Source organism: Pristiophorus japonicus, chromosome 8 (genome assembly GCF_044704955.1).
Source record: "Pristiophorus japonicus isolate sPriJap1 chromosome 8, sPriJap1.hap1, whole genome shotgun sequence".
Classification (NCBI taxonomy): Eukaryota; Metazoa; Chordata; class Chondrichthyes; family Pristiophoridae; genus Pristiophorus; species Pristiophorus japonicus.
This window is the reverse complement of record NC_091984.1, coordinates 125,644,890-125,789,068: the sequence shown is the minus strand read 5'-3', so window position 1 is coordinate 125,789,068 and position 144,179 is coordinate 125,644,890. Positions and strand designations below refer to the sequence as shown.

General features: G+C 46.8%; 2 long non-coding RNA genes across 2 annotated transcripts; both read left to right on the top strand.

Moving 5' to 3' along the window:
• The first annotated feature begins 36,093 nt into the window (after nucleotides 1–36,093).
• LOC139268744 (uncharacterized) lies at nucleotides 36,094–40,333 on the top strand. Its single transcript, XR_011594097.1, has 3 exons — nucleotides 36,094–36,202; nucleotides 37,739–37,926; nucleotides 40,159–40,333. It is a non-coding gene; the product is annotated as an uncharacterized lncRNA (long non-coding RNA).
• Nucleotides 40,334–51,159: 10,826 nt separating this feature from the next.
• LOC139268743 (uncharacterized) lies at nucleotides 51,160–136,457 on the top strand. Its single transcript, XR_011594096.1, has 3 exons — nucleotides 51,160–51,327; nucleotides 105,361–105,591; nucleotides 136,021–136,457. It is a non-coding gene; the product is annotated as an uncharacterized lncRNA (long non-coding RNA).
• The last annotated feature ends 7,722 nt before the right edge of the window (nucleotides 136,458–144,179 follow it).

The following is a 144,179-nucleotide window of genomic DNA, read 5'->3' as shown; positions in this document are numbered from 1 at the left end:
TGTCCTGGGATGGGTCTGTGCAGGTTCAGGGGGCAGGGTGTCCTGGGATGGGTCTGTGCAGGTTCAGGGGGCAGGGTGCCCTGGGATGGGTCTGTGCAGGTTCAGGGGGCAGGGTGTCCTGGGATGGGTCTGTGCAAGTTCAAGTGGCAGGGTGTCATGGAATGGGTCTGGGCACGTTCAAGTGGCAGGGTGTCCTGGACTGGCTCTGTTCAGGTTTAGGGGTCTCAGAATACAGCCAGGCCTCTGTGAAGGGGAGACAAACATTGTAACTGGGTAAAACAGATATATTGGGACTAAATGAAAAGAATGCAATTGCTGAGAATCTGAACTAAAGACAGAACATGCTTGAAATATACAAAAGTGCCGTGAGATCTGAAGGAGGAAGATCGGTTATCACTTGGAGTTAGATGAAGACTTGTAAACTGATTCTTAATTGCTTGCTCTGGTTCTGATGTTGCCTGACCTGCTATGAGAAAAAAGAAAGACTTGCATTTATATAGCACCTTTCACGAACACCGGACGTCTCAAAGCACTTTACAGCCAATGAAGTACTTTTGGAGTATTGTCACTGTTTTCATGTATGAGTGGATGTTAAATTGCAGTTGATACCCTGTTGATGTAGGAAATCCATTTTCAGTATTTCCAATTCTTGAACTAAACATAGTCTAAATGTGGCTTGAAGCTTCAACCTCGGTGCGGGCGGCATGCGGGGAGGAGGGCGGAGGGATTTGGGGGGGGGGAGGGGAAGGTGCACATATCAGGAAATTCCAGGCACACTCCCCACAAATTCCATCTGGAGAACCAGAGGGAGCCTGCCCGCGATTCCCCAGTCCCAAGGGTTTGTGGCAATTATCAATCATTGTTTCGTTATGGATGTACTGCATCTGATTTAACTTGTGAAAGAATAGATGAGAGAAGGAGATTAAAAATCAACATTTAGCTGAAATATTAAAAAGGAAAGCTTGCCTTTTTTAAGAAGGTCTCCCCACCCCCATTAAAGTGACTGCAGATGGTGTTCTGATGAAGGGGTCGACCACTGCATTGTACAGAACAGCAGGCTCGTGAAAAGGGAAATGTCAGCTTCTAAATCACGGCGACAATTACATCCTCCAAGGGTTTATTCAAACCCATTTCAGCACAGTGCTTCTGTGCGACTGTAACCTTTCAAATAAGCACCTCCAGATGCAAATGCACTTAACCCTTGAGCCGCCAGCATGTGCTGCCTCTTCCACAGTGAATGAATGAGCCATTTCAGTGCAGCTCCGACTGAGCAAGTTAAATCTTTTGCGTTCTTTGCAAAAGGAGACACAGATGCAGAAACCAGAGACGGATGGAGAAAGTCAAGCATCAACCCCCACCCATTATGGTTAAGTAGGCACGAGCAGACAGCTCTACAATTCCTGGGGAGCTGTGGGATAGGGAGAGGGAAAGCAGAGCTGTGGTGCTCAGGTCGGTCAGAGAATGGACAGCTGCTCACACAACTGTGGGTTTTTGTCGTCTGATGACATGAAGGTGCGTGCTTTGCTCAGTCACTAATAAGACGCAAAGAAAAATATTTTTTGTAAATTAAAGGCACACAATGCACAACAATTATCAGATAGTCGTAAAATATCCCACAGCACTATTTTAAAGCAGAGCAATGGAGTTCTCCCCAGTATCCTGGCCAATATTTATCCCTCAACTAAAATCACTAAAAGAAAATCAGACGACCTGGTCATTAGCACATTGCTGTTTGTGGGAGCTTGCTGTGCGCGAATTGGCTGCCGCCTTCCCTACATTACAACAGTGAGGAAACTGTAAAGCACATTTAGACATCCTGAAGTCGTAAAAGGCGCTATACAAATGCAAGACTTTATTTTTCCTTATAACAAAATAAAGACAGATGCTGGGAACAGTTAAACAAATGCGAAGGCCACTATTAGCTGAAAGGTTAATGGAAAAGAGGATGGTAGATAACTGTGGTAGTCATGGGAAAAGCTTTTTTAGTTATGTGAACAGTCATGGGACTGTCAAATACCATGTTAGGCCATTGAAAGATGCTCAAGGACACATTACAAAGGACTCAGGGTGTGGGGAAGATATAAATGAGGACTTGGCAACAGACTTCATTCTTGAAGCTATTGTTCAACTGACAGAATTAAAGAATGCCGTTAACAATAAAACTATCAATGTTAAAATAGATGAACACACTGTTTTAAAAAGAATTAGGAACCTTAAAATAGATAGGGCTGCCGGCCCAGATGATATCCACTCAAGGGTTTTAAGCAGATGGGGCAGATACTGTGTGAGCCCTTTGCCTATATCTTCAATGGCTTACAGGAGTCTGGGACTGTACCCTTAGACTGGAAGGAGGCTAATGTAGTCCCCCATCTTTAAAAGAGGAGTTAAGACGTATCTGGCTAACTATAGGCCCATTAGTATGATGTCAGTAATAGGGAAGATGCTTGAGGGAATCATTAGGGACGCAATTTGACTACTTAGACAGAGAAGGAGATATCAGGGACATGGATCCCAACATGATTTCGAAAAAGGAGGTCCAGTCCTACTAACTTCATTGCATTTTTTGAAGAAGTCACCAAGATAATGGTTGAGGGAAGCCCAATAGACATTGTTTATCTTAGACTTTCAAAAAACCTTCGATAAGGTGCCACACAAGAAGTTTCTCTACAAGATTGAAGCCTCGGGTATTAGTGATAATCTGCTGCACTGGATTGAGAACTGGCTGAAAACCCATAGACAGAAAGTCATTGAGGGTAAAATCTCGGCCTTGCCAGGTTCGTATGGAATACGTATGGACCCGGCGCGCAATGCGCATGTGCCGAAAACTGGCTTTTCCGATCTGTCAAGATTTTGCTTGCCTGATCCTCCACATCCCCACAGGAAGGACATCTGCGTGGGACAGATTGGGCTATTTGCCCATCTCTTGCCCAGCGAATATCTTTGAAACTTTTACACCTGGTAAAAGCAGGTACATAGCTTACTTTTACCAGCGTAAGAGTTTCAAAACATAAAAAAATTAAATTTAAATACACATTTTTAGAGTAAAAACCCTGTCCATTAAGGTAAGTTTATTTTAAGCCTTATTAAAATACATTAAAAAAAATCCAAAAAATATATATATTTTTTTTAAAACTTTAATTTCAATTAATTTTAAATATGTGAGATGTTTTTTTATTTATTACGTTGTTTTAGAGGGTTATTCTCATTGATAGTAATGGGAACTCAGAGAAACGGCGTTCCCATTATTATCAATGAGAATACTGCAGTGTGATTGGTGGTCCAGGCCCACGTGACTCCAACATTTTCGTGTGTACGAGGAATTCATCTCCCTGTGCGTTACACATCGAATGTAGGCTTCCGACCAGAATCAAAGGCGTCTCCGGGACCATCAGGTACATTTGTCGGAGGCGTTCGTCCGAAGTAAGCCTCCGACCGGAATTTTAGGCCCATTGTATGTGGATTTAAATCTGCTTGGAAATGCTGTCCCGCAGGGATCGGTGTCAGGACTGTTGCAATTTAGCTGAATGGTTATCTGAACCAAGGCAGAAGATCATGAAGTGATGTATTGTTTCCTGCAAATGAAGGACATACTAGAAGAAATTGCTGATGATCTGTGGCTTGTTGGCATGCACTGCTGGCAGCAGTGGGGGTCCCTGGGATCAGTACCTCCTCCCCCTCTCTCCTGGGGCTCTGTGGGACCAGAACCTCCTCTCCCTCTTTCCTGGGGGCTCTGGGACCAGTACCTCCTCCCCCTCTCTCCTGGGGCTCTGTGGGACCAGCACCTCCTCCCCCTCTCTCCTGGGGGTCTTTGGGACCAGCATCTCCTTCCCCTCTCCTGGGGGTCTCTGGGATCAGCATCTCCTTTCCCCCTCCTGGGGGTCTCTGGGACCAGTACATCCTCCCCCACTCTCCTGGGGGGCTGTGGGACCACCACCTCCTCCCCCTCTCTCCTGGAGGTCTCTGGGTCCAGCATCTCATTCCCCCCTCCTGGGGCTCTGTGGGACCAGAACCTCCCCCTCTCTCCTGGGGGTCTCTGGGACCAACATCTCCTTCCCCTCTCCTGGGGGTCTCCGGGACTAGCATCTCCTTTCCCCCTCCTGGGGGTATCTGGGACTAGTACATCCTCCCCCTCTCTCCTGGGGGGCTATGAGACCACCACCTCCTCCCCCTCTCTCCTGGTGGTCTCTGGGACCAACATCTCCTTCCCCTCTCCTGGGAATCTCTGGGACCAGTACATCCTCCCCCACTCTCCTGGGGGGCTGTGGGACCACCACCTCCTCCCCCTCTCTCCTGGGGGTCTCTGGGACCAGCATCTCCTTCCCCCCTCCTGGGGGTCTCCGAGTACACCGCCTCCTCCCCCCTCCTGGGATTCTTTGCCGTAAGCAGGGGATGGGTCTCCAATACCTTCTTTCTCTTCACCTACTGTGCATGGAAGATCGAATCCCTTTGTAACAGCCCAATAATTGAGGATGCAGCAAGCCACTGCAATTCTGAAAATCTGGGCTGGGCTGAACTGCGGGGCTTCCCCTGACCTGGGCAGGCTCTGGAATTGGGTCAGGACTTCAGATGGTCTATTCCGCAATGATCTTGATAGTGCCCAAAGTCTTATTGATCCTATTTTCAGTCCATGAAATTCATAACACTTTCAGACGTGGCCTATATAGCCACATTGGGGACCTCAATAGTACCCTGCACCCGTGGGAATCTAGCCACTCAGAATTTCTCCCTCCCTCTTTCCTCTCTCCTTTCACCCCCTCCTTTGTTAGCTCCATGTGGAACTGAATGAACTCAGAGGCATGCTTGAATGAGATGTCTGTGATGTCTTGAATGCATCAGTGAGCTGCTGATCAACTGATACAACTCATGTCACTGAAGGTCAGCTGGATGGATTCCCCTACAAATTCCTAAAGACCGAATCTAAATCTACGACCCCTATCACACAGAATACGTTCTCACAGCACAAATATATTAAAATTGACTTCTCTACTATTAAACAATATCTCCAATTATACTGTACAATATGCTACAACATGTTACCCTCACTTACAACCTGTTACCCACTCACAACCTGTTACACACTCACAAACTGTTACCCACACTCACAACACAAGCTATGTGCTGCTATTTACTCACATGACTACAATGACTGCAGTTCAAAAAAAATAGTAACTAATTGATTGTAAAGTACTTTGGAGCATACCGAGGAAATAATAAGGAGCTATATAAATGCCAGTTCTTTTATTGACAATGTTTGAATCTCATGTTGGAAAATAGAAACAGCATCATGAAGATTTGCCTCATATTGCGTATTTTGCATAGCACTAAGTGAGTGTCAAATTCACACAGGAAGATAATCTTTCCCATTGCCTCCAACTCGTGGTTGGATAGAAATTGTGCATTCCTATTGACCACTGGACTCTGATTCAATCATCAGCCTCTGAGGAGTCTGTCCCTGTAACAGCAGCAAGAAGCAAAGAGAAATGCGCAGACCATGGGGGACTTTCAAGAGTTCCCTGATTGTCACCCATTTAAGATGTTCAGTAAGATTCTGGGCCCAAGTTTCCACATGATTTGCACCTGATTTTTAGGAGCAACTGGTGGAGAACGGACTATCTTAGAAATCGCAATTCTCCACATTTTTTTTTCTGCAGTTCTAGTCAGGTTGAACAGTTCTACTTTGGAACAGAATTTTTTCTTCAAAAGGGGGCGTGTCCGGCCACTGACGCCTGATTTGAAAGTTTCCACAGTGAAAACGTACTCCAAACTAAGTTAGAATGGAGCAAGTGAAGATTTTTGTACAACTGAAAAAACCTGTTCTACACATTAAAAAATCAGGCGCAGGTTACAAATTAGGCGTCCAGAACGAGGTGGGGGGGAGTGGGGGGGAAGGGAAGTCATTAAATTCTACAATAAATCCTTATTTATACTTCTACAAATATTATACAAATAAATCCAACCTGAATAAACATTTATAATCAAAGAAAAGATTAAATAAACCATCTTCCTACCTGTGTGAAAGTGCTTCAGTCAGCTCAGCGATGTGGCGTCGTTCCCGCGAACGGGAGGGAGGGGCAGGCAGTAACCAGGCAGCAAGCAGCCTTCCACTTGAGGTGGAAGCCTTACAGTCAGCTCAGCGATGTTCCCGCGAACGGGAGGGAGGGAGGGGCAGGCAGTAAGCAGGAAGCATCAGTGCTGATGTGCTGATGGCAATGTGGTTTTATTAAAAAATGTTCAAAAATTAAACAGCTACAAAGAACTACAAAAATGGCCGAGTGCCAATGTTTCCTTCACACTGCGCGTGCGCAAACGCTCCAACGCGCACGCGCAGCGTTGCCGGCAGGAAAAAACTAATTTAAATAGTACCCGCCCCTTCCCACTTACAAAATCGGTGCAAGTGTAGGCTCCGCCCCCCCTGGGCGCCGCGCCAAATAGACAAGGAGCTGCAGGGCGCTCCAGGATCGCGCTTTTTTTTTCCGCTTGGAGGGGCGCCCGTTTTTTATCGTGTGGAAACTTGGGCCCATAGAAACATAGAAAATGGGTGCAGGAGTAGGCCATTCGACACTTCGAGCCTGTACCACCATTCAATAAGAACATGGCTGATCATTCCCTCAGTACCCCTTTCCTGCTTTCTCTCCATATCCCTTGATCCCCTTAGCCATAAGGGCCACATCTAACTCCCTCTTGAATATATCTAATGAACTGGCATCAACAACTCTCTGCGGCAGGGAATTCCACAGGTTAACAACTCTCTGAGTGAAGAAGTTTCTCCTCATCTCAGTCCTAAATGGCCTACCCCTTATCCTAAGACTGTGTCCCCTGGTTCTGGATTTCCCCAACATCGGGAACATTCTACCTGAATCTAACCTGTCCCGTCCCGTCAGAATCTTGTGTGTTTCTATGAGATCCCCTCTCATCCTTCTAAACTCCAATGTATAAAGGCCCAGTTGATCCAGTTTCTCCTCATATGTCAGTCCAGCCATCCCGGGAATCAGTCTGGTGAACCTTCGCTGCACTCCCTCAATTGCAAGAACATCCTTCCTCAGATTAAGAGACCAAAACTGAACACAATATTCCAGGTGAGGTCTCACCAAGGCCCTGTACAACTGAAGTAAGACCTCCCTGCTCCTACACTCAAATCCCCTAGCTATGAAGGCCTGCTGTACCTGCATGCCAACTTTCAATGTCTGATGAACCATGATACCCACGTTTTGTTGCACCTCCCTTTTTCCTAATCTGCCGCCATTCAGTTAATATTCTGTCTTCGCATTTTTGCCCCAAAAGTGGATAACCTCACATTTATCCACATTATACTGCATCTGCCATGCATTTGCCCACTCACCTAACCTGTCCAAGTCACCTTGAAGCCTCTTAGCGTCCCCCTCACAGTTCACACCCCCACCCAGTTTAGTGTCATTTGCAAACTTGGAGATATTACACTCAATTCCTTCATCTAAATCATTGATGTATATTGTAAAGAGCTGGGTTCCCAGCACTGAGCCCTGCGGCACTCCACTAGTCACTGCTTGTCATTCTGAAAAGGACCCACTTATCTCGACTCTCTGCTTCCTGTCTGCCAATCAGTTCTCTATCCACGTCAGTATATTACCCCCAATACCACGTGCTTTGATTTTGCACACCAATCTCTTGTGTGGGACCTTGTCAAAAGCCTTTAGAAAGTCCAAATACACCACATCCACTGGTTCTCCCTTGTCCACTCTACTAGTTACATCCTCAAAGAATTCCAGAAGATTTGTCAAGCATGATTTCCCCTTCATAAATCCATGCTGACTTGGACCGATCCTGTCACTGTTTCCCAAAGGCTAATCGATCTATAATTACCCGTTTTCTCTCTCCCTCCTTTTTTAAAAAGTGGTGTTACATTAGCTACCCTCCAGTTCATAGGAACTGATCCAGAGTCGATAGAATGTTGGAAAATGATGACCAATGCATCCACTATTTCTAGGGCCACTTCCTTAAGTACTCTGGGATGCAGCCTATCAGGCCCTGGGGATTTATCGGCCTTCAATCCCATCAATTTTCCTAACACAATTTCCTGACTAATAAGGATTTCCTTCAGTTCCTCCTTTTCGCTGGATCCTCGAACCCCTAGTATTTCCGAAAGTTTATTTGCGTCTTCCTTAGTGAAGACAGATCCAAAGTATTTGTTCAATTGGTCTGCCATTTCTTTGTTTCCCATTATAAATTCACCTGATCTTATTGCAAAGGACCTACGTTGGTCTTCACTAATTTTTTTCTCTTCATATATCTGTAGAAGCTTTTGCAGTCAGTTTTTATGTTCCCAGCAAGCTTCCTCTCATACTCTATTTTCCCCCTCCTAATAAGACCCTTTGTCCTCCTCTGCTGAATTCTAAACTTCTCCCAGTCCTCAGGTTTGCTGCTTTTTTCTGGCCAATTTATATGCCTCGTCCTTGGATTTAACACTATATCTAATTTCCCTTGTTAGCCACGGTTGAGCTACCTTCCCCATTTTATTTTACTCAAGACAGGGTTGTACAATTGTTGAAGTTCATCCATGTGATTTGTAAATGTCTGCCATTGCCTATCCACCGTCAACCCTTTAAGTATCATTTGCCAGTCTATCCTAGCCAAGCTTGACCATACAGTGACCGATTGGAATTGAATAGGCTTCTTCGTCGGCACATTACTTGTTTGTGACCAATCGGTGGAAAACAGAGAGCTACTGCAATGGGGCCTGTCATTTCTCACCTTCTCTTGAAGACCAATTACATGCAGTAAACACGACATCGCTGAAGGAACGCTCCACTGCATTATGTGCCCAATGTAAGATGTGACACTGATGAGAAGGACCAGACGTTACGCCCCCTGCAAGTACAAGAAGAAGCATTCTTACCTTGACTTTCCGGACACCACCTGTGCTTCCACAAAGAGGTTATCACTGAGTATGCCAGCTTATAAGGGCTGATCTGCAGCCTGCCAGCACCATCAGCACTGCACTATCCGTCGAGGTCAAAGTCACCGCAGCACTGTCGTTCTACACCTCAGGTTCTTTTCAGGCCACAGCTGGAGACATTTGCGGACTTTCTCAGCATGCCACACATCGCTGCATTAGACAGGTCACTGAAGCACTGTATGCATGCAGGAGGGACTTGATCAGCTTCCCTATGACCAGGGAAGCACAGATTGGGTGGGCTCTAGGATTCTCCAGAATTGCAAACTTCCCCAAAGTGAAGGGAGCAATGGACTGGAAACACATCGCGATGCGGGCATCTTTTCAGGATGCAGACATTTTCAGGAACTGCAAGGGATTCCACTCCCTGAATGTCCAACTGGTTGTCGACCACCAGCAAATTATACTGGCAGTGAATGCTCAATTTCCGGGCAGCATTCATGGTGCTCACATTCTGCGTGAGAGCACTGTATCTGACTTGTTTAACAATCAGCCACAAGGTCAATGCTGGATGCTTGGGGACAAAGGATATGGCTTCACCACCTGGCTGATGACCCCCCTGTGTGAAACCCACACTGAAGTCGAGAGGCGATACAACGAGAGCCACAGAGCAACTCGCAATATCGTGGAGAAAACCATTGGAGTGCTGAAGCAGCGCTTTAGATGCCTGGACCACTCAGGAGACGAGCTCCAATACCACCCTGAGCAGGTAACTCAATTCATGGTGGTCTGCTCAATGCTGCGCAACTTGGCTATCAGGAGGGGACAAGAATTACCTGATGAACCTGACAGTCCACCTCACCAGAGAGAGGAAGAGGAGGACGAGGAAACGGACACTGACATCGGCCTAGTCAATCAGGCTGACACTAAAGCCATGCCCCCGTCCCCCTGTAGACCACATGAAAGGGCCCATGGTGGCATGATAGCTGCAAGAGCCTTACGTAAGGAGCTCATCAATGATCGCTTTGCCTGAAAGAACATTGGTGTTATTTATAAGGCTGACACACTGCTGGGTGTGCAGGTGATACATCAATGGTGGGTATCACCTTGGTGAGAGTTAAATTTTAAGTTGATTGACGTTAAGTGTAATTATACCCTTTGATGTTAAGGAATCACCAGCGTTTAACGGTGCACCTATCTGAGCCAATGCGCTACAAGGTTTTGTTAAATAAAAAACATTTAAACTGAACATTAGTCTGAAATCATCAGTACTTCTGTACAAACCAACCCTTTCCCAACACCGCCCCCCTCCACCCCATCTCTATCTACCCCTTTCCCTTCCCCTCCTGACTCCAAGCCGCCTTGCCAAGGAGCTCCTCAGGTGATGCATCATTGCGGGGGCAGGGGCAGTGATGGCCAAAACGCTGCTTGGACGGATATGGGAGAGGATGGTCCCGAGGTGGGAACGTGCTCCGAGCCAGAAGCAAGATGTTGCTGTTGGCTCTATTGTTTGGTTGGCAAATGGGGTGCGGCACCTTGGGACACAGTGCCGTGCTCCGGGACCACAGGGAGCCCTCTGCCACCAGTGTTCCTGGCTACCAGCTCCAGGGCCTCCTCCATCCCTTCCATGTTATATCTTACTTGTTGGACAAAAACTCAGTGCCAACTATGTTCTTGGTGCTTCGTGGGCTTTTTGCTACTGGTGAATCTCTCTCGTTCCTCCCACAACAGCCAGACAAGCACACACCACAGCCACACACGCTTTCAGTGCCTCTGAGCTCCCTTTCTCTCTGTCTCCTCTTCTGCGCATGTCATGATGACCCTTGACTTCCTGAATCGCGAGAATTGAGCGTTGCCATGCCGTTGCTAAGGACGGCCACACTTTACGGCAGAAGGTCAAAAAATTTTAACGCCATCATCCATTTCATACCGCTCGCGGTTAAGCCCATTTTCACAAATGGAGACTAGGTGCTTTGAGAATGGGCAAGAAGCCGGCGATCTGAACACCCATTTTTACCACCCACGCCAGAAATAATGCCCATTTTTGGGCGATAAACACAAAAGTGGAGATTTTAGCCCCTAGCATACTTAGGTCAAGTGGGTTGTAATTTCCTGGCTTACAAATGCGCAAATACAATGCCGAAATGTATGTTGGTTTCTACGCCAATTTTGCCAACGGTAACTTATGCTCAATATTCCTGCGGAGCTCATTTACATATATCGAAACATTAAACAAGTGAAACAAGTGCAAATGCAGCACCACCAATAATGTAATGTTTGCAGCAGGATCTAAATAATGGACTGGGGAATGTCTATGGATGTAGTTTATATGGACTTCCAGAAGGCATTCGAAAAGGTTTCACATAACAGACTGTCAGCAAAAATTAAAGCTCGTAGAATTGAAGGCAAATTATTGTCCTGGTGAGGAGATTGATTAGGCGATAGAAGACAGAGGGCTGGATTTTTGTTCATTTGCTGCTCCCCTTTGCGCCCCAGAGGGACGGCAATGGCGGCAGTAAACACTTCCGGGCAGTCGGCCAGCTTCCAGCACCCTGCTGGGACATTTGGGGCTGGTTTCGAGGGGACACAGAGCATTGTCGCCTGGAAGAGGCGAGCCGCTGTGCAACGCCCCTGGTTGCGACACCGGCTGATTTTTGGCTACCAGCCGACCCATAGCGCTCCGTAGAACGCCCTCCTGGGGTCGCTTGTGAAAGCTGGTGGTCCGAGCTGTCGCGGCTGCAGTGAGGTGAGTAATGTTAACCTCAGGTAAGTGTGATTTTTTTTTGCGATTTATGTTGTAGTGGAGTGAGCTCTGTGTTGGGAATGGTTTTGATGGGGTTTTTTCCGGGTTTATTTCCCCCACCGCCCCACCCTAAGGCCTCCCTTCGGGAATTCCGAGGCAGGCTGCTTAGCTCGAGATTATCAGTTGCTCAGCCGGCCTAGTGCCCTTAGAGAGAGGTGTGAAACGCCTCACTTAGAGTTCCGCTCCAAACTCCGGGCCCAGTGTAGGGTGTTTGTTTGTTTTTCACTCTACTCTGATTCTTAGACCTCGGACTTTACCTCGGGAAAGGACAACATGTGACACCAAATTTTAGGCTTAACCCAGTGTTCAGTTTTATTATACAACAAAAACCTGACTATAAACTACAGGACCAGACTGTTGAGAGAAATTTGACTTTAGACATACAATCACCAGCCCTGGCTGTAGCTCTTTTCTTCTGCCCGTTCTCTGCAGTGCCTGTTCCTTTTGTGTCCTTCTGTCTCTTCCTCCTGCTTCAATTTTTCTTCTGCTCTTCCTCCTGCATCTGTTTATCTGTGTTCCCTGCTCCTTGTTGCCTATTTTAGTTACTTGTCTGTGTCCGTATATATCCAGGTTTTGAATAAGTTCCCCATTGTGATGAGATTCGATTTAACTATCCATTTAACTGTTTGGGTGATGAGATTGAATTGCTCCTGATTTGTATGCAAAAGTTATTTCCATATGCTGAAATGCTGTTAGCCCAGAAATTTGACCTTGTGCAGGGGGGGGTCCTTTGTTGTTACTGACTTGATGTCCCCAATGGCTCTTTCCCAACCCTGGTTCAGGGCTTCATGTTGTTGTTCCATTGTTGTTATGCATGAAGTGATGCATGAAGTCAGTTTTTTTCCCCCTGCTCACAGGGTGTTCTTAATTGTCCAGTTTAATTTTATTAGTTCATGGTCTGTGTTTTTTCTGAAGATTAGTAACCTTACACCAGCTGCTGAATTTTGCGGTGGCAGACGCAATCCATTTGCTGACGCAAACTTTACTGTTCTGCCCGGATTAAGAGGCATGACCGAATTGCCACCCCAGAGAGTAGGGATAGTGGCTATGTACTCAAATTGGAAGGAACTGACTAGTGGTGTCCCACAAGTGTCAGAGCTGGGGTCTCAACGATTCCCTATACTTATTAATGACCTAGATAACACAATAGAGAGCCAGATAGCCAAGTTTGCCGATGACACAAAGATTGGTGGCATAATAAGTAGTGTAGGTGGGAGCGTAAACTTACAAAGAGGCATTTACAGATTAAGTGAATGGACAAAACTGTGGCAGATGGATTACAGCAGATAAGTGTGAGGCCATCCATTTTGGCTCAAAAAAGGATAGATGTGAGTATTGTTTAAATGATGAAAGGCGAGGATCAGTAGAGATCCAACGAGAGTACAAAAAATAATCAAAAAGGCAAATGCAATGTTAGCCTTTATAACTAGAGGACTAGCATATAAAGGGAGGAAGTTTTGCTACAGCTGTACAAAGCCCTGGTTAGGCTACATCTGGAGTACTGTGTACAGTTCTGGGCACCATACCTTCGAAAGGATATATTGGCCTTGGAAGGATTACAGCGCAGATTCACCAGAATGTTACGAGGGCTCCAAGGGTTAGGTTATGAGGAGAGATTCTCAAGGGCAATTAAAGATGGGCAATAAATGCTGGGCTAGCCAGCGATGCCCAAATGCCAAGAACGAATAAGAAAATGATTACATAAACTATGTGTATATTCCTTGAGAAATAGAAGGTGATTTGATTGAGGATTTAGGATTTTGACAGGTATTGATGGGGTAAACAGAGAGAAACTTTGTCTGCTGGTGGGATAGTCTGGGACAAGGGGACATAACCTTCAAATCAGAGCCAGACCTTTCAGGAGAGAAGTTAGGAAACACTTCTTCACGCAAAGGATGGTAAACGTGTGGAACTCTCTCCCACAAAAAGCAGTAGATGTGAGCTCAATTAATCATTTTAAATCTGAGATCGATAGATTTTTGCTAGCTAAGGGTATTAAAGGATATAGAGCCAATTCAGGTGGATGGAGTTAAGGTACAGATCTGCTATGATTTCACTGAATGGTGGAATAGGCTCGAGGGGCTGAATGGCCTTCTCGTGTCCTATGTACTTGTGTGATATATTGGGCTGCTGTCTTCTGCCATGGTGCCTCCCTCTCAGAGCTTCTTGCCCTCTGTTCTTCTTCTTCCCTTCCATTATTATGCAATCAGGACTATGCCCATTGGAAAGGCCATTCCAGCTGCTTAGTACTTCTGAACACATGGGGAGAAGGGGTTTGCTGGAGGTTCGGAAAATTCTGGGTGCATTGAGACTGACAACACTGCAAAACTCCAGACATCTCGCTTATGCCGACATCAGATGTCTTTGGACCGTGTTGTTTTGAAATTTTGGGGTGTCAATCTACGGCAGCACATTACTGGCATAAATGCATGAAACCCATGCGAGCAGGTGTTTTGCACGGGGACAGAGGGCTGCAACGGGCCCATGTCCACAGCGACGCAAACAATCAAGGAAATGCATGCGCAGCGATAATTCAGTGTAAACCAGTGTAAGTTGCTTACACTCGAATTTCTTCGGGTGGAAGAAAGGGCACAACTCCATTTTTATTTTTACGCCAAAACGATCCTAGAATTTGCGGGCCACTGAGGTTGAAGGTCATTGAGGGGTATTTGGGCCAGTGTCAAGGTCGGCCTAAAATAACGCTGAAATCATGTCAGCGATTCCACAGGTGAGGACATTCCCTCAGATGAGTCGGATGTGTTGGGGAGTTGAGACGGAGTCTACATGAATTATTCCTCTTGGGGACTGCCCAACAGTGCAAGTGACTGTTCAAGCATGAAGCTCTCTCAGCTTAAACACCTTGTTTCATTGATTTATGAAGGGATATGCTGACAAAGAGAATGTCAATGTTCAGGAGTTTACAAAGCAATCTCCTCCCTTCAAAAATTTCAAAAGAATCCCTTGTGAATGAGCTGTGCCTTTGTTGATTTGTGACTGTATGTTTTGGACAGTGTAGCCCAGCATTAACAATTATCCAGTTTTGTAGTCCGAGATTTGAGAAGGCTGATTCCTCGTGGTGTAGATTGAAGACTTATCTTTACAGTTTGCATCAGCAAGCCAGAGACTGGAACTTGCAAGATGACAATTAATGCTGCGTGCCAATCATAAATTCATAAAATGACATAACTGATATCAAGTAAAGTGGTGTTTGGATGAGAAGTTGTTTGTCAATTAACTTTTATTTGAGCAGGCTGCAGAAGGTGATAATGGACAACTTGCCAAAAATTGTCACCTTATTAACTGCAAACAGACAGAAAAGAAATGATTGTGTGAGGCCCATAGACAAACCTTAGAATACTTGAGATGTTGTTCAATTGTACAACCCACAGAGGAGATGTGACCTTGTCACATTCAGTTTTCCAAGTCACACTTGGGCGGTTAACAATATATCTCGTCTTCTGCTTTCCACTTCCACCAGTTAAAAGAAAGAATGACATATATTTATACAGCACCTTTCACGACCTCAGGACAGCCAATTAAGCACTTCTGAAGTTTAGTCACTGTTGTAATAGAAACATAGAAACATAGAAAATAGGTGCAGGAGCAGGCCATTCGGCCCTTCGAACCTCCACCACCATTCAATATGATCATGGCTCATCATGCAACTTCAGTATCCCACTCCTGCCTTCTCTCCATACCCCCTGATTCCTTTAGCCATAAGGGCCACATCTAACTCCCTTTTGAATATATCCAACAAATTGGACTCGTTGGAAACGAATGTGGGAAATGCAGCAGCCAATTTGCCCACAGCAAGGTCTCATAAACAGCAATAAGATAGTGAGGATAATCTGTTTTTAGTGATGCTAGTTGAGGGATAAATATTAGAACTGAGAGGAACAACAGAGAAAGTTCAAAGGCGGAGTATAGATGAAACACAGAAAGACAGAACATCCAGCAATAGAGAAAGACTAGCTATCAAACACGTCGTTTCTTGTAAGCTATCCTCAAGATGAGCTTTCCCAGATATGCAATCCATGTTCAAGTGTGTTATGGACTTGGGCCTTACAGAGAGGTCAAAATTGTCAAGGAGAAAATGTCTTTGGCATGAAAGAGGAACTAGAACTTCTTGTAGTCAGCAATGCAGGAGATGTGAGAGCTGTGCTTGAGCTAAGAGGTATTATGACACAAAAGATTTCAATCGATGAAATGAATGAAGCCATCAAACAGAAGAAGACTTGCTACAGATGTGAAGCAACTGCCAGTTTACAATGAGGTCACTCCACATTTTAACCCATACAATGTAAAAGCTGGTTCTTTGAGGAATCAAATCAAAGCTGTCGTGTTATACTATTATAAACTAGAATGAAGAAAATATGCAGAGCCTCATGGTATTCCTGTGCTAATAAAATCACAAAATGCTGGAAATACTCAGCAGGTCAACAACAACAACAGCAACAACTTGTATTTATATAGCGCCTTTAACGTAGTGAAACGTCCCAAGGCATTTCACAGGCGTATTATAGATGAAAATTTGACACCTAGCCGCATAAGTAGAAATTAGCACAGGTGACCAAAGAGGTATGTTTTAAGAAGGAAAGAGATGACAGGCAGCATCTGTGGAGAGAGAAACTGAGTTAAAATTTCGGGTTGATGACCCTGCGTTCAGAACTGCTGTCGGGATTGGATCCGAGAGAAGGGAGTGCTGCAAGTTCAGAGGGAGGTAGGTTGGAGTGAGAGAGGGGAGCAGAAAGATTCAGACAGCTGATGTCACGCTGGCAGTTCGCAATGAAAAGATCTAGAGGGCGAGAGGCCAGAGGGAGAACGAGAATAGTGTATTCCTGTGCGCAGGATAGTCTCTGAATAAAGTACAAAGCAGTAATGTTTCTTGTTGTAGCATAAGTTCTCAAAGAGGTAAAAAATATTGATGCTTCTGTGTACATTTTTCTTATTCTACTGGCAATCTATATGAAGATACCCATCTGTGCGAGACACCTTCCCGCACTGAATTGTTATCATCAGTAATCATTATCATAATTAGGATAGCAGGGGCACATATGTTCCAGATAGTGGGGATAATAAAAGGAAGACAGCATTACAAATGCAGTTTAGCTGCAGTATGGCAGAAGCATGCCTTTGGGAGCCTCTTGTCAAATCAAAATTAAAAACCTGGAGCGAGCACCAAGCTCACCGGTGCGGCCAAATTAGTGCAGCAAGAATTCTCGTTAAGCATTAAACCACAGCTCATCACCACAAAAAAACATGCACTTTTCCAACAAAAAAAATCTTTTATTGTAAATCATGTACCTGAGCATTGACAATAAAGCACTCAGATAAGACCCTACGCCCTAAAAATGCTTTCATTTGAGTAATTGTAATGCCCTTATTGTACCATTCAAATAAGTACTTCCAATCCCAGAGCTCAGTATCTGGGTCGCTCATAGAAAATACGCTGGAAGTTCAGAAACATATTGGCACAATTTCAGCAGAGGATGTCAGCTGAGTTTTATTGCACATCAGTTTGATGGCGCACGGATCATTGAAATGTTTGGCATCACGTTCTTCAACCAAATGTTGTCCAACATTTTCAGACTTATTGATCAAGTGCTGCATCAGTATTGGCAGCATATTGACTTATTTAATGGATAAAATAGCTACCGGTTTTGTTTATCAATTAAAAGGTGCACAGAGAGCGGATACCCAAATCTATGATTTGACACTTACTCAAACACACAACAGCTGCAGATACACCGCAACTTTTGTATCAATGGTCAGTGGGGTTAGGTATGTGCTGGGGTGAAAATGTTACTGTAGTGCAACTGAAAGTCAGATTTGCAATGTGATTCCTAAATGTATTTAAAGTGAGTAGGTCACCTCGCATCACTTGGGAGTGTGCAGTGTTTGCAGTTTAACTCAAGCAAAGTACATCCTGGCTACAGACTTTATGCATTTATTTTTCAATGCTTCAGTTATAAATTAGCCACAGGAGCTCCTGCATCTTTGTTGCTTCACTCAACCTGAGGTGCAGTTGCCATTATTTTCGCAGAAGCGAAGGGGAGTTATCTCCAGTGTCCTGGCCAATATTTATCCCTCAATCAACACAATAAAAAACAAATGATCTGGTCATTATCACATTGCTGTTTGTGGGAGCTTGCTTGTGCGTAAATTGGCTTCCGCCTTTCCTACATTACAACAGTGACTACACATCAAAAGTATTTTATTGGCTATAAATCACTTTTTGAGACATCCAATGGTCATGAAAGGCGCTATATAAAACCAAGTCTTTCTTTTATAACACAGGTCTGCCAACACACTCAACAGATACCGAGGAGACCAGCAGCGGAACTCCTATACGGCAGACGATCCCCAGGTGGGCAGAGGAAATGTTTCAAGGACACCCTCAAAGCCTCCTTGATAAAGTGCAACATCTCCACCGACACCTGGGAATCCTTGGCCAAAGATCGCCCTAAGTGGAGGAGGAGCATCTGGGAGGGCGCTGAACACCTCGAGTCTCGTCGTCAAGAGCATGCAGAAAACTAGCGCAGGCAGTGGAAGGAGCATGCGGCAAACCAGACTCCCCACCCACCCTTTCCTCCAATGACTGTCTGTCCCACCTGTGACAGAGACTGTAATTCCCATATTGGACTCCTCAGTCACCTGAGAACTCACTTTTAGAGTGGAAGCAAGTCTTCCTCGATTTCGAGGGACTGCCTATGATGATGATGATATAACTCGCACACAATCACACCCCTCTTCATGATCAATGATATGAGTCATTTGCACCGTGATTGTGTTAGTTTTGGTGCACAACCCAACGACATAATATTATGCAACTCTCCCAGCTCTTGTCTGAAATTGAGTGCGATAATGCCTGAGGAGTGGAAACCGGTGCCCAAAAAGGGCACTAGAAAGTCATGAATAAAGTGACAGCAAAGGGCGGCAAGAAGCAGTGAAAGGTCGAGCAAGGAGAGTTACTCCATCTACATCTACAAAGTGCTGGATCCTGGCTGGCCTCCCACATTTTACCCTATGTAAACTAAAGGTGATTCAAAATCGGCTGCCCGTGTCCTAACTCGCACCAAGTCCTGCTCAGCCATTGCATCTGTGCTCGTTGACCTACATTGGTTACCGGTTAAGTAATGCCTCGATTTCAAAATTCTCACCCTTATTTTCAAATCCCTCCATGGCCTTGCCCCTCCCTATCTCTGTAATCTCCTCTAGTCCCACAAACCCCCGAGATATCTGCGCTTCTCTAATTCTGCCGTCCAGAGCATCCCTGATTATAATCGGTCAACCATTGATGGCCATGCCTTCTGTTGCCTCGGTCCCAAGCTCTGGAACTCCCTGCCTAAACCTCTCCACTTCTCTACCTCTCTTTCCTCCTTCAAGACTCTTTGACCAAGCTTTTGGTCACCTGCGCTAATTTCTACTTATGCGACTCAGTATCAAATTTTTATCGCGTAATACTCCTGTGAAGCGTGTAGGGATGTTTCACTACGTTAAAGACGCTATATAAATACAAGTTGTTGTTGTTGTTGATGAAGCAAGTCCCCCTCAACACCGGCATCTCTTCCAAGGCCACAAGCATCGTGATCTCCTTTGTGAACGATATTTTTGGACTTCCCATCCCGACCCATTGAAACAAGCATTCAACCATCAGCTTCCGGGAGATCCAGACCTCCACCCATCTGCTGCTGCTCCATGGAAACTGGCCAAAGGGACGAGTCAGACGGGGGAAAAGGCTGTGACCATGAAAAGGAGAAAGAGCTTGCATTTATATCATGCTTCGCACGACCTCAGAACATCCAAAGCGTTTAACAACCAATTAAGTACTTTTGAAGTGTAGTCCCTCATGTAATGTAGTGCACCAGCTCTGAGTAAAACTCCACAACATACTGTTTAAAAAAAAACACCAGTGTTGATACCATCATTGGGGCCAGCAGTTCTCCATCTCCATCCATTTCTGCTGCATTTATATGCACACAGATAGTTACGCTCGTGCACAGCCCTGTACTCACTCAAGATCTATTGCTGTCATATTGAATGTTTCTCAATGAATTTATTTTACATTTAACTTCCCTTGTAATGCAGGTTTTTTTTTTACATGTAGCAAACTGCTGAACTGTACTGTTTACACACACACACGCAGTCAGTGACTGGACATTAGTGCCGAGCCAGCGATCCAAATATCAACCTCGCAGCTGGAGGGTAGATCCAGTCAGAAGAGTCAAAATTACATCCGATTTGGATGATTCTACACTCTTAAAGAAGAAAGCAAGGCAAACAACACCAATGACAACAATTTGTATCTATATAGCGCCTTTAACATAGTAAAATGTCCCAAGGTGCTTCACAGTAGCTGACACCGAGCCACATAAGGAGATATCAGGACAGATGGCCAAAAGCTTGGTCAAAGAGGTAGATTTTAAGGAGCGAGTTAAAGGAGAAGAGAGAGACGGAGAGGTTTAGGGAGAGGATTCCAGAGCTCTGGGCCCAGGCAATGTGAAAGCATGGCCGCCAATGGTGGAGCAATTAATATCGGAGATGCACAAGGGGCCACAATTGGAGAAGCGCAGATATCTTGGAGGGTTGGAGGGCTCGAGGAGGTTACAGAGATAGAGAGGAGTGAGGTCGTGAAGGATCTGATTTTTTTTTCTGTTTTTTTCTCTTTTCCAATTCTGCCAATTACATTTACACCCCTTCAGGGTCCAGCATCGGCAGTATTTTGCTTTTGTATTAGAGGTCATGGTGGAATTTGAACATCAGGATGAGAATTTTAAATTCAAGGGGTTGTCAGACCAGTAGCCAATGCAGGCCAGTGAGCATAGGAGTAATAGGTGAACGGGACTTGGTGTGACTTAGGATATGGGCAGGAGAGTTTTGGATGATCTCAAGTTTATGGAGGGTGGAAGATGGGAGGCTGGCCAGGAGAGCATTGGAATAGTCAAGTCTAGAGTTAACAAAGGCATGGATGAAACAAAGATAGGTCTATGTGAATGTATCCATTTCTTGTCAGATGATTACTAATATGGCTGGGAGTGAGTGATTTGATGCCGCCTTGGTTGTGGGTAGTGATGGAGATGTTTTCTTGAATTGCTACATTACTCCCTTAGTGTGAGTAATTGTGGTGGGAATTCATTTGATCAGTGATTGTTGTGGGAGTTCATGTTATCAGTGATGGAGGTAAGGGTTCATTCTATCAGTGATTGCGCTTTTGGTGTTTTTGAAGGGGCAATGCCTGAACTGGAGGAGAAGGAATCATCACAACTGAATATTATATCTCTAATTCCTCACCACAGTCGGGTGCATTAGTTCTGGTCCAGTAGTGTGTGACTTATCCACCAGTGAGTGAAGGGAAACAGTTGGCGAGGAGAGTTTGCAACCAAATGCTAATAACCTATTAATGAAGGGGATGTAATTCCAATCCCCAGTGATATAATTTGAGTGCTTGATGTTGAAACTGCGCATCCCAAATGAGAGGAAGTATTTTATTCCCAGCATTATTCTTCCTCACTGTGAGGACCAGAAAACTCCCACCAACAAAACTGTGAATGATAGATTTTTGGTGGCAAGAGCATTAAGGGTGATGGAACCGAGGTGAATAAATGGAGTTAAAATACAGATCAGCTATGATCGAATTGATTGGCGGAACAGGCTCGAGGGGCTGAATGGTCGATTCCTGTTCCTATGTTCCTATGATTGACTTTGTGGATAAAAGTTTCACTTTCAGTTATTTCATCCGGGTCCTTTCTACCTTTCCACCTGAGCTAATATACACCTCTTCGTGACGTGTTCCCTGCCACGGCAGCTGTACACTGCTCCCAATTCAGCATTATTTAGTCTGCATCAGATTCTAGTGACCAGGTACAGCTCAAGTACATTCACACTGCAACTGTAGTGTCATGCAAAGCGGTTTCAGCTTTGTGCTACTGCTGCATTTATGTAGCACAGATCGGCTGTTAAGGCCTGGCCTGACACTACACTACAACTTTAGCGCCAGACCTAAGGGAAAGTGCTTTGTAACAAGAAAACCAATACAGCACAAATCCATCCTACTTCAGACAAATCATAGGAGTCGCCGACCGTACTAGGCCACATCAACTAAACGCCACCACCCCAGTCATCCTCCTTTGCCCCAAGTCATGGGTCTCACAAAAGTATTTTTAGTGCAGACAATGTTAAGTACATAAGAACATAAGAAATTGGAGCAGGAGTAGGCCATAAGGCCCCTCGAGCCTGCTCCGCCATTCAATAAGATCATGGCTGATCTGATCATGGACTCAGCTCCACTTCCCCGCCCGCTCCCCATAACCACTTATTCCCTTATCATTTAAGAAACTGTCTTTCTGTCTTAAATTTATTCAATGTCCCAGCTTCCACAGCTCTCTGAGGCAGCGAATTCCACAGATTTACAACCCTCTGAGAGAAGAAATTTCTCCTCATCTCTGTTTTAAATGGGCAGCCTCTTATTCTAAGATCATGCCCTCTAGCTCTAGTCTCCCCCATCAGTGGAAACATCCTCTATGCATCCACCTTGTCAAGCCCCCTCATAACCTTATACCTTTCGATAAGATCACCTCTCATTCTTCTGAATTCCAATGAGTAGAGGCCCAACCTACTCAACCTTTCCTCATAAGTCAACCCTGTCATCCCCTGAATCAACCTAGTGAACCTTCTCTAAACTGTCTCCAAAGCAAGAATATCCTTTTGGAAATATGGAAACCAAAACTGCACGCAGTATTCCAGGTGTGGTCTCACCAATACCTTATATAGCTGTAGCAAGACTTCCCTGCTTTTATACTCCACCCCTTTGCAATAAAAGCCAATAAACCATTGGCCTTACTGATCACTTACTGTACCTGCATACTATCGTTTTGTGTTTCATGCACAAATATCCACAGGTCCCGATGTACTGTGGCACTTTGCAATCATTCTCCATTTAAATAATAACTTGTTTTTCGATTTTTTTCTGCCAAAGTGCATGACCTCATACTTTCCAACATTATATTCCATCTACCAAATTTTTGCCCACTCACTTAGCCTGTCTATGTCCTTTTGCAGATTTTTTGTGTCCTCCTCACACATTTACACTGTACATTAATAATTTAGATGAGGGGATTAAATGTAGTATCTCCAAATTTGCGGATGACACTAAGTTGGGTGGCACTGCGAGGAGGATGCTATGAGGCTGCAGAGCAACTTGGATAGGTTAGGTGAGTGGGCAAATGCATGGCAGATGAAGTATAATGTGGATAAATGTGAGGTTATCCACTTTGGTGGTAAAAACAGAGAGACAGACTATTATCTGAATGGTGACAGATTAGGAAAAGGGGAGGTGCAAAGAGACCTGGGTGTCATGGTACATCAGTCATTGAAGGTTGGCATGCAGGTACAGCAGGCGGTTAAGAAAGCAAATGGCATGTTGGCCTTCATAGCGAGGGGATTTGAGTACAGGGGCAGGGAGGTGTTGCTACAGTTGTACAGGGCATTGGTGAGGCCACACCTGGAGTATTGTGTACAGTTTTGGTCTCCTAACCTGAGGAAGGACATTCTTGCTATTGAGGGAGTGCAGCGAAGGTTCACCAGACGGATTTCCGGGATGGCGGGACTGACCTATCAAGAAAGACTGAATCAACTGGGCTTGTATTCACTGGAGTTCAGAAGAATGAGAGGGGACCTCAGAAACGTTTAAAATTCTGACGGGGTTAGACAGGTTAGATGCAGGAAGAATGTTCCCAATGTTGGGGAAGTCCAGAACCAGGGGACACAGTCTAAGGATAAGGAGTAAGCCATTTAGGACCGAGATGAGGAGGAACTTCTTAACCCAGAGAGTGGTGAACCTGTGGAATTCTCTACCACAGAAAGTTGTTGAGGCCAATTCACTAAATATATTCAAAAAGGAGTTTGATGAAGTCCTTACTACTAGGGGGATCAAGGGGTATGGCGAGAAAGCAGGAATGGGGTACTGAAGTTGCATGTTCAGCCATGAACTCATTGAATGGCGGTGCAGGCTAGAAGGGCCGAATGGCCTACTCCTGCACCTATTTTCTATGTTTCTATGTTTCTATTGCTTATCCTCCCATCTTTGTATCGTCAGCAAACTTTGTATCGTCAGTTACACTCAGTCCCTTCTTCCAAGTCGTTAATATAGATTGTAAATAGTTGGGGTCCCAGGACTGATCCCTGTGGCACCCCACTAGTTGCCAATCAGAGAATGAACCATTTATCCCGACTCCCTGTTCTCTATTAGTTAGCCAATCCTCTATCCATGTTAATATATTACCCCCAACCCAATGAACTTTTATCTTGTGCAGTAACCGTTTATGTGGCACCTTGTCAAATGCCTTCTGGAAGTCCAAATACACCACATCCACTGGTTCCCCTTTATCCACCCTGTCCGTTACATCCTCAAAGAACTCCAGCAAATTTGACAAATATGACTTCCCCTCAGCAGCTGAGGGAGCGCAACATCGCAATTTGCTGAAGCCAACATTTCAAAGAGTTTGTCCTTTTGTTGCCAGGTGATTTATTATTCATTCCTAACAAGCGCTTGCAGACTTGGTGGGGTTGTTTTTAACTGCCACTTTTCTGTCCTGTGGTGCCCATCATTGCTCAGCACAGCAGGGGCAGGGCCCCACATTGCACCGACAGTGATGACAGAGCTGACATGATGTAGCAGGTAATGCGAGTGCGATGTTGGGGGGAATGAAGAAATACACCTCATTACTGCGATGTTGAAAAAAAAAACACACACACACACACACACACACAAGGTCACAAACTGCTTTCACAGCCCAGGAGTGCAATACATCTCCTGTTTTAACCCCCTGCATGTTTGAGCGTCGAGAGAGGCGGGAGTCGGCGAGAGGCAGCGGCCTATAAAGGCTCAGCAGTCGGGCAGTCCGGGGAGCGTCGAGAGAGGCGGGGCTTGTACAGCTCCAGCTGGGAGAGAAGGCAAAAAAGAAGTAGAAAGAAATCAAAAGGTGACGTCATAGCCAAAGGGGTAAGTGATTGGCTGGTGATTGGTGAGTAGCTTTTCTTTTTCTTTTTTATATCAGTCAGTAACTTTTAACATTGTTGTTGTCAATTTAAGTGTATCTCAGGGTTAAGTCATGGCAGGAGAGCTCGGTCACGTGATATGCTCCTCCTGTACCATGTGGGAACTCAGGGACAACACCAGTGTTCCTGACGACTACATCTGCGGGAAGTGTATCCGCCTCCAGCTCCTGACGGACCGCGTTGCGGAGTTAGAGCTGAGGGCGGATTCACTCTGGAGCATCCACGATGCTGAGAATGACGTGAGTAGCACGTGTAGCGAGTTGGTCTTATCGCAGGAGAAGGGTCCACAGCCAGATAGGGAATGGAAGACCAGCAGGAAGAGCAGTGCAAGGAAGGTAGTGCAGGGGTCCCCTGCGGTCATCCCCCTGCAAAACAGATACACCGTTTTGAGTACGGTTGAGGGGGATGACTCATAAGGGGAGGGTAGCAGCAGCCAAGTTTATGGCACCATGGCTGGCTCTGTTGCACAGGAGGGCAGGAAAAAGAGTGGGAGAGCGATAGTGATAGGGGATTCAATTGTGAGGGGAATAGTTAGGCGTTTCTGCGGCCGCAACCAAGACTGCAGGATGGTATGTTGCCTCCCTGGTGCAAGGGTCAAGGATGTCTCTGAGCGGGTGCAGGACATTCTAAAAAGGGAGGGAGAACAGCCAGTTGCCATGGTGCACATTGGTACTAACGACATAGGTAAAAAAAGGGATGAAGTCCTACAAAACGAATTTAAGGAGTTAGGAACTAAATTAAAAAGTAGAACCTCAAAAGTAGTAATCTCGGGATTGCTACCAGTGCCACGTGCTAGTCAGAGTAGGAATCGCAGGATAGTGCAGATGAATGCGTGGCTTGAGCAGTGGTGCAGCAGGGAGGGATTCAAATTCCTGGAGCATTGGAACCGGTTCTGGGGGAGGTGGGACCAGTACAAACCGGACGGTCTGCACCTGGGCAGGACCGGAACCAATGTCCTAGGGGGAGTGTTTGCTAGTGCTGTTGGGGAGGAGTTAAACTAATATGGCAGGGGGATGGGAACCAATGCAGGGAGACAGAGGGAAACAAAAAGGAGACAAAAGCAAAAGACAGAAAGGAGATGAGGAAAAGTGGAGGGCAGAGAAACCCAAGGCAAAGAACAAAAAGGGTCACTGTACAGCAAAATTCTAAAAGGACGAAGGGTGTTAAAAAAACAAGCCTGAAGGCTTTGTGTCTTAATGCAAGGAGTATCCGTAATAAGGTGGATGAATTAACTGTGCAAATAGATGTTAACAAATATAATGTGATTGGGATTACAGAGACGTGGCTCCAGGATGATCAGGGCTGGGAACTCAACATCCAGGGGTATTCAACATTCAGGAGGGATAGAATTAAAGGAAAAGGAGGTGGGGTAGCATTGCTGGTTAAAGACGAGATTAATGCAATAGTTAGGAAGGACATTAGCTTGGATGATGTGGAATCTATATGGGTAGAGCTGCAGAACACCAAAGGGCAAAAAACATTAGTTGGAGTTGTGTACAGACCTCCAAACAGTAGTAGTGATGTAAGGGAGGGCATCAAACAGGAAATTAGGGGTGCATGCAATAAAGGTGCAGCAGTTATAATCGGTGACTTTAATATGCACATAGATTGGGCTAGCCAAACTGGAAGCAATACGGTAGAGGAGGATTTCCTGGAGTGCATAAGGGATGCGTTTCTAGACCAATATGTCGAGGAACCAACTAGGGGGGAGGTCATCTTAGACTGGGTGTTGTGTAATGAGAGAGGATTAATTAGCAATCTCGTTGTGCGAGGCCCCTTGGGGAAGAGTGACCATAATATGGTGGAATTCTGCATTAGGATGGAGAATGAAACAGTTAATTCAGAGACCATGGTGCAAAACTTAAAGAAGGGTAACTTTGAAGGTATGAAGTGTGAATTGGCTAGGATAGATTGGCGAATGATACTTAAGGGGTTGACTGTGGATGGGCAATGGCAGACATTTAGAGACCACATGGATGAACTACAACAATTGTACATTCCTGTCTACCGTAAAAAATAAAAAAGGGAAGGTGGCTCAACCGTGGCTATCAAGGGAAATCAGGGATAGTATTAAAGCCAAGGAAGTGGCATACAAATTGGCCAGAAATAGCAGCGAGCCCGGGGACTGGGAGAAATTTAGAACTCAGCAGAGGAGGACAAAGGGTTTGATTAGAGCAGGGAAAATGGAGTACGAGAAGAAGCTTGCAGGGAACATTAAGACGGATTGCAAAAGTTTCTATAGATATGTAAAGAGAAAAAGGTTAGTAAAGACAAACGTAGGTCCCCTGCAGTCAGAATCAGGGGAAGTCATAACTGGGAACAAAGAAATGGCAGACCAATTGAACAAGTACTTTGGTTCGGTATTCACTAAGGAGGACACAAACAACCTTCTGGATATAAAAGGGGTCAGAGGGTCTAGTCAGGAGGAGGAACTGAGGGAAATCCTTATTAGTCGGGAAATTGTGTTGGGGAAATTGATGGGATTGAAGGCCGATAAATCCCCAGGGCCTGATGGACTGCATCCCAGAGTACTTAAGGAGGTGGCCTTGGAAATAGCGAATGCATTGACAGTCATTTTCCAACATTCCATTGACTCTGGATCAGTTCCTATGGAGTGGAGGGTAGCCAATGTAACCCCACTTTTTAAAAAAGGAGGGAGAGAGAAAACAGGGAATTATAGACCGGTCAGCCTGACCTCAGTAGTGAGTAAAATGATGGAATCAATTATTAAGGATGTCATAGCAGCGCATTTGGAAAGAGGTGACATGATAGGTCCAAGTCAGCATGGATTTGTGAAAGGGAAATCATGCTTGACAAATCTTCTGGAATTTTTTGAGGATGTTTCCAGTCGAGTGGACAAGGGAGAACCAGTTGATGTGGTATATTTGGACTTTCAGAAGGCTTTCGACAAGGCCCCACACAAGAGATTAATGTGCAAAGTTAAAGCACATGGGATTGGGGGTAGTGTGCTGACATGGATTGAGAACTGGTTGTCAGACAGGAAGCAAAGAGTAGGAATAAATGGGGACTTTTCAGAATGGCAGGCAGTGACTCGTGGGGTACCGCAAGGTTCGGTGCTGGGGCCTCAGCTGTTTACACTGTTCATTAATGATTTAGACGAGGGGATTAAATGTAGTATCTCCAAATTTGCGGATGACACTAAGTTGGGTGGCAGTGTGAGCTGCGAGGAGGATGCTATGAGGCTGCAGAGTGACTTGGATAGGTTAGGTGAGTGGGCAAATGCATGGCAGATGAAGTATAACGTGGATAAATGTGAGGTTATCCACTTTGGTGGTAAAAACAGAGAGACAGACTATTATCTGAATGGTGACAGATTAGGAAAAGGAGAGGTGCAACGAGACCTGGGTGTCATGGTACATCAGTCATTGAAGGTTGGCATGCAGGTACAGCAGGCGGTTAAGAAAGCAAATGGCATGTTGGCCTTCATAGCGAGGGGATTTGAGTACAGGGGCAGGGAGGTGTTGCTACAGTTGTACAGGGCCTTGGTGAGGCCACACCTGGAGTGTTGTGTACAGTTTTAGTCTCCTAACTTGAGGAAGGACATTCTTGCTATTGAGGGAGTGCAGCGAAGGTTCACCAGACTGATTCCCGGGATGGTGGGACTGACCTATCAAGAAAGACTGGATCAACTGGGCTTGTATTCACTGGAGTTCAGAAGAATGAGAGGGGACCTCATAGAAACATATAAAATTCTGACGGGGTTAGACAGGTTAGATGCAGGAAGAATGTTCCCAATGTTGGGGAAGTCCAGAACCAGAGGTCACAGTCTAAGGATAAGGGGTAAGCCATTTAGGACCGAGATGCGGAGGAACTTCTTCACCCAGAGAGTGGTGAACCTGTGGAATTCTCTACCACAGAAAGTTGTTGAGGCCAATTCACTAAATATATTCAAAAAGGAGTTAGATGAGGTCCTTACTACTAGGGGGATCAAGGGGTATGGCGAGAAAGCAGGAATGGGGTACTGAAGTTGCATGTTCAGCCATGAACTCATTGAATGGCGGTGCAGGCTAGAAGGGCCGAATGGCCTACTCCTGCACCTATTTTCTATGTTTCTATGTTTCTATGACCGTGTCTGGTCATTCGCTTCAAACAGCTGTTGCCCTTCAAATCAGGCTGAACTCCCTTTGTCTGACTAAAGTGCGGAACAGGGAGCAGGAGTGGAAATAAGGACAATTACACATCTCTCCATAAGAGCACGGACCATTTCAATACACATCGTTCGTCATTTTATGTAGAATGTCTTCTCTCCTTCACTGTTAGTGGGGGGTCGTCACTAATTAAAGGGCTGGATGGAGTCGATTCAGCAACGAGCCCTTGAAACCAATTTATTCTATAAGCATTTGACAAGGCCTGAACAGCTCAATACAATGTAAGCTGAGTGACTTCTTTACAGCTTTCCCAGTTTGCATATTAAACGCCTTCCTAAGCCAATCTACAGTAAGTGCAGAAAGTGCAAACCATCATTAAACTGATAACACTTTAATTATCTGATGCCTGACAGTCATTTTTCTGCTGATAATGTGGATAGCCTACCATGCAGATAATGTGGAGTGGGGCATTGACACGGCTTCATATTTTCAGGTTAACGTGGCAGTAAATCTTTTTCGTGGGTGCCATATCGTAAAATTAACTGATTGGATATAAGCGACATCAATAGAAATTCAAATTCCAATTAGTTATATGGCAGACAATGAATTTTGTATCTCGGATGTATCAGTTTGACTCAGTTGCTTGCACTTTCAACTCCACATTGGAAGGATCCTGCGTTCAAGCCCCACAACTGATGAGCGTCTTATTTAGGCTAACATTACAATGGAATACTGAAAGAGTTCTTGACTTCTCGAGGAGCCTACCTTCAGATAAGATGTTAAGTGAGGTCCTGGCTGTTCAACAACAACCACTCCATGGCCTCGCTCCGCCTGTCTCTGTAACCTCCTCTGGCTTTACAATTACCCGAGACCTCTGCATTCTTCCAATTGTGGGCTCTTGCCCATCCCAGATTTCCATTGTTCCATCATTGGCGATAGTGCCTTCAGCTGCCTCAGTCCTTAGATCTGGAATTCCCTCCCAAAAACCTCTCTGCCCCTCCATCACTCTCTAATCCTTTAACAACAACAACAACTTGTATTTATATAGCGCCTTTAACATAGTGAAACTTCCCAAGGTACTTCACCGGAGTATTATGAGACAGACAATTTGACACCGAACCGCATAAGGAGAAAGTAGCGCAGGTAAAGAGATAGGTTTAAAGGAGCGTCTTGAAGGAGGAAAGAGAGGTGAAGAGGCAGAGAGGTTTAGGCAGGGAGTTCCAGAGCTCAGGGCCCAGGCAACAGAAGGCACGGCCACCAATAGTTGACCGATTATAATCAGGGATGCTCAAGAGGGCAGAAGTAGAGGTGCGCAGACATCTCAGGCGGGTGGTTAGACTGGAGGAGATTACAGAAATAGGGAGAGACGAAGCCATGGAGGGATCTGAAAATAAGGATGAGAATTTTGAAATCGAGGCATTATTTAACTGGGAGCCAATGTAGGTCAACGAGCACAGGGGTGATGGGTGAACGGGACTCGGTGCGAGTTTGGACACGGGCAGCCGCTCATTAAACCCTATCTCTTTGACCAAGTTTTTGATCACCTGTCCTTATGGGCCCAAGTTCCGGGCCACGCCTAAATTGGCGCAGCCCAGACCTGGACGCCCGTTTTCCGCCTTAGAAAGTGCACCTAAAAAAAACTTACCTATTCTCCGGCTCCCTGCAGGTCCTCTGGAGCTGGGCGAGGCGCAGCACGAGCTGTAGGGGGCGGAGCCAGGTCCCTGCACTGAAAACAGTGCCGGGACCTCTGCACATGCGCGCTACAGGCGCCCATGTGCAGTAGCTCCAGGCGCCCAAAACTGAGAGAGGGGCACGAAGCATGCAGCACCTAGCCCTGGCCGAATGGCCTCACTGGGGCTGCATGAATAAGGCTCCTCCCACCTGACCGGACCGGACCGGATCGGACCCGACCCCCGCTCTCTCCAACCCCTCCACCCCAGACCTCCGTGACTCTCTCTCCCACCCACCCCCCACCCCCGGACCTCCGCGACTCTCTGCCCCCCACCCCGGACCTCTGCGACTCTCTCTCTTCGCCGCCCCGACCTCCGCGACTCTTCCCCTCCCCTCCCCGCGACTCCCCCCCCTCCCCACCGGACCTCCGTGACTCTCTCCCCCCCCCCCCGGACCTCCGCAACTCTCCCCCCGCCACCTCCCCGGACCTCCGCGACTCCCCCGAGACCCGACGCCACCTACCTGTAAATCCAGCCTGAGGTCTTGGGCCCGGCCGTTCAGCCTCCTTCTCTCCCTTCCCCCCCTCTCTCCTTCCCTCCCTCCCTCCTCTCTCCTTCCCTCCCTCCCTCCTCCCTCCTTCCCTCTCTCCCTCTCTCCTCCCTCACTCTTCTCTCCCTCCCTCCTTCCTCTCTCCCTCCCTCCCTCCTCTCTCCCTCCCTCCTCCCTCCTTCCTTCCCTCCCTCCTCTCTCCTTCCTTCCCTCCCTCCTCTCTCCCTCCTCTCTCCTTCCCTCCCTCCTCTCTCCCTCCTCTCTCCTTCCCTCCCTCCTCTCTCCTTCCCTCCTCGCTCCTTCCCTCCCTCCCTCCTCTCTGCTTCCCTCCCTCCCTCCTCTCTCCTTCCCTCCTCTCTCCTTCCTCCTTCCCTCCTTCCCTCCCTCCTCTCTTCTCCCCCCCTTCTCCCCCTACCCCCCCACCCCCCTTCTCCCCCTCCCCTCGCTGTCAGAAACACAGACACTGACAGACAGAGAGTGAGAGACACACACACAGACAGACAGAGAGATAGAGACACTGACAGAGACACACTGGGGGGGCTGTCCCAGCACGCTGTTAGAGTACTCCCAGTGCTGCAGTTGGTAAGTAGAAAATGTTTTATTTATTGATTTTTTAATTTTTTTTTATTTTTTATTAATTTTTTTTGATTGATTTATTTGTTGATTTATTAATGTATTTTCATTTATTATTGATGATGGCTCTTTATTTGTAAAACTGAAGTGTTTAATGTTTGTAAACTTCCCTTTAAACACCCCCCCCACCCCCCCATTCCCTACGCCTAATTTGCAACCTACGCCTGATTTTCTAAAGTGTCGACAAGATTTTTACGAACGTACAAAAATCTTCACTTACTCCATTCTAAGTTCATTTGGAGTAAGTTTTCACTGCCGAAACTTTGAAAACAGGCATAAGTGGCCGGACACGCCCCCTTTTGAAAAAAAAATTCTGTTCCAAAGTGAAACTGTTCTAACTGACTGGAACTGGAGCAAACTAAATGCCGAGAATTCAAATTTCTAAGATACTCCGTTCTAAATCAGTTGCTCCAAAAAAACAGGAGCAACTCAGGCCGAAACTTGGCCCCAATATCTCTGTATGTGGCTCAGTGTCAAATCGTGTCTGATTACTCTCCTGTGAAGCACTTGCGGATGTTTTACTATGTTTCAGGCCTATATAAATGTAAGTTTTTGTTGTTGGATTAATAAAGCGCCTTTAACTTATCTGCTGTGTCAGCCATGGTTCATTCGGTAGCACCTTCGCCTCTGAGTCAGAAGGTTATGGGTTCAAGTCCCAGTCCAGACACTTGAGCATGAAAAAATCTAGGCTGACACTGTACTGTACTGAGGGAGTGCTCTGTTAAACCAAGGCCCCATCTGCTCTCTCAGATGAACGTAACAGATCCTATGGTACTATTTCAAAGAAGAGCAGGGATGTTATTCCCGGTGTCATGGCCAATATTTATCCCTCAATCAACATCACTAAAAACCGGTTATCTGGTCATTGTGAGCTTGCTGTGTGTAAATTGGCTGCAGGGTTTCCTACATTACAACAATGACTACACTCCAAAAGTATTTAATTGGCTGTAACATGCTTTGGGTTGTCCGGTGGTCATGAAAGGCGCTATATAAATGCAAGTCTTTCTTTCATTCTTGAATGTGGAACCGGGAGGAGCAGCTAGTAATGCCATACCTGAAACTGAAATTCTCTTCTCCAGCGAATTCATTTTGAGGCCAATGAATCCTGTCACTCACAAGTGCAGTAACAAGCCATATTATTCAGAGCTGCAGGGTTTCATCCTTCACAAGTATAGTAATATGCCTTGTCTATTACAAGTACTAAAATGAGCTTTTCCTATTATAAATACACAGAAATTAATAAGCTTGCTCCATTACAAGCACTTGGTAATGAATCGTCTTAATTCCAAATCAATAGTGAGCCTATTCATTTGCAAGTAGTGAGCCTCATAATTCACAGGTAATGAGCCCTGTCACTCACAGGTGAGTTAACGAGTCCTATCAATTACAGTCAGTAATAAGCACTGGCATTTCTAACAAAGTAGGTAATGAGCCCTATCAATTACAAGTACAGTATGTAATGAGCCCTTGACAGTGCTATTGCATGCCACTGTTTATTGCCTTACAACCTGCTGGGATCAGAGGTCAAAGAGGGATAGTTTTTGGGGGTCATTGAGCCTGTCTGCGGTTGTCTAGGTGATGGAGAGATAATCGGAAGGTGACAGATTTAGATCCAAACTAGATCAAAAGCAGCCGTTTTGGTGAAAGCCAGTGATAGTGGCATTAATCCTGGGATTATTTCTTCAAATAAATTGTATAATTACTTCAGAAATTACGGGTTATGTTTCAACATCTGAAATCAGAAGAGCATCATTTACGAAAACTTTGCATTTGCTTTCAGATTTTTTTCCCTCTGTGGAATAGCACGCAATTATCGAAATATTCCAAAAGCAAAATACCACAGATGCTGGAAATATGAAATATGAACAGAAAATGTTGCAAACACTCAGCAGGTGGATAGAGAAACAGAGTTAATGGCTGAAATTTTCTGGGGTCCGTGCTGGCGCGAGTGGAGGCTGGTCGGGTGGGAAATTTGAGGATTAGCACTGCATGAGGAGCAAGGCACTGAGCACACAGCCTCCTCAGAGGAGGAGGAGCAGGAGGAGCAGGAGCTGGAGGAAGCTACGGTCCAGATCCCACCAGCACTCGAGCACATTGCTGCCCCAGAGACCAGTGGTGGCTTCATCATGGCCAGATTGACTTCACTTTATGCAGTACACCGATATGGCTGCCACATGGTGCGCCAGGTTGACAAAACCGCACAGCAACACCATAAAGCATCCCTACAATGACCAAGCCATTCCTTTCACACTGACCACCATTGCTGGTGGTAATGTTATGTCTCACCTTTCACTCTAACTCACTAAGCCACTTCGAAAGGTGCACACAAATTTGTCCAAGACTGGAAAGTAGTAAAAATAAATAGTTTTATGGTTGACATCATATCGACAGAAACTTTACATTAAATTTGAATCAAACACCCAAGTGGCTACCCTTGTGAATCTACTTGTGTGGCATCTTTTTCTTACATTTTCTTTTATGAGGTGCAACCCCTGTGGCTTCAGCAGAGGTAGAGGCAGCCTGCTCACTTCCCTACTGCGACTGCATTGACACTCTTGGCGGACGTCCTCTGGGTTTTGGAGCCTGTGATGGCCCCGCCAAAGTCTGCTCCTCCTGTGACTGTGCAGGGGCAGACTCAGTCATCTCAGTCTGAGGAGGCATCGGGGGCTCTGTCTGAAGGGCTGGTAATGGGGGAGAAATGTAAGTGCTATGAGAGGAGCCCCCACTTCCATATCCCCTCTCAACATCATCCCTTTCATGGGCCACTCGCAGTTCCCTGCTAGCAAAGGGCTGGAGATCACCTTGCTGCATCTCAATGGGGCCATGAGGTCCCATGTCTATGCTGACATCCCTCCTAGACAGGAGGTATATGAGCATCTGCCATCTATTCTCCAAAGATACCATGTACGCCTGTGAGTGGCACATTAGCTACTCAATGCAGGTGGCCATCCTATCCATGGAAGAGCCTACAGTCACCATCGCCTGCGACACGGTGGTGATCACGTTGGAGATGGACTCATCCATTCTCTGCACATTTGCAGACATCGCAGTTGCAAAACATGTCCGAGCCCCCTACACTTCTTGCTGCACCTCCAGGATCGCCCTCTGTCTGGATGGCCTCTGAGACTCAGCAACTGCCTGAAGCTGAGCAGAGCTAGGAGTGTCATGTGCCCTCTGACGAGGAGTCAGCACTGCTGTCCCTGTCTCCACCATCTGCTCTTGCTCACTTGTGACTTGTGTCAGACCAGGTGACAATGCTACTCTATCTTGCGTGGGACTCACCGAGAAGTACGTCTCTGCGCTGGGGTTGGGTCCACTTATGTCAGGTGATAGTGCGCCCTCAGAGCCTGGAGGCTCCTCTGAGGAGTCGTCTTCCTCTTCCTCCTAGACAGTGTGGGAGGGGGGGGGGGGAGGGGTTGGCTCTTGATTGACCTGTAGCAGAGTGAAGAAATTAGTTAGATATGCCATATGAAGAATGGGTACAGATACTATTATGCACATCAGTCCTCATATAAGTGATTCCTGCACGCCATGTGGCTGAAAAGATGTAATTCTGTCACCGGGTTGCTGAGATGTCCCCGTCTCTCACCTCCAACTGCTCTGCCACTCCCAATACTTCTAACGCAGCCTCCTCTGTTGTTGTGAAGGTGGAGGACAACCTCCAGTTCTCTCCTTCTCCCTCTTATTGTGGGCTCTCTCTTCCTGCAAGGAGAGAAAGAAGAGGTTGAGTGAGAGTGATGGCATGAGTGTAAGGAATGGATGGGTTACATCGTTAGAGGAAGACTATGATGGAGTGGGGTGGCAATGCCAAGTGGCCTCCTTGTGTGTTGTTAGTTGGTATGATTGCATTAGGATGAGGGTGAGTGTGTGGGGTGGCTAGTGAGATGGGGATGTGATAATATAGATAGAGAGAGATGGGTGGACATGCAAGTTATATTGGTCTGAGTAAGGATGTGCAGGAATATGGTTGGGAAGGCAGAGTAATGGGGATGTGATGAGAGGATCACCAGAATAAAGTTGAGTGTGAATTTGTACTCATGTTTCCGGCACTCCATCCATGTCCTCCTCAACACATCCCTGCTGTTCACCTCCTCTGCAATTTGGAGCCAGCCTCATTTTGTCTCCTGGGGAGGTCCCTTCTGGCTATCAGCAGCAAAAAGGACCTCCCTGTATGCTCTGACTCTCTCCATAAGCATATGGAGGGAGTCATCAGAGAATCTGGATGCAGCCCTCTGCCTCTATGCAGTCATGTTTTCAACTGTTTGGAGCACTCCAATGCTGCACAGTGCCTGCACACTCCTAGATGAACCTTCAAATGCAATGTGGCCATGGCTCCTTTAAATATCCCAGCTGAAAACGAGTCATCGATGACGTCATCCGACCCGTGCCATTTAATAGGGACCGGTAAGCCGCAGGGCGAGTTTAATAGGCCCAATTAGCACAAAGCCGATTTCTGAAGCAACAACGGGTTCACGACCCGCCACTCCGACCGCCCGCACTGGACCCGCCCAGGTAAAGAAAATTCCGGCCGGTGACCTTTCGTCAGAATGGGAAAAAGTTAGAGATTTAACAGTTTTTAAGCAAGTACTGAGGTAGGAAAAGGGGAGACGGGAGGAAAGAACAAAAGGGAAGGTTCGTGATAGGGTGGAGGGCAGGAGAGATTAAATGACAAAAGGGAGGATGGTGCGAGACAAAAGGGGATGGTTAAGGGACAAATAAAGAAACAAAAGATGGGTCTGGAGGAGCTGTACATGGCAACAGCTGAACAAAATATTCCACCTACTTGAGCTATAGAATCCCAAGGGCCTGTCGAAATCCAAATGCTTTACATGAATTCTCATCGCACTGCAGCACTTGAAAATCTCAAAAAGGGAGGGCATTAGAGTAGACCTTGTAATTCCCCATTTTTGTGCCTGTAATATGGTGCTTTATTCCAACCCCACAGCGTTATATTCCTCAGCCCAAGATGTTTTTAAAATTTGTTCTGGGATGTGGGCGTCGCTGGCAAGGCCAGCATTTATTGCCCATCCCTAATTGCCCTTGAGAAGGTGGTGGTGAGCCGCCTTCTTGAACTGTTGCAGTCCGTGTGGTGAAGGTACTCCTGCAGTGCTGTTAGGGAGGGAGTTTCAGGATTTTGACCCAGCAAGGATGAAGGAACGGCGATATATTTCCAAGTCAGGATGGTGTGTGACTTGGAGGGGAACTTGCAGGTGGTGGTGCTCCCATGCACCTGCTGCCTTTGTCCTTCTAGGTGGTAGAGGGCACGGGTTCGGGAGCTGCTGCCAAAGAAGCCTTGGCGAGTTGCTGCAGTGCATCTTATACATGGTACATATTGCAGCCATGGTGCACCAGTAGTGGATGGAGTGAATGTTGAAGGTGGTGGGTGGGGTACCAATCAAGCAGGCTGCTTTGTCCTAGATGAAGTTGAGCTTCTTGAGTGCTGTTAGAGCTGCACTCATCCAGGCAAGTGGAGAGTATTCCATCACATTCCTGACTTGTGCCTTGTAGATGGTCAAAAGGCTTTGGGGAGTCAGGAGATGCGACACTCGCCACAGAATACCCAGCTTCTGACCCGCTCGTGTTGTCACAGTATTTATTTTATAATATGGAGTATTTTATAGTGTGGGAATGCAACCTACTTCCAAATGTTGTCTATGGTACTCTCCAGCCAGCTGTTCAGAAGGATTTGACAGAGTCACACCTCTGTTGGGAAACACCTTGCCAGTTGCAAATGGATACTTGCCATAGATGTAGTGGTTACCAACCGTCCAGGATTGTCCTAGGAACATAAGAACAGGGATAGGCCATTCACCCTCTCGGGCCTGCTGCCTTTGAATTTGATCCTGGCCAATCTGTATTTTAACTCCATTTACCCTCCTTTGCTCCATATCCCTTGATACTCTTACCAAACAAAAATCTATGGATCTCAGATAAAAACAGAAATTATTGGGAATACTCAGCTGGTCAGGCAGCATCTGTGGAGAGAGCAAGAGAGTTATCGAACTGAAACATTATCTTTGCTCCTACCATTTTCTGTTTTAATTTTAGATTTCCAGCAGTCACGGTATTTTGCTTCAGTCAATCAAAATCAGTCTTGGAAGCTCCAATCGTCCCAGAATCCACAGCCATTTGGAGTAAAGTGTTCCAAATTTCTATTGGAGTCTCCAAAGTCTCCAAGAATTAAAGATCAATCTCCTGAACATTCCTGGGAGAAAAATCATAGGGGCATTGAAATGGTATGTTTTTTTTTCATATTCTTTTGTTTCTGGAGTGGGACGGGAACCCATGACCTTCTGCTCAGGGGCGAGAGTGCCACCACTGAGCTGAGGCTGACACTTAATATTGTCCTCTTTTGATCACACCCGCTCTCAAACTGGACTTTCTCTGGGGTCTCCGTGGATCATCTGCTGAAGTTAGGTTGAACGATTGGGAGGAGCCCCTGCAGGAATTAATGGCACTAATGTCTAAATGGTTGAGCCTTTTACACTGCACTGTCCCAGTATTAAACAGAGCCATGAAGCAGGGAAGGTGACTGGGCATATATAAGTTGTCCCCAGGGCAAGTGAGATTTGCCTTTCTATTGAGAGCTCTTTGGATGAGGCCGAACTGCTTTAAGCATCTTAGACCACGGCTCCAGTGGATAATGATGCTGCTCGCTGAATTCTTTTGCTGAAGGTCATTGAATGACAGATAGTCGGCTTGATGTCCCAACACCTCTCAGTCTTATTATATAAGCACATTTCTGTAATGACCATAGTCTGTAAGTACTTGGTGTTGCATTGACTATTAACAACAGCAAACCATTACACTGGATCAGGTTTGAAAAAAAGCTTTAGCTTGTAAACCAGATATACTGTGTGTTCAGACTCCAGGCTCTCTACCTTTGTTCTCTAATTAAGATATGTGGGATTTAGCTATCAGGCAGTGGAAGTCACGGAATTGTATTCAACTATGAAGTATTTATGTTTAGCTTTCCATTATATTAATGCTTTCAGGGCAAACAGCATATTACAATACACACTGTCTAATGCTTTTAAGGCAAATAAAACCTTGTGAGACTTGCAGTAATGCCATTATTAATGAACTGCCATGGGGGCTGTTAAGTACTAAGTCTCTGCTCACACAAAACAACTGCCTTTTAATTGCTGTCTGCAAGTAACTTTTTAACTGATTGCTTTGGACATCTGTTCCACACACAACAGCCTTTCAGGACTGTAGTAGTAAATTTCTGCAGCACAATTAAACGTGGACACCACTGTACAAGTTACCTTGACAAGGCTGTGAATACGTGGTGGAATACAAGTTGGAATCTAATTGAGGGGGTCGGATGGTTTATATATAGCATATAGAGAGACCATCAGTGGCAGGTCGGGGCCATAAAAGGAGTGGCGAGCGGTGGCCTGGGAGCAGCGTGGAGGCATACTACTTCAGGGAGCAGCACGAGCTGCGACGGCAGCGAAGAGCAACATCATCAAGATCCAGGTCGGAGATTGGAGCGTGGGCAGATACAGCAGGAGTAGCGAGGTCGGGGCGAATGAGCGGCGAGAGACTGTGGAGGGATGTGATCTGGGCCCAGGGGAGGCGTGAGCTCGGGGCCAGCCCACACTGTGATATGAGTGCGCACTAGGTCCGTGCAGCAGAGCAGGTCTCCAGTCATCTTGGGTAATCCTTGCCACTGGACCAAGACCTAGCTCTGTCAAGCCCATGTGGTGGCTGGTGTGCAACGGCCACCACACGTTAAAAAAATCCACGCAAAGGCATCTTCCACTCTTCAGGATGTAATTCAGGACCTGGAATTTTAGGTCCTTCATTGGAACACCTGTGAACTTATCCTTTTTTCAAGGGACTGCCTATGATGATGATATAGTATAGGGAGTGAGCTACAAGTTGGAATCTAATTGAGGGGGTCAGATGGTTTATATATAGTATAATGGATACCAGGGAGTGAGCTACAAGTTGGAATATAGGATTGAGACAGTTGGATGGTTTCTAATAAAGTATAATCGGCTGATAATTACGGCCTCACCGGGTCTGTACAAAGTGCACCCGGACAAGCGAGGTCTCAAAAATGTTGATTTTTGGGGCGCAATGCGCATGCGCCGGAGAATGGCTTTTTCGATCTGTCAACATTTCTCCATACAGATCCTCCGCATCCCCGGGAGAAGAACTATTTGCCCAACTCATGCCCAGCGAATGTCGTTCAAACTTTTACGCCTGGTAAAAGCAGCAGCATAGCTTACTTTTACCATTGTAACACTTGTAAAACATATAAAAATTTCATTTAAACACTCATTTTTATATTAAAAATCCTGCCCATTGGCAAATTTATTTTTAACCCTATTGAAACATATAAAAAAAATTCCCCAAAAATATTTATTTTTCTAAAACATTTAATTACATTAATTTCAATTAATTTTAAATATGTGAGGTGTTTTATTTATTTATTATGCTGTGTTTCGGTGTTTTAGGGATTTTACTCATTGATAGTAATGGGAACAAGTACAAACGGAGTTCGCTTTTTTATCAATGAGAATACTGCATAATGATCGGTGGACTGCACCCACATGACTCCAGCATGTCCGTATGTGAAAAACATCTCACCGTGTGCAGAGAATCGAGGCCTATTATTGGGATCCTACGTTCCTCCGGGACCACCAGGTACTTTCGTAGATTTTTTTCTGGTCGGAGGCGTTCATACGAAGGAAGCCTCCGACCGCAATTTTCCTCCTCATTGACTACTTGATATTAAGTTATCGAATCAAATGGTTCAGATAACATATCAATGGAATGATGGACGTGTGGGAGTGGTTAAAACCTGGAATCTATTTGAAAGTTTCAATTGATTTAGATATGGAATAATAGATATGTGGTAAATTAGGATTATAATGGCATTAGGATTATAAAGGTACAGCAGTTATCATGGGTATATAGATTGGGCTAACCAAACTGGTATCAATACAGTGGAGGAGGATTTTCTGGAGTGTATTAGGGATGGTTTTCTAGACCAATATGTGGAGGAACCAACTAGAGGGCTGGCCATCCTAGACTGGGTGATGTGTAATGAGAAAGGACTCATTAGCAATCTTGTTGTGCGAGGCCGCTTGGGGAAGAGTGACCATAATATGGTAGAATTCTTTATTAAGATGGAGAGTGACATAGTTAATTCAGAGACTAGGGTCCTGAACTTAAGGAAAGGTAACTTCGATGGTATGAGGCGTGAATTGGCTAGAATAGACTGGCGAATGAAACTTAAAGGGTTGACGGTGGATAGGCAATGGCAAACATTTAAAGATCACATGGATGAACTTCAACAATTGTACATCCCTGTTTTGAGTAAAAATAAAACGGGGAAGGTGGCTCAACCGTGGCTAACAAGGGAAATTAGGAATAGTGTTAAATCCAAGGAAGTGGCATATAAAATGGCCAGAAAAAGCAGCAAACCTGAGGACTGGGAGAAATTTAGAAATCAGCAAAGGAGGACAAAGAGTTTAATTAGGAGGGGGAAAATAGAGTATGAGAGGAAGCTTGTTGGGAACATAAAAACTGACTGCAAAAGCTTCTATGGATATGTGAAGAGAAAAAGATTAGTGAAGACAAACGTAGGTCCCTTGCAGTCAGAATCAGGTGAATTTATAATGGGGAACAAAGAAATGGCAGACCAATTGAACAAATACTTTGGTTCTGTCTTCACGAAGGAAGACACAAATAACCCTCCGGAAATATTAGGGGACGGAGGGTCTAGCGAGAAGAAGGAACTGAAGGAAATCCTTATTAGTCAGAAAATTGTGTTAGGGAAATTGATGGGATTGAAGGCCAATAAATCCCCAGGGCCTGATAGGTTGCATCCCAGAGTACTTAAGGAAGTGGGCCTAGAAATAGTGGATGCATTGGTGACCATTTTCCAACAGTCTATCGACACTGGATCAGTTCCTATGGACTGGAGGGCAGCTAATGTAACACCACTTTTTAAAAAAGGAGGGAGAGAGAAAACGGGGAATTATAGACCAGTTAGCCTGACATCAGTATTGAGGAAAATGTTAGAATCAGCTATTAAAGATGAAATAGCAGCGCATTTGGAAAGCAGTGACAGGATCGGTCCAAGTCAGCATGGATTTATGAAAGGGAAATCATGCTTGACAAATCTTCTGGAATTTTTGGAGGATGTAACTAGCAGAGTGGACAAGGGAGAACCAGTGGATGTGGTGTATTTGGACTTTCAAAAGGCTTTTGACAAGGTCCCACACAAGAGATTGGTGTGCAAAATTAAACCACATGGTATTGGGGGTAATGCATTGACGTGGATAGAGAACTGGTTGGCAGACAGGAAGCAGAGAGTCGGGATAAATGGGTCCTTTTCAGAATGGCAGGCAGTGACTAGTGGAGTGCCGCAGGGCTCAGTGCTGGGACCCCAGCTATTTACTATATACATCAATGATTTAGATGAAGGAATTGAGTGTAATATCTCCAACTTTGCAGATGACACTAAATTGGGTGGCGGTGTGAGCTATGAGGAGGATGCTAAGAGGCTGCAGGGTGACTTGGACAAGTTAGGTGAGTGGGCAAATGCATGGCAGATGCAGTATAATGTGAATAACTGTGAGGTTATCCACTTTGGTGGCAAAAACATGAAGGCAGAATATTATCTGAATGGCGGCAGATTAGGAAAAGGGGAGGTGCAACGAGACCTGGGTGTCAACGTAAATCAATCATTGAAGGTTGGCATGCAGGTGCAGCAGGCGGTGAAGAAGGCAAATGGCATGTTGACCTTCATAGCTCGGGGATTTGAGTATAGGAGCAGGGAGATCTTACTGCAGTTGTACAGGGCCTTGGTGAGGCCTCACCTGGAATATTGTGTTCAGTTTTGGTTTCCTAATCTGAGGAAGGACGTTCTTGCTATTGAAGGAGTGCAGCGAAGGTTCACCAGATTGATTCCCGGGATGGCAGGACTGACATATGAGGAGAGATTGGATCAACTGGGCCTGTATTCACTGGAGTTTAGAAGGATGAGAGGGGATCTCATAGAAACATATAAAATTCTGACGGGATTGGACAGGTTAGATGCAGGAAGAATGTTCCCGATGTTGAGGAAGTCCAGAACCAGGGGTCACAGTCTAAGGATAAGGGTTAAGCCATTTAGGACTGAGATGAGGAGAAACTTCTTCACTCAGAGAGTTGTTAACCTGTGGAATTCTCTACCTCAGAGAGTTGTTGGTGCCAGTTCGTTAGATATATTCAAGAGAGAGTTAGATATGGCCCTTACGGTTAAAGGGATCAAGGGGTATGGAGAGAAAGCAGGAAAGGGGTATTGAGATGAATGATCAGCCATGATCTTATTGAATGGTGGTGCAGGTTCGAAGGGCCGACTGTCCTACTCCTGAACCTATTTTCTATGTTTCTATGTTTCTATTTACACAAACGGTGCTCCCATCAGGATCCATGTGAATTACTGAATAATTGAATTAACCCTCTCTTGTTAATTATCAAAAAAATCAGAAAAAAAGGTAGGAACTAACAATTATTAGCTTAGAATCATAGTTAGCAGCACTTAAATTTAAAAAGTGAATATACAAATAATTAGCAGTTGCAGTTAATTGATTAAACAAATGACAGACGTTACAAGACCAGTTCCTTGATGGCACAGTAATTCAGCATTAAATGCTGACTGATAAATTTACAGTTAAAATCAGTGTCTGAGATCAATCTAATTTAGGATTAGATTCCTCGATAGCTGGCAAGTTAATAGCATTAGAGAGCCAATCTATTAAATAGATTAAAATCTAAATGCTTATAGTTAGTAATGTTTCCAGAACTGATACAACCTCGTCCTTATGAGCTAGAATGCATAAACTGCTTGCCTCGCATTCTTTTGGGACATCGGGTGGTTCACAGAGCAAGCCAAAACACGCTGTCAGTAAACCGCGATCTTTCCAGTGGACCACGACTAAGAACAGAAAACCCAAAGGAAACCATTGAAAGCATCTGAATTTGGGGCTGTTTTATTTAGAACATCAGAACAAGGTGAAGCATGAATTTTTCCTGAGGTGACTTTGAAATTTAAAACCTACATAATATTTAGTAGTTCCTGCAACTGCTTTAGCAGGTATATCGAGAAAACCAGTCACAGTTGAGGAAAGAAAACCAGAAAGCATTGGATACCAATAAATATGAGTGGGACTTTGGGCTAGATTTCCCACTTTTTTTGCATGCTTAATGCCCAGTTAACGTCCATTTTACCGCTGAAATGACATATTACGCCCATATATCGCCCATTTAGCCACAAGATGGAAACTGACTGGCATTTTTCGGCAACTTATCACCGAGCGTTACTTTCCCCATGTGCGTAATCGCGGAAAAAAATAATACCGCCCGCCTACTTTTTGGGGGCGGAATCATCAGAATGGGCGAAATCAATGCCCATAATATCGGCCACTGTTACTTTCCACACGGAATTATCGTCGAGATTCAATAATACCGACCGCCCACTTTTTCTTATCGTAAAGATCACATTTGCCAAAACTAGCGGCCATGAGATCGCCCAGCTTCACTTTCACCACCTTGCACACATATCGCCCATAATATCGCATGCCCAAAAAACCGTCCGGAAAAAGTGGAACTAACTGGAACTACTCACAGCGTTACGATGCCATGATATACATAACGTGGCATAATTTAAACGGCTGCTCTGCTTCAACCTTGGGGGAGTTCGGATGTACTCTGGAGGTCTTTGGAGGTGATGTGACCATCTGTACAAACATCTTTGCCATACAGTGAACAATTGAAATTTAATAGGTGACTTCGTCAGGACATTCATACTTTGTGAGCAATCGGTGAAAAACACAGAGCTACTGCAATGGGGCCTGTCCTTTCTCACCCTCTCTTGGTGACCAATTACATGCAGCAGACTTGAGATTGTCGAAGGAATGCTCCACTGCATTATGTGCCCAATGTAAGATGTGCCAGACTGATGATGAGGACCAGACGTTACATCCCCCGCAAGTACAGGGAGAAGCAGTCTTACCTCAACTTGCCCGACACCATCTGCCTTCGGAGACTGCGCTTCCACATAGAGGTTATCACTGAGATATGCCAGCTCATGAGGACAGATCTGCAGCCTGCTAGCACCATCAGTACTGCACTGTCCGTCAAGGGCAAAGTCACCATGGCACTGTTGTTCTATGCGTCGGGTTCTTTTCAGGCCTCAGCTGGCGACATTTGTGGTCTGTCTCAGCATGCCACATATTGCTCCATTAGACAGAAACCCTGTACGCACGCAGGAGGGACTTGATCAGCTTCCCTATAACCAGAGAGGCAAAGTCTGAGAGGGCTCAAGGATTCCCCAGAATTGCAAACTTCGTCAAGGTGCTGGGAGCAATAGACTGTATGCGCATCGCGATGCGGGAAACTTTTCAGGATGCAGAGGTTTTCAGGAACCGCAATGGATTCCACTCCCTCAATGTCCAACTTGTTGTCCACCAGCAAATTATAATGGCAGTGAATGCTAAATTTCCGGGCAACATCCATGATGCTCACATCCTGTGTGAGAGCACTGTATCTGACTTGTTTAACAATCAGCCACAAGGTCAATGCTGGCTGCTTGGTGACAAAGGATATGGCCCCGCCACCTGGCTGATGACCAGAGCCACAGAGCCACTCGCAATATCGTGGAGAAAACCATTGGACTGCTTAACCAGTGTTTTAGATGCCTTGACCACTCAGGAGCCAATCTCCAATACCACCCTGAGCAGGTAGCTCAATTCATGGTGGTGTGCTCCATGCTGCACAAATTGGCTATCAGGAGGGGACAAGAATTGCCTGAAGTCTCTGACAGCCCATCTCAGGAGAGGAAGAGGAGGACGAGGAGGCGGATGCTGACATCGGCCCAGATAATCAGGCTGAAGCCAGGCCCCCGCCCCCCTGTAGACTGCTTGAAAGGGCCCATGGTGGCATGATAGCTGCCAGAGCCTTATGTCAGGAGCTCATCAATGAGCGCTTTTCCTGAAAGAACGTTGGTGGTGTTTACAAAGCTGACACATTGCTGGATGTGCAGGTCATACATCAATGGTGGACATCACCTTGGTGACAGTTAAAGTTTAAGTTGATTCAAGTTACGTGTAATTATACCCTTTGATGGTAAGGAATTGCCAGCGTGTAACGGTGAAGCTATCTGAGCCAATGCGCAACAAGGTCTTGTTAAGTAAAAAACATTTAAACCGAACATTTGTCTGAAATCATCAGTATTTCTGTACAAACCAACCCTTCCGCCCCCCCCCACTCGCTTCTCCTCCCCACCACTACCCCTTCCCCTCCTGACTTCAAACCGCCTTGCCGAGGAGCTCCTCAGGAGATGCTTCATTGGTGGGGGGTGACAGCCAAAATGCCATTTGGATGGATACAGGAGAGGACGGTCCCAAGGTGGGAACATGCTCCGAGCCAGAATTAAGGTGTTGCTGCTGGCTCTCATGTGTGGTTGGCAATGGGGGTGCAGAACCTTGGGGTGCAGTGCTTGCTCCGGGACTATTGGGAGCCCTCTGCCACCAGTGTTCCTGGCTACTTGCTCCAGGGCCTCCACTATCCCTTCCATGTTATTATCTTATTTGTTGGACAAAAACTCGGTGCCAACTATGTTCTTGGTGCTTAATAGGCTTTTTGCTGCTGGTGAATCTCCCTCGTGTCTCCCACAACAGCCAAACAAGCACACACCACAGCCACACACGCTTTCAGTCCCTCTCAGCTCCCTCTCTCTCTGTCTCCTCTTTTGCGCATGTAATGATGACCCTTGACCTCCTGAATCATGGGAATCGAGCGTTGCCATGCCATTGCTAAGGACTGCGACACTTTACGGCAGAAGGTCAGAGATTTAACGCTACCGCCCATTTCATATCTCTCGTGGTAATGCCTAATTTCAAAAATGGAGACTAGGTGCTTTGAGAATGGGTGAGAGGCTGGCGATCTGAAAACACATTTTTACCACCCATGGCAGAAATAACGCCCATTTTTGGGCGATCTGCACAAAAGAATGTAATGCATTCTAAATACTTATAAGAACATAACAACATAAGAAATAGGAGGAGGAGTAGGCCATAAGGCCCCTGGAGCCTGCTCCGTCATTCAATAAGATCATGGCTGATCAGATCATGGACTCAGCTCCACTTCCCTGCCCATTCCCCATAACCCTTTAGCCCCTTATCGTTTAAGAAACTGTCTATTTCTGTTTTAAATTTATTTAATGTCCCAGCTTCCACAGCTCTCTGAGGCAGCATATTCCACAGATTCACAACCTTCTGAGAAAATAAATTTCTCCTCATCTCAGTTCTAAATAGGCGGCCCCTTATCCTCAATTCATGCCCTCTAATTCTAGTCTCCCCCACCAGTGGAAACATCCTCTCTGCATGAACCTTGTCAAGCCCCCTCATAATATTATACATTTCAATAAGATTACCTCTCATTCTTCTGAATTCCAATAAGTAGAGGCCCAACCTACACAACCTTTCCTCATAAGTCAACCCACTCATTCCTGGGATCAACCTAGTGAACCTTCTCTGAACTGCCTCCACAGCAAGTATATCCTTTCATAAATATGGAAACTAAAACTGCACGCAGTATTCCAGGTGTGGCCTCACCAATACCCTGTACAGCTGTAATAAGACTTCCCTGCTTTTATACTCCATCCCCTTTGCAATAAAGGCCAAGATTCCATTGGCCTTCCTGATCACTTGCTGTGCCTGCATACTATCCTTTTGTGTTTCATGCACAAGTACCCCCAGGTTCTGCTGTACTGCAGCACTTTGCAATCTTTCTCCATTTAAGTAACAACTTGCTCTTTGATTTTTTTCTACCAAAGTGCATGACCTCACATTTTCCAACATTATACTCCATCTGCCAAATTCTTGCCCACTCACTTAGCCGGTCTATGTCCTCCTGCAGCCTCTTTATGTCCTCCTCACACATTGCCCTTCCTCCCATCTTTGTATCATCAGCAAACTTGGCTACGTTACACTCAGTCCCCTTTTTCAAGTCGTTAATATAGATTGTAAATAGTTGGAGTCCCAGCACTGATCCCTGCGGCACCCCACTCGTTATTAATTGCCAACCAGAGAGTGAACCATTTATCCCGACTCTCTCTTTTCTGTTAATTAGCCAATCTTCTATCTATGCAAATATATTACCCCCAACACCTTGAACTTTTATCTTGTACAGTAACCTTTTGTGTGGCACCTTGTCAAATGCCTGCAGGAAGTCCAAATACACCACATCCACTGGTTCCCCTTTATCCACCCTGTTCGTTACATCTTCAAAGAATTCCAGCAAATTTGTCAAATATGCCTTCCCCTTCATAAATCCATGCTGTCTTTGTCTGACCAAGTTTTGCTTTTCCAAATGTCCTGTTATTGCTTCTTTAATAATGGACTCCAACATTTTCCCAATCACAGATGTTAGGCTAACTGGTCTATAGTTGCCTGCTTTTTGTCTTCCTCCTTTTTTAAATAGAGGCGTTACATTTGCAGTTTTCCAATCTGCTGGGACCTCCCCAGAATCCAGGAAATGTTGATAAATTACAACCAATGCATCCACAATCCCTGCCGCTACTTCTCAAGACCAAGGATGCAAGCCATCAGGTCCAGGGGATTTATCTGACTTTAGTCCCATTATCTTACTGAGCACCGCCTCCTTAGTGATTGTGATTGTGTTAAGTTCCTCCCCCCCCCATAGCCCATTGACTATCCAGTGTTGGAATATTGTTAGTGTCCTCTACCATAAAAACTGATACAAAGTACTTGTTTAGAGTTATGCCAGCTGCCTGCCTTTCATTTATGTTTACGACAGAACTCAAAAGCAAGCGCTCTTCATATCAACAGGAAAAGATTCAGGAGAGATTGTGCCATTAGTTAAGTTTAGACTTAGATTCTGAATATAGGTTATGAATTCAGATGTTAATTAATGTATTTACTTTTAGTAACAGTGAGTTCTATTGCAAAAATATTTGGTTTAAAAAAAAAGGAAACATGCAAATTAATTTTTTGCATTTTCTAGAAAAATCCAAACCCTAAGCAGATGGACAATAAAGCTAAATAGTTGCCCCATCACACAGGGTTGAGCCTGATTTATATCTGTAAATGTGATCATTGAGAGAACAGTTTGATTTATCTACTTAAAATGGGTCTCTATCTCTTGCAAACTTCTTGGCAAATTCTTTCAATGGAGATGTGCTCTCCTTCCTCACTCACACACAGCCCAGCCCTCTTCTGTGTCCCACAGTAACCTCTAATTCACTGTAAGCAATGCCATAGGTGACCAGGAGCACCTTACAGACTAGGAATGCTGGCCCTTCCATTGATGGATCCGACAGCCTGGATTTTGCATGGCGAGTCCAGAAATTTCCATGGTGACAAGCGAACGCAAAAAATATTGGGGGGGAGGATTTTTAACTCGACCCCGTCCAACAAGCGTGGAGCGGGTGTACCGTTCAAATGGAACGGATCCATTTGCTGCTCCAATCCCACCGCGCTCCAATCTTCACGCCATAGGTTTACGGCAGAGGACAATGAACCCTCAGCGGACAGCCTCAAGCACGAATGCCAATCACGGTCCATGAGACGTCGATAGGACCCTGATGGCATTTTAACTGGAGCCGGAGCGGGGAAGTGGCCGAGGGTTTAAGCACCGCCCCACCACACAACCACGGCCCCCCCCACCCACACACTCCGACTACTCACCCACCCACCCACAGCCCCACCCATTCCCCCACCCACCCCCCACAACTCGCCCCCACCCACCACCAAACCAACTCCCCCACCCATAACCCCCACACTTACTCCCCACCCACCTACTCCCACCCACTACCCACCCACGCCCTCCCAATACCCAACCACACCTATCCCCCCACCCAGTTGCCATCCACCTACAACCCCCCACTACCTACCCCCACACATTCTCCCACCCCACCCCACTATCCACCCTCACCCACCACCTACCCTCACCCATACCCCCCCACACTCATTCGGCCCCCCACACTCACTCACCCGCCACATTACCCACCCTCACACTACCCAACCCTACCCTTCCCACACTCCCCTCTCCACACTCCCCCCCCACACTCGCCCCCATTTACATTCCCCCACATCCCACATTCCTCTCCCCCACTCCTCTCCCCCACATTCCTCTCCCCCACACTCCACATCCACACTCCTCTCCCCTACACCCCACATCCATACTCCTCTCCCCCACACCCCACACTCCTCTCCCCCACACCCACACTCCTCACACCCACACCCTACACCCACACTCCTCTCCCCCACACCCCACATCCCACACCCACACTCCTCTCCCCCACACCCCACAACCACACTCCTATCCCCACTCCCCCCCACCACCCCACACACCATGTCAGGATGAAGCAGGTCAGCAGCTGGTAGAATGGAAAAAATATCAATTTCATGGACGTAAGTTGCTGCTTTCCCCCAGCCCTGGATTCACGCCCCCCCCCGCCTCTTCCCGAACCATCCTCCCATCCAATTAGCTGCAAGTCAGTGGGAGTGGTCGCAGGTCACCCAATCTCCTCCAAACAGCAGCCGCTCTGCGCCGGTTCTGGGTGGAAAGTGGACCAGCGGCAGGTAAATAAGGCTCGGGAGTTCCCCAGGACCTGAAACTTAGGCCCGCAAGTACCCTTCACACTTGCTCTGTCTGCCCAAAATCTGCTGGGGTTTTAAAATCAAGCCGATGTTTTTTTTTAATCGTCTTATTCATCTTCTTCAACCTCTCTGTGTTTTCAGTGCATTTCCCTCAGTGGGAAAGCAAATATCAGCAGAAAACGGAAGCCCTGGCACCCTCCAATGCCGCCCTCTGTCTCTGTCTGTGGAGCTGGTAAAAGCAGTGAACTCAAACTGCAATTCATAGGGCAGGAGAATTCGCACTGACCCTGAGCTGCCGAGCGATTATCCAATTTACTGAGGTGGCGGAAAACCTCACTGATCTTCAGTAATGATTAATTAGAACTCCCAGACGAGCACTAGTAATGCAGCATTCCCCTTGCACAGGCAAATGAAAGCAGCAAAGAAAAAAAAATATGATTGTAAATTCCATTCATTCTCGTCAAGTGAATTAAAAATTTTCTAGCACAGATTCCTAAATCCAAGACTGAGCTACAGGCAAAATATATCACGTTTGCATAACAAATGAATGTGTTTCTAACACCTTTAGCCTGTTGCATTATATTTGTAAAGCTCTGTTCAGCAGCCATGTATCAATAACTATTTGAGGTAACAATAGAAGCATATATGTCCTTAATCGTGCTTGTAACTGAGGAGCTTTTTCAGAATCTCAAAACATGGTAATATATTTTCGGCTGCATAGTATAAGATAGAGCTCCCCCTAGTGGACTACAGCTCCACCTCGTGGACTACTGTGGTAATGCAACCATTGATTTTTATAATAAAAAGATCATGTGACAAGGTCACATGACATATTCCTAGAGAGCCATCTTGTAGTCTGTGTGTTTGTGATGTCGTAAAGAATATATCATATTGGCAATGAGGATGGGATAATTGGATTCCCATGTGATATTTTTGTTGACTGGTCCTGGTCCGATTGGAGATGATTGAATAATTCCCCCCTCACTCATGCTTGGAGCCCGTACTGCTGTAAGTGACTGTGATTGATTTTACGCACATAATTTGTATTGTGTAACCATTCTCCATTCACTGCATTTTGCTGGAGAATTCACCCTGCTTTTATCAGAAGATTTTGCTGTTGTTACTGTGATTTAGTGTAGTGCGTAGTGACTCTGTTTAAATAGACTGTTTGCTGAGTATGTAGACTTTTTTTGCAGTGAGTTCTGTCATAGATCCTGCCTCCAACTCATTGGTCGACACAGTGGGGGAAAAATTTGGTCGCGCTGCAGTTGGGGCATTATCCCGGGCGGAGCGTTAAATTTTGCACTGGCAAATGGTTTGCGTCTGCCGTTGCAAAATTCATCAGCTGGGTCCAGCGTTTGGAGCAGGGCGCTAAGGGAGGTGTTGCATGCCTCTTTTAGGGCCAAGGCCGGCTGAGCAAGGGAAAATCCCAAGCTAAAGAGCCACCCTCTCGGAGCACCATAACAGAGGCCTGGTGGGGGGGCCGGGGCGGGGGGAAGAGAGGAAACAGAATAAAAAACACCAAAAACATTCCCAATACATAGCTCATGCCACCACAAAAAATTTTTTTATAAAATACAATCACACGTACCTGAGGTCGACATTATTTACCTCACTGTGGCCACTACAGCTTGGAGCGCCCGCTTTCACAGACAGTCCCACCAGGGCGCGCTATGGAGCGCTAAGGGTCAGGCGGCAACCAAAAATTGAGCCAGTGCTGCAACCAGCGGCGTTGCACACTGGCTTGCCACTTCCGGACGGTAATGCTCCGCGCCCCGTCGATACCGAAATCTAATGTCCAAGCGGGGCACTGGAAGCTGGCCGCCCAACGCAAGTGCTTTCCGCCTTCATTTCCACCCCTCTGGGGTGCTAAGAGGGGTGGCAGAAGACCAAATTGCCACCTCCTTTATTTTATGTACAATATAGACCTTCAGTGGAATGAATGATTTTATAAAATGGTTGACTGTAGAAGGAAAGGACATCAAAGAAAAGGCCAAGCAAACTGAGCCGGTTATTTCTTTAAGCCAGTGGATCTCCATAGCCTTGCTCACATGACGTCAGAGGATACTTTTGTTTTAGGCAGGAGCATTGTACCACAAACTGCAGATTACATGATGCTGACGCTAACGTGTCTATGTGTTGGTCTGGCACTGTGTGCACTTGGTCCGTCACTTCGATCCTCACCCTTTGAGATGTGTCTGCTACACTTCCAGTATCATACTAGATAAATGTATACATTTCCTGACCACACCTTTCAAAAGGAAAAGAAAGAGTCATTTGCTAATGGCTCTTCTCATCTCTGATTGGCCTGCAGGGTTTGCCTTGGAGCAATGAAGCTCTGATGGACCTCTTGATCTGTCTGTTTACAGCTATTAGATCCGTGGGGAAGAGAAATTTGGGAGCACCCCGTTTGGGGCGCTAACTTTTAAAAGTTGAAAAATGAACACCAGATACTAATGATTTTTAACTTTTAAAAAATTGGGTGTTTGTGCTCCATAGAATCATAGAAATTTACAGTACGGAAGGAGGCCATTTCAGCCCATTGTGTCCGCACCAGCCAACAAAGATCTATCCAGCCTAATCCCACTTTCCAGCTCTTGGTCCGTAGCCCTGTAGGTTCCACCTGCCCAGCTTCATTCCCTAAAACTAAGTCCAGAACCATGCCCCCCCCCCTGTTGGGCTTGCTACATACTGGCTAAAAAAGTTGTCTTGAATGCATTTTAGGAATTCTGCACCCTCTATACCTTTCACACTAATTTTATCCCAGTTAATATGAGGATAGTTGAAATCCCCTTCTATTAGTGCCCTATAGTTTTTGCTCTTCTCAAAAATGTGCCAACATATTTGCTCTTCTATCACCCTCTCACTGTTTGGGGGTCTATTGTACAATCCCAGCAGTGTGGTCACCCCTTTTTTGTTCTTCAATTCAACTCACATGGCCTCATTTAATGATCCTTGTAACATAATCATCGTTCCTCAGAGCTGTAATTGTTTCTTTATTGAATACTGCGATCCCCCCCTTCCTCCTTTTTTATCGTCTTCTCTATCCTATCTAAATCAGGTGCTCCACTTCATTCCTGGATCGCAACAAGACACAGGCGGGGTGGTACTTGTGCAGCGCTGCATAATGGACCATGCCGCACTTCCGCGTCGGAAGGCTCCTTCCCTCCCTTAAAGGGAAGAGCCATCGCTGCAGGCTTTGCATTAGAAACACTTTCCTGGTCCCCGACGGCAGCTGTGATGCGACCCGTTCAGCCTGAGGCACTGCAGCAGAATGCCAAGCTGATGGATCGCAGCCAAAGAGGATAAAAAAAATTGACAGACACCATTACAGAAATTTTTTCAGCTACTTTGGCCAACTTGCCTTTAAGCATCGCCCCCAAAGGGCCCGGCCTCCCGATGAACGGCTCCTGCAGCTGTCGATGTTTTCAGGGGGCAGAACCAAAGTTCGGGTCCGGGGCGATGCGCATGACAATGACATCACGAGCTCTGGGTGAAGGAGATCGAGGCATAACTTCCTACCACCGCCGCAAACCTTCTGTTGAATTTAGCGGGAGTCGTTCATCCCATTGGTCATTATCACATTGCTGTTTGTGGGACCTTATTGTACAAAAGTATTTCATTGGTTGTAAAGCTCTTTGGGACATCCTGAGGTCATGAAAGGCGCTATATAAATGCAAGTTCTTTCTTTCTTTGTGGGAATGGGTTTCACTGTGATACCTCCTCCTCTGTCACAAAAACCCCATAACAATCATCATAGGCAGGCCCTCGAAATGAGGATGACATGTTTCCACGCCGAAAAGGAATGAGTTCACAGGTGTTTCAATGAAGGACCTAATATTCCGGATCCCAAACTACATCATGAAGGGTGGAAGATGCCTGTGCGTGGACTTTTTTAACGTGTGTTGGCCTTTACACCCCAGTCACCACACGGGCTTGACAGAGCTAGGTCTTGGTCCAGTGACAAGGGTTATCCAAGACAACTGGAGACCAGCTCTGCTGCACGGACCTAGTGCGCACACGCATCGCAGTGTGGGCTGGCCCGTGCTGCCTCTGGGCCCTCGCCTCTTTTAAGCCCCAAACTCACACCTCTCCTGGGTCCCGATCACATCCCTCTGTGAACTCTTGCCGCTCCTTCGCCCCGGCTTCACCGCTCCTGCTATACCTGCCCACACTGCAGTCAGCAGTCACCCTCCTACAGCAGCACGCGCTGCTCCCTGCAGTGGTATGCCACCGCATGCTACTCCCTCTAATGGCCCCGGCCTGCTGATGGTCTTGCAGACCGGGACCACACCGATTTCCAGTCTGGGCCGCCACACGTTGCTCCCTTTAATGTAAGAGAGTACAAAGGTGTTAGCGAAGGGTTAATCGAATGGGACTGCCACTGATTTCTCGTTATATTCATTTGATTGTGTTCAGTAACTTTCCCATTGGAACTGATGGCACCAGCGGGTTATTTACCCTTTGATATGAACACATCCTGTACCAAGGCCCTGGAAGGTTGCAGGGAACACCAACCTATCGGTTATTTGTTTCACAGGGACACAAGAGGTGAGACAATCTGTAATGGTGATGGTGTTGTATTGATCAGACATAAATGGCCATATGCAAATGGCACTTTACAATGCGGCATCAACCGAAAGAAATACAGCCCAGGGCGATGCAAAAGTAACACACGCAAAGGCACTCATTGTCGGAGCGCACATATTAAGATTAGCCACTTGGGTGAGGTATTAGAGAGCCATTGAATCCACACCATCAGGAGAGCAGCAAGAAGGGGAGAGCACCAAACAATAAAAAACTGATACCTAATCCACCCTTGAGCTGAAACAGGACAGTGGTGATTCCAGCAATCATATTAGGCCAAAAATTGCGGGCGAACACCTCCGACCAAAAAAAACCGAATGTACCTGGTGGTCCCGCTCCAATGAACACTTTGGGTTCATGGCTTAGCTGCACAGTCCAGAGCAGGGGCCCACGTATTCCAGGAGCCGACGCGCTTCCTGGGATCACATGGGCCTGGACCACCAATCAAAATATAGTATTCTCATTTGTAGTAATGGGAGCTCCGAGATCACTACTTTCAATGAGAATATCCCTTAAATCAAATAAAACACAAACATAAATAAAAAAAACACTTCACTTTTTTAAAATTAATCGAAATTGTATTAAATTAAATGTTTTAGAGAAAAATTTTTTTTTTTGAAATTTAAAAAGAATGTTCTAATAATGTTAAAAATAAACTTACTTTCATAGACAGGGTTTTAAATATAATAAGTAATAAAATATATTTTTTCTATCTATTAAAACTCTTACGCTGGTAAAAGCAGGCCTTACGCCTTGTGTAAATGGAATCGCCTTGAGCATCATAGGAATCCCACTCTTTGATTGGTTGACCGGGCCCACATGATCCCAGGGACGTTTGTGACTGGTCTGCGCCCCTGGGAGCCGTGGGCCTTTACATAGTCGTAGGCCTGCAAGCCCAAGAGCGGAACAGTCGGAAACTCCGGAGACACCAGGTACGTCCAGATTATTTTTCCGGTTCAGAGGTGCGTGCTTCTGGTACACCTCCAACTGCAGATTCAGAGCCATTGTTGTCTGACAAAGTGTCTATATCTGAAGTTTCTCTTCACTGATGCTGATTGTCCTGCTGTGTATTTGTAGCATTTTCTGTTTTTATTTCAGATTTTACATTTGCAGCTTTATTTTTTTACTTTTAAAAAAAATTAATGGGAATGCTGTTTGTTGATGCTCTATACGTTCAAGCAAATCACTGCACCTTGGCACCGTTAGTTAGGTTAAAGCCTCGAGAGTGTCCATCAGAGCCTGTTACTGTTTTTATCTTGCAACAAAACCATTTCTTGAAACATTTGTGAAGTAGAGGAGTCCAACTAAAGCTTATTAGTGTCATCCAACCAAAGAAAGGATCGGAGGTCACATAAACAATCGTTTTTGGCTTCTGAAGCGCTGAGCTAAGGTATGCATTTTACTGCCTCTGAGCCCTCCCCTGTGTGCAGTACAGTAATAGCTCAACTAATGTGTGACTTACATAAGGCATATATAAAGAGGGAGCCAGGCCTTTCTCTATGCCTGTTATAGTGATCGTTCATCAACCAAGGTGCTCTCCTTGTATGGCAAGCAAAGGACCCAGCTTTTTCTTGACCTGCACAAGTCTGTGTTTGCAGAAGTGACTTGCAGGGAATCAATCCTACCCTCCAAGCTTTTTACTGGAAGGTGGGCTGGGCTGGAAGCAAACCACTGTCCTGATGCATTTTTATATTGTAAGAGTGCAGCCAATGACAACCACACAGTTTTTTACTTGGACATGTAAAATGACCGACTGACCTTGTTCTGGCTGAATCGGAGACCTATGGGTCTGGTGACTGCCACATGTTTCTCCGGTTCTGCCTCTGACTGACACACTGGTAAACAGAGATGTGATATAGAGCTCCCCCTAGTGGACTCCTGCTTCACCTAGTGGACTACTGTGGTAAAGCAACTACTGATGTAAATAATAAAAGGGTCATGGGTCACACGATGACAGTTTCCAATAGAGTCATCTAGTGTAACGTGTGTGTTAGTGATGTTGTAAAGAATATATCACAAGAGAAAAATGATCCCAGCCAAAACCTGAGCAACAACATAAAACGCCCTTACTATGGAGCCAAAAAATGTAAAGTCCATTTGGATTACCAACTCATCGCTCTCTCAGGTCCCTAGGGCTGTTTAGTCTCTAAAAACTGAAAGAGTCAATCATGAACACAGTGCAAGAATATTTAGCAACCTAAGAAAGAGCAAAGTACTGAATCTCTAAGGGTTTGATTTTGTGGGCAATCCAGTTACAAATATACTGGGTGTCAGTCAGGCATGGACTCAAAATACAATCAATTTCATCTTGCAACTCCACACATGTTTGATTGACCAAACAGTACATTGAAATACATTGTTTTTTTTTCTGTGGGGAATAGTCACTGGGCTACCAACCTTTAGTCTGTTCGCTGGTGTAATAAGAAAAAGTAGTATGCTGGGATTCGATGTGCTGCCAAATGTATGCCAAGAAACCAGGGGCATCATTGCCTGGCTAGCAACTGTCTGGTGTGTACCCTCCGCACAGGTCTAGGAGTGAGTGGTGTCTGGCTCAGCTCGCTGAACCATCCTTACACTAACCAGTTCACATTAGATTTATACAAAAGCAAAATACTGCTGGAGATCTGAAATAAAAACAGAAATTGCTGGAAATACTCAGCAGTTCAGGCAGCATCTGTGGAACGAGAAAGAGTTAACGTTTCAGGTCGATGACGACATCGATCTGAAACAGGAAACCTGTTTCTCTCTCCACTGATGCTGCCTGACCAGCTTAGATTTATGTTTAGTTCAACCCTCGATTAAGATACCTAAAAGTTACTGAGTGAATGAATTAACTCTTTCTTACCAAATCATCGAGGAAGATGTCAGACAACCTATAAGACTATGTACAGGGGCAGAAATTGACCAGCCTTGCGCCTGTTTTTTTGGCGATATTTCGCCTTTTTTGGCAGTAAAAGGTACTCGCCTAAATTGGCCAAAGTTGTGCGCCAGCAGATTTGAAATACTGCTGAAAAGCGGACTGCCATTGTGCAAAACCAAATAAAATGTGACCGCATAAAATTGGCTGATTGGTGCACCTGTAGTTAGAAAGAACGGCAGGTAAAAAGCTGCGTTGCAGCCCCAGAAACAGCAGTAAATACGAAGGCCTGCAAAAAAGGTAAGTTAAAGTTTTTATTTTTTGATTCTTTTGCAATGAATACTTAGTTAAGGATCTTGTAAATGTTTTACAGTTTTTGATATTTTGTTTTATACAATGTTTTTTGTGTGTTTTCCCTCCTCGCGGGGCCTGTCTTTTTAGCGGTAATCGGCCTCGGGCTAAAGTTAGCAAGGACCACAGTTTCCACCACGATTTTTACCGTCGGGTGCATTTTGTTGCCAATTTTACCCCCTTAAAAAGTAGCAGTATTTTTAATGGTATTTTTGCTGAAAAATGCCGAAAAAAATTCGCTGTCACCAAATGACCAATTTCTAGCCCTGTATTGGTTGCAACATAGGACCACAGGAACAGGAGTAGGCCAGTCAGCCCCTCGAGCCTGCTCTGCCATTCAATGAGATCATGGCTGATGTGCGACCTAACTCCATATACACGCTGTTGGCCCATATCCTTTACTGCCTTTGGTTAACAAAAATCTTTCAAGTCGCCCCACATTCACTTCACCAATCAGAGTGACGCCTGTGCCAGAGGTTGTACCCCTCTCCTGCCAATCAGATCTGATAAATGTGGAGTCCTGTGGCTGTCATTGAGTCACTGGGGCATAGTTCTACCAGGAGCGGGACAGACATCGGGGGGAGAAAGTCGGGGCATTTGCGCCTCCCGTTACCGTCCCCCTGTGGGCGGTAATGAGGTGCAAACGAATTTTTGCCCGGGAGCGGCGCCACTACTGACTCCCACGAAATTCCGCAGGGGTTTAGCAGCGGCGGTAACCGGTAGTGCCCCGCTCCACTGCACCTGTGATGATGATGATGTCATCACCATGCGCAGTGACCCCTTTTCGCCCCGGATCAGAAATCCGTTCGCGCCACCACCACAGCAGTCTCCTTGCATTCCAGTGACTGGCCATTGCCTTCTGTAATGGCTGTGGCTTTCTGGGTGAATGGAGAGAACCCAGGGGACCCGGGGACCGGGTGACCAAGCATTCATCTGCCAAGGCAAAAGAGCAAGATGTGAAACCTGACGTCTGAGCACAAATATATAGGAATTGTAGACACAGCTAGAAATATCATATTAAAGAGACGGACATATCCAGTTGATGTACAGTCACGTTGAATATGTATGAGAGATTTAACACAAAGCTATTGGCATCTACTTAAGGTTCTATTCATACACACTGCTTTCAACAGTACATCTTTACTGTACAGGGAGATTGCACAGAAAGAGAACCTTCACGTTAAGTGTGCCAGGTATCTAGGACTGGGGTTGAGATATCTCCACTGGGAATTAATTTCACGACCTTTGGTCAAGTTAATGTTATTTTTAGTGGGACTGAGCCTTGACAATGTGCAGTTGACCTTCAGGTTTTTTTTCTTGTCACCAGTTTCAGGCGTTTCATTTGTTTTCTGCAACCCAGTGCTGGCAAGCAAAGCTTTAGCTGCTTTATTGACATGGCTTATTTTGCTCCAGACGCTCTGCGTGACTGTCGCTCGTGAGTAGATAGATAAATGAAAAGTCGTCAAATTTGCAGAGCTGTTTAGCTAAATTAAATCATTTCGATTGAGAAAATCATGTCTGTCTCCGGAGGTGAATTTTCACAGGAGTTCTACCATTTGTCTGTCCCAACATTAGCAGCCAGTTCTTACGACCATGAATGCACTGCCTCAAAAGGGTAGTGGAGGTGATATATTTTTTACCACATCACAAACACACACTACACACAAGATGTTTCCAAATGGAAACTGTCATCATGTGACTTGTCACATGACACTTCTATTGTTAAACGCCAGTAATTGCATTACTACAGTAGTCCACTAGGTGGAGCAGTAGCCCGCTAGGTGGAGCTATATTACAGTGGAAGATTTGATCGTAACTTTTGTAAGGGAATTGGATAAATAAAAGGAAAATGGCAGGGATATGGGGAAAGAGTCGCAGGAGTGGGACTAACCGGATGGCTCTTTCAAAGAGCTGGTGCAAGTACGATGGGCTGAATGGCCTCCTTCTGTGCTGTATGATTGAATGATTCGGTTAGAGATGGTGTATGAAGGTTGGCCTCCTAGCTAAGGTACCAGTGGAGCCTTGGCCGGTGCGAATCAGCACCTCCAGGAGATGACAGGAGAAAACTGAGAATAAAAAATGAGTCTCAGCATCTCGGTCACGAGGATAAAGGTGGGCTGTACACTAACCCAGAAGCTGCACCCAAACTTTCACCAGACAGTTTTGTTATTCACGCATAACTAAGATATGTTGGGGCCAAAATTCAGGCCCACCAGAAACCTGGCGCACTTACTGTTTTTTCACCACCGGGTAGGATGATCGATGTTCAGTTCTTTTCTTTTTTGTAAACGGCCAGGAAGTCGGTCATAATGTGGGCGGAAGTGCAGCGGTAAGTTCTGATGAGGGGCGGAAGTGGAGGCAGGACAGATTCTCCGTCGCTGTCACTCAACAACGGAGCGGTGGTGATGTCAGTGCACGTGTGCGTCACCACATCTCTTGCCAATGTTAAAGGGGAGAGAATCGGCGTTTATTTAGGATTGGCCACATGGGCCACCAGGGAAGGTTTCAGCCAGGCAAGTGGCCTGGCACTGAAGAGGGGGTGCAAGGCTGCCAGTTGGCAGCCCTGCCAAACCAGGGGGCACAATAGTCCGGCCGACATGGAACTCAGCCGGCAAAAAACAAAATGGTGGCCGCAGCATTGGGCCCTTGTCTGTGGAATTCTCTACCACAAAGTTGTTGAGGCCAATTCACTAAATATATCCAAAAAGGAGTTAGATGTAGTCCTTACTACTAGGGGGATCAAGGGGTATGGCGAGAAAGTAGGAATGGGGTACTGAAGTTGCATGTTCAGCCATGAGCTCATTGAATGGCGGTGCAGGCTAGAAGGGCCGAATGGCCGACTCCTGCACCTATTTTCTATGTTTCTATGTTTTTTTAATGGCCACCGCACAGCCAGGGTTCACAGAGGGAATGAAAGGTGCACCAACAGAAAAAGCTGTCGGAGGCACCACTCGGTGGGCATAAGATTTTTCGGGCTGAGTTTCGAGGGAGGTGTGGGGTCCCGCCAGTGCGCACACTGATGACGCATTCATGGCCACTCGACAGGGGCGGGGCGGAAGTGGGGACCACCAGAAAAAAAATCCTGCTTGCGACAGACATTCGACCAGAAATTGGCGGCCGCTCGACTCCGCCGCCTGGCCGCAATCTGGTGGTAACGAGCCTTATTCAGGAGGTGAATTTCAGTCCTGGTATCTATGTTAATATATGCTAATGACTGCGATGTCACATGGTGCTGGTAGCATAGGTACAAAATGGAACCCAGACAGGATTGAATTTGCAGATAAACGTATAAGAAAAAACAGTTAGAAGATGACCTTTAGGACCATCAGGTCTGCTCCACTCAGTCATATAGTAACTAAGCAACATGTACCCTCCTACATATTAAAACAAAATCTCATCATCTCCCCTGTGGTTCTCCCCTAAGTCAGCACAGACAGTACACAACCAAGTCTGCCTTTTGTGGTGGGCACTGACTTTTGTGAAGAAACTGGAGCTTTTGACCTGCGTCAAATTGGTAAAATCCTTGTTTTTGAAATAATTGGAGTTAAGCTGGAAGCTCTCTTTTCTTACTAAGCACAAGATGGAGGATAGACCCCAACCCTCTATGTGGAAACCCAGGCAGGGTCTTTGATCCACAGATTGGCTATTTGGATATATTTGCTTCAATTATTTAAAAGACATGCAAGAGGTTAAGGACATTTCATCAAGTGCTTCTATGCAAAGGAGGCACCATTGAGTCTCTGAACTGGATTGGTTGGTAGCTGTTAGGTTAAAGGTCTAACTGAGCAGGGAAAACATAATGCAATCTTTCCTAATATCTCTGGACTCCACTCAGTGGGAAGGAATAACACCTCATCTATGCACAAGCACCATAGGAGGAGTTTTAACTCCTGGCCTGGCTACCTGGGTGACACAGCGGGAGGCCCGGTCCATTTTAATGGCAGTGCCTGCCCCAAACGGGCATCCAGAGGCAACCGTCAGGTCCTCCTCCTCACCCCACAGAATTAGGTTTACAACTTACCTTTCGATAAGTTCGCGAACAGTGTCAGCCATGGCTCAGTTGATAGCACCCTTACCTCTGAGTTAGATGGTTATGGGTTCAAGTCCCACTCCAGACACCTGAGTACAAACCTCTAGGCTGACACTCCAGTGCAGTGCTGAGGGAGTTCTGCACCGTCTTTTGGATGAGATGTTAAACTGAAGCCCCGTCTGCTCTCTCGGGTTGTGGTAAAAGATCCCATGGCATTGTTTCGAAGAATAGCAGAGGAGTTCTCCCTGGTTTCCTGGCCAATATTTATCCCTCAATCAACATAACAAAAACAGCTTATCTGGTCATTGTGGGAGCTTGCTATGCACAAAGATTGGCTGCCGCGTTTCCCACATTACAACAGTGACTCCACTCCAAAAGTACTTCATTGGCTGTAAAGCGCTTTGGGACGTCCAATGGTTGCGAAAGGCGCTATATAAATCCAAGTCTTTTATTCTTTTTCAATGCCTGCACTGGTTGTTAAGCAGTTTCTACAGTGTCCACGGTGGATGCACCATTCAGTGGGCTATTAAAATGGCTTCAGAGTCCTAGATAAGCGATTGGTCTCTGATTTACACAAATCCATGAGGCATCCGCGTGAGACAAGCGGTCGCCTCAGCATCCGGCTTCAAAGTAGCAATGTGGTGGAATCAGAGCAGTAAGTGTACTGCTTAAATATTGGCTAATCTGCCCGATTTCCACAGGGCAGAGTAAGTTAAAATCCCCCCCATATGTGGTGATGTCCACAGGTGACTGCTTTTCTCCAAAATCTTGTCTGATTATTGGTCATGCAAAAAAAATCTTCTTAAGAAGACATTACAGACCCTTGTTTACTGATTCAATCTTCATTGTTTTGAACTATTTGTGCCATCAGCATCTTGCTGTGCAATTTTTTCGGCTTCTGTACAATCTTCTTACTTGTAAATAAACAGCATGATTAGTTTTGGCCTGAATGCGATAATCTGACTGGGTAGAAATTATTCCATTTTAGGGGAGACAGGGAGAGATCAGCATCCCATGTGGTTATGATGCATTACTTCATAATCAAAGAGTTCATTGTTAATGCTTGTGATACAATCTCCCATTCACAACACACACGGGCAGGTCTGGTTCACGGGGACTCGGTCTGGTTATGGAAACTGACTTTTTTGCTGTGAGCATGAATCAAAGGTGTTGGGAGAAAGCCAAATTGTAACGCTAGACCATGGGGGAGGGAGATGGGGGTGAGGAGGGGGGAGTGGGTGAGGCGAGCGTCTAAAGCTATCAACCATCCATGATGTAATGTATGCAACATTGACTAAGCTCACAGGTTTGCTGTTGAAGAGGGGTGCGCCAGGGATGCCCCATGTCTGGCCTGTTATATGCCATCTGCGTGGAGCCTTTCCTGTGCCTCGTGCGGAAGAGGTTGATGGGACTGGCTCTGCAAGGGCCGGGCGTGGAGGTCGTCCTCTCGGCTTACGCCGATGACGTGCTCCTCATGGTCGAGAATCCCATTGACCTGTGGAGGATGCGTGAGTGCCAAGAGATTTACTCGGCTGCATCCTCTGCCAGGGTCAACTGGGAGAAATGTTCCGGACTCCTGGTGGGTCAGTGGTGGGTGGACTCCCTGCCGGAGGAGCTCAGGCCTTTTGCCTGGAGCACGATCCATCTCCTTTATCTGGGAGTCTACCTTAGCACTAATGAGGAAGCCTGGCCGGCGAACTGGCAGGAGCTGGAGGCCAAAGTCACTGCTCGTCTAGGGCGCTGGACAGGACTGCTCCGAGTGCTGTCGTACAGGGGTCGAGCACTAGCTGGTGGCTGCTATGCTGTGCTGTGCTACCGGCTGGTCACTTTGACCCCTCCCCCCTGTGTTTACTGCCAAGATACAGAAGAACTGGTGAACTTCTTCTGGAATAACAGGAAGCACTGGGTCTCGACTGCGATTCTGGTCTCCCACTTAGGGAGGGCGGTCAGGCGTTGGTGTGTGTCAGCACCCAGCATGCGACTTTCCATCTTCAGACCCTGCAGAGATACCTCTACGTTGAGCCCCCTCCTAGGTGGTGTGCGCTGGCGACGTATTTCTTCCGCCAGCAGTACAGCCTCAATTATGACACGCAGTTCCTGTTTGTGAGCCTGGGGGGCATCAGGACCGCCAAGCGGGGATTGCCTGTCTTTTACCAGGGTCTTTCCTCAGGGTATGGAACAGAGTCGCCACCAAGTGCAGCTCTCCCCCGTCTGGAGCGGCGGCTGTCCTGCAGGAGCCGCTGCTCAGGTACCTGTACCTCCACCACCGAGGTTTTAGGTGGCAGGTGGACGAGAGGACTGTGGCTGGCAAGATGACCAGGGCAGGGAACTGCTCGATGGCAGAGGAGTGGGCTGGATGGCACCAGACGTGCTGGCACGGCGCCTAAAATGGGGCGACGTCCGGCGCGCGGCCAATGCCATCGAGTCGCTAAAAACAGCTCTGGGCCCTGGCTCCGTTAGGTGTGTTGAGGAGGCTCAAGCCCGTGGGGAGATCCCGTCCGAACTGACGCCCGTCCGGACAGAATTCCTCATCAACGCCAAACCCCGAAACGTTCCCCGAGAGCCGGCGCCTCACAACTTGAGCCTCGGTTAAATCCCCTCTGTGCCTTTCAGTTCTGCATGGAGGGGGTTTCCTGTACGGGCTGCTCTTGCACACTCTCCACATTGCCATCCTCGTCTGCCGTCCGGATATGCCATGGCGCACCATCTTGCCATCCGGAGGAGGCAGGTGTCCCCAGTGGAGTGCAGTCTACATGGGAGTCCTCCCACTATTTACTGGGGACTTGACCTGGAGGGTGTTGCACGGAGCAGTCCCGTGCAATAAGTTTTTAAGTCGGTTCACGGGCTCCCAGGCCGCCTGCAATTTCTGCGGTCTGCAAGAGTCCGTGTTCCATGTTTTTATTGAATGTGCAAGGTTGCAGCCCCTATTCCTCAAATTCTGGTTGCACCTCAGTCCCACACTCCTGATCTTTGGGCACCTGTGCAAAGGGGAGCAGGCAGGTCGGAAGGCCTCCTCATAGGACTGCTCCTGGGCATGGCCAAGGGGGCCATCAGCCGGTCCAAGAAGCGGGAGGTCGAGGAGATCATTCAGCCTGACTGCCTGCCTCTCTTCCGCGGTTACATCCTGTAAAGTCTTTACACAATATCACAAATCCACACAAGGCACATTCTGTGGACAAGGTCACTCCATGACCTGAATCTTTATTCACAGGACCAAGAAGTGATGACCCTGCGTGGGACCTCCCTTTAAATACCTGGATGACCAGGTGAGGAGTGTCTCCCACAAGTTCACCCCCTGTGGTCAAGGTGTGCATTTCTTACGTATATACAGTATTGCAGTGTTGTTACATAAAGGTTACATACATGACACATCCGAGCCAGGGTGTCCCTGGAGATGGAACTCGCGGTGTCCACCGGTATGCTCGCGGCCTTCTGCAAGAGGTGGGCGCCGGAGGGACTGGAGTGCATCATCAGCCCAGCAATCAAATTTTAATTTGAGGTTTTTTGACTAAAGTTTTATTTTTTCTTGTTTCTTGTGCCGGTTTTTGGGTTTTTTTTGAGGGCACTAAAACACAAATTATATAAGTGCCACCCCCCCACCCCCTTTTAACCTGGAGGCACTTATATAATTTGTGTTTTAGTGCCCTCAAAAAAAACCCAAAAAAAACAAAGGGCCACTTGAAAAGTTTTTAGAGTGTGCCGCCGCCCCCCTGCTTTACTCAGGGGGCACTTGATTACTGATATATAACAAAATAGTTGTTGTAGAGCTGTTGAGTTTTGATTGGCTTAGCCAGTCACATGATGTTCACAAGGCTCAATAAAACCCCAGCCAGTTGGGTTCAGAGGATCCATGATAAGACAGGTGAGCCCAGTGGCTAAACTGGTAATATTAAACCATTGCTAATAAACCAACTTAATAGCAATGTGTTGCTATGAATTCTTAAGCAAAGAACCCATGAAGCAAATACATTACACACATTTGCCCTGGAATCACATGTCATGAAAGATTAACCTCCAGGGCACTGCTACAAGCAACCCAGGAGAATAATCACAGGGGCTTTATAAAAATGTTGTGTTTTTAACAAAAATGTCTTTGAACAACTTTGTTTATCAGTTATAAATATATTGGACATGGAAAAATGTCTCTTGGAGGGGGTTGACAATCGGGTAATGAAGAGCCCATTCAGTTTCTGATTGGCCGTTTGAAGGCGGTGTACCATAAGGATGGACGTGGTGGGCAACCAATGGCGGGAGTACGGGGGCGGGGCAGTTGGAGTCAGGAGTGTCACGTGATGACTCCTCCAGGAATACGTCCAACCCTAGGAGTTGCCCAGCCTCCTTCACCACATATGCTCTCCCCTTGCCGGGGACTTGAGCACAGTAAATCTAGGCTGACACTCCAGTACAGTGCTGAGGGAGCGCTGCACTGTTGGAGGTGCCGTCTTTCGGATGAGACATTAAATCGACAGTGCAACAATTGTACTGCACTTTTTTTGACAAACATGTATCTGTCAAGCCCCGCCCCTGTCAAGCACCACCCCCTGTCAAGCTCCGTCCCCTCTCACCTCCCACCCCCCCCCACCGCCGCCCCCCCGCCCGGTCCGAATCATTCCCTCCACATGGTGCTGAGAAGCAGAATCTGAGGTCCCAACTCTCTTCGCCTGCTCAGGCCCCAGCCTCGACCCCCACTTTCACCCCGCCCCCACTTCGACTCTTCCCCCACCATCCCGACTCTCTTCCCCTCCATCCCGACTCTCTTCCCCTCCATCCCGACTCTCTTCCCCTCCATCCCGACTCTCTTCCCCTCCATCCCGACTCTCTTCCCCTCCATCCCGACTCTCTTCCCCTCCATCCCGACTCTCTTCCCCTCCATCCCGACTCTCTCCCCTCCATCCCGACTCTCTCCCCTCCATCCCGACTCTCTCCCCTCCATCACGACTCTCTCCCTCCCCATCACGACTTTTTCCCCCCCACCATCCAGACTCTCTCCCTCCGCCACCTCCACTCTCCCTCCCCCCGACTCCCTCCCCCCCATCCTGATACTCTTTCCCCCCCCCCCATTCCGACTCTCTCCCTCGCCCCCCAACTATCCCTTCCCCCCATCGACTCTCTTCCCCCCTGACCTCTCCCTCCCCCCAACTCTTCCCCCCCATTGACTCTCTCCCCCCATCCGACTATCTCCCTCCCCCCTGACTCTCCCTTTCCCCCGACTCTCCCTCCCCCCTGACTCTCTCCCTTTCCCCCGACTCTCTCCCCCCCCAACCCGACTCTCTCCCCCCGCTCCAGACTTTCTCCCTCCCCCCGAATCTTTCCTTCCCCCCAATCGAATCACTCTCACCCCCCAACTCTCCCTTCCCCCCGACTCTCCCTCGCCCCCTGACTCCCCCCCGACTTCTCTCCCCCCCGACTATTTCTCCCCCCATCACCCCCCCCCCAACTCTCTCTCCTCTCACTCTCCAACCACCAGCCCCCCCCGCCCCTCCCTCCCGGGCTCTCTCCCCACCCACTTTCCCCCCCCCAGATTCTCTCCACATCCCCCCCCCCCCACCCCACCCCCCAGACTCTTTCTTTCACTCCCCGGACTCTCTCTCTCTCCCGCCCCCAGATTCTCTTCCTCCCCCAGACTCTCTTCCCACACCCCAGACACTCTCCTCCGCCAACCCCCTGCACTGGACTCTGTCCCCCCCCCCCCCCAGGACTCGCTCTCTCCCACCCCTGGACTCTCTACCCCCCCGGAGTCTCTCTCTCCCGTTCCCGGACTCGCTCCCCCCCCGACTCTCTCCCCCCCCCGACTCTCTCCCCCCCCCGACTCTCTCCCCCCCCCGACTCTCTCCCCCCCCCGACTCTCTCTCCCCCCCCGACTCTCTCTCCACCCCCGACTCTCTCCCCCCCCCCCGACTCTCTCCCCCCCGACTCTCTCCCCCCCTGACTCTCCCCCCCCCGACTCTCCCCCCCCCCGACTCTCCCCCCCCCCGACTCTCCCCCCCCGACTCTCTTCCCCCCCCCCCGACTCTCTTCCCCCCCCCCCGACTCTCTCTTCTCCCCCCCGACTCTCTCTTCTCCCCCCCGACTCTCTCTTCTCCCCCCCGACTCTCTCTTCCCCCCCCCCGACTCTCTCTTCCCCCCCCCCGACTCTCTCTTCCCCCCCCCCGACTCTCTCTTCCCCCCCCCCGACTCTCTCTCCCCCCCCGACTCTCTCTCCCCCCCCGACTCTCTCTTCCCCCCCCCGACTCTCTCTTCCCCCCCCGACTCTCTCTTCCCCCCCCCGACTCTCTTCCCCCCCCCGACTCTCTTCCCCCCCCCGACTCTCTTCCCCCCCCCGACTCTCTTCCCCCCCCCGACTCTCTTCCCCCCCCCGACTCTCTTCCCCCCCCCGACTCTCTCTTTCCCCCCCCGACTCTCTCTTTCCCCCCCCCGACTCTCTCTTTCCCCCCCCCGACTCTCTCTTTCCCCCCCCGACTCTCTTTTTCCCCCCCCCGACTCTCTTTCCCCCCCCCGACTCTCTTTCCCCCCCCGACTCTCTTTCCCCCCCCCTCGACTCTCTTTCCCCCCCCCCGACTCTCTTCCCCCCCCCCTCGACTCTCTTCCCCCCCCCCTCGACTCTCTTTCCCCCCCCCTCGACTCTCTTTCCCCCCCCTCGACTCTCTTTCCCCCCCCCTCGACTCTCTTTCCCCCCCCTCGACTCTCTTTCCCCCCCCCTCGACTCTCTTTCCCCCCCCCTCGACTCTCTTTCCCCCCCCCTGACTCTCTTTCCCCCCCCCGACTCTCTTTCCCCCCCCCGACTCTCTTTCCCCCCCCCGACTCTCTTTCCCCCCCCCGACTCTCTTTCCCCCCCCCGACTCTCTTTCCCCCCCCGACTCTCTTTCCCCCCCCCGACTCTCTTTCCCCCCCCCCCGACTCTCTTTTCCCCCCCCCGACTCTCTTTCCCCCCCCCCCGACTCTCTTTCCCCCCCCCCGACTCTCTTTCCCCCCCCCGACTCTCTTTCCCCCCCCCCGACTCTCTTTCCCCCCCCCCGACTCTCTTTCCCCCCCCCCGACTCTCTTTCCCCCCCCCCGACTCTCTTTCCCCCCCCCCGACTCTCTTTCCCCCCCCCCGACTCTCTTTCCCCCCCCCCGACTCTCTTTCCCCCCCCCGACTCTCTTTCCCCCCCCCCGACTCTCTTTCCCCCCCCCCGACTCTCTTTTCCCCCCCCGACTCTCTTTTCCCCCCCCGACTCTCTTTCCCCCCCCGACTCTCTTTCCCCCCCCCCGACTCTCTTCCCCCCCCCCGACTCTCTTTCCCCCCCCCGACTCTCTTTCCCCCCCCCGACTCTCTTTCCCCCCCCGACTCTCTTTCCCCCCCCCGACTCTCTTTCCCCCCCCCGACTCTCTTTCCCCCCCCCCGACTCTCTTTCCTCCCCCCCCCGACTCTCTTTCCTCCCCCCCCGACTCTCTTTCCTCCCCCCCCGACTCTCTTTCCTCCCCCCCCGACTCTCTTTCCCCCCCCCCCGACTCTCTTTCCTCCCCCCCCCGACTCTCTTTCCTCCCCCCCCCGACTCTCTTTCCTCCCCCCCCCGACTCTCTTTCCTCCCCCCCCGACTCTCTCTCCTCCCCCCGACTCTCTTTCCTCCCCCCGACTCTCTTTCCTCCCCCCGACTCTCTTTCCTCCCCCCGACTCTCTTTCCTCCCCCCGACTCTCTTTCCTCCCCCCGACTCTCTTTCCCCCCCCCCCGACTCTCTTTCCCCCCCCGACTCTCTTTCCCCCCCCGACTCTCTTCCCCCCCCCCCGACTTTCTTTCCCCCCCCCGACTTTCTTTCCCCCCCCCGACTCTCTTTTCCCCCCCCCGACTCTCTTTCACCCCCCCGACTCTCTTTCACCCCCCCCACGCCGACTCCTTTCCCTCCCCGCAACTCTCTTCCCTTCCCCTGACTCTTTTGACCCCCCCCAACTCTCTTCCGCCCCCAACTTTCTCTCTCCCCCCTGCTCCCCCCCAACTCTCTTCCGCCCCCAACTTTCTCTCTCCCCCCTGCTCCCCCCCAACTCTCTTCCGCCCCCAACTTTCTCTCTCCCCCCTGCTCCCCCCGACTCTCTTCCATCCGACTCTCTTCCCCTACCCCCGACACTTGCAGCTCCCCGCAGTCTCTCTCCACCCCGCTCGATTCTCTTCCCCCCCTTTCCTCTCCCCCCAGACTCTCTTCACCCCCCAAACTCTTTCCCTCCCCTGAATTTCTCTTACCGCCAACTCTCTTTCCCCCCCCCCATGCACTCTCTCTCCTGCCCCGCCCGACTCTCTTCCTTCCCCCCCCCCCCTTTCCCCTCCTCCCAGACTCGCTTCCCCCCCCGACTCTCTTTCCCCCCCCCGACCATTCCCCCCCTCACCCCTCCGACTCTCTTCCCTCCCCCCCCTCCTCCAACCCCAACCCCTCTCAGGGGGCCGAGAGCAGTGGGCGGGGGACCAAGAGCGGTGGGCAGGGGGCCGGGTGTTAGGGAGAGAGAGACTGGGGGAGAGACAGATCGGCTGGGGGAGAGGGAGAGAGGCTGGGGGAGAGAGAGAGGCTGGGAGGGCGAGGGGGAAGAGGGATCACATTTGTCCAACCCCTTGCAAGGGACATCGTTGGAATGGATGATATCCAGAAGTCACGACACTGTCACTATTCACTTCATACCCAATAAACCTTTTAACAATCCGTACACAATGCCCCATCTATGGTGGGGTGGGAAGGTGGGGGGCGGTGGAAGGATGTACTTAGACTGGGGTAAGGCATTTTGGCTGGTCCTTGCTGAATTCTGGGTAGCTCTGTCCTCTGTCACTTCAGAAATCAAAGTGGATCGAGTTGCAATTTGCAACGTCAGTGAGACCTTGGGATGGGCAGTTCCATTTGCACATTCCTGTGAAACTTCAGGGTGTGACCAATCATAGACAACAGGTGGAGCATGGTGGCCATTTTTGCAGTACAAATAGGTGCATCCTTAAACCGAGGCCCTGTCTGCCCTCTCAGGTGGATGTTAAAGATCCCACGGCACTATTTCGAAGAAGAGCAGGGGAGATATCCCCGGTGTCCTGGCCAATATTTATCCCTCAATCAACATCACTAAAACAGATTATCTGGTCATTGCTGTTTGTGGGAGCTTGCTGTGTGCAAATTGGCTGCCATGCTTTCCCACATTACAACAATGACTACACTTCAAAAATTACCTCATTGGCTGTAAAGCACTTTGGGACATACGGTGGTCGTGAAAGGTGCTATATAAATGCAAGTCTTTCTTTTCTTTCTTTTTCGAAGCCAGCTCCCTTTCACCTTGTGATTGTCCTGCTTCCAGTGCATTGACAGAGATCGGCGACTGTTCCCCGAGCCCTCAGATTGCAACCTGAGCTTAGACAACATGGAGAAGGACCTCTCGACTCTGGCAACAAGCAGCCTGCGACGGTTTTAATACAATCCCGAAAACTGGTTATAGAATTCCATCAGCTGCTGATCAATTTTCAATTACGTACTAGCCCTGCTAATCGAGGCAACAAAAAAAGACACAAATGATTGCGAGCGTTACATTGCACCAATGGTGGTTTAATAAAGAGGCGTCCTTGTGATTTCGGGGCTGTGCACCAAGATAATTAATTGTAAATTAAAGGCTGATGGCTGTTGCCAGAAGGTGCTCCAGCTCATGGACAAATACATTAATCAGTGGCTGGAGATCCTGCACTTTCTCCTGAATAATCCGCAGGTCTATTTGGAATCCAAGCGGTTTGCAAAGTTCATCCATTTTTCCTCCTGTCACCATTAACGGTGTAATCCCCAATGCAATATCTGCAATCGGACTGGTATAACATTGAACAAATTAGCTCCATCTGCCATGCTTTTCAAACGTAGCAACAGAAAACAATTAAGTGCACTTGGTATCACTGCTCATTCCTCTGCCATTTCCACTGGATAGCAATTATAACGTTCTGCTCACATGGCATAGTTGAAATAGTATCCACTTGACATCGCATAATAGAATTAAATTCTGGGTGAATAGCTATGTAAAAAGCAGAGGGGTTTCTTTGGACTGCTACGGCCAATACTTTCTCGAAACTCGTATCACACAAATGTTTGTGTCTCATTCCTTCTTCTTAGGCAGTCCCTTGGAGTCGAAGATGACTTGTTTCCACACTAACATGAGTTCTAAGGTAGGATCTACAGACTCTGTCACAGATGGGACAGGTGGTGGTTGGAGGGACGGGTGGGTGGAGTGCTTGGTTTGTCGTGCGCTCCTTTCACTGTTTGTACTTGACTACCGCGTACTCCCGACGAAGAGACTCGAAGTGTTCGATGCCTTCCCGAATGCTTCTACTCCATTTTGAGCAGTCATGGGCCAGGGATTCCCAAGAAGTGGTGGGGATGTTGCATTTTTTCAGGGAGGCTTTGAGGGTGTTGTTGAAGGGTTTTCTCTGCCCTCCTTGGGGCTCACTTGCCATGATGGAACTCAGTAGAGTGCATGTTTCGAGAGTCGAGTATCGGGTATGCCGACTACGTGGCCCGCCCATCGGAGCTGATTGACCATGGTCAATGCTTGGATGCTGGGGATGTTGGCCTGAGGGGGCATTACGCTGTAGGATAAAGCACCTGGCCTCCCTGATGCAGTTGTACCATTTCATTATCCCCAACATCTGCATACTGTGTGTGTTATATCTTTTGTCCTAATGCTCTCTCTATTACTCTCTTCCTCTCCTGAAGGTGATCCCACCTCACAGTCCAGTAAATGTGTACGACTCCGCAGCTAATCTTTGTGAGACTAGATGGTGTGTGAGCAGAGTGATTTGTATCCAATGTTTGCGAATGTAAGAGGAGAAATGATGGGAGGGATTGGGTTTCAAGGGGCAGAGGATGGGAACTGAAGGGGGAGGAGTGGGTGAGGAGGATTAGGAGATGTGATGATTGGAGGCGATGATTGAGAATGGATGGAGAATCTTATGAAGGAGCAAGTATATTCCATGGGATATTCACTTTCATCAGTAGCAAAGTGTTTGCTGAAAGAGGGATGGTTGATGATCAATCTTCCCATGTACCACGGGTAAAGTGAGAACATCCTTCAGTGCATCCCTCAGGAAGAGCCCTGCACCTTGAAAACCCAGCCACAAGCATCCGACAATTCCTCATAAACCTGGCCTCATGGATATTTCTTGAAGATCCTAAGAAGATTGCTTCCTGTCCATTAGGAATCTTTGACTGAGGATCTCAGGTGATGGGCCAAAGGCCAAAGTGCAGGACACCACAAAAGATGAAAAGAGTAGGGGGTAGAAATCGCCCTCCACCGGAAACGGGGCACCCCTACCCTTTTGGAAGTGTTCTGGCCACCGCCTGTCCGACGAAATTCAGTTCCTCGGGGTTTTTTATCCAGGAGGGCGGAAGTGGATCATCATGGGGGCGGAAGCGGATACGGAGCACAGTGGCCGTCACAAGCGGGGCGGAAGTGGGGGTAGGGCAGAGTGGCCGCAGCTGTTATTCATCACCACCGCACTAATGACATCATTGCGCTGGTGCTTCAGTTAAAGGGGAGGGCCGTTGCGAACTTTGCAGATATTTTAGTTCGGTTCACTGGGCCACCAGGGAGGGTTTCGGCCAGGCCAGTGGCGGGTGCCAGGTTACCTGTTGGCGGCCCAGTCAAAGCCGGGACATAATTGTCAGGATGACCTGGCAGTCGTCCGACAAAAAAAAAATGGTGGCCGCGGCCGTGCGCCCTCCCCTCTAAGGGCGGCCGTGCCATCATCTCACACAGAGTGCACTGACAGCAAAAGCTGTTGGGGGCAGCAGCCAGCGGCGGGGCCTCTCTCGTGGGGCAATTTCAGGTCGGGGCAATTTTGCAAGGGCAATGTCACGAGGAGGTCCCTGCCAGAGGGTAAAGGGTCAGCGTATGCACGCCACAGCAGGAAAACTGGAGGAGCGGCCCTGGACACCGCTCCGCTCCTGAGGTAAGGCAATTTCTAAAATGTCGGTCCCTCCACGCTGAGTCGGCGGCCATTCCGCACCGCCCCATGACTGCCGCTTTCCGGTGGTCAGAGGCCTTATCGGGAGGGGCAATTTCAGCCCCTAGGAGTGAAGTAGGAAGGAAGTCAAGGGGTAATGATGATGATGTTAATCATGTTACTATAAATATATATATATCAGGGATCAGTGCTGGGACCCCAACTATTTACAATCTATATTAATGATTTGGAAAAAGGGACTGAGTGTAACGTAGCCAAGTTTGCTGACAATACAAAGATGGGAGGAAAAGCAATGTGTGAGGAGGACACAAAAAATTTGCAAAAGTGCATAGATAGGCTAAGTGAGTGGGCAAAAATTTGGCAGATGGAGTACAATGTCTGAAAGTGTGAGGTCATGCACTTTGGCAGAAAAAAATCAAAGAGCAAGTTATTATTTAAATGGAGAAAGATTGCAAAGTGCCGCAATACAGCGGGACCTGGGGGTACTTGTGCATGAAACACAAAAGGATAGTATGCAGGTACACCAAGTGATCAGGAAGGCCAATGGTAGCTTGGCCTTTATTGCAAAGGGGATGGAGTATAAAAGCAGGGAAGTCTTACTACAGCTATATAAGGTATTAGTGAGGCCACACCTGGAATACTGCAGCAGTTTTGGTTTCCATATTTACGAAAGGATATACTTGCTTTGGAGGCAGTTCAGAGAAGGTTCACTAGGATGATTCCGGGTTTGAGGGGGTTGACTTATGAGGAAAGGTTGAGGAGGTTGGGCCTCTACTCATTGGAATTCAGAAGAATGAGAGGTGATCTTATTGAAACGTATAAGATTATGAGGGGGCTTGACAAGGTGGATGCAGAGAGGATGTTTCCACTGATGGGGGAGACTAGAACTAGAGGGCATAATCTTAGAATAAGGGGCTGCCCAGAGATGAGGAGAAATGTCTTCTCTGAGGGTTGTAAATCTGTGGAATTCGCTGCCTCAGAGAGCTGAGGAAGCTGAGACATTGAATAAATTTAAGACAGAAATAGACAGTTTCTTCAATGATAAGAGGATAAGGGGTTATGGAGAACGGGCGGTGAAGTGGACCTGAGTCCATGATCAGATCAGCCTTGATCTTATTGAACGGCGGAGCAGGATCGAGGGGCCGTATGGCCTACTCCTGCCCCTATTTCTTTTGTTCTTATGTTCATGTTCTTATACAAGTGCGCAAGACAGGGGAGGCTGATCCAAGAGGAGCCTAGCCAGATGAGAATGGGACATTTGTAAGCCTCAGAGAATCTGCATTGGAAGAACAAAGACAGTTACAGGTAGAGACAATAGTTGAACTATACTCTTCATCAGTTATCCTTTACATGCAAAAACTTGCATTTATATAGCGCCTTCAATGCAGTAAAACCTCCCAAGGTGCTTCACACGAGCGTTAGCAAACAAAATGTGACACCAAGTCACATAAGAAGATATTAGGGCAGACGACCAAAATTTTGGTCAAAGAGGTAGTCTTTAAGGAACGTGTTAAAGGAGTAGAGAGAGGTAGTGAGGCAGAGAGGTTTAGGGGGGGAATTCCAGAGCTTAGGGCATAGATAGCTGAAGACGTTGTCGCCAATAGTGGAACAAAGAAAATTGGGAATACGCAAGATGTCAGAATTGATAGGGAAAGGGCGAGACTATGGAAGGAATTGAGAAGTCGGATGAGAACTTTAAAATTGAAACATTGCCAGACCGGGAGCCAATGTCGGTCAGCAAGCACAGGGGTGATGGGTGAACGGGACTTGGTGCGAGTTAGGACACGGGCAGCAGAGTTTTGGATGAACTCAGGTTTGCAGGCAGTGCAAGGTGGGAGAATGGCCATGAGAGCATTCTAATAGTCAGCAGCAAACTCTCCTAATGACAGGATTCAAGACACAGGCAGCACAGTTACAGGTCGCTGTTATTAAGAGTTCCTTCTTGGTAACAATAGGACCGTTGGAAATTACGACTCTCATCTTTGAGGTTGATGGCGACAGGCCCTGAAGAGGGTTCAAGATGGGATAATGATTTAATGAGGCCCTCTATACTCCAGTTTTAGGGCTAGAATTTTGGTTTTCAGCGAAAACGGTAGTTTTACGCCAGAATTACTGATTTTGCTGCGCCACCGTTTTTAGGCCCGCTTTTCGTCCTTTAATTCTGCACCTCAGTAAAAATCAGCACTGCACAAGGATTCGCGGAGCAAACCACGAATTTCGGCAACTTTAGTCCGGGGCCGATAGCGCTGTGAGAGAGGCCTTGGCAGGGAGAAAAACAAAAACAAAAATTTGCAAAAATCAAAAACAAAAACATTCACAAAACCCTTACCGACTATATCACTGAAAAAGAATTAAAAAATAAAGACTTTAACTTACCTTTTTTGCAGGTCTTTATACTCACCATTGCTGGGAAGGCTGCACCGCAAATTTGACCCTGTCGGTATTCTGGCCGCAGAACACGGGTGCAGGGTCAAATCGTGGTGAAAAAACGGTCACAAAGTGGCCCAAATGTTTTTCCCTTAAGAAGCAGAGCAACGCAGTATCACAAGGGGCGCTGGGGTATGGATGGGACTGCTGGTTACTAAATGGGTCTCCCTGCAATTGGTGCAACTTTTTCACTGGAGGTCTTGGCATAATACAAAGTTATAAGGACATAACATTTAGGAGCAGGAGAAGGCCATTCGACCCCTCGAGCCTGCTCCGCCATTCAGTGAGATAATGGCTGATCTTCTACCTCAACACTTTCTTGCTCTATCCCCATAACCCTTGATTCCCTTAATATCCAAAAATCTATCAATCTCTGTCTTGAATATACTCAAAGATTGAGCCTCCACACCCACTGAGTGAAGAAGTTTCTCCTCATCTCAGTCCTATAAGTTCTTCATAGTTGCCAACCATTCACTTTCTGAGTGAGCGGTCAGTGTTTTGGCCCTCTTGTCTGTGTTACTCAAGTGGTAGTCCCCACCCTCACAGTCTCAGGCACTTTACAAGCCGCCCCTTGCGCTGTCCAAGCTTCCTCGCTGTGCAGAAGTCATCATGCGCAGTGCATTGTGGGACGTTAATCAGGACCCTGGGGTCCCCACTGATTGTGGGCCGGAACATTGGCAACCCTGGAACCTGGGAATAAATGTCCTCCTTCATAGCTTTCTCTTGCCGAAAAAGTAAGGGGTTTTTATATTTAATCAGACAGGTTTGAATTTGCCACATTTTTCAGTGAAATAAATTCATTACATGTTGCTGGGTGTATAATCAGACTTGCCTACTTCATCGGCACAGGCCTATTCATCACTCTGGGTGGCAGAGGTCCAGATATTGCTTTCTGCTGTTCTCCCTGCATCTGCTCTGTAAAACTTCTCATCACAGTGATACTCCCGGCAAACTAAATGCCAAGCAGATTCAATTCATGAGGTACTTCAGCAGCATATCTTAAAGGTAATTAAGGGAAAGCAAGAACTTGTAGTTTATATCTCACCTTTCACATCCCAAAATACTTTACAACCAATGAAGTACTTCTGAAGTATAGTCACTGTTGTAATGTAGGAACAGCAGCAGTCAATTTGCAATGAGAGAATGATAAGATAATTTGTTTTTTAGTGATGTTGTTGAGGGTTAAATATTGGCCAGGAGACCGGGCAGAACACCCCTCCCTGCTCTAATTTGAATAGTACCATGGGATCTTTTACATCCACCTGAGAGGGCAGACAGGGCCTCGGTTTAACGTCTCATCCGAAAGACGGCATCTCCGACAGTGCAGCAATCCCTCAATATTCATCATCATTATCATCATAGGCAGTCCCTTGAAATCGAGAAAGACTTGCTTCCACTCTAAAAGTGATTTCTCAGGTGACACAGGTAGGATAGACAGTCATTGAAGGAAAGGGTGGGTGGGGAGTCTGGTTTGCCGCACGCTCCTTCCGATGCCTGCGCTTGCTTTCTGCATGCTCTCGGCGACGAGACTCGAGGTGCTCAGCGCCCTCCCGGATGCTCTTCCTCCACTTAAGACAGTCTTTAGCCAGGTGTCGGTGAGGATGTTGCATTTTATCAAGGAGGTATTGCCCTCAGTATTGCACTGGGAATGTCCGCCTAGATGTTGTGCTCAGGTCTCTGAAGTTGGGGGTTGTACCCACTCCAGTTAAAGTGCCACCACACAATATAATCGTCAGCCTTAGCTGATGTTCAAACTCAGCTATTCTCAGTGGCCAAGTTACATTCGTCTGAGCCCAGTTGCCAATGGGAGACCCTCATGGATCAATCCAATTTAATTGAGAATTCACTTCTATGGAGGTTTATCTGTACTTAGCTAAATGCTCCTGGGGGTATGTTTAACTTTTGGAGATTGTGTAACTATCAGACCGACCACTGGTTATACAGATCTCCTAATTCTCCTTTCCATTGAAGTCAATAATAATCGGGCAGACCAATCCAATATTGCCCGTTATATAACATCGCACAAAGTTAAAATGAACTTCCTTGGCTCCTGTCAGCTGATTGTGGAATGACATCAAGAGATGATCAGGTTTACAAAGAAAGAAAGACTTGCATTTATATAGCATCTTTCATGACCACCAGACATCCCAAAGCGCTTTACAGCCAATTAAGTACTTTCTGAAATGTAGTCACTGTTGTAATGCAGGAAACGCGGCAGCCAGTTTGCGCACAGCAAGCTCCCACAAACAACAATGTGACAATGACCAGATAATCGCTTTTAGTGATGTTGATTGAGTGATAAATATTGGCCAGAACACCAGGGATAACCTCCCTGCTCATCTTTGAATCATGCCACAGGATCTTTTATGTCCACTTGAGAGGGCAGACAAGGCCTCAGTTTAACAGCACCTCCGACAGTGTAGCACTCCCTCAATACTGGAGTGTCAGCCGAGATTTTTATGCTCATGTCTCTGGAATGGACTTGAACCCACAAACTTCTGACTCAGAGGCAAGTGTGCTACCCACTAATCCACAGCTGACACCTGAACCATATCTGGTTACTTTGGAATTCATTGTTGGCCCTTGTTATGTAACTGGATCATTTAGGTGTGCAGAATCAATTAAATCAACAGATATTCACAAATCTGCTTGCAGGTTAAAAGTAAAAACCACAGAGGTTGACAATATGGCAAACCACTGCAAAATAAGACTGAGTTGTTATGTATGAATCTGATCTTCAATGCTTATATCACAAGGGTTGTAATATCCTGAAATACTGTGAATAATTCACCCTGCGTGAGTTTTAGGTTCCCTCCAGTTACAGATATACTTCCTGAGAACGTTGTAACAAATTCTAACAAATAAAAATGTCAACTTCCAGACTCAGAAATGGGCATTTCTTGCTCTAATTTCATAGTTCATGGAAGGAAGAAGGAAGCCATTTGGTCGATCGTGCCTGTGCTAGCTCTTTGAAAGAGTTATTCAATTAGTTCCACTCCCCTGCTCTTCCCCATAACCCTGCAATTTTCTCCCCTTCAAGTATTTATCCAATTCCCTTCTGATAGTTACTATTGAATCTGCTTCCACCGCCCTTTCAGGTAGTGCATTTCAGATCATAACAACTTACCGCGTAAAAACATTTTTTGGAATGTTTTGCCTTTTTTTTGTTCTTTTACCAATTTCCTTAAATCTGTGTCCTCTTGTTGCCGACTCTTCTGCCACTAGAAACAGTTTCTCCTTATTTACTCTGTCAAAACCCTTCATGACTTTGAATACCTTTATTAAATCTTCTCTTAACCTTCCATGAACTTTTGAGAACAACCCAAGCTTCTCCAGTCTCTCCACATATCAGAAGTCCCTCAACCCTGGTACCATTCTGGTAAATCTCCTCCGCACCCTCTCCAAGGCCTTGACACAAGGACATCCTTGATGTCACTGCAACCTCCTCAATATTCATCTTCAAGCCTGACTTTTATCCTCCACTCATGTGGTATGAAAGTTCTTTGTGAACATTGAAATAAAGAAAGTCTTAAAGGAAGACTTTTATTTATATAGCACCTTTCACAGCCTCAAGAGGTCCCAAAGCAGTTTACAACCAATGAAGTACTTTTGAAGTGTAGTCACTTTTGTAATGTAAGAAATCGAGTGTGGAGCTGGCGTGTGGCTGCGAATCAAACAGTCTTCTGTACATTTGGGAACCTCTGCCAAAATTGGTCACAGACTGGTCAAGCAACAGCCCGACATAGTCACACTCACAGAATTAGACCTTTCAGCCAACATCCCAGACTCCTCCAGCACCATCCCTGGTTATGTCCTGTCCCACCGGCAGGACAGACCAAGCAGAGGTGATGGCACAATGGTACACAGTCCGGTGGGAGTCCTCAACATTAACTCCGGACCCCATGAAGTCTCATGCCATCAGGCCAAACATGGGCAAGGCATTCTCCTGCTGATTACTACTAACTGCCGTCCCTCAGCTGATGAATCAGTATTCCTCTGTGTTGAACACTACTTGTCTGGCGCGGACACAATGGGCCGAAATGGCCTCCTTCTGTGCTGTAAACTTCTATGATTCTATGAAGCATTGAGAGTAGCAAGGGCACAGAATGTACTCTGGGTGGGGGACTTCAATATCCATCACCAAGAGTGGCTCGGTGGCACCACTGCTAACCAAGATGGCCAAGTCCTGAAGGACATAGCTGCCAGACTGGGCCTTCGGCAGGTGGTGAAAGAACTAACACCCAGGGATATCCCAATTAGCACGGTGGTAGTGCCACACATACGATGGAGAGTATCCTCAGTGGGAAGATGGGACATTGTCTCTACAAGGACTGTGCGATGGTCACTCCTACCTATACTGTCATTTGAAACAGGTAGATTGGAAAGGACGAGGTCAAGTAGGTTTTTCCCTCATGTTGGTTCTCTCACCACATAAGTCCAGTCTCGCAATTATGTCCAGCAGGACTTGGTTAGCTCGGTCAGTGGTATTACTATCAAGCCACACTTAATGATGGACATTGAAGTCCCCCACACAGAGTATATTCTGTGCCCTTAGAAACATAGAAACATAGAAAATAGGTGCAGGAGTAGGCCAGTCGGCCCTTCTAGCCTGCACCGCCATTCAATGAGTTCATGGCTGAACATGCAACTTCAGTACCCCATTCCTGCTTTCTCGCCATACCCCTTGATCCCCCTAGTAGTAAGGACTTCATCAAACTCCTTTTTGCATATATTTAGTGAATTGGCCTCAACAACTTTCTGTCGTAGAGAATTTCACAGGTTCACCACTTTCTGGGTGAAGAGGTTTCTCCTCATCTCGGTCCTAAATGGCTTACCCCTTATCCTTAGACTGTGCCCCTGGTTCTGGGCTTCCCCAACATTGGGAACATTCTTCCTGCATCTAACCTGTCAAACCCCGTCAGAATTTTAAACGTTTCTATGAGGTCCCCTCTCATTCTTCTGAACTCCAGTGAATACAAGCCCAGTTGATCCAGTCTTTCTTGATAGGTCATTCCGCCATCCCAGGAATCAGTATGGTGAACCTTCACTGCACTCCCTCAATAGCAAGAATGTCCTTCCTCAGGTTAGGAGACCAAAACTGTACACAATACTCCAGGTGTGGCCTCACCAAAGCAACACCTCCCTGCCCCTGTACTCAAATCCCCTCGCTATGAAGGCCAACATGCCATTTGCTTTCTTAACCGCCTGCTGTACCTGCATGCCAACCTTCAATGACTGATGTACCATGACACCCAGGTCTCGTTGCACCTCCCCTTTTCCTAATCTGTCACCATTCAGATAATAGTCTGTCTCTCTGTTTTTACCACCAAAGTGGATAACCTCACATTTATCCACATTATACTTCATCTGCCATGCATTTGCCCACTCACCTAACCTATCCAAGTCGCTCTGCAGCCTCATAGCATCCTCCTCGCAGCTCACACTGCCACCCAACTTAGTGTCATCTGCAAATTTGGAGATACTACATTTAATCCCCTCGTCTAAATCATTAATGTACAGTGTAAACAGCTGGGGCCCCAGCACAGAACCTTGCGGTACCCCACTAGTCACTGCCTGCCATTCTGAAAAGTCCCCATTTACTCCTACTCTTTGCTTCCTGTCTGACAATCAGTTCTCAATCCATGTCAGCACACTACCCCCAATCCCATGTGCTTTAACTTTGCACATTAATCTCTTGTGTGGAACCTTGTCGAAAGCCTTCTGAGAGTCCAAATATACCACATCAACTGGTTCTCCCTTGTCCACTCTAATGGAAACATCCTCAAAAAATTCCAGAAGATTTGTCAAGCATGATTTCCCTTTCACAAATCCATGCTGACTTGGACCTATCATGTCACCTCTTTCCAAATGCACTGTTATGATATCCTTAATAATTGATTCCATCATTTTACCCACTACCGATGTTAGGCTGACCGGTCTATAATTCCCTGTTTTCTCTCTCCCTCCTTTTTTAAAAAGTGGGGTTACATTGGCTACCCTCCACTCCATAGGAACTGATCCAGAGTCAATGGAATGTTGGAAAATGACTGTCAATGCATCCGCTATTTCCAAGGCCACCTCCTTAAGTACTCTGGGATGCAGTCCATCAGGCCCTGGGGATTTATCGGCCTTCAATCCCATTAATTTCCCCAACACAATTTCCCGACTAATAAGGATTTCCCTCAGTTCCTCCTCCTTACTAGACCCTCGGACCCCTTTTATATCCGGCACTGCCCTCAGTGCTTCTTCCAAGTGGTGTTCAACATGGAGGGGTACTGATTCATCAGCTAAGGGAGGGCGGTAGATAGCAATCAGCAGGAGGTTTGCTTGCCCATGCTTGACCTGAAGCCATGAGACTTTCTGGGGTCCGGAGTCAATGTTGAGGACTCCCAGGCTGTCGCCACCCCTGGAGATGGTGATGGAGGAGTGTGGACAGGGTGTATGAATATGCCAGGTTGTTGCTTGACTAGCTCTCCCAATTTTAACACAAGGCCCCAGATGTTAGTGAGGAGGACTTTGCAGGGTTGACTGGACTGGGTATGCCATTGTCGTATCTGAATCAATGTCTAGGTTGATACTGGATGGTCCATCCGGTTTTATTCTTATTATGCTTTTTCGTAGAGGTTTAATACAACTTAGTGACTTGCTAGGCCATATCAGAGGGCAGTTAAAAGTCAACCACATTGCTGTGAATCTGGAGTCACATATAGGCCAGAGCGGGTAAGGACGGCAGATTTCCTTCCCTAAAAGGCAATAGTGAACCAGAAGGGTTTTTAACGACAATCCAGTAGTTTCATGGTCACCATTAATGATAATGGCTTTTTTTAGTTCCAGATCTATGCAGATTAACTGCATTTAAATTCCCCAGTTGTCGTAGTGGATTTGAACTCATGTCTTTGGCACAGACATAATGGAGCGAGTGACCTCCTGCTGTGCTGTATCATTCTGTGATTCTAAAATTATTTTAAAATTCCGAGTGTGCTCTGAACCCTTGTGCTGTAGTTTAGAATTAATTTTATGAGTCAGTTCTTAGCATATCTACCAAAGGCTTTATTTTAAACCCAGCTGTGCAAATGTTGTATTCTGGGAGTTCCCTCTGTCTCTTCAGGATGTATTTATTATTTTGCTGCAGGGCAATTATTTGATCAAATCAGCTTTCCTAGGCTGTATACGAGGTTTTCAGTACCCAGCATAAATAATGCAGCTGTAACTTTTGGCCATTTTAGATGCAGTAGTCATTGTGATGTGTACAAATGTGGACGTGGAATGCGGGGCCTTCACCCTCCCCTCACACAAAGCCAGACTGTGAACTCCCTGGATGGGTTAGTGGGTCAGTACACCATGTGACAGGGTGCTGAGTCACACAGGCCCGAATGGCTCAGATTAAATGCTTGTTGAATTCATTGATCTCAGCCGCTCAACTGGTTGGGCTATTGTTCGACCAGGAAGTGGAACGAATGAATCACTTCTATCTGTGCTCCAGCCATACCTGCGGACATCAGGGGACAGGATCCGGTTCAGTTGTGATGCCCTTTACAGTTGAATAGCCTGCCAACACTCAAGGTCTGGGCTCACACATGTGCTGGGTGAGTGCCACACATGTTGAACCTTATTCCAGCTAAGAATCAGTACGTTTAGGAGAAAGGGGAGAAAAATACATTGGGTCGGAATTTGCAGAGAAATGCTTCCGACATGCAAATAAAATCCACGCCTAGCTTCGGCCTCGGGATCCACGGAGACTTGCACTCCTGGGACTCTATGCGTAGGCATATGTCGAGGCCCACATATCACAGAGGCACAGGCAGTTCGCAAGCAACCCTGGGATCACATGGGCTGGCTCAACCAATGAAAGAAGGGAATCCTCATTCATGCTTATGGGCATTCTGTCCGTACTGAATCCCCATAAGCATGAATGGGGATTACATAAAAAAACACATTTATACACCAAATAAATAAAAAAAATACAGATTTAAAATTAATTAAAATTTATTAAATTAAACATTTATAACAAAAATTAAATTATTTTTTTAATGTTTTAAAGAGGCTAGAAAAATAACTTCACTTATTTTACAGGTATTTTAATGTTTAAATAATTGAAAAAATATATTTTTATATTCATTTAAACTGACACGCTGGTAAAAGCAGGCCTTACACAGGCCGCAAAATACGGGCCAATAACATTGCACCTGCAGTGAATATGGCAAACCACAGCGCCCCCTGCTGTTTAATTACCACACAGCAAAGTTGCTCCTGCAGTGAATGGTACATGATGATGATGATGATGATGACGATGACAGACCTCAGTGCCCCCTGCTGTTTAAAGATAATACATTAACAATGCTCCTCTTGTTTAAAGACAACTTGTTAATATTGTACTTGCAGGCGCACAGCGCCCCTTGTAGTTTAAACACAACCTATTAATATTGTACCTGCAATAAATAGAACAGAGAACAGCGCCTCCTGCTGTAAAAGGTCAATGCATTAACATTGCACTCACTGTAAATAATACAGGGCACAATACGGCATAAAGTCAATAGATTAAAATGAACCTATTTTCATGTATTTACATTACTAACTTTTGAACAACATTGAAGATGCACATATTATAGATTCAAAGGGGGAGAAATTGGTGGGACTAAAAATAAAACTTAATTAATTAATTAAATACATTAAGATGGCAGGTCTGGTGATGTGTCAGTGCTGCAACATGTGGGAGCTGGTGGATCCCATTGAGGCCCACGGTGGCCACGTCTGTGGTAAGTGCCTGCAACTGGAGGAACTTCGGCTCTGCACTGATGAGCTGGAGTCTGAGCTGCAGACACTGCAACACATCAGGGAGGGGGAGAGTTACCTGGATACTGTGTTCCAGGAGGTGGTCACACCCTTAGGTTAACGAACTCAGATTTGGCTAGCGGTCAAGGACAGGAGGGTGTAACTACAAGTGAGGAAGGTATGGGGATCCAGGAGGTAGTGATTGAGGAACCTCGGCTCTTGCTCTTGTCCAACAGGTTTGAGGCTCTTACTCCCTGTGTGGATGAGAACAGTGACTGCAGGGAGGATGAGCAAACTGACCACAGCACCGTGGTACAGGGGCCATTCAAGCGGGGGGAGTAAAAAGAAACATTGTCGTCAAAGGGGACAGTATCATTAAGGGGATAGATACAGTTCTCTGCAGCCATGAGCGTGAGTCCCGAAGGCTGTGTTGCCTGCCCGGTGCCAGGGTTAAGGACATCTCCTTAGGGCTGGAGAGGAACTTGGAGTGGGAGGGGGTAGATCCAGTTGTCGTAGTCCACATGGGTACCAACAACGTAGATAGGACAGACAAGAAGGTTCTGCTAAGGGATTATGAGCAGCTAGGGGCCAAATTAAAAAGGAGAACCACAAAGGTAATAATCTCTGGATTACCACCCCAGCCACGAGCAAATTTACATAGGGTAAATAAGATCAAAGAGCTAAACTCGTGACTCAAAGACTGGTGTGGAAGAAATGGGTTTTGGTTCCTGGGGCACTGGCACCAGTACTGGGCTAAGAGGGAGCTGTTCCGTCGGGACAGACTCCACTTGAAATGTGCCGGAAAACCGAATAACTAGGGCTGCAGAGAGAGCTTTAAGCTAATTAGTCAGGGGGTGGGTTCAGGTGAGCAGAAACTTAAAAGCTCAAAGAACAATGTGAAGGCAATAGAGCCGGGTAGCATTGGGGGGAATCAAAAACCAGAGCGTGACAGGAAGGGACAGAATCTATAAACATAAGAGTGTGTCAGAAACTGGGGCCATAGCAGAGAAAATGGTAAGAAAACACATTTAAAAGCTCTTTATCTGAATGCACAAATTAGATGAGCTGTCGGCACAAATAGTTACAAATGGGTGTGATCTGGTAGCTGTAACAGAGACATGGTTGCAAGGTGACCAAGACTGGGAACTAAACATTCAGCGGTACTTGACAATTCAGAAGGACAGACAGAAAAGAAAAGAAGGTGGGGTAGCTCTGTTGATAAAGGATGGAATTACTGCAATAGTGAGAAACGATATTGGCTCAAATGATCAGGATGTTGAAACAGTTTGGGTGGAGGAAAGGAATGATAAGGGGAAAAAGTAACTGGTAGGCGTAGTCTATAGGCCCACTAAGAGTAGCAACTCTGTTGCTCGGAGTATAAACCAATAAATAGTGGGGGCTTGTAAAAGGGAACAGCAATAATCATGGGTGACTTTAACCTCCATATTGATTGGACAAATCAAATTGGTGAGGGTAGCCTTGAGGAAGAGTTCATAGAGTGTGTAAGGGACGGGTTCCTTGAGCAGTATGTAACGGAACCAACCAGAGGGCAGGCTATCTTAGATCTGGTCCTGTGTAATGAGACAGGATTAATAAACAATCTCCTCGTAAAGGATCCCCTTGGAATGAGTGAACATAACATGGTTGAATTCCAAATTCAGATGGAGGGCGAGAAAGTTGGATCTCAAACTAGCGTACTAAGCTTAAATAAAGGAGACTACAAAGGTATGAGGGCAGAGTTGGCTAAAATGTACTGGGAAAATAGATTAAAATGTAGGATAGTTGATGAACAGTGGCGTACATTTAAGGAGTTTTTCATAACTCTCAAGAAAATTATATTCCAGTGAGGAGGAAAGGGTGTAAAAGAAAAGATAGCAATCCGTGGCTAATTAAAGAAATAAAGGATGGTATCCAATTAAAAACAAGGGCATACTAAACTAGTGGGAGGACAGAAGATTGGGAAGCTTTTAAAATCCAGCAAAGAATGACTAAAAAAATGATTATGAAAGGGAAGATAGACTATGAAAGTAAACTAGCATGAAATATAAAAACAGATAGCAAGAGTTTCTACAGGTATATAAAAAGGAAAAGAGTGGCTAAAGTAAATGTTGGTCCCTTAGAGGACAAGACTGGGGAATTAGTGATGGGGAACATGGAGATGGCAGAAACTCTGAACAAATATTTTGTATCAGTCTTTACGGTAGAGGACACTAAAAATATCCCAACAGGGGCTATGGTGGTGGGGGGGGGGGGGGGTGGGGGGGGAGGAATTTAGCACAACCACAATCACTAAAGAGGTGGTACTCAGTAAGATAATGGGATTAAAGGCAGATAAATCCCCTGGATCTGATTGCTTGCATCCAAGGGTTTTAAGAGAAGTAGCGGCAGGGATTGTGGATGCATTGGTTGTAATTTACCAAATTTCACTGGATTCCGGGGAGGTCCCAGCAGATTAGAAAACTGCAAATGTAATGCCCCTACTTAAAAAAGGAGGCAGACAAAAAGCAGGAAACTATAGACCAGTTAGCCTAACATCTGTGGTTAGGCAAATGTTGGAGTCCATTATTAAATAAGCAGTAGCAGGACATTTGGAAAAGCATAATTCAGTCAGGCAGAGTCAGCATGGATTTATGAAGGGGAAGCCATGTTTGACAAATTTGCTGGAATTCTTTGAGGATGTAACCATCAGGGTGGATAAAGGGGAACCAGTGGATGTGGTGTATTTGGACTTCCAGAAGGTATTTGACAAGATGCTTCAAGATAAAAGTTCACGGGGTTGGGGGTAATATGGATAGAGGATTGGCTAACAGAAAACAGAGAGTCGGGATAAATGGTTCATTCTCAGGTTGGCAACCAGTAACTAGTGGGGTGCCGCAGGGATCGGTGCTGGGACCCTAACTATTTACAATCTATATTAACGACTTGGATAAAGAGACCGAGTGTAACGTAGTCAAGTTTGCTGATGATACAAAGTTGGGAGGAAAAGCAATGTGTGAGGAGGACACAAAAAACCTGCAAACGGACATAGACAGGCTAAGCGAATAGGCAAAAATTTGGCAGATGGAGTATAATGTTGGAAAGTGTGAGGTTATGCACTTCTGCAGAAAAAAATTGAAGAGCAAGTTATTATTTAACTGGAGAAAAATTGCGAAGTGCCGGGGATCCTGGTGCATGAAATGAAAAAGGATAGTATGCAGGTACAGCAAGTGATCAGGAAGGCCAATGGTATCTTGGCCCTTATTGCAAAGGGGATGGAGTATAAAAGCAGAGAACAGTTATACAGTTTGCTACAGTTATACAGGGTATTGGTTAGGCTACACCTAGAATCCTGCATACAATTTTGGTTTCTAATATGTCCTTACTATACAGTATAAATGCACATGAAATGTGACCAGTTACCTTTATTCCTTAGCACTCAAGTGATGAAGATGGGTGGAGCTTCCCCTTTTATACCTGAAAGTCCAGGTTAGGAGTGTCTCCCACAAGTTCACCACCTAGTGGTCAATGTGCTCACAGTGTACAACTTAGGTCAGTTAATACATGGGTTACAATGACAGTTAAATATATGATATCACCTCCCTCCAAAGTCTTATTGGGATCACAGGTTAAATCTCTCTGGTGGTTTATGCTCCCTTGTAGAGCGCCTGAGTTGGGGCTCCGGTTGTTGGGTGCTGGCCTGAGTGTCTGCTGTTTGCGGTGCCTCAGGCCTGTCCAGACTGCCCACAGTGACTGGGCTCTCCTCCGCTTGGTCCCGGTGTTCGGTCACCTGTGGAGGAGTGAACTCTACATCATGTTCTTTCTCTGCATCTTCTATGGGGTTGCTGAACCTCCTTTTTGTTTGATCCACGTGTTTGCGGCAGATTTGTCATTGGAAAGTTTGACTACCAGAATCCTATTCCCCTCTTTAGCAATCACAGTGCCTGTGAGCCATTTAGGCCCTGCAGCGTAGTTAAGGACAAAGACAGAGTCATTGACATCAATACATCGTGCCCTCGCATTCCTGTCATGGTAGTCACATTGTGACTGGCACCTGCTCTCAACAATTTCTTTCATGGTGGGGTGTATAAGAGACAACCTGGTTTTGAGCGTCCTTTTCATTAGCAGCTCTGTGGGTGGGATCCTGTGAGCGAGTGTGGTCGGGATCTATTGGCCAACAGGAGGCGTGATAAGCGGCTTTGTAGGGAACCTCCTTAGATTCTGAGCATCCCCTGTTTGATTATCTGCACTGCTCGTTCCACCTGGCCGTTTGAGGCCGGCTTGAATGGTGCTGTTCTGACATGGTTGACACCATTTCCTGCCATGAAGTCCTGGAATTCAATGCTTGTAAAGCATGAGCCATTGTCGCTGACCAAGACGTCCGGTAGACCATGGGCGGTGAACATTGCCCGTAGACTTTCTACTATGGCAGAGGATGTGCTTGAATTGAGAATGTCACACTCGATCCATTTGGAGTAGGCGTCTACTACAACCAAAAACATTTTTCCCATGAAAGGACCTGCGTAGTCCACATGGATACGTGACCATGGCTTGGCGGGCCAGGGGCTAAGGGGGCTTCTCTGGGTGCATTGCCCAACTGGGCACACATGTTGCACCTGTGAACACAAAGTTCCAGGTCTGCATCTATTCCTGGCCACCAAACGTGTGACCTGGCAATTGCCTTAATCATGACAATGCCCGGGTGCTCATTGTGGAGTTCTCTGATGAACATCTCTCTGCCCATCTGGGGCATGACTATTCGGTTTCCCCATAGTAGGCAATCAGCCTGAATCGAGAGTTCATCCTTGCGCCTGTGAAATGACGTAAATTCCTCAGGGCATGCCCCGTACGTGGCTGCCCAGTCCCCATTCAGGACACATTTCTTGACTAAGGACAGGAGCGGGTCTCTATTTGTCCAGACTTTGATCTGACGGGCTGTCATTGGTGCCTTCACTTTCAAAAGCTTCAACAGCCATGACCATCTCAGCAGCCTACTCGGTTGCCCCCTTGGTGGTGGCTAGTGGAAGCCTGCTGAGTGCATCGGCGCAGTTTTCAGTGCCCAGTCTGTGCCAAATTGTATAGTCATAGGCGGCTAACGTGAGTGCCCACCTCTGTATGCGGGCCAATGCATTTGCATTTATGGCCTTGTTGTCAGCCAAAAGGGACGTTAGGGGTTTGTGATCTGTCTCCAGCTCAAATTTCCTGCCAAACAGGTACTGGTGCATTTTTTTTACAGCATATGCACATGCAAGCGCTTCCTTTTCTACCATCCCGTAGCCCCGTTCTGCCTGGGACAGACTTCTGGAGGCATAAGCTACCGGCTGTAACTGACCCTTGGCATTAACATGCTGCAACACACATCCGACCCCATAGGACGACACTTCGCATGTTAAAACGAGTTTTTTACATGGGTCATATAGCGTTAACAGATTGTTAGTGCATGAAATTTGTTATGCTCCATCAAAAGCCCTTTCCTGGCTGTCCTCCCAGACCCAGACCCTTTGTGTAGGAGCACGTGTAGCGGCTCTAACAGCGTGCTCAATTTGAGAAGAAAGTTACCAAAACAGTTCAGGAGCCCCAGGAACGAATGAAGCCCCGTCGTGTTATGGGGTCTGGGTGCTCTCTGGATCGCTTCTGTTTTGGACACAATAGGTCTGATCCTGTCTGCTGCTACCCTCATCCCCAGGAATTCTACCTCTGGAGCTAGGAAGATGAACTTCGCATTTTTCAGTCGCAGACCAACCCGGCCCAGTCTGCGTTGCACCTCCTCCAGGTTGCGGAGGTGTTCTTCAGTATCACAACCCGTGATGAGGATGTTGTCTTGAAAAACCACTGTCCTTGGAATCGACTTGAGGAGGCCTTCCATATTTCGTTGAAAGATCGCGGTGGCCGAGCGAATCCCGAACGGACATCTGTTGTACTCAAACAACCCCTTGTGTGTCGTGATGGTGGTCAGCTTCTTCGACTCACTCGCCAGCTCCTGGGTCATGTAGGCTGAGGTCAGGTCCAATTTTGAAAAAAGTTTGCCACCGGATAGCGTCGCAAAGAGGTCCTCCACTCTCGGTAGCGGGTACTGGTCTTGGAGTGACACCCAATTGATGGTGGCCTTGTAATCACCACATATCCTGACCGACCCATCCGCCTTGAGCACCGACACAATCGGGCTCGCCCAGTCACTGAATTCGATTGGTGAGACGATGCGTTCCCTCAGCAAGTGGTCCAATTCACCTTCTATCTTTTCCTGCATCACATACAGCACTGCTCTGGCCTTGTGGTGTACTGGCCTGGCGTCCGGGTTTATGTGAATCACTACCTTGGTCCCCATGAAAGTGCCAATGCCGGGTTGAAATAGTGGGTCAAATTTGTTCAGGACCTGTGAGCATGATATTTGCTCCACAGAAGAAATTGCATTGGCATCGCCCCATTTCCAGTTCATGACAGCCAGCCAACTCCTCCCCAGCAGTGCGGGACCATCCCCCAGGACAATCCAGAGTGGCAACCTGTTCTCCGAATCTTTGTGGGTGCCTAGCACCGGAATGATCTCCTTTGTATATGTCCGTAGCTGTGCGTCAATTGGCAATAATTTTGGCCTCCTGGCCTTGGACGCCCACAACTTGTCAAACTGTTTGATACTCATCAGGGACTGGCTGGCCCCTGTGTCTAGCTCCATTGATACTGGGATGCCATTGAGGAGCACTTTCATCCTTATCGGTGGCGTCCTGGTGTATGAACTGTATATGTGCTCCACATGAACTCGCTGAACTTCAGCTTCCAGCGATTTCCCCCAGTGTCCATTTGGCCTCGTAGGGCTTACATCGTCCCCGTCCTCCTCGTACATCAACCTGGCTGCAGGCTTCCTGCACATACGCGCCAAGTGACCGCTGACATTGCAGTTTCTGCAGGTATATTGCTGATACCTGCAAGCTCTGGCTATGTGTTTGCCTCCACACCTCTAATATGAGCCATTATTGGAAACAAAAGGTCCATTACCAGTCGATCATCTCTGACTGTTTTTGTAACTGTCCTTAAGCGCACCATTGACAGGTGTTGATGGACCCATTACTGGCCGCATTGTCCCTTGCGATAGCATGAATCGCCGTTCAGCTAGCCATTGTCTCTGTTGAATTCCCCCTTTGGGTTCGACTACATGCTCGGGCATGTCCAATTGCCCCTGTCTGCCTGGAGAACTGTGTGCCGCGTTAACAATGTTGACTCCCTGTCCATTTGCTGCATTTAAACCAAGATTTTTGTCAAACATCATTCTGGTCTCTTCCTCCCCTGAGATAAATGTCTGGGCCATTAAAGCCGCCATTTCCAGGGTCAAGTCTTTGGTCTCAATCAGTTTCCTGAAAACCCCAACATGCCCAATGCCCTCAATAAAAAAGTCTCGCAGCATCTCCGCTCTGCATGCATCTGGGAACTTACATAGGCTTGCCAGTCGCCGGAGGTCTGCCACAAAGTCTGGAATGCTTTGCCCTTTCCGCCGCCGGTGTGTGTAAAACCGGTGTCTCGCCATGTGCATGTTGATCGCTGGTTTAAAATGTTTCCCGATCAACTTACTGAGCTCTTCAAAAGTCTTGTCCGCCGGCTGCTCTGGCACTAGAAGGTCCTTCATCAGGGAGTACATCCTGGATCCACAAACCGTCAGGAGATGAGCCCTGCGTTTGTCGGCCGAATCCTGTCCCAGCCATTCCTTAATGATGAAACTTTGCTGTAGTCTCTCTAAGATCTTCCCAATCATCACCAACACAATACCTCTTGTCTGTGCTGCTAGTGGCCATGCTCGCGTGGTTTAAATCCCAGTTTCTCGTCGCCAATAATATGTCCTTCCTATACAGTATAAATGCACACGAGGCCCATACTTGAGAGAAGGTCACTCTGTGACCAGTAACCTTTATTAGCCAGCACTGAAGTGATGGTGGGTGGAGCTTCCCCTTTTATACCTGAAAGTCCAGGTTAGGAGTGTCTCCCACAAGTTCACCCCCTAGTGGTCAATGTTCTCACGGTGTACAACTTAGGTCACTTTATACATGGGTTACAATGACAGTTAAATCCATGACAGTTTCCATATTTAAGGAGGGAAATACTTGCTTCGGAGGCAATTCAGAGAAGGTTCACTAGGTTGATTCCGGAGATGAGCGGGTTGACTTATGAGGAAAGGTTGAGTAGGTTAGGCCTCTACTCATTGGAATTCAGAAGAATGAGAGATGATCTTATTAAAACGTATAAGATTATGAGGGGGCTTAACTGGTGGATGCAGAGAGGATGTTTCCACTGATAGGAGAGACTAAAACTAGGGGGCATAATCTTAGAATAAGGGGCCACCCCTTTAAAACTGAGATGAGGAGGAATTTCTTTTCTCAGAGGGTTGTAAATCTGTGGAATTTGCTGCCTCATTGAGCTGTGGAAGCTGGGACATTGAATAAGTTTAAGACAGAGATAGACAGTTTCTTAACAGATAACAGAATAAGGGGTTATGGGGAGTGGGCAGGGAAGTGGACCTGAGTCCATGATCGGATCAGCCATGATTGATTTAAATGGCGGAGCTGGGCGGGGCCATATGGCTTACTCCTACTCCTAGTTCTTACGTTCCTAAATTCGGTCGCGCCTCAGTTGGGGCGGTGTCCCGAGCGGTAAATTTTGGGCCGGAAAATGGATTGCGTTTGCCACTGCAAAATTCATCAGCTGGGCCCAAGGTTTGGAGCGGAACACTAAGGGAGACATTACACACCTCTTTTAGGGTGCTAGGCCGGCTGAGCAAGCGAAAATCCCGAGCTAAAGAGCCAGCCTCGAAGCGCCAGAAGAGAGGTCTCGGGGGCGAAAAAAAACCCTGAAAAAAAACAACCAAAAACACCCACAACATAAATCGCAAAAATAAAAAAAATAAAAACCAATCACAATTACCCGAGGTAGACATTTCTTCAATCACTTTGGCTGGTACAGCTTGGAACAGCAGCTCTCAGGCGGTCCCACCAGGGGGCGCTACAGAGAAGATGCGATTCAAGTATCGAGCCAGTGTCGCAACCAGGTGTAGGACTTTTTCCTACAGGTTTAGAACACCAAGACTTATAAGAACACTGAGATTTTCCAATACAATAGACTGTATTAAAAAGATTAAAAATGACTATAAGTTCCAAGTTCAACACTGGCATGTACGGGTTTTATAATCAAACCAAACTAAAAATTCTCTAGCTTACCGATTTCTGATTCAACTTTTTGCAATATCTATGCCTCTAGTAGCCAGTTATGTACAACTAAAATAAATTCTCCTTCGCAATATATACGCCTCTAAGTTAACTAGTTACACACAATTAAAAATAAATTTAAACTTTGTCGATGCCCCTGTTAATTGGTTATGCACAATCTTTCTCAGCAATAACTATGCTCAAACTGGCTTAGTATAATTCAATGGGTGATCAATCCATCTGGATATATTCCTTCCACGTGTTTGATTGGGCTGTCTTCCAACACCTTCCTTCCGGTATTCTTTTCCAAGCTCGAGCAAAAGATTTCCTTTGGTTCCTATGGGCCCAAGTTTCGGGCTGCGCCGTTCCTGGACACCCGTTTTTCGCGCCACAAAGTGCGCCTAAAAAAAAGTCCAGATTCTCCGGCTCCCTGCAGGTCGTTTGCAGCTCGGCGCAGCGCAGCACGAGCTATAGGGGGCGGAGCCAGGTTCCTGCGCTGAAAACAGTGCCGGGACCTCTGCACATGCGCGCTACAGTGGGCGCACATGTGCAGTAGCTCCAGGCGCCCAAAACTGTGTGGGGGGGGCCCAAAGTGCGCAGCCCCTAGCCCTGACCGAATGGCCTCACTGGGGCTGCGTGAATAAGGCTGCCTCCCACGCCCAGCTCCTGCTTCCTCCGGACCGGACCCGACTCCCACCCCGCCCCCCCGCCCCCCCGGACCCGACCCGACTTGACTCCTGCTCCCACCCCCCCCGGACCGACTTCCGCTTCCCCCGCTCCTTACCTCCCCCCCCCCCTCCGCTCCGACCTCCCCCCCGCCCCCCTCAACCGACCTCCGCTCCCGACCAATCTCCGCGCCCCCCCCGACCGATCTCCGCCCCCGACCGACCGACCTCCCCTCCGCCCCGACCCGCGCTCCCCCCGACCCGCGCTCCCGACCCCCCCGGACCCGACGCCAACTACCTGTCAATCCGGTAAGTCTAAGCTCGAAGTCTTGGGCCCAGCCAGGCCCGGCCCGTTCATCCTCCCTCTCCCTTCTCTCTCTCTCTCTCTCTCTCTCTCTCTCTCTTCCCCCCTTCCCCTCCCTCCCTTCTCTTCCCCCCCTCCCCTCCCTCCTCCTACCTCTCCTCCCCTCCTCCTTTCTCACCCCCTCTCCCCCACTCCTCTTCCCCCTCCCCATCCTCCTCCTCCCCATCCTCCTCCTCCCCTCCACCCCTCGCTGCCAGAAACACAGACACTGACAGACAGAGAGTGAGAGACACACACAGACAGACAGACAGAGAGATAGAGACACTGACAGAGACACCCTCGGGGGGGGTTGGGGGGGGGGGGCATCCCAGCACGCTGTTGGAGGGCTCCCAGTGCTGCAGTCGGTGAGTAGAAAATGTTTTATTTATTGATTTAAAAAAAAAATTATTTCTTATTAATTTTTTTGATTGATTTATTGGTTGATTTATTGATGTTTTTATCATTTATTATTGATGATGGCTCTTTATTTGTAAAACTGAATTGTTTAATGTTTGTAAACTTCTCTTTAAACATCCCCCCCCATTCCCTACGCCTGATTTGTAACCTACACCTGATTTTCTAAAATGTCGACAAGGTTTTTGAGCGTACAAAAATCTTCACTTACTCCATTCTAAGTTAGTTTGGGGTAAGTTTTCACTGCCGAAACTTTGAAAACAGGCGTAAGTGGCCGGACACGCCCCCTTTTTGAAAAAACAATTCTGTTCCAAAGTGAAACTGTTCTAACTGACTAGAACTGGAGCAAACTAAATGCCGAGAATTTGAATTTCTAAGATACTCCGTTCTACACCAGTTGCTCCAAAAAATCAGGAGCAACTGAGGCCGAAACTTGGGCCCTATGTTTTATAGTTCAAAAAAAAAACTGGGCCTGGGTAGCAGCCAGATGTCCAGTTGTGTTTGGCCAGAGATAGCTTGACCATTTTGCTGATTGGCCAACTTGACTGTCCTTCAACATGCCTCTTCCTGTTTGATTCAAATAGCTTGTAGTAAGAATGCCTATTCCCCGAGGCTACTCTCAAACAGCTTGTTTACAGGTGATTTTCTTTCTGTTCCCACAAGCCTTTACAGGGACGTTGCACACTGGCTCGCCTCTCCCGGGCGGTACTGCTCCCCACACCCGCAAACCTCGCACTGAATTTCCCGGCGGCTCCATGGAAGCTCGCTGCCTGGGCATTTCCGCCACCATTGCTGCCCCTCCGGAGCACTACCGAAAATCCAGCCCAAAGTCATTTATTTTTGAATGGGGACTTGGGTGCGTTGTGATGCAAGTTAGGGGACAGAATGTAGAATCTCTACACTCGATAAAGCTCCTGTCCGTGAACCAGGGGAAGGTTCTAATCCATAAGCTTTGTGTGACCTTGCATATTTCTTGTTAGTTCCTAGCTACCTCTAATGTGTAGAGTGCTTTCTCCTGTCGGCAACTTGCCCATGCTGGAAATGGCCTTTCTTTCTAGCCTTGCAGTGTAATTTATGATATTCCTTTTGAAAATCTGGACAAATTGCTTTCAAGCACTTAGCTCTCAGTATGCACTGTAAAAAAAGAACAAAATCTACCAAAGACAGTATTTAACTGAAATTATTTCACACTCATATTTATAGTAAAGGATCTATTGGCTGCCACAGCTGTCGGGTCCCTCTGACCTTACGTAGATCGCAGCACTCTGCGTGTTGAACTTCATGACCAAGGGCAGTCTGAAAATAAACTTCAAATGCAGCTTTAAAGTACTGTTCATCAGGAGATCGCCTGCTCAGAAGTGGGATAATTCAGTCAGCTGCACCAAGGCTGCGAAGTGTTTACTTCAGAACACTTTGCTCAGCGGGTCACTCTGGGATTTGGTCCAGCAGCGTGGAACAGTTGGGGCACAGCGCCCCCAACTGGTGCCAAATAATGTCCTCTCACTGAGCCTGTACACAACATGGTGAGGTCAGCTGGTGAAACATACAGCCACACTGGGTGCACTGTGCGTACAATAAGAGCTGCTATGGCGACATTCTCTTTACTGACTCCAGGGTTTTCGCCCCTACTCAGAATTCTATCACAGACTCTGATCACTCTTTGAAGTGAAGAATTTCTGCCGATCTGTCCTCAATCTGTTTCTCCCCATGTTTGCATTTTTATCCCTTATCTCAATGTCATGTTTGCCTCGATTCCAAAATTCTCATCCTCCATTTCAAATCCCTCCACAGCCTCGCCCCTCCCTATATCTCTGTAATCTCCTCCAGCCCCACAACCCCCCCCAAGATGTCTGCGCTCCTCTAATTCTGCCCTCCTCAGCGTCCCTGATTATAATTGCTCAACCATGGGTGGCCGAGCCTTCAGTTGCCTGGGCCCCAAGCTCTGGAACTCCCTGCCTAAACCTTTCCACCTCTTTCCTCCTTCAAGGGGCTCCTTAAAATCTACCTCTTTGACCAAACTTTGTTCAACTGCCCTAATTTCTCCTTATGTGGCTTGTCGTCAAATTCTTTTGTCTCATAACACTCCTGTGAAGCACCTTGGGACGTTTCACTACATTAAAGGCGCTATACAAATACAAGTTGTTGTGATATTCCAAATTTGCCTTCTCTGTACTATTTGCTGTCTTATCTACCTCTATAAAGTCATCTCCTTTCACGATGGTAAATCCCAACTTTCTCCCCTTTCCTCATGTCTCAGTCCTCCCACATATTGTAATGTAGGAAATGCGGCAATCAATTTGCACACAGCTTGTGATTGTTCTCTGCACCTCATTCAGAGATTGAATGCAGTCCTTTGGTCCTTTAGCAGTGCGCTTATCGATTTCCACCCTTACATTGCCGACATTTCCAAACTCCTGCCTCCCTGGGCTGGCAGGTTGTTAGCTTTATTTTCAGCTCACGCACTCCAACACTGAAGATAATGGGACCAATTCTGGCCAACCTGTTTTTTTTGACACACTCACCCTTTATGCAGCGACTTTGTGCACTGGAAAGGGCGCCAAAATGTGCTTAGTATCCTGGTCCCTCTGCCGAGTGTCCCGGGTCCTGGAGCAGTGTCCATAGTGGAGTGGGAGGGCGGAGCTACAGCCCTGCGCTGAAAACACTGTCGGCAGCTGTTGCATGCGCAATGGAGTCTGCGCACATGCTCATCGCCCTCCCAGCGTGTCCTGCAAGCTGTCAGCAGGACCCGATGTTCGCCGCCCCTAGCCGTGGCCGAATGGTCGCCCGCGTCTGAGTGCAGCCCAGGCTGCCAGAACCCTACCCGAGATGCTGCCGAGCCCGGCCTTTCCTCTCCCTCCCTCGCCCCTCCCGATGCCATCGAGCCCAGCCTTCCCCCTCCCTCCCTCCATCCCCCCCCCCCCACCCCAGCCTCCCGATGCGTCTTTGCTGGCCGCCCCTATCCCACGCAGAATGGCCTCCGGTACAAGCCGATCCACTGTCTTCCCCAACCCAAGGTAGGATTTACTTCAAATATTTAATTGTTAATCAATTGTTTACCTGAGTTCTTTATTTTTATTTAGTTATTTTAACTTTTATTTGGAATGTTTGCTGCTTGGTGCTTGGGTGCAGGTCCTTACTTACTTACCTGCACTGATTTCTTAACTGCCTGCAATGTTTTTCAGAGCTGGCCACATACGCTGACCTAAATCAATTTGGTGTAAGTGTTAGCTGGCCAAAGTGGCATAAATGGCCAAAACTGAACGCCCCCCTTTGATAAAAAAACTGAACTCAAAAAACCATACCTAACTAAGTACTCTGGAGCAAGTTTATTGGGGAAAATGGGGCTTTTTAACTTATGTCAGAAAAACCAACTTACTCAAAAAAAATTGATGCAAGTCATGGCCAAAATTGGGCCCAATATTACCACAGTGATAAAACTGCTCCAACATTTTGTAATAATTAGCTGCTGCTAAACTCAGATAAATACGAACAGCAAAAGTTTAACTTAAAAAAAAGAAACAACCCTTGAATTTTTCCCCGCTTGCTGCTTGGTTTCTTAGTCATTCTTCTCTTTCACTCAGCAAGGTGTCTACTTAAAGAAAGAAAAAGAACCTTGGATTTATATAGCGCCTTTCACGACCACCGGATGTCTCAAAGCAATGAAGTACATTTGGAGTGTAGTCACTGATGTAATGTAGGAAACGTGGCAACCAATTTGCACACAGCAAGCTCCCACAAACAGCAATGTGATAATGACCAGATGACCTGTTTTTGTTACATTGATTGAGGGATAAATATTGGCCAAGAGACCAGTAATAACTCCCTTGCTCTTCTTCAAAATAGTGCAAGGGGACCTTTTACGTTCACTTAAGCGAGAGCAGATGGGACCTCTGTTTAATGTCTCATCTAAAAGACGGCACTTCCAACAGTGTACCACTCCCTAAGCACTGCACCTAGATTTATGTGCTTAAGTCCCTGGAGTGGGACTTGAACCCACAAGCTTCTGACTCAGAAGCAAGTGTGCTACCCACTGAGCCACAGCTGACACTTGCCCAATACTGCATTCACACTCTTCATTGTAGGGACAAATTTCACTGACCGAAATCCGGAGAGCCAAGGTTTGGGGACTCACAAGGGGCACTACTGAAGATGAACTTGCTGAAAACTTGCAGCCTACCAGATAGTAAACTTCCCATTGTTTGTCCGGCCAGGAACGCCCTGCCCATTTGGGCACTTGCTTGCAGTTGTTTGGAGTTGGTTGGAATGAACGCCAGCTCCCAGTGACATGTCCCACCCCTCCAGGTTATGCTAGTGAGCCTGGCTGGCTGGTCAATCATCAACAGTATCAACAGGGGTTGAATTGACGAGTCTGCCACAGAGAGTTGCACTGGTTCTGAATGTCCATTGCCAGCCATGTTATTTGGAGCTGGAATATATAGCTCCACCTAGTGGGTTACTGCTCCATCTAGTGGACTACTGTGGTACTGCTGGTGTATAAAATAAAACCATCATAGCATCATGTGACAAGGTCACATGACAAGTTCCTGTCGAGCTAGCTTGTAGTCTGTGTGTTTGCGATAACGTAAAAGATATATCGCAGGAGCTACCTTAATCCAGGGGTATTCAACATTCAGGAAAGATAGAATAAAAGGAAAAGGAGGTGGGGTAGCATTGCTGGTTAAGGAGGAAATTAAGGCAATAGTTCGGAAGGACATTAGCTTGGATGATGTGGAATCTATATGGGTAGAGCTGCAGAATACCAAAGGGCAAAAAACGTTAGTGGGAGTTGTGTACAGACCTCCAAACAGTAGTAGTGATGTTGGGGAGGGCATCAAACATGAAATTAGGGGTGCGTGCAATAAAGGTGCAGCAGTTATAATGGGTGACTTTAATATGCACATAGATTGGGTTAACCAAACTGGAAGCAATACGGTGGAGGAGGATTTCCTGGAGTGCATAAGGGATGGTTTTTTAGACCAATATGTCGAGGAACCAACTAGGGGGGAGGCCATCTTAGACTGGGTGTTGTGTAATGAGAGAGGATTAATTAGCAATCTCGTTGTGCCAGACCCCTTGGGGAAGAGTGACCATAATATGGTGGAATTCTGCATTAGGATGGAGAATGAAACAGTTAATTCAGAGACCATGGTCCAGAACTTAAAGAAGGGTAACTTTGAAGGTATGAGGCGTGAATTGGCTAGGATAGATTGGCGAATGATACTGAAGGGGTTGACTGTGGATGGGCAATGGCAGACATTTAGAGACCGCATGGATGAACTACAACAATTGTACATTCCTGTCTGGCGTAAAAATAAAAAAGGGAAGGTGGCTCAACCGTGGCTATCAAGGGAAATCAGGGATAGTATTAAAGCCAAGGAAGTGGCATACAAATTGGCCAGAAATAGCAGCGAACCCGGGGACTGGGAGAAATTTAGAACTCAGCAGAGGAGGACAAAGGGTTTGATTAGGGCAGGGAAAATGGAGTACGAGAAGAAGCTTGCAGGGAACATTAAGACGGATTGCAAAAGTTTCTATAGATATGTAAAGAAAAAAAGGTTAGTAAAGACAAACGTAGGTCCCCTGCAGTCAGAATCAGGGGAAGTCATAACGGGGAACAAAGAAATGGCGGACCAATTGAACAAGTACTTTGGTTCGGTATTCACTGAGGAGGACACAAACAACCTTCCGGATATAAAAGGGGTCGGAGGGTCTAGTAAGGAGGAGGGGGAACTGAGGGAAATCCTTATTAGTCGGGAAATTGTGTTGGGGAAATTGATGGGATTGAAGGCCGATAAATCCCCAGGGCCTGATGGACTGCATCCCAGAGTACTTAAGGAGGTGGCCTTGGAAATAGTGGATGCATTGACAGTCATTTTCCAACATTCCATTGACTCTGGATCAGTTCCTATGGAGTGGAGGGTAGCCAATGTAACCCCACTTTTTAAAAAAGGAGGGAGAGAGATAACAGGGAATTATAGACCGGTCAGCCTGACATCGGTAGTGGGTAAAATGATGGAATCAATTATTAAGAATGTCATAGCAGTGCATTTGGAAAGAGGTGATATGATAGGTCCAAGTCAGCATGGATTTGTGAAAGGTAAATCATGCTTGACAAATCTTCTGGAATTTTTTGAGGATGTTTCCAGTAGAGTGGACAAGGGAGAACCAGTTGATGTGGTATATTTGGACTTTCAGAAGGCTTTCGACAAGGTCCCACACAAGAGATTAATGTGCAAAGTTAAAGCACATGGGATTGGGGGTAGTGTGCTGACATGGATTGAGAACTGGTTGTCAGACAGGAAGCAAAGAGTAGGAGTAAATGGGGACTTTTCAGAATGGCAGGCAGTGACTAGTGGGGTACCGCAAGGTTCTGTGCTGGGGCCCCAGCTGTTTACACTGTATATTAATGATTTAGACGAGGGGATTAAATGTAGTATCTCCAAATTTGCGGATGACAATAAGTTGGGTGGCAGTGTGAGCTGCGAGGAGGATGCTATGAGGCTGCAGAGCGACTTGGATAGGTTAGGTGAGTGGGCAAATGCATGGCAGATGAAGTATAATGTGGATAAATGTGAGGTTATCCACTTTGGTGGTAAAAACAGAGAGACAGACTATTATCTGAATGGTGACAGATTAGGAAAAGGAGAGGTGCAACGAGACCTGGGTGTCATGGTACATCAGTCATTGAAGGTTGGCATGCAGGTACAGCAGGTTAAGAAAGCAAATGGCATGTTGGCCTTCATAGCGAGGGGATTTGAGTACAGTGGCAGGGAGGTGTTGCTACAGTTGTACAGGGCCTTGGTGAGGCCACACCTGGAGTATTGTGTACAGTTTTGGTCTCCTAACCTGAGGAAGGACATTCTTGCTATTGAGGGAGTGCAGCGAAGGTTCACCAGACTGATTCCCGGGATGGCGGGACTGACCTATCAAGAAAGACTGGATCAACTGGGCTTGTATTCACTGGAGTTCAGAAGAATGAGAGGGGACCTCATAGAAACGTTTAAAATTCTGACGGGGTGAGACAGGTTAGATGCAGGAAGAATGTTCCCAATGTTGGGGAATTCCAGAACCAGGTGCACAGTCTAAGGATAAGGGGTAAGCCATTTAGGACCGAGATGAGGAGGAATTTCTTCACCCAGAGAGTGGTGAACCTGTGGAATTCTCTACCACAGAAAGTTGTTGAGGCCAATTCACTAAATATATTCAAAAAGGAGTTAGATGAAGTCCTTACTACTAGGGGAATCAAGGGGTATGGTGAGAAAGCAGGAATGGGGTACTGAAGTTGCATGTTCAGCCATGAACTCATTGAATGGCGGTGTAGGCTAGAAGGGCCGAATGGCCTACTCCTGCACCTAGTTTCTATGTTTCTATGTTTCTATGTTAATCGCACAAGATATCCCCTTTACCAGTCCCCTCCCTCCTCCCACAATGAGTATAGTTCCCAATCTAGACAACTGACAGGCAGGAATTTGAGCCCTATCGAGACAGATAGGTAGCTGGAACTCCAAACTAGTGACATGGTAAACAGCTCAACTCAGGGTGAAATTTTGGAGCGCATTGCCACCACCCTCCTGAACCACTTCATGGGCACACCATATCCCATCGAACAATGCTTCCATTAGCAAAAGGCACAGGGCTTCTCTGCAATCCCACCTATACTCAACATTGGATATATGAAAGCGTGTTCCCATTCTTAACTTCAACCTTCAAGTCTGCTCATTAGCTGTCTGACAGTGTGTTTGTAAGTGTGTGTGAGCTGGGATGTGAGTGAGTGTGACAGTGTGTGTGTATGAATGGGCGAGTGTGTGAGTATGTGTGTGAGTATGTGTGTGAGTATGTGTGTGAGTATGTGTGTGAGTATGTGTGTGAGTATGTGTGTGAGTGAGAGTGTGAGTGAGAGTGTGAGAGTGTGTGTATGAGTGTGTATGTACGAGTGTGTGTGTATGTGTGCATTAGTGGGAGGCCAGAGGATTGGGAAACTTTTAAAAGCCAGTAAAGAATGACAAAAAAAATAATAAAGAAAGGGAAGATAGATTATGAAAGTAAACTAGCACAAAATATAAATACAGAGAGTAAGTGTTTCTACAGGTACATGAAAAGGAAAAGAGTGGATAAAGTAAATGTTGGTCCTTTAGAGGATGAGACTGGGGGAATAAAAATGGGGAACATGGAAATAGCAGAGGCTTTGTACAAATATTTTGTATCGATCTTCACACTAGAAGACACTAAAAACATCCAAATAGTGGCTAATCAAGGGGCTATAGGGAGGGAGGACAACCAGAGTGTGACAGGAAGGGACAGAATGTACAACAATAAGAATGCATCAGAAAGTGGGGTCAAAGCAGCAAAAAAGTTAAAAAGACAAAATTAAAAGCTCTTTGTCTGAATGCACACAGCATTTGTAACAAGATAGATGATTTGATGGCACAAATAGATGTAAATGGGTATGATCTGATATCCATTATAGACGTGGTTGCAAGGTGACCAAAGTTCAGAAATGAATATTCAGGGATATTTGACAATTCGGAAGGATAGGCTGAAAAGAATCACTATCACTAAAAAAAAGTAGTACTCGGTAAAATAATGGGACTAAAGGCGGACAAGTCCCCTGGATCTGATGGCTTACATCCTAGGGTCTTAAAAGAAGTGGCTGCAGAGATAGTGAATGTATTGGTTGTAATCTACCAAAATTCCCTCGTAGGTCCCAGCGGATTGCAAAATCACAAATGTAACGCCCCTATTTAAAAAAGGAGGCAGACAGAAAACAGGAAACTATAGGCCAGTTAGCATAACATCTGTCATTGGGAAAATGCTAGAGTCCATTATTAAGAAAGCAATAGCAGGACATTTGGAAAAGCATAATTCAATCAAGCAGAGCCAGCATGGTTTTACGAAATAGAAATCATGTGTGACAAATTTGCTGGAGTTCTTTGAGGATGTAACGAGTAGGGTGGTTAAGGGGGAACCAGTGGATGTGGTGTATTTGGATTTCCAGAAGGCATTTGATAAGGTGCCACATAAAAGGTTACTACACAAGATAAAAGTTCACGAGGTTAGGGGTAATATATTGACCCAGGCTTCCCGCGGACGTTTGGGTGAAAAGAAGAAATAAAATGCGCACCTACCATTTTCTTCGCCCTCCTGCGATTCGGTGTGTGTGTGGAAGATGCCAGGGCAGCGTATGACGACACGCTGCCCGCGTGAAGTCTGTGACTTAGCCCCGCCCACAGGAGCTGTCAAAGAAGCTCATTTAAATAGGCCACACCCCCATTTCTTTTTAAAGAGTGCAGTTCTGCAACAGGGTTAGAAATCACTGCAAAGGCTTTCAAGGCAAGATCTTCCAAAGATTTTTTAATCTTTAAGAACATTTTAAAGATTGTCCGATTGATTTTAAACATTTTAGTAGTTTTAAACACTTTAAAAGCGAATTAAAGCAATTTATGACTTTTAAAAGTTTTAAAATCATTTGTAATAATTATCATTAAACAGATGAGTGAAATGGATATATCTAACGTTGTCGTCATGAAAAGGGCTCAGAATTTCTCTGACGGTGATCTGACAATACTCATCAATGAGGTTGAGGCGAAGTTGAAACCACCGCAGAAAGGACAAATGGCAGCGTGGACAGATGTTGCGATGGTTGTTAGCGCCAACTCCACCATTCCACGGACAACGGAACAATGTCACAAGAAATTAAAGGATTTGATGTGATCTGCTAAGGTTTCTATAGTTATAAGAAATTTCAAATGTTTTTAACCTATTTAAATCATCACCATAGGCAGTCTCTCGAAATCGTGGAAGACTTGCTTCCACTCTAAAAGTGAGTTCTTAGGTGACTGAACAGTCCAATATGGGAATTATAGTCTCTGTCGCAGGATGGACAGTGGTTGAAGGAAAGGGGAGTCTGATTTGCCACACGCTCCTTCCGCTGCCTGCGCTTGTTTTCTGCATGCTCTCGGCGAAGAGACTCAAGGTGCTCAGCAGCCTCCCGAATGCTCTTCCTCCATTTAGGGTGTTTTTTAGCCAGGGATTCCCAGGTGTCGGTGGGGATGTTGCACTTTATCAAGGAGACTTTGAGGGTGTCCTTGAAACATCTGCTCTGCCCACCTGGGGCTTGCTTGCTGTATAGGAGTTCAGAGTGCAGCGTCTCAGCAGGAGGCGGGAGTTCGTGAGGCCTACAAAAGGCCAGTTGGTGCAGGTGCAGGGGCAGAAGGTAGACAAAGAAGTCGAAAGAAATTGAAAGGTGACATCACAGCTAAGTGGGTAAGTGATTGGCTGGTGATTGGTGATTAGTTTTTATTTTTCTTTTCCCTATCAGTAGGTAACCTTTAGCATTGTTATTCCCAAATTAAGTTAATCTAGGGGTTAAGTCATGGCAGGAGAGCTCGGACACGTGTTATGCTCCTCCTACGCGATGTGGGAACTCATGTGCGGGAAGTGTATCCGCCTGCAGCACCTGACAGACCGCATTGCGGCACTGGAGCTGCGGATGGATTTACTCTGGAGCATCCACAATACTGAGAATGACGTGAATAGCATGTTTAGTGATTTGGCCACACCGCAGGTAAAGTGTACACAGCCAGATAGGAGATGGGTGACGAACAGGAAGAGCAGTGGAAGGAAGGTAGTGCAGGGGTCCCCTGCAGTCATCCCCCTGCAAAAAAAACAGATACACCACTTTGGGTACTGTTGAGGGGGATGACTCATCAGGGAAGAGCAGCAGCAGCCAAGTTCATGGCACCGTGGGTGGCTCTGCTGCACAGGAGGGCAGGAAAAAGAGTGGGAGAGCTATAGTGATAGGGGATTCAATTGTAAGGGTAATAGATAGACATTTCTGCGGCCGCAATCGAGACTCGTGGATGGTATGTTGCCTCCCTGGTGCAAGGGTCAAGGATGTCTTGGAGCTGGTGCAGGACATTTTGCAAAGGGAGGGTGAACAGCCAGTTGTCGTGGTGCATATCGGTACTAAAGATACAGGTAAAAAACAAGATAAAGTCCTACAAGCTGAATTTAGGGAGCTAGGAGTTAAATTAAAAAGTAGGACCTCAAAGGTAGTCATCTCAGGATTGCTGCCAGTGCCACGTGCTCGTCAGAATAGGAATTGCAGGAGAGTTCAGATGAATACATGGCTTGAGGAGTGGTGCAGCAGGGAGGGATTCAAATTCCTCGGACATTGGAACCGGTTCTGGGGGAGGTGGGACCAATATAAATGGATGGTCTGCACCTGGGCAGGACCAGATCCAATGTCCTCAGGGGAGTGTTTCCTAGTGCTGTTGGGGAGGGGTTAAACTAATATGGCAGGGGGATGGGAACCTGTGCAGGGAGACAGCGGGAAGTAAAATGGAGGCCGAAGCAAAAGATAGAAAGAAGAAAAGTAAAAATGGAGGGCAGAGAAACTTGAGGCAAAAATCAAAAAGGGCCACATTGCAGCAAAATTCTAAAAGGGCAAAGTGTATTAAAAAGACAAGCCTGAAGGCTCTGTGCCTCAATGCGAGGAGTATTCGTAATAAGGTGGACGAATTAACTGCACAGGCAGCAATTAATGAATATGATAATATTGGCATCATGGAGACATGGCTCCTGGGTGACCAAGGCTGGGAACTCAACATCCAGGGGTATTCAACATTCAGGAAGGATAGACAGAGAGGAAAATGAGGTGGGGTGGCGTTGCTGGTTAAAGACGAAATTAACGAAATACTAAGGAAGGACATTAGCTTGGATGATGCGGAATCTGTATGGATGGAGCTGCGGAATACCAAAAGGCAGAAAACGCTAGTGTACAGACCACCAAACAGTAGTAGTGAGGTTGGGGACAGCATCAAACAAAAAATTAGGGATGCATGCAATAAAGGTACAGCAGTTATCATGACGACTTTAATCTACATATAGATTGGGCTAACCAAACTGGTAGCAATACAATGGAGGAGGATTTCCTTGAATGTATTACGGATGGTTTTCTGGACCAATATGTTGAGGAACCAACTAGAGGGCTGGCCATCCTAGACTGGGTGATGTGTAATGAGAAAGGACTAACTAGCAATCTGAGGAAGGACGTTCTTGTTATTGAAGGAATGCAGCGAAGGTTCACCAGATTCCCGGGGTGGCTGGTCTGACCTACGAGGAGAGACTGGAGTTTAGAAGGATGAGAGGGGATCTCATAGAAACATATAAAATTCTGACGGGACTGGACAGGTTAGATGCAGGAAGAATGTTCCCGATGTTGGGGAAGTCCAGAACCAGGGGACACAGTCTAAGGCTAAGGGGCAAGCCATTTAGAACTGAGATGAGGAGAAACTTCTTCACTCAGAGAGTTGTTAACCTGTGGAATTCCCTACCGCAAATAGTTGTTGATGCCAGTTCATTGGATATATTCAAGAGGGATTTAGATGTGGCCCTTATGGCTAAAGGGATCAGGGGGTATGGAGAGAAAGCAGGAAAGATTAGCCATGATCTTATTGAATGGTGGTGCAGGCTCGAAGGGCCGAATGGCCAACTCCTTTACCTATTTTCTATGTTTCTATGAGTAGAGCGCTTGCTTTGAGAGTCTTCTGTCAGGCATGTGAACAATGTGGCCACCCAACGGAGCTGGTGGAATGTGGTCAGTCCTTCAATGCATGGGATGTTGACCTGATGCATGATGCTAATGTTGGTGTGTCTGTCCTCCCAGGGGATTTGCAGGATCTTGCGGAGACATCGAGTATCCTGTATTGAGGTCCACGGTGATCGTATCTGCAGTAAGTGTCTGAAGCTCGAGGAACTTCAGCTCCGTGTTGATGAACTGGAATCCGAGCTGTGAGCACTGCCACACATCATGGAGGGGGAGATTTAACTGGACGCCGTGTTCCAGGAGATAATCACACCACTTAAATTAATTAATTCAAATTTTTCCGTGGTCAGGGACAGGAAATGTGTGACTGCGAGCGAGGCATGTATGGGAACCCAGGATGTAGTGATGGAAAAGCCTCAGCCCTTGCTCTTGTCCAACAGGTACGATGTTCTTGTCCCTTGTGTGGACGAGTGCAGGGACTACAGAGAGGATGAGCAAACTGATCACATCACAGTGGTACAGGGGGCCATGCAAATTGGGGCGGGTGGGGGGGGGGGGAGTTAAAAAAAATGTGATAATGGTAGGGGACAGTATAGTTAGGGGGATAGATACTGTTCTCTGCAGCCGAGAGCATGAGTCCCAAAGGCTGTGTTGCCTGCCCGGTGCCAGGATGTAGGACATCTCCTCTGGGCTGGAGCAGAACTTGGATTGGGAGGGGGTAGATCCAGTTGTCATGGTCCACATAGGTACCAATGACATAGATAGGACAAAGAAAGAGGTTCTGCTGAGGGAGTATGAACAGCTAGGGTCCAAATTAAAAAGCACAAAGGTAATAATCTCTGGATACTACCCAAGCCATGAGCAAATTTGCATAGGGTAAATAAGATCAGAGAGATAAACGTGTGGCTCAAAGACTGGTGTAGGAGAAATGAGTTTTGATTCATGAAACACTGACACCAGTACTGGGGTAAGAGATGGTTGTTCTGTTAACACGGGTTTCACTTGAACCATGCTGAGGTTGGTGTCCTGGCGAATCGAATAGATACGGCTGTAGAGAGGGTTTCAAACTAAATAGTGGGGGTGGGGGGGTGGGTGTGTGTGAGGGTTCAGGTGAACGGAGATTTAAAAATTCAAAGAGCAAGGGGAAGGCAATAGAGCAGAGTAGCGACAGGATAAATGATAACCAGAGTGTGACATGAAGAGACAGAATGTATAAACATAAGAGTGTATCAGAAAGTGGGGTCAAAGCAGCGAAAAAGTTAAAAAGACAAAATTAAAAGCTCTTTGTCTGAATGCACGCAGCATTTGTAACAAGATAGAGGATTTGACAGCACACACAGATATAAATGGGTATGATCTGATATCCATTAGAGACGTGGTTGCAAAGTGACCAAAGTTCCGAAATGAATATTCAGGGGTATTTGACAATTTGGAAAGATAGGCTGAAAAGAAGAGGAGGTGGGATAGTTCTGTTAATAAAGGATGGGATCAGTGCAGTGGAGAGAAATGATATTGGCTCAGAAGATTAAGATATAGAATCAGTTTGGGTGGAGATAAGAAATAATAAAGGGAAGAAGTCACAGGTGAGTGTAGTCTATAGACCCCCTAACAGTAGCTATACTGTTGGACTGAATATACCTCAAGAAATAATGGAGGCTTGTAAAAAGGTACAGCAATAATTATGGGCGATTCTAATGATCATATTGATTTGACAAATCAAATTTGGCAAGGTAGCCTGAGGTTCATAGTGTATCCGGGATGGATTCCTTGAAAAGTACATTGCGGAACCAATAAGGGAGCAGGGTATCTTGGATCTGGTAATATGTGATGAGACAGGATTGATAAATTATCTCATAGTAAAGGATAGTAAAGAAAGAGTGATTCATCATAGGCAGTCCCTCGAAATCGAGGAAGACTTGCTTCTACTCTGAAAGTGAGTTCTTAGATGATGAAACAGTCCAATACGGGAATTACATTCTCTGTCACAGTTGGGACAGACAGTCATTGAAGGAAAGGGTGGGTGGGACTGGTTTGCCGCACACTCCTTCCGCTGCCTGCGCTTGGTTTCTGCATGCTCTTGGCGACGAGACTCGAGGTGCTCAGCGCCTTCCCGGATGCACTTCATCCACTTAGGGTGGTCTTTGGCCAGGGACTCCCAGGTGTCGGTGGGGATGTTGCATTTGATCAAGGAGGCTTTGAGGTTGTCCTTGAAACATTTCCTCTGCCCACCTTGGGCTCGCTTGCCTTATCGGAGTTCCAAGTAGAGCACTTGCTTTCGGAGTCTTGTGTCAGGCATGCGAACAATGTGGCCCGCCCAACGGAGCTGGTCGAGTGATCATGGCCTGGTTGAATTTCAAATTAATTTGAAGGGTGAGAAAGTTGAACCTCAAACCAGTGTCCTAATCTTAAATAAAGGCAATTACAAATTTATGAAGGCAGAGTTGGCTAAAGTGGACTGGGAAAATAGATTAAAGTGCAAGATAGTTGATAAGCTGTGGCAGAAATTTAAGAAGATATTTCATAACCCAACAAAAATATATTCCAAAGAAGGAAAGAATTTAAGAGAAGGGAAAACCATCCGTGACTAACTGAAGAAGTAAAGGATGGCATTAAATTGAAACCAATGGCATACAAATTTGCCAAGATTAGTGAAAGGCCAGAGGATTGGGATTTTTTTAAACAAGCTAAGGCCGACTAAAAAAATAATAGAGAAGATAGATTATGAATAAACTAGCAAGAAATATAAAAACAGACAATAAGAGCTTTTACAGGTACATAAAAAGGAAGAGAGTAGCTAAAGTAAACGTTGATCCCTCAGATGATGAGACTGGGGAATTAATAATGGGGAGCAGAGAAATCATTATAAACAATCTATCAATAGGCAATTACAATCCATTACGTAAGGTAGAGGAACTTCACTGATTTCTCAGGCCCTCCTAATACTGATAAGCCCTATAACCTGAACCATACGTCAGATTAGTTCACTACCTTCAGCATACCTGTTAATGACCACCTATCTGTCTGCTCTTTGCCTGCTGCAACTCTATACCCTTTACAATTCCCCCTTATGGCCCTTGGCTGTATGCCCAAGATAGGCCATTTCCCAATTACTTCCTCATGGGTGAGCTTCCAGGCTTGCCCTTTCGCTTGGGTAGTGCTACTTCCCGAACTGCAGGACCCACCTGTTGGCTTTCCCATCAAGGTTATACTAGATAAGTCCTTTCTGCCGGACTGTCTATATTTCCTTTATTCAATGTTTTATCTATAGTTCAGGCGAGGGCCTGCCTCTTACATCGGTTACACCGTTTACATGCTAACAATAGCAAGATGACCAAGATGATCTCTTGCACTACAACCAGTACATGTGACACTATCCGTATCCATGGATGCACTTGCACATTGAGTCCAACATTCCATTTTCTCAATATTCGAATTCCGCCCTGCTTGGGGTATCCTCTGTTTCTTCTATCTTCCCTCACCTGGGGTCTTTTCTATGTTGCTCCGGATATTCTCTTCCATTGTGTTCAATTCACTGCTCCAGTCGAGTTTGTTTCTCATTCAGTTCAGGTATTGGTTTTCCTTGCGGCCCTATGGCCTTCTCATACCCTTCTCGGATAGTATCTATCATTGTCCCATTGATGGTTTCTTCTTTCAGTTCAGAATTTATAACGTATCCATTTAAGTGTGTCTCATCATGCGGGGTAAAGCAGAAGTCAGTATTCATGATGGCACATGAGGTATCTCCTCCCTTATTTGTGACCGTCATCTCAGTCGCCGTGGTGCTCACATACCATTCCCCATTTCCTCTTGGAGCAGCGGTATTTTTGTAGTCCTGTGTTAGAGGGGTGATACTCAAGGTGCACCCGTCCACTTGCTCATATCCACAGTCATCTTTGAGCATTCGTAGTAGATCTCGACATAAAACTTGTTTATTTTTATAGCAATCATCTATGCTGAGACTTTTCGTACTGTTGTTCTCTTTAATTACATATCTGGATAGGTCATGGTAACGCACGCATGTTTGATTTCTTATTTCCCCTATATTGTTTGTTTGGTATAGGGGTTCTCCCTTTGACACATCATACTGTGGTATAGATAATACAAAACCTATTATTTAAATATCCGGTTACACATCTGACCTATGGGACCCAAGCATGACTGTTTCTCCACACCTCACAGGCATGAGTCATGAGTGGGTGGGGCCGTGGTGGTGGGTCTATCTCATGTTTTTGTCCAAGGTCCAGTTGATAAATACATCAAGTGTTATCCAATCCAGCACCTTTCCATTTTGAAGTTGCTCAAGGTTATGTTGTATACCAGTGAGTAACCATGCTCCGTACCCTGCGCATACAATGTCTGTATGGTTCTATTCAAGTTTCTTTCCATTCTAGTTCTGGCATGGTCTCACAATGTGTGACAATTCCCTCTCCAACAATCCCTGTAAGGTTCGGGTTAGGGCGTTGACCTGCATCTATTGTGTGCAGGTCTATAGTGTTTAACGTCGCAACTCCCGCCGCGTATCCCGCGCCTACCATTTCTAGTAGCACTCTTTGTTCCGGACCCACTTTTTACCTGACCTCCTTTCCACATTAAACATCATAGTTTTTGATTCAGGGCCTTCAAGTGCTCGCAGGGTCAGGTTTTTATACAGGCTTATAGTGTTCGACCTGCAGAAGTTGGGGATGGTTAATCTGTCAAATTTAGGAATACCGTAATTATTTGCTGACGTAACCCGCAGTGTATCTTATCCTTGGTTTGCCTTATTACCAACCCCCCTTTTGCCCCAGCGTTCATAGTTGGACACGTTAGTGACACTGGGGGTATGGTGGTCGAGGCCCTGGTAGTGTTCACTGTTGCTAAGTAGTGGGTGGGGCCGTGGTGGTAGGTCTATCTCTGGAGATGACCCTCCAACACCATTCATAGATGTTGAGTAAAATCTATACACCCTTCCCCCGGGTGCAGTATCTTTATCCCCCCTGGTTATAAAACACACCGTGGTCTTATTCACACTAATTAGTCCCGTATTACTGGCCCATCCCCAATGTTGTTTCGTTTCCTCGTCACGTTGTTTTATGCCCGTTATTTAAGTCTACTGTTGTTCCGTCTGTCACCATCAGCGTTTTTGATTCTTTATCACAACTAATGTCGCCTGAGTCCCTGAAATGCAGGCCTTGCCATCCCTCAACCTGTTGTCCTTGATATGAAGCTGCGTAACCCCACGTTGTTCCCAAGAGCACCAAAATCCTGCAAAAAAACAATATTTCCCGGTCGTCACCAGTTAATTAGTGACCACGTTTTCCAACTGGGTCCAGTGTTTCCACTTGTCGATACCCCTTATAATATGCAAGCGCACGTGTCCCTTACCATTACCTGATGGGGTCCGGTCCACTTTGGTGCAAGTCCAGACCTCTCTGGGTTAATCCTCACCATTACCTGACTGCCTATTTAGGGTATATGGACCTTCTGTTCCTTAGTGTCATTCTTTAAGTCTTTGATTATTTTCTGGTCTGGTCTTTAGCCTGTGCCTTTGAATCATGTAACTACTTACAGAGTTCCATCACAAACCTCCAGATCCTGTCTTTATATAGTCCTACGTCCTCGCTTCCTGCAACCAAGACTTCTGTCAGTCTCATAGCCCTTTCGGTCATTAGTTCAAAGGGTGCCAGTTCTGTCGTCCGACTAGGGGTTGCCTTGAGTTTCATCAGTACTCGGGGTAACATGTCTACCCATCCCTTTCCAGTCTCTTCGATTGCCTTGGCTAGGGCCACTTTTAAGGTCCTATTCATTCGTTCCACCAATCTGGAAGATTCTGGATGGTATGGGATATTTTTGCCTGATCCCTAGTAATGCGCAGGCCTGTTTAATTTCTAGTGGCGAAAGCTTCTACCCACTTCGTAAACTGGTCTATTATAACTAGACAGTATGTCTTCCCCTTGTTGCTGGATAAAGGTACGCAGAGTCAGAGGAAATGTATTAGCATGGATAGAGAATTGGCTAGCTAACAGAAAGCAGAGAGTTGGGATAAATGGGTCCTTTTCGGGTTGGAAATCGGTGGTTAGTGGTGTGCCACAGGGATCGGTGCTGGGACCACAACTGTTTACAATATACATAGATGACCTGGAAGAGGGGACAGAGTGTAGTGTAACAAAATTTGCAGATGACACAAAGATTAATGGGAAAGTGGGTTGTGTAGAGGACACAGAGAGATTTAGGCTGCAAAGAGATTTAGATAGGTTAAGCGAATAGGCTAAGGTTTGGCAGATGGAATACAATGTCGGAAAATGTGAGGTCATCCACCTTGGGGAAAAAAAAACAGTAAAAGTGAATATTATTTGAATGGGGAGAAATTACAACATGCTGTGGTGCAGAGGGACCTGGGGGTCCTTGTGCATGAATCCCAAAAAGTTAGTTTGCAGGTGTAGCAGGTAATCAGGAAGGCGAATGGAATGTTGGCCTTCATTGCGAGAGGGATAGAGTACAAAAGCAGGGAGGTCCTGCTGCAACTGTACAGGGTATTGGTGAGGCTGCACCTGGAGTATTACGTGCAGTTTTGGTCACCTTACTTAAGGAAGGATATACTAGCTTTGGAGGGGGTACAGAGACGATTCACTAGGCTGATTCCGGAAATGAGGGGGTTACCTTATGATGGTAGATTGAGTAGACTGGGTCTTTACTTGTTGGAGTTCAGAAGGATGAGGGGTGATCTAATAGAAACATTTAAAATAATGAAAGGGATAGACAAGATGGAGGCAGAGAGGTTGTTTCCACTGGTCGGGGAGACTAGAATTAGGGGGCACAGCCTCAAAATACGGGGGAGCCAATTTAAAACCGAGTTGAGAAGGAATTTCTTCTCCAAGAGGGTTGTGAATCTGTGGAATTCTCTGCCCAAGGAAGCAGTTGAGGCTAGCTCATTGAATGTATTCAAGTCACAGATCGATTGATTTTTAACCAATAAGGGAATTAAGGGTTACGGTGAGCGGGCGGGTAAGTGGAGCTGAGTCCACGGCCAGATCAGCCATGATCTTGTTGAATGGCGGAGCAGGCTCGAGGGGCTAGATGGCCTACTCCTGTTCCTTGTTCCTAGTTCTTATGTTCTTATGTTCTTAGGTTTTACTGGACCGTTACATAACATATCTGTAAGTTTTCCTAGGGTCCTTCCGGTCGGGGCTGATGTCCCTTTACTTTCCCCCCTGGGTTGTATTGTGTGCATGTCAGGCACCTTCTACAATGGTTCTCTATATCTCTACTGTAGGGGGTGGTGTGTGGGGTCAGTTTGCCTTCCCTGACCCAGAGCGGTTGCGAGTCGCTCCTACTCCCTGGTTCTCGAGCCTGAATTAATAATCATGGTATGATAAAGTACAGCAGACAACTGTTTTGTACAAAGAAATGTATGGTTTTTATTCAAGAAGAATGAATACACCTTTTATTAAAACTGAGAAAACTGAGATTCACCAGCAGCAAAAGCCTACTAAGCACCAAGAACATATTTGTACCGAGTTTTTGTCTAACAAATAAGATATAACATGCAAGAGATGGAGGAGGCCCTGGAGCTGGTACTCAGGAGCATTGGTGGCAGATGGCTCCCAGTGGTCCGGGAGCGCGGCACTGCACCCCAAGGTGCTGCATCCCCATTGCCAACGACAAAAGAGAGCCAGGAGCAACATCTTGCTTCTGGCTCAGAACATGTTCCCACCTTGGGACTGTCCACTCCCATATCTGTCCAAGCATCACCCATGCCCCCCACCCCGCCTAGTGAAGCATCGCCTGAGGACCTCCTCGGCCAGGCGGCTTGGAGTCAGGAGGGGAATGGGAAGGGGAGAGGTGGGGAGGAGAAGCACTGGTGGTGGGGGGGTGTGAAGGGTTGATTTGTACAGAAATATTAATGATTTCAGACTAATGCTCGGTTTAAATGTTTTTTATTTAACAAATCCTTGTATCGCATTGGCTCAGATAGCTGCACCGTTCCACACTGGTGATTCCTTAACATCAAAGGGTATAATTACACTTAACTTCAATTAACGTAAACTATAATGGTCACCAAGGTGATGCCCACCATTGATGTATGACCTGCAAAATCAGCAGTTTGTCAGTCTTGAAAATAACACCAACGTACTTTCAGGCAAAGTGATCATTAATGAGCTCCTGACGTAAGGCTCTTGCAGCTATCATGCCACCACGGGCTCTTTCATGCAGTTTGCAGGGGGGCGGGACATGGTTTCAGCGTCAGCCTGATTGTCTGGGCCGATGTCTGTGATGTATGTAGCACTCAAATCACTGACTCCACGCAGTCTGGTGTTGTAGTAACTGCTGTGACCTTAGTCCTTTATTGTGCAACTCCAGAGTGGCTCTCAGGTGTGGTGGCAGCCTTTTATATTCTGTCTTGCAGGTACTTTCAGGTCTCCCACCACAGCGCCCTCTGTGGCGCATCATTGTACTTATACATTTAATGTACCTGGACAATACATAACATCTCACTCCCCCCGCCCCCCCAGTTCCAAAAGCCATTGCCGGTAACCTCGGCCTTGTTCGTCCTGGTTGATTTGTGAGTGTGAGTCCATGACCATCCACTTCCCTCTTCTCCCCCATGTGGAGATTATGCTTGTGATCCGGTGCAAGCATGTGGTGTTTGCAGTCCTTACATGGGTGATGAAGTACACGAGCATAACCTCCAACAGAAAACAGGTATACATAGACAGTACATTTGTATGGTACATATAATATGTGGTACAGATGTTATGTCAAAAGGTTGCAGGTACACTGAACAGTTATTTAATCCCAGCTCCTCTGGGTGAGGTACGGTGGCGGTATACTGCCCCTTTTTGCCCGAGGTAATAGGCTGCGCTGAGACAGGGTATCGCAACTGGTGCGTTGCCTCTGTTCTCAGAAAGTAGTCGCCTTGGCGGCTCATCTGCAGCCGCTGAACCATTGCATGAATCACATAGTCCATTAGTCATGTTAGTCACGGATCCATTACCCTTTTACTTATACCTCGTGGTATTAACTCTTTTCGTAATACATATCCATTATTTTAAACACAGTAACCATTCAGCATTAAAATATTAACTCTTATCATAAATCCGTCATCCTACATTCACATTGCTCATTTAGGCTCGCTCTTGCCTTACAAAAGTCTCTTTGTGGGGACCGCCAACGGTGTAAGGCCCTTTTAAGACTCCCGGGTGCATTTCCCTTTTAAGACGCCATCTTGTGTTTCCCACGAGGCTTCCACTGGGCGCTGCTATTTTAGTTGCTCTGCTGGCCTTTTCTGCAGAGCTCTGCTGCCACGAGGCTCGCCACTATCTTGAGCTCGCTGGCGAAGAAGGAAGGAACAAAGAAGAAAGAAAGGAGAAAAACGGCCAAGAACAACTTGATCTTGTCTCTAGCAGAAGTGGTTCCCTGGACTCGATCAGTCATAGTCCCTGTGAGAGCGGCCTCCGTAATTGTTGCTGCATCCGCCGCTCAGGCTCGCGTTCTCCCGAGTCACACCAGCCGCTGCTGTAGCCTCCGCCGCCGCTGTAGCCTCCGCTCCTGTCGCTATCCCCGCAACTGCCACCCCTCCTGCGGCCGCCATAGCCGCCTCCCCTGTGGCCGCCGTAGCTGCCTCTCCTGCGGCCGCCATAGCCGCCACCACCGTAGCCGCGACTGCCGCCCAATTTTTCCTCTGCGTGGGCCCCCCCGATTTGTCGGCCATCGATGGACCTCCCGCTCATCGCCCGCAGCGCATCGCCGGCCCGCACCCCAGCGATTGGCCCACACCTACAAAACTGCTCTTCGAGGGTCTGCTCGTCTGTGTGGGGATTTAGACTGCCGATGAACTGCTTCTTTCTCCTCCATCTCAGTTGGCGCTGCTCTTTGGGAACCCGGGGGACAGCGGTCTGTGGAGGAATTAAGTCTTCCCAGCTCCCACGGACCTTCTCCATCCACCTCCTGCCTAGTAGCGTCGGCCCATCACCTGCAATGATCCACAAAGGTAAACCGTGCGTCTCGCCCCCGTGAGATACCTGCACATCTGCTCTGCCAAGAACGGGTATCAGTTCCTTGGTGTAGGTACGCAGCTTTGCCGTGACCGGGACCAGCTTGGGTCGTGCAGCTGGGTTGACCCACAGTTTATCAAATGTTTCCTGACTCATCAACGACGGACCCGAGCCCGTGTCCACTTCCATACTCACTGGGACTCCGTTAATCGTGACTGCCATAATCACTGGGGCCGAATTGTCAGTACACGTGTACAGTCCAAACGCCTCATCTTCTTCTGCCTGCTCCTCGCTGGGATCCTCTAACATCTCCTCAGCCACAGGTTTCTTTTGCACACATGCTGAAGGTGGCCTTTCGTGTGGCAGGTGTTGCACGTATACTCCACAAACCTGCACCGGTGAGCCCCATGGCTTCCTCCGCAACACCAGCATGGTGCTACTCGATTAGCCCCCCTCGGCGGACTCTGAGTTCCAGGACCCCGAGGTCCATGCTCTCTGCCCTGGGCAGAGTCATGTTCTGCAGTTTTGTCCATGGCGGGCGCTATCCTGTGAACAGTGCCTGACGGGTTCGAGACTGTGTGGATCATCTGCTTGGTGCTGCAAGTCGAGGTCATAAATGTCCTGCTGATGGTGATGGTTTGCTTCAGGGTGACTGTAGGTTCAGTGGATAGCAGCTTGTGAAGGAGACCTTCATGGCCAATCCCCATAACAACAAAAACGTCTCGCAACGCCTCGTCAAGGTGTGTGCCAAATTCACACGGCGCCGCGGGTCTCCTGAGGTCCGTAGCATATTTGGTGACATCCTGGTCCTCAGGTCTGCAGTGATGGTAGAATTTGTGCCTGGCCATGAGGATGCTCTCCTTTGGTTTCAGTTGGTCACGAATGAGTTCGATCAGCTTCTCATATGACTTGTCCCTAGCGCTCGCGGGTGCCAGCAAATCCCTGATGAGACAGTAAACCTCATCGCCACAACTGGAAAGCAATATCGCCTTACGCTTCTCTCTCAGTGTGTCCGTGTCCCCCGTCAGGTCATTTTCCGTAAAGTAGTACACAAGCCTTTCCGTAAAGGCCTCCCAATCATTGCCCACTGTAAAATCCTTTAGCGAGCCCAGAGTAGCCATGGTTGAATGAAGCTCGTCCGTGTCCTCGTCACCAATGTGATGTATGTAGCACTCAAATCACTGACTCCACAGTCTGGTGTTGTAGTAACTGCTGTGATCTTAGTCCTTTATTGTTGCAACTCCAGAGTGCCTCTCAGGTGTGGTGGGCAGCCTTTTATACTCTGTCTCGCAGTTATTTTCAGGTCTCCCACCACAGCGCCCTCTGTGGCGCAACATTGTACTTATACATTTAGTGTACCTGGACAATACATAACAATGTCAGCGTCCGTCTCCTCGTCCTCCTCTTCCTCTCTCTGGTAAGGTGGATTGTGAGACTCATCAGGCAATTCTTGTCCCCTCCTGATAACCAGGTTGTGCAGCATGGAGCACACCACCACGAATTGAGCTACCTGCTCAGGGTGGTATTGAAGCTCGCCTCCTGAGTGGTCCAGGCATCTAAAACATTGCTTCAGCACTCTAATGGTTTTCTCCACGATATTGCGAGTTGCTCTGTGGCTCTCGTTGTATCGCCTCTCAGCTTCGGTGTTGGTGTCACGCAGGGTGTGATCAGCCAGGTGGCAAGTCCATATCCTTTGTCACTAAGCATCCAGCATTGACCTTGTGGCTGATTGTTAAACAAGTCAGATACAGTGCTCTCACGCAGAATGTGAGCATCATGGATGCTGCCCAGAAATTGAGCATTCACTGCCAGTATAATTTGCTGGTGGTCGACAACCAGTTGGACATTCAGGGAGTGGAATCCCTTGCGGTTCCTGAAAACCTCTGCATCCTGAAAAGATGCCCGCATCGCGATGTGCGTTCAGTCTATTGCTCCCTGCACCTTGGGGAAGTTTGCAATTCTGGAGAATTCTCGAGCCCTCTCACTCTGTGCCTCCCTGGTCATAGGGAAACTGATCAAGTCCCTCCTGCGTGCGTACAGGGCTTCAGTGATCTGTCTAATGCAGCGATGTGTGGCATGCTGAAAAAGTCCGCAAATGTCTCCAGCAGTGGCCTGAAAAGAACCCGAGGCGTAGAACGACAGTGCCGCGGTGACCTTGACCTCAACGGACAATGCAGTACTGATGGTGCTGGCAGGCTGCATATCTGCGTGGATTTTTGGGCGAGCGATAGTGTGGGTGATATGTGTGCAAGGTGGTGAAATTGATGCTGGGCGATCTCATGGCCGCTAGTTTCGGTAAATATGCTCTTTACGACAAACAAAAGTGGGTGGGTGGTATTATTGAATCTCAGCGTTAAATCAGTGTGGAAAGTAACGCTGGGCGATATTATGGGTATTGATTTCGCCCATTCTGATGATTCCGCCCAAACAAAGTGGGCAGGCGGTAATATTTTTTCCCAGTGTTAAGCACATGGGGAAATTATCGCTCGACGATAAGTTTCTGAAAAATGCCCGTCAGTTTCCATTTTGTGCCAAAATGGGCAATATAGTGGCGTTATATGTCATTTCAGCGATAAATTGGGCATTAAGTGGGCGCTAAGCATGCAAAAAAAGGGGGAGGTTCTAGCGCATGGTCCCAGACACTCTCTGTCCCTCAGTATCTGTGTGCAGGTGAGAAGCTGATGAGCTTGCGTTATTTTCTGTAGGTGAATCTTTGAGATCATCAAGGTGATGGATGTCAGTGAAATTCCCTGTACACTGCCCTCGAAATGTTTCATAGAATCAGAGAATGGATACAGCATGGAATGCGACCATTCGGCCCATCGAGCCTATGCCGACTCTCAGCTGGTCCCACTACCCTGCTCTTTCTCTGTAGCCGAGCAATTTTTTTTTCCTTCAGGTAATTATCCAGCATGTTTTGACGGTAGAGACTGCCTCCAAATCCCTTTCAGGCAGTGCATTCCAGATCTTAACAACGCTGTGTAAAACAAGTTTCTTCTTACATCACATTTGATGCCTTTTCCAATCACCTTACACCTGTCTCTTCTGGTTCTCAACCCTTATGCCAATGGGAACAGTTTCTCTATCTACTCTGCCTGGACTGCTCATGATTTTGAACACCTCTATCAAATCTCCTCTCAATCTTCTCTGTCCAAAAGGAGAGCAACCCCAGCTTCTCCAATCTGTCAACGTAACTGAAGTCCCTCATTCCTGTAATCATTCTCAAATATTTTCTGCACCGTTTCCAGGGCCTTCATATCCGTTCTAAAATGTGGTGCCCAGAATTGGGCACAGTACTCTAGTTGTGGCCAGTTTTACGCAGGTTGATCATAATCTCCACACTTTTGTAATCTATACCTCTATTTATGAAGCCCAGGTTCCAGTAAACCTTTTGTAAATTGCTTTATCAACCTGCCCTGCCACCTTGAATGATTTATGCACACATACCCCCATGTCTCTGTTCGTGAACCCTCTTTAGGATTGTACCATTTAGTTTATATTTCCTCTTCTCATTCTTTCTACCAAAATGAATCATCTCACAATTTTTTGCATAAAATTTCATTGCCATTAGTCGCCCATTATTCCAGTCTTCCTGAAGTCCAGCCCTCTCCTCCTCCTTGTTCACTAAACTTCCAAGTTTTGAACTTCTGTAAATTTTAAAATTGTGCCCTGTACACCCACGTACAAGTCATTTATATGCATCAAGTAAAACAATGGCCCTTGAACCAACTCCTGGTGAACATCATCACCCTCCAGTCTGAAAAACAACTGTTCACCACTGTTGTTTCCTGTCACTTAGGCAACTCCATATCCACGCTGCCCCTGTCCCTTCTATTACAGGGTCTTGACCTTTGCTGGCAAGCCTATTGTGTGACACATTGTCGAACATAGTTTAGAAATCCATGTAGACTACGTTAGCGCATTACCCTCATCAACCCTCTGTTAGCTCATGAAAAAACATCAAGTTGGTGAAACACGATTTGTCTTCAACAAGTCGGTGCTGGTTTTCCTTAATTAATCCACCCGTGTTAATTTTCCCCGATTACTGTTTCTAAAAGCTTCCCCACGACTAAGGTTAAACTGACTGGCCTGTTTTGGTGAGTTTTGAACAAAGGTGTAACATTTGAAATTCACCAGTCCTCTGGCATATCCCCCGCCACCCCATACCCCTGCTTACTTTATGTTCATCCTCCTTCAATGCCTCCTTCTTCTTTGGACAATAAATATACTGATCCAGAAAATGCTCCTGAGCTCACTAGAAATCGCTCCCTTCTCCGCCCCATTCAATAGAGAAGTAGTGAAATTCAATTATCACTATCATTTATGTATATCTGGTTTGAAAATATCTGCCAGTGTATCTCCTCCACTATTAAATTGCTTATAAAATACACCAAGTTGCGCAATGGCTACAATATTCTTTCCCCAACTAAAGCAACATAGATTCTGTCTTTGAACTCTCAAGGACATTCTTCCGAATAATGTTTTCCTCAATCCTCAACTGCTATATCTCATCCTTGTTCTGTCCCCATCATTCCTGGTACCTTGTGGTCAAGAATACGAATATGCAATCCTACCATTTGAGAACCATGTCTTGTTAGCATCATTACATCATATTACCACGTGGTTATTTGCGCCTGCAGCTGGCGAACCTCAATCATAGTTCTTGTATTTACACAAATGAACTTCCAACCTAACTTAGTATTTAAGATTCCAACCGTTTCTGTATTCCAAACTCCGTCCTCCCAGACCAGTACAGCATCTTTCTTTTTAATACTAAATCTTGGAGTCCACCCAATTTAGTTTAAACCCATCCATACAGCACAAGTTAACCTGTGCACAAGGATATTAGTCCCAGCACCATTCTGGTGCAATCCCTCAATCTTGAGCAGGTCCCTCCTGCCACAGAATTTGTCTCAATGTCTCAGGAATCTGAAGCCTACACCATGCCTCGAACTACACATTAATCTGCCATATCCTTCCATTTCTGCTCACTAGTCCGTGGCCCTGAAAATGGTCCAGAAACCACCTTTCAGGGCCTGCTTTATAACCTGGTGCCAGATTACATTCCTGGAGTCAACGATCTCTCCCTCAAATCCATGTTGAAACCAGTTCGAGCACCAGCTCATTGAACCTAATCCCCCAATCCTTCGGCAGTCACCGATCGGCAGGGAGCGAGCAGAGACAAGGCAGACAGTGCCAGCAGGCAAGGTCCACAGATCCTGGATCCCTCCTGGAAACCCAAGCTCATTCCCCACATGGGCCGCAAGATCAGGCCCAGCGGTGAGGCGAACAGTGACCCGGCCAGTCGAAAGTCCTCGGCCACTGGAGGTTGAGGGAGACTCGGCTTTACTTACCACCGAGGCCGGGCCGCACCCTCAGTGGTAGACAGGCGACCATCTGCGGAGCCTCGCCAGACCGCCAGTGCATTCACCGTGATCGAAGGCGTGCTGGGTGTTGTGTATCTGTAAAGCATGCACTTCCATGTTCTGCTACCAAGGAGCGCATCCCCTGAAGTCCCAAGGGATCCCAGCATCCCTTGGGAGGACTGTATATAAGCCGGCCCCTAAGGCCTGTTCCTCACTCTGGAGTGTCTTAATAAAGACTGAGGTCACTGTTACTTTAACCTCCCTGTGTGCCGTCTCATCTGTGTTAGGAATACAATAACTGGCGATAAGTATATGAATCCAACGGAAAGATGCAACAAACTGTGGGCATCCTGGAGAAGTTCTCGGAGGGTGAGGACTGGGAAGCCTATGTCGAACGGCGAGACCAGCCAACAAGCTGGATGGAGAAGGAAGCGCTGCAAAAAGGAGAGCGGTCCTCCTCACGGTCTGTGAGGCACCGACCTACAGCCTCATGAAGAATCTTCTGGCTCCGGTAAAACCCACAGATAAGTCGTATGAGGAGCTGTGTACACTGGTTCGGGAGCATCTTAACCCGAGGGAGAGCATGCTGATGGCGAGGTATCGGTTCTACACTTGCCAGCAATCTGAAGGTCAGGAAGTGGTGAGCTACGTCGTCGAGCTAAGGCGACTTTCAGGACAATGTGAGTTTGATGGCTACCTGGAGCAGATGCTCAGAGACTTTTTTGTACTGGGCATTGGCCACGAGGCCATCCTACGAAAACTTTTGACTGTAGAGACATCGACCCTCAGTAAGGCCATTGCGATAGCACAGGCGTTTATGTCTGCCAGTGACAACACCAAACAAATCTCTCAGCGCACAAGTGCTAGCAATGTTCATAAAATAACTGGAACTGTGTTTGCGAGCAGAAATGTACAGGGCCGAAACTACGAGTCTGCAACTACCAGCAGGCCTCAGGTGACCCAGATGACTGAGTCCGCAACAAAGGATGAATGCAAGGCAATTCACACCTTGTTGGCATTGTGGAGGCTTCCATTCAGCCTATTCATGCCGCTTCAAAGGGTATATTTGCAAGAGCTGTGGAACAATGGGGCACCTCCAACGAGTTTGCAGACGAGCTGCAAGCTCTGCAAAACCTGCTAACCACCTCGTGGCAGAGAAACATCGGTCCATGGCGGATCAAAGCAATTTCAAGCCTCAGAGAGAAGAGGCAGAGGCTGAAGTACATGGGGTGCACATATTTTTGACAATGTCCACCTATAATGCTAAATGTAAAATTGAATGGCTTACCCATAGCCATGGAACTTGACGCTGGCGCTAGCCAATCCATCATGAGTAAAAAGATGTTTGAGAGACTGTGGTGCAACAAGGCACTCAGACGAGCCCTGAGCCACATCCACACGAAACTGAGAACGTACACCAAAGAGCTCATCACTGTCCTGGGCAGCGCCATGGTCAAGGTCACCTACGAGGGCACGGTGCATGAACTGCCACTCTGGATTGTCCTGGGCAATGGCCCCACACTGCTTGGAAGGAGCTGGCTGGGCAAAATCCGCTGGAACTGGGATGACATCCGAGCACTATCACATGTCGATGAGAACTCATGTACCCAGGTTCTGAACAAATTTCCTTCCCTTTTTGAGCCAGGCATTGGAAACTTTTCCGGGGCGAAGGTGCGGATCCACTTGGTCCCAGAGGCACGACCCATTCATCACAAGGCGCGAGCGGTAACTCACGTGATGAGGAAGAATGTGGAAATCGAGCTGGTCAAGGTTGCAACGCGAAGGCATCATCTCCCCAGTGGAATTCAGTGAGTGGGCCAGCCCGATTGTTCCAGTACTCAAAAGTGATGGCACGGTCAGGATTTGAGGCAATTATAAAGTATCTATTAATCGTTTCTCGCTACAGGGCCAATACCTGCTACCTAAGGCAGACGACCTATTTGCGAAGCTGGCAGGAGGCAAGACGTTCATCAAGCTCGACCTGACTTCAACCTACATGACGCAGGAGCTGGAGGAGTATTTGAAGGACCTCACCTGCATCAACATGCACAAGGGACTGTTCATCTATAACAGATGCCCGTTTGGAATTCGATCGGCTGCAGCGATCTTCCAGAGAAACATGGAGAGCCTACTCAAGTCGGTACCACGCATGGTGGTTTTTCAGGACAACATATTGGTCACGGGTCGGGACACGTTCGAGCACCTACAAAACCTGGAGACGGTCTTCCAGCGACTGGATCGCGTAGGGCTGCGGCTCAAGAGGTCGAAATGCGTTTTCATGGCAACAGAAGTGGAATTTTTGGGGAGAAAGATCGCGGTGGACAGCATTCGGCCCACAGACACCAAGACAGAGGCTATCAGGAACGCGCCCAGGCCACAGAACGTCACAGAGCTGCGGTCGATCCTGGGACTCCTCAACTATTTTGGTAACTTCCTACCGGGGTTAAGCACCCTCTTAGAGCCCCTACATGTGTTATTGCGTAAAGGTGAGAACTGGGCATGGGGAAAAAAACAAGTCATTGCTTTTGAGAAAGCCAGAAAGATTTTATGCTCCACAAGCTGCTTGTATTGTATAACCCGTGTAAAAGACTTAGCATCCTCGTACGGAGTCAGGTGTATATTACAAGCTAACGTTGCAGGGAAGTTGCAACCTGTCGCCTATGCCTCCAGGAGCTTGTCTAAGGCCGAGAGGTCCGACAGCATGATTGAGAAAGAGGCATTAGCGTGTGTGTTCGGGGAAAAGAAAATTCATCAGTACCTGTTTGGCCTCAAATTTGAGCTGGAAACCGATCACAAGCCCCTCACATCCCTGTTCGCTGAAAACAAGGGGATAAATACTAATGCCTCAGCCTGCATACAATGGTGGGCACTCGCGCTATCAGCTTATAACTATACCATCCACCACAGGCCAGGCACCGAGAACTGTGCGGATGCTCTCAGTCGGCTACCGTTGCCCACCACGGGGGTGGAAATGGCGCAGCCTGCAAACTTGTTGATGGCGGCGCAGCCCGCAGACTTGTTGATGGTCATGGAAGCGTTTGAAAATGATAAATTACCTGTCATGGCCCGCCAGATTAGGACTTGGACCAGCCAAGATCCTCTGCTGTCCCTAGTAAAAAACTGTGTACTGCATAGGGCCCAGCATCCCCATTGAAATGCAAGCCGTTCCAGTGGCGAAAGGACGAGTTGTCCATTCAACCACATCGTGCTACCCAAAAAGGTCAGGGAGACGTTCATCTCAGATCTCCACAGCACACCCCTGGGTATAGTAATGATGAAAGCGATAGCCAGATCCCACGTGTGGTGCCCGGTATTGACTCTGACTTAGAGTCCTGTGTACGGCAATGCAGCGTGTGTGCTCAGTTGAGCAATACGCCCAGAGAGGCACCACTAAGTTTGTGGTCCTGGCCCTCCAGACCATGGTCGAGGATCCATGTCGACTATGCGGGCCCATTTCTCGGTAAAATGTTCCTGGTGGTGGTGGATGCTTTTTCAAAATGGATTGAATGTTAAATAATGTCGGGAAGCACCGCCACCGCCACCATTGAAAGCCTGAGGGCTATGTTTGCCACCCATGGCCTGCCTGACATACTGGTCAGTGACAACGGGCCATGTTTCACCAGTGCCGAATTTAAAGAATTCATGACCCGCAATGGGATCAAACATGTCACCTCGGCCCCGTTTAAACCAGCCTCCAATGGGCAGGCACAGCGTGCAGTACAAACAATCAAAGTGAGCCTTCAACAAGTCACAGAAGGCTCACTCCAAACCCGCCTGTCCCGAGTACTGCTCAGCTACCACACAAGATCCCACTCGCTCACAGGGGTGCCACCGGCTAAGCTACTCATGAAAAGGACACTTAAAACCAGACTCTCGCTGGTTCACCCCAACCTGCATGATCAAGTAGAGAGCAGGCAGCAGCAACACATTGTAAACTATGATCGCACCATTGTGTTACGGGAAATTGATCTGAATGTCCCTGTGTATGTGCTAAACTATAACATGGTCCCAAGTGGATCACGGGCACGGTGATAGCTAAAGAAGGCAGTAGGGTGTTTGTCGTCAAACTAGACAATGGACAAATTTGCAGAAAGCACCTGGACCAAACGAGGCTGTGGTTCACAGACTGCCCTGAACAACTCACAGCAGACGCCACCTTTTTCGAGCCCACAACACACACCCAAAGGATCAACAACACCACCCCGGACCAGGAAATCAAAACCATTATGCCCAACAGCCCAGCAAGGCCAGGCTCACCCAGCGGCCCTGCAGGGCCAACAACATGCCAGCCCAGCGAGGGCACAGCCAACACACCAGAACAGTCATTTGTACCAAGGCGGTCCACCAGGGAAAGAAAGGCTCCCAACCGCTTCACCTTGTAAATAGTTTTCACTGACTTTGGTAGGGAGTGATGTTGTGTATCTGCAAAGCATGCACTCCCATGTTCCGCCACCAGGGAGCGCATCCCCTGAAGTGCCAAGGGATCCCAGCATCTCTTGGGAGCACTGTATATAAGCCGGTCCCAAGACCTGTTCCTCACTCTGGAGTGTCTTAATAAAGACTGATACTTTAACCTCCCTGTGTGCAGTCTCATCTGTGTTAGGAACACAATACTGGGGATGCCAGCATTCGTCGCTCCGCCCTCTTCAAAGGTAGAAGGTTTCAGGCAGAGTTAGTGTGCAAAGTGAAACATTTCTCTCGGAGCCAAGAAATTATACAAAGCGTGATGGAATTTGAGAACTCTCACGGCAATTGATGCTAGCTCAGTTGTTAAATTTACTGCCGAGTTTAATAGCTTTGTTAATTCATGATATTAAGGGGATATGGGGTAATGGCAAGTAAATTGAGTTAGGACACAGATCAGCCATGATCTCATTGAAGGGCAGAAGATGCTCGAGGGGCTGAATGGACTCTTCCTGTTCCTATATCACCGTTTCCACTGCTAGATTGTTCGGAAATGTAATCATGAAATTTAACATTAATTCCAGTGTTGAATGATCACTTCCGTTTTGGTTCTGTTGAAAGCACACTTACTGTTCACTTGTGCCTCCTTTTAAACAAGAGGCAGTATTTCCCTGTTGATGACACCGGGACAACCCAATGTCTCCCAATTGGGTCAATGAAGAGTAGAAATGAGTTTCCAGAACCGGAAACTGGAGTGCACAATTGGCATGGACAACATTACACTAATTTGTAAATTTCCATTGTTTTTTTATTTATCACGAGTCTGTGTGCCCTTTTGTAAATAAGAAGTCCATTGCTTAAATAACTATTGACTGATGACAATGGCATTCTAATCGGCACTTAATCAGAAATGTGTTTCCACTGCAAATTATGTTCAGGTGCCTGGCCTGGGAGCTTATCGAGTTCCCAATAATTAGTCCTTGCTAATGAGCCTTGAAATTTAATTAATTGTACATGGTTTCAGAAATACCTCCACTTTTCTAACTTCACCTGAGACAAGTTGAGCCGTGAAGTGGGCTTCAAACAGTTGGAACTTCACCTGTTCTAGTGGCCAACATCTGGTTCAAAAGTTGCAGCCTGCTGGATCTTCACAGAGAGGTCTTAAATGGAGTGGTGTTCAACAGAGTGGTTTATTTGGGAATTTGGAAAGAGTAGGAATTCGGAGAAGAGGGGAAGATTAATTTAAAAATTAAAAATAGGTAAGTGATATTTCACAGAGGCAGCAGACCTGTGTGGGAGCAACTGCGGGAGCTGAAGCGGAGGCTTAAAAGGCAACATTCGAAAGGGACGTCAGAGTTTAAAAGTGACGTCAGCACAAGGGAAGTTTCTTTTTTCTTTGTTAAGTTAGTACTTAGTCTTTAAATAAAGGTTAGTTAAATCAGCTGATTGCTGAGTAGTTGCTGGATGTGTTTTGCTAAGGTTTAGAGCTTATTTTTGCTTGATAGTTCCAAGTCTAACCAGAGGGATGACAGGGCAGCTCAGTCCCGTGAATTGCACATCCTGTGGCATGTGGGAAGTCCTGGATGCTTTGCGCAGCCGGGACAACCATGTATGCAGGAGATGTCTCCAGCTGCATCAACTTGAGCTCCATGTTTTGGAGCTTGAGCGGCAGCTGGAATCACTGCTGTGCATCCGCGAGACTGAGAGCTACATGGATAGCATGTTTCTAGAAGTGGTCACCCTGCAGCTTAAGAGTATGCAGGTAGAGAGGGAGTGGGTGACCGCCAGACAGAAAAGGAGGACTCGGCAGCTAATGCAGGAGTACCCTAAGTCCATCTCGCTTTCCAACCGGTATTATCTTCTGAGTACCGGTGAGGGCGATGGTGGCTCTAGGGAGTGCTGCCAGAGCCAAGTCCATGGCACCACGGGTGGCTCAGCTGTACAGGGGCGAAAGAAGAAGAATGGAAGAGCAATAGTGGTAGGGGATTCAATCGTCAGGGGAGCAGACAGGCGTTTCTGCTGCCGCAGACGTGACTCCAGGATGGTATGTTTCCTCCCTGGTACCAGGGTCAAAGATGTCACTGAGCGGCTGCAGGGCATTCTGGGGGGAGAGGGTGAACATCCAGAGGTTGTGGTCCATATCGGGACCAATGACATAGGTAGAAAGAGGGATGAGGTCCTGCAGGCAGAGTTTAGGGAGCTAGGAGAGAGATTAAAAAGCAGGACATCTGTTTTGGATCGATAATAATAGACCCAGGTTCGGGATCTGGATGAATGTTAAATAAGAGACAAGACAAATGAAGTAAAGAATAAGATACCGCTTACTGAGAGAAAAGAAACATATTAATACAGTTTACGAAGAAAAGAGACGTATGATAAGATGCAACAAAGCTCACAGCCTTCAGCCCGTCGGGAACTCCGCAACGACGGCTGGTCTGGAGCCTTGGGGGTCCCGGCACCGCTCGCGAATCACGGTCCATAGTGAAGTTTAAAGAACTACGGGTCAGTGCCGCTCCTTTATACTATTAAACAAACATACTATTGAACAAAACATCGGTGCTTGTGGCTTATGGCCAACTCCTAATCTGTAAGGCCCCAGGTGCTCGTCCACAAAGCATGAGATCTCAAGGCACCGACCATCTCATAACAAGCTGGTATGCGTCCCAAGATCGCTTCCCTCTCTCTCTCTCTATAGCAACAACATTCCACGAGGCATGAAGCAGAGAGACACTGTAAATGACTAAATATAATAATTAACCCTATGTGATTAACCCTGTACAATATAACCTCAAAGGTAGTAATCTCTGGATTATTCCTGGTGCCACAAGCTGGTGAGTATGGAAATAGGAGGATAGAGCAGATGAATGCATGGCAGGAAAGATGGTGCAGGAGGGAGGGCTTCAGATTCCTGAGGCATTGGGATAATTTCTGGGGGAGGTGGGACCTGTACAAGCCGGACGGGTTGCACCTCAACAGAGCCGGGAACAATATCCTCGTGGTGGGGGGGTGGTTTGCTGTTGGGGACGGTTTAAACTAGCTTGGCAGGGGGATGGGAACCTGAAAATAGATTCAGTAGGGAGGGGAGTAAAGCTGGAATTAGAAAGCAAAAATAAAGAAATTGAATTTGAAGAACAGAGGAAACAAGCAGCAAAAATCTGCATCAGAAGGAAACCCCAAAATCAGTTCAGTCAGGAGGTTGCGGACCTGGTAATGTGCTGGTAAATAGAGGGAAGGAGACTAAATTAAGTGAGCTCGGAAATGACAGCAGCACTGCATTCCCATCTGACTAACTTGCAAAATAGGCTTGCCCCAACTTTGAAGGAAACAAGAAGCCGGGACCAGAAGCCCGCCCAAGACCTGGAAAACCTACAAGCCAGTTACCGGCGACGTATCAAGATTAGAGCACCTATTTCAAACAGCATTAGGACAGGAACTGCTCCAGATTCAACCTGAAACATTTTGGTTCCCAACTAGAGACAGAAGGAAAACATAAATTGAGTGCAGGGACAGAGAAATAATCACACGCTCACTGAAATGTTGCTCTTTCTCTGGTGTAGCTCGATAGAATTTCTGGACGACCACATATACCATCAGAACGCCTCTCACTGCTGCTCCAACTCAAAGTGAGCGCAGCTCTGGTTTACACCAGGACTTTAACCGTGCCTTGACCAATTAAAGATCACTTTTAATCAAATCCTCATTGGCAGGCCCTTGCGCCAATGACGCGAGTCTGTGTGTCACGCTTTTATAGAGTGTGTGGGGTTGCAGCCTCTCTTTCATGATTTAGAAGGGCTGCTCCTTGATTTCTGGCTGCACGCTCCCATGCTCTTGATCTTTGGATACCTTGAATTTCTGCCGCATCAGGAAGAGATCACCAAGAAGGTAACAACCATGTGTCTTCGCCCCAGGACAGGGCTCCAGTGCTGCAAGAAATCTAATGACTTAGCATGAATGGCGAAGGTAAGATCCCATCACACAAATGTATTTTGCAATAACTACACCTGCACCAGCATCACAATCTCATAGAAACATAGAAAATAGGTGCAGGAGTAGGCCAGTCGGCCATTCAAGCCTGCATCACCATTCATTAAGATCATGGCTGATCATTCACCTCAGTACCCCTTTCCTGCTTTCTCTCCATACCCCTTGATCCCTTCAGCTGTAAGGGCCATATCTATCGCCCTCTTGAATATATCCAATGAACTGGCATCAACAACTCTCTGCGGCAGGGAATTCCACAGGTTAACAACTCTCTGAGTGAAGAGGTTTCTCCTCATCTCGGTCTAAATGGCTTACCCCTTATCCTTAGACTATGTCTCCTGGTTCTGGACTTCCCCAACATCGGGAACATTCTTCCTGCATCTAACCTGTCCAGTCCTGTCAGAATTTTTATATTTCTATGAGATCCCCTCTCATTCTTTTAAACTCCAGTAAATACAGGCCCAGTCGATCCAGTCTCTCCTCAGATGTCAGTCCTGCCATCCTGGGAATCAGTCTGGTGAACCTTCGCTGCACTCCCTCAATAGCAAGAATATCCTTCCAGGTGTGGCCTCACCAAGGCTCTGTACAACTGCAGTAAGACCTCCCTGCTCCTATACTCAAAACCCCTAGCTATGAAGGCCAACATACCATTTGCCTTCTTCACCGCCTGCTGTACCTGCGTGCCAACTTTCAATGACTGATGTACCATGACACCCAGGTCTTATTCCACCTCCCCTTTTCCTAACCTGCCGCCATTCAGATAATATTCTGCCTTCGTGTTTTTGCCACCAAAGTGGATAACCTCACATTTATCCACATTATACTGCATCTGCCATGCGTTTGCCCACTCACCTAGCCTGTCCAAGTCACTCTGCAGCCTTTTAGCATCCTCCTCACAGCTCACACCACCTCCCAGCTTAGTGTCATCTGCAAACTTGGAGATATCACACTCAATTCCCTCATCCAAATCATTAATGTATATTGTAAATAGCTGGGGTCCCAGCACTGAGCCCTACAGCACCCCACTGGTCACTGTCTGCCATTCTGAAAAAGACCTGTTTATCCCGACTCTCTGCTTCCTGTCTGCCAATCAGTTCTCTATCCACGTCAATACATTACCCCCAATACCATGTGCTTTAATTTTGCACACCAATCTCTGGTGTGGGACCTTGTCAAAAGCCTTTTGAAAGTCCAAATACACCACATCCACTGGTTCTCCCTTGTCCACTCTACTAGTTATATCCTCAAAAAATTCCAGAAGATTTTTCAAGCATGATTTCCCCTTCATAAATCTATGCTGACTTGGACCGATCCCGTCACTGCTTTCCAAATGTGCTACTATTTCATCTTTAATAATTGATTCCAACATTTTTCCCACTACTGATGTCAGCCTAACTGGTCTACAATTACCCATTTTTTCTCTCCCTCCTTTCTTAAAAATGGTGTTACATTAGCTACCTTCCAGTCCATAGGAACTGATCCAGAGTCGATATACTGTTGGAAAATGATCACCAATGCATCCACTATTTCTAGGCCCACTTCCTTAAGTACTCTGGGATGCACACCATCAGGCCCCGGGAATTTATCGGCCTTCAATCCCATCAATTTTCCTCACACAATTTCCCGCCTAATAAAGATTTCCTTCAGTTCCTCATTCTCACTCGACCCTCGGTCCCCTAGTATTTCCGGAAGGTTTTTCGTATCTTCCTTCGTGAAGACAGAACAAAAGTATTTTTTCAACTGGTCCGCCATTTCTTTGTTCCCCATTAGAAATTCACCTGAATCTGACTGCAAGGGACCTACATTTGTTTTCACTAATCTTTTTCTCTTCACATATCTATAGAAGCTTTTGCAGTCAGTTTTCATGTTCCCAGCAAGCTTCCTCTCATACTCTATTTCACCCCTCCTAATTAAACCCTTTGTCCTCCTCTGCTATATTACAAAATTCTCCCAGTCCTCAGGTTTGCAGCTTTTTCTGGACAATTTATATGCCTCTTCCTTGGATTTAACACTATCCTTAATTTCCCTTGTTAGCCACAGTTGAGCCACCTTCCCTGTTTTATTTTTATTCCAGACAAAGATGTACAATTGTTGAAGTTCATCCATGTGATCTTTAAATGTTTGCCATTGCCTATACACCGTCAACCCTTTAAGTATCACTCGCCAGTCTATTCTAGCCAATTCACGTCCATACCATCGAAGTTACCTTTCCTTAAGTTCAGGACCCTAGTCTCTGAATTAACTGTGACACTCTCCACCTTAATAAAGAATTCTACCATATTATGGTCACTCTTCCCCAAGGGGCCTCACACAACAAGATTGTTAATTAGTCCTATCTCATTACACATCACCCAGTCGAGGGTGGCCAGCCCTCTAGTTGGTTCCTCGACATATTGGTCGAGAAAACCATCCCTAATACACTCCAGGAAATCCTCCTCCAACACATTGCTACCAGTTTGGTTAGCCCAATCACTATGTAGATTAAAGTCGCCCATGATAACTGCTATACCTTTATTGCACGCATCCCTAATTTCTTGTTAGATGCTGTCCCCAACCTCACAACTGCTGTTTGGTGGTCTGAACACAACTCCCACCGGCGTTTTCTGCCCTTTGGTTTTCTATAGCTCCACCCATACAAATTCCATATCATCCAAGCTAATGTCCTTCCTTACTATTGCATTAATTTCCTCTTCACCAGCAATGCCACCCCACATCCTTTTCCTTTCTGTCTGTCCTTCCTGAATGTTGAATACCCCTGGATATTGTGTTCCCAGCCTTGGTCACCCTGGAGCCATGTCTCCGTGATGCCAATTACATCATATCCGTTAACTGCTATCTGCGCAGTTAATTCATCCACCTTTTCTGAATACTCCTCGCATTGAGGCCTAGAGCCTTCAGATTCGTCTTATTAACACCCTTGACACACTTCATCAATAATCTAATGAAATACTGACAACGGTACACATATACAAAGGTAGGTGGGAATATAAATTGTGAGGCAGATGCAAAGAGGCTTCAAGGGGATATAGACAGGCTAAGTGAATGAGCAAGAACATGGCAAATGGAATATAATGTGGAGAAATGTGAAGGTATTCACTCTGGTAGGAAAAATTTAAATGTATTTTTTAAATGGTGAGAGATTGGGAAATGTTGGTGTTCAGGGGGTGTCCTTGTACACGAGTCACCGAAAGTTAATATACAGGTACAGCAAGCATAAGAAAGCAAATGATATGTTCTTTATTACAAGAGGGTTTGAGTATTAGAGTAAAGATGTCTTACTGCAATTATATAGGCCATGGTGAGACCACACCTGGAGTATTGTGTACATTTTTGGTCTCCTTACCCAAGGAAAAATATACTTGTCATAGAGGGAGTGCAACGAAGGTTCACCAGACTGATTCCTGGAATGGGGGGAGATTGAGCAGACTAAGCCTATATTCTCTAGAGTTTAGAAGAATGAGCGGTGATCTCATTGAAACATGCAAAATTCTTACGGGGCTTTAAAGGGTAGATGCAGGGAGGATGTTTGCCCCAGTTGGGGAGTCTAGAACCAGGGTTTTCAGAATACGGGGTAGGCCATTGAGGACTGAGATGAGGAGACATTTCTTCACTCAGGGTGGGGAATCTTTAGAATTCTCTACCCCCAGAAGGCTATAGAGGCTCAGTTGTTGAGTATATGCAAGACAGAAATAGATGGATTTTTGGATATTAAACAAATTCAGAGATACTGAGTGTTGAAGGGCATTTCCTAAGGCAAAGGCACCTGCAAGGTACAAATAAAATGGCTGGCAGAGATTCCACGAAGCATTAGGGGAACTTAGCTGGCCGACTTGACCACATTCCTAGTTAACTGACATAACTGCATTTCCTCACACAGGAACACACAAAAAGGCACGTTCAGCAGATGTCTCTAATCAACAACCTCCAGACAAGATGTCCTGGTAAAATGCTAAACAATGGTACTCCTGTAACAGTGTTAAGATAAGGAGGCTATGCACACACAGAACCCAAGGACAGTAGATAAGAGGGGCCTGGAAAACATCACGAGACCATGAGTAACCCCCTAGCTGAACATGAAGTGATCACGCAGTCCTCTGCTACATAGGGACAAATTCCATTGGCCCAAATAAACCTATATGTAATCTATACTTATGATTGGATTGTGTCCAGCCGAAATGGGCTGAGTAACTGTAGTAAACTGTTGTAAAACATATGAGTATCGATGAATTTATTTGTTCGGCGGAGAGGAGTGCCTGGTGTTACCCAGAGGCTTTCTGCCCGCCGGTGTAAATAAAACCGTTTTGACATTTGGAACCAACCCGAGTGCCGAGTGATTCTTCCAGGATTCATTCGCGTCAACAGTGGCGTAGTCGGCAGGATATTTCGGAGGTCACTTGATACCCTTGGAAACACCAGGTGAGTGTATTTAAACTTATTCCGGGGCCGGGTGGTGCCCAGCGACCGACGAATATCAAACCTGTGAACAGGGTTGGACCAACAGGCAAAACGGTGGTAGGTAGTTCATTAAGGAGACGTAGAGCGCTATCAGGAATTGCTTAAAGTATTTAAGAATTGTATCATAAGCCTGGTGTAAGAAAGACATCGTGACAGACTTGTGACCCGACAGCTAGCCAGGAGATGGTCTACTACAAGTAGCGCTAGACAGAAAACGGACCTCTGAGAGTAGATTCCTAACAGTTCTAATCCAACCCAGGAATGGCCAACGATCAGACAAAACTCGAGTCGGGGCCAGAAGGGTCGCTTACCCGCCATCTGGCGGAGAAACAGAAGAAAGTAATAGAATGGATGATTAAATCAGGCTGGAAACCCCACGACCCGTCGGCTGACCAGCGGGAGTGGTGGAAGAAGGAAAAGAAAGATAAGGAAGAAAGGCCTGGGTTCTGATTCTTCGAGCCCACGTAAAATTAACAGAGAAAGTAAATCAATCATGTATTAATTGTAACTTGCGTAATTACGTAATGCCATAAAAAAAATCTGATAGTGACTATCTTAAGTGACATATGGATCCAAAAATAGAGCCGGCCAAACAATTAATAAGCTTTGTTGACTGAAAAGAGACTTTTGTCAATGTCTTTCTTTGAATGAAAGTGCTTGTGTGATTTTTGACTGCAGAATATTTGAGGTGGGAATTCATGAATTTTTCATGTGTCTGAAAGCCTGTTTGAAAAAATGGTAGAGCTGTCTGTTTGTTTTAGCTCCACCCACTTTTTCAGACAGTGAAAGTTTTTTTTAATCCTTTGTAGTGTTGTCCTGTATGTGGGAAGTTTTAAGAAAGTGTGAACCTAGAATTGAATTACATTTTAAGTTAGAAACGCAGGTGTGGATTTATTCGGATGATAAGTTACGGAACTAGGAAATGCACAAAGGATAGGTTTGTTGAGCAAAAGATAAAAAATGCATGGTCCCGGTGGTTTTAAAAAAAAATTCGACACGCTTACTTACTTGTCAAAAGAAAACATGCAATCATTGACTACATTGGGTTGAAAGACATAAATTTAGTCGAGGGATGAGATAAAGAACGGAGAATGGAAGTTGTAATGCCTTTTTAAAAAAAAAGCCTGTGTGGGTCTCTTGATGCTGCAGGCTGGGGAAGTACGCCCCCCATTTTCCTTTGTATAAAACCTTGACGTGAAAGCTTCTAGCTCAGTAAAAAGAGTTTTAAATAAAAGACTGGCAGTACAATATTTGAATTGGGATTTTGAAATATTTCAGGTGATTCTCCTTGATAAACATTTTGGTTGTATTGGAAAATATTGGGTTTGGAAGCCTTTTTAATAAAATATCACACCTACTGCGTCAGAAGCTGAAGCTTAAAAAGATGTAATTTATGAGATACCGTATCACAAAATTGAAGTTACAGAGCAAAAGATTGGCGTTTTTGATGTTCAGCTTCTAAAACAGAAGTTGGGCACACAACTATAACATAAGTATTTTGCATTCTGTGATCTGTAAATGAGAAGTCCAATATTTAAAAAAAAAAACAGTATTACCATATTTGACATTTTGTAACCCAGCAATAAATAGAAATACTATAAAAGAGGAGCAGAGATTAGGATGGGAACTGTGAAGAGTTAATTTTGTTGTGAAGGTTTCAAGTACCACTGGTTAAGAAAAGGCACAGCAAAATATTGCGATACATTCAAACTAAAAAGTTAAATCTGATCTCTTTAAAAAAAGAGAACTAAAACTAAAAGGTTTGGAAACAATCTAGAAATGCCTTCAGGGATCAGGTCAAACTCCTGGGCAAGTGGTGAGCTATCTGCAAAAGTGTAAAAGGGACTTTGGGAAAATTAAAATGTTAAAACAGCAGGCTTTAGCAGTTTAGAACAAAGGACAATGTAATGGCCTTGAAACTGGAACATTTGAGATAACGGAAAGCAGCTTTCAAAGCCTACATGCTAGACTCTGTTCTCGTTATGGAAAAGATATTTGAGATAACGGAAAGCAGGATTTAAAGTAAGTCCCAAAAAGGCACAAATCGGACAAGCCGTGGTACAGTACCTGGTACACGAAATATCCCAAGGAACTTAGACCATGTCCAATGACAGGAAGGAGGCCATTAGGATTATGCCCCAACCAAAAACAGTCCGAGGGGTGTGTAAGGTACTGGGGCTCTTTAACTATTGCAGGAATTTTGTACCTAACCGCGGCAATTGCAGAACCAATATAGTGGCTCGTGAAAGGGGGAAGACCATCCTTAGAAACTATAGAGTGGGGCCCCGAACAAGAAGCAGCATACAATAATCTGAAGGAAGCCCTAATGTCAGCTCCAGGGCTGGGACTCCCGAACATGGTTCTCCCATTCCATTTATATTGTGAGAACCAGGGAGGCTTCTATGGAGCCGTGGTGACAGAAATGCATGGGAATAGGATGAGACCCGTAGCTTACTATTCGACACAACAATCGCCAGTGGCTGCCGATCTGTCCAGATGCATGGCCGCACTGGATTGTGCCACTTGGGCAGTCAAAATTAGCGAGCCTGTCATAATGACAGGAGAAATAATACTGCACACAGAACACACTTTGGTGGAAATACTAAATGGGAGGCAGTCCTATTACCACATGATTGACTCGGATCAAGGGACTCATTTCATGGGTCAAGTGATGAAAGAAACTTGTAGAATATTCGGCATTAAGCAGAAGTTTCACATCCCATATCAACTGTGAATTCAGGGATGGTCGAGAGAATGAATCGGACCCTTAAAACCGCCTTGAGTGAGGCAATGAGATTACCAGAAGGAATAGTGACAGGAGGAGCTGACTTAGGCCCCCTACGAGACAGAATCGGAAAGTATGTGAGGGAGTTGAGTGAGCAGTTGAAAGGTACGACAGATGGACTTTTTAGAGGAATAGTGGTGGCATTGATGGTGATTGGAGTTTGAATAATATTTAGATGGGTCACCATGCAGGCTTGAGCACAACATGCTCAAATGCAAAACCGACGGCAGCTCAGACAGGAACATGAAGTGATAGAGATGGTAGGACTATAAAGAATATGGATAACCTAACCCTTACCTCAGATTTCACAGGTTCTGGTCTACTCATCTTTTATCCATGCATGTCGAGGTCACTCTAACACTTGGTGACGACCAGGCTATCTGTTTAAAATTTGCAGATAAAACACTCACCGAGATGGGACCGCAGTGGCTACTTCGACTCTGGATACTCATGATATTGGGAACCTTAAGGCCCACGCAAGCACTGGATAATAAAGATGGACTATGAACCATACAGCACACGCAGGAAAGACACAACTACATGAACTATGGGGCTTTGTTTAATTTAACTGATGGAATATGCATCCCAGCAGCCAAAGACTGGAGCAAGGACAGAACTTATTTTAACGCATGGCTATAAGATAATGTTAAGCATGAAATTGTGCCTGTTCTGATCAATATCTCAGGCATATGAATACTGGAATATTGTACGGAACAAGCAAGAAATATGTATAGTGTATTAAGTAAGGTTGTAATGCAGCAAGCTGCCGATGCCATGGGTGCCAGTAGATTCCAAGGACAGGAGCAAGTTTATAGGACCAAAAGGGGAAGAGTTAATGATTCTGTTACCAGTTTTAACACCGGAACCTCCATAGTAAACTCACTGGATATACAAGGGCTAAACAAGGGCTAAGGTGGAACAACTTAAAGGGACAACTCTGTCACGCTTATGGCTTATGGATGGTGGGACAGATACGACACAATCTTTGATCAGATCCAAAGGGGGAAGGTGCCAGACTGGATAGACAGCCCACATCTGGCTCAGTTGGCCAAACTGAAGGGTACAATGGATAACTGCACTCTGAAGGGACTGACCAGAGTATACCCAGTGATCCCAAACTGCCCAATGGGCAAAGCTGCCGGAGTGGGAATAATCCTGGTGATCCCTATAGTCACACAGACTCAGGGCCATTTCCCCTTTATCAACTGGAGAATATCGGGATCATACGGGAAAACACCTCCCTCCGTTACTATCTGACCGCAATCTCTGCTGTCCGCAGAGACAACACACTCTATGGGATCTCCCTGATGGGAAGCAAGCAGAGGGGTGACATTACGGTGTGTTCTCACCTGGTGGGACATTACGGTGTGTTCTCACCCGGAGGGACAAGGAGAATTAGACAAGTGTGGGTTCAATTGAATCGATGGATGAATATTGGAAATAGTACCTACACACACACACTTTGCTAGAGCAGGTTACGGAGGCAAAGGGAAATATTGTGTCTCTACCACGGAACGCTCTTATCAGTACACTGACCTACAATGCCAGATCCCACAGCCAAACTTTTTCTTTACGCCACTACAACCCGTTACTGTAGGACAAGCCCGCATTATCCAAGTTAGACGCTGAGGTGCCGAAATCATTAACATTACCGATCAGCTCCACGATCACCAGCAGGATTATGACAAGCCAGAGCAGGCCCCTATCCCACATTTAGCCAAGGTATTGAGGGAACTAAGACTCAGAGTGGGCCAGTCTGTCAAACTCTACCACCAATTACAGACAAAGATTAAAATACTGGAAAAGGATACCGACTTAGAGTTACAAAACCAGAGTTGGTGGAGAAAGATCTGGAACTGGGGGATGAATGTAAACATCCACCCTGGATTCGAATAATATCACACATACTGGTCTGGGTACAGCTGGTCTTGGCGCTAACATGGGGTGTTATGGCCTGTCAATCCTGCAGGCATTATGCATGACAAAGGAGAATCAGAACAAGAGCTCAAGTAAACAAGGAGATCTGTCTATCAGAAGGACAGGGTAATTTGAACTAGATCAATTTGATCTAAGCAACCGGAACTCCTGAAACCACCTGACCAGCCAGCACGTTGAGGCAGGGAGTACCGGGTGGTACGTAAAACAATAAATGGGGTAACAAATAGTGTCGGTTAAAGGGACTAGGACTAGTCACTTACCGAAAGGGGGGATTGTTGAAGGGCATTTCCTAAGGCAAAGACACCTGCAAGGTACATATAAAATGGCTGGCAGAGATTCCACAAAGCATTCGGGAACTTAGCTAGCCGACTTGACCACATTCCTAGTTAACTGACATAACTGCATTTCCTCACACAGGAACACACAAAAAGGCACATTCAGCAGATGTCTTTAATCAACAACCTCCAGACCCCCAGACAAGATGTCCTGGTAAAATGCTAAACAATGGTACTCCTGTAACAGTGTTAAGATAAGGAGGCTATGCGCACACAGAACCCAAGGACAGTAGATAAGGGGGCGCCTGGAAAACATCACGAGACCATGAGTAACCCCCTAGCTGAACATGAAGTGATCACGCAGTCCCCTGCTACTTAGGGGACAATTCCATTGGCCCAAATAAACCTACATGTAATCTATACTCATTATGATTGGATTGTATCCAGCCGAAATGGGCTGAGTAACTGTAGGAAACTGTTGTAAAACATATGAGTATCTTTGTTCGGTGGAGAGGAGTGCCTGGTTTTACCCAGAGGCTTTCTGCCCGCCGGCGTAAATAAAACCGTTTTGACGTTTAGAACTGACCCGAGTGACGAGTGATTCTTCCAGGATTCATTCGCACTAACACAGAGATCGGGCAGGTAAATGAAGTTGAGGTAGATCAGCCATGAACTTTTTGAATGGTGGAGCAGGCCTGAGGGGCCAAATGGCCTACTGCTCCTATTTCTTGTGTTACGTTTTTATGTCATTTTCACACTCCACACAATTGCATCCTTCACAGGCAATACTCGCACCTCTGATACCTCTCATAGCTCTTCAACCATGTGAGGTATCGCACAAATACACCAGTGGTTCACAATCACCACACATTTTAATTCTCTTCCAGGAAAAACTAGCACGCAGCAACTGGCAAAAGGACCTGACCGAGGGAGGGGAAGCAGGACTTCAGGAAATCACTCCCCTTGAGGACGCAGTATTGGCTATGATCCAGAGGGCGGTCGGAGATACCATGGCCAGAGGTAGACCAGAGGGAATCTTGTAAAAATGCATGTGGCTATTGCAGCCTTCTTGCAGATGCTGGACTGTTCCTAAATTACCCTCGCCATCGCTGCACCCTAATCCTTCCAGCTTTACCATTGTAGATTCCCAGGAGCAAGATGCACCTCGCCCCTGCAGAGCATGTCCAGCAAGAGCAACAGCCACCTCATCCCGTGGAGGAAGAGGAGGAGACTAGGACCAATGCACTGCGTCATTGGCTACCATTATTGCAGGCACCAGCTCAGAGAGCGGCATCACGTGCAACTTAAAGGCTAGATTACGCAAGAGCATTTGGAGATAGCCACTAAGGGTAAGCACCAGCACGAATATTGTCAAGTGATGTTTGTTCTTGTTCTGTCATTTTTTTATATATTGTTTCTGTATGTATATACGTGATTATGGTCATCGAGTAATGGTGGAATCAGTGGTGTCTTGGTGTGATTTTTGTGGGAAAGCGGTGACAGGATTGAGTGCAGATGATGGACTATCTAGTGGAAGGTGCCTCATGTCGCTACAGCGCTCTAGAGGCTGGTGATTCACGTCTCCCAAAAGCACTGTTCAAGTAGATTGCGACGTGCGTCCCTCCCAGGTGCGGCCCATCTACCTGGTGCTCCCCTGGTCCCCTTCGTCCTCCTGTTGTGGTTCCTAAGCTTGACACTCTGGCACAATTGCTGATGGTAATGGCTGGTCTCTCATGGTCGCCATACTTTGAAATAGGCACCCATTTATTGCAGTACTCAATTAGCACCTGTTTTGACCCACTGGCCAAAGAAAGCCCCAGGTGTGGTCCAACCATAGATTTGTATTGCTGTAGCATAACTTCTTCCAGCTTGCATTCTACTCCTCTATTTTCTTTAACCATCCCTGACATTTTAACGATCCAGGTACATGGCCCTATCATCTCTTTGGACATCCACTGGTTCTAGCTTTTCACAATTTAGATAGTTCACTGTTCTATTACAATTGGATGACCTCACATTTGTCTATATTGGAATATGATTGCCACAGATTTGCCATTCAGGTAATGTATTAATATCTTTGTAATTTTATACTTCCGCCTACACTGCTTTACATGCCATCTATCTGTGTCATCGACAAGCTTGGATATGTGATTCTCTTCCCACCATCTAAGTCATTAATAAATACGGTGACTAGTTGAGGCCCCAACACAAATCCCTATTGGATACCACTCATCATATCCTGACAATTAGAGTTCCTGCCCATTAACCCTATTCTGTCTCCTGGCGCTCAGCCAATTTCCTAACCAGGTCAATAATTTGCATTTAAATCCATGAGCTTCAAATTTAGCTAACGCCTGTTCTGAGTGGAAGTCCATATAAATAACACCCATAGACATTCCCGTGTCCAATACTTTAGTTATTTATAGCCCCGACCTGCGGAGATGTTCTCACACAGGTTGGGGGGGGCCCCCGGTAAATAGAGCTGAAGCGGCGGGCCCTTCACCATCGTGAGCCACCCCTACCGGCGAGAGAACATCTCCACAGGTCAGGGCTATAAATAGAACTGGAGCATGCCACTGCAGC